Genomic DNA, 144,179 nt, shown 5'->3' with positions numbered 1-144,179 from the left:
TAAGCAGCAAATGTTAACACAATCCCAACAGAGCCATGGCAACTCTGTGTTAAAGCAAAGCTCTGGTATCCACCTGGACAGCTGTAAGCATCAGGCCAAGTAGAGTAGAATAAGCAGACCTGCAATAAATAAAAAGTCTGCAAAATGCTCAAAATACAGGTAACTGCCAAAATACAGGAAACGTTGGAGTAAATGAGGGTTCTGGTGTGGGGTGCATTTTCCTGGCATGGTTTAGGTCCACTCAGCCCCTTAGAGGGCAAGGTAAACACCAATAAATACACAGCCATTCAAAGTGATGACCTTCAACCTGTGGTGAATCATTTCTATGCTGATGGGAGTGGTCTCTTCCAGGATGACAATGCTCCCATCCACAGGGCACAAGGGGTCACTAAATGGTTTGATGAGCATGAAAATGGTGTTACACCATGTGCCATGGCCGTCTCATTCACCAGATCTTAACCCCAATTGAACACTCATGGGAGATTCTGCAGTGATGCCTGAGAGTTTTCCATCTACAAAACACAAAAATATGGAATAAGTCACTTGTAGCACTATCCAGACATGTGCAGCATTCCAGACACTTGTAGCATTCCAATCTAGAGGTGAAAGAAACGCACACCTATTTAGGCGAGGTGCTGGCTAGAGGAATAGAACACTTGAAAAACGTAAGGAGAGCAGCACACTCTAGGAGCTCAGATGCAAAAATGTAATAACCTAATCACCAGCGTTTCCACAGACAAGCTGTCTTCATCAGGGTTCATCAGGGTACTTGTAACATTCTTATTATTATTATTCTTCCAAGGCGTATTGAAGGTGTTCTGGCGGTTTGTGGTGGTTTGTGGTGGTCCAACAGCCTATTAAGACGCTTTGTTGGTGTTTCTTTTATTTTCGCCATGCTACCTGTACACCATAGCCTAGGCCTACATGGAGATGTTTCTAGCTAGCACAGTGACTGAACATTATCAAGGAAAATACAAAAGCACATTGCTGAAGTTGTTCTTAAAGGCCCAGTGCAGTCAAAAACTTGAGGTTGCTGTGTTTTATATATATATATATATTTCCACAATATGATGTTGGAATAACTGTGAAAATTATGATAATGCACTTTTAGTGTAAAAGCTGTTTGAAAAGACCACCTGAAATTACAGCCTGTTTTGGTGGGAGGGAGTTTTGGCCTTCCATGATGACATCACCATGTGGTAAATTAGTTAATAGACCAATAAGAAAGAGCGTTCCAAACCTCTCTGCCAATAACAGCTTTCCCCTCCCCACTCCTACAGTTTATTCTTGCTAGAGAAATTGCCCTTTGCTAAGAAGCTTTTTTTTTTCTTTTACCATTGAAATTGAAAACAATCACAGTAAGGAACTTAATTGTTACCCAGAAATGATTTGATATTGAGATAAAAACGGCATTGGACCTTTAATAAACTAGAATGAGAAGTGGCTGAACTTAACATCTACATTATGTATGTACGGAGCAACAAAGAAAGTTGGTAGCAGTAGCAAGGAGATCTGTTCTCCTAAATTAAAGCTATACTGCTCTCTGGTGGACAGATGTTTTATAGCATTTGTTTACGTGTAGACCTACTTAATACATGCACAATGCAAAACACACGTTTCTCAAATTATGACGACTGCATTTCATACAAAAGAGGATTTAAGTCCTACTCTTCTCAAAGTCCTACATATAGTGTAGGTTCATCACAAAGCCTGTACACTGGGACATTAACACGAAGGGGAATCAAAATGATACAGAATAATAGAATTGAAAAGTACAAACTAAAAAAGCACATGGATCATCATCACTGTGTAGCCTATATTCTCTCTCTCTCAGACAAAAATAATGCGAGAAGCAATGTGAAAACAGAAAAAAAAAATCTAAATTCTCTCCAAAAAGTTACATTTCATAATAGAAAGACATCGAAAATGTTATGTAGACTGCTTGTTCTTGAGCTAGGAGGCAGACAGTAGAATAGCACACACGCATTAGTTATCTGCTTCGTAACAGTGGCCTTGCTCTGACAGACAACATTGTCCATAGAGGCCCGAGAAGCAAGTTGCTCGAAGGAAGGATTTGCAACGCAGTGTGAAACAACTGCGGAGCGCAAGGTAAACGTCTAGCTAGCTTCTTTGTAAAGAACATGTACAGTGTATTTAAATGTAGCTGTATAATTTAAATGTAAAACTAAAATGTAAAAAGTTTTGGTGGCGGTAATGATGACGCTTCTGTGGGTATGAAACTTGCCTGCACGCGTGCGGGATGATGTCTGTCTCGTCATGGTAACGTTAGCTAATATTTTATTTATTTATTTATTTCACCTTTATTTAACCAGGTAGGCAAGTTGAGAACACGTTCTCATTTACAATTGCGACCGGGACCAGAGTAAAGCAAGGCAGTTCAACACATACAACAACACAGAGTTACACATGGAGTAAAACAAACATACAGTCAATATTACAGTAGAAAAATAAGTCTATATACAATGTGAGCAAGTGGAATGGTTGATTTGCAGTGGAAGAATGTGCAAAGAGATAGAAATAATGGGGTGCAAAGGAGCAAAATAAATAAATAAATACAGTAGGGAAAGAGGTAGTTGTTTGGGATAAATTATAGATGGGCTATGTACAGGTGCAGTAATCTATGAGCTGCTCTGACAGCTGGTGCTTAAAGCTAGTGAGGGAGATAAGTGTTTCCAGTTTCAGAGATTTTTGTAGTTCGTTCCAGTCATTGGCAGCAGAGAACTGGAAGGAGAGGCGGCCAAAGGAAGAATTGGTTTTGGGGGTGACCAGAGAGATATACCTGCTGGAGTGCGTGCTACAGGTGGGTGCTGCTATGGTGACCAGCGAGCTGGGATAAGGCGGATCTTTACCTAGCAGGGTCTTGTAGATGACCTGGAGCCAGTGGGTTTGGCGACGAGTATGAAGCGAGGGCCAGCCAACAAGAGTGTACAGGTCGCAGTGGTGGGTAGTATAAGGGGCTTTGGTGACAAAATGGATGGCACTGTGATAGACTGCATCCAGTTTATTGAGTAGGGTATTGGAGGCTATTTTGTAAATGACATCACCGAAGTCGAGGATTGGTAGGATGGTCAGTTTTACAAGGGTATGTTTGGCAGCATGAGTGAAGGATGCTTTGTTGCAGAATAGGAAGCCAATTCTAGATTTAAATTTGGATTGGAGATGTTTGATGTGAGTCTGGAAGGAGAGTTTACAGTCTAACCAGACACCTAGGTATTTGTAGTTGTCCACATATTCTAAGTCAGAGCCGTCCAGAGTAGTGATGTTGGACAGGCGGGCAGGTGCAGGCAGCGATCGGTTGAATAGCATGCATTTAGTTTTACTTGTATTTAAGAGCAATATATTCGCTAGCTACAGCAACATAATTTCTTTAGGGAAAAGTTTCGAAACTCAAGTGAAGTGTAGTATCTAATTGTATTTATTTGATTTGCTGCATAAGTGAAGTTAATGTTCTGTGTTCTCAGACTGTGGTTACTTACCGTAGGCTACAGTAAGATCAGGCCTACGGGGCCCCGTGAAAGGAAATCACTGATTGACAGTGGCTGCATCCAATGAAACTTCTGTATCGACCTCCGTCATAAATTGTATCCAATCATTAATCGGCGGCAGTTGCTATGAGTAGAACGCGGAGACAAATTTTTCTTTTTACATTGGCAAATTATGGTTTTCACTGATTTAACACAATTACGTTAACAGATTAGAAAACATGCATCCGTTAGATAAAGCTCTTGGAAGTTTGTGAGGAAAGTGTTATTTGTCAAGGAATAATTGTGCAGGCATTCTGACGTCGCACGCACGTTTCATCCGCGAGCGAACTGGATTCAGATATTTACTGTACATAAATCGCATGTCATGTTTTTGATAGCACCGGTTTTAATACGTCTATAGGTTTAATGTAAGGTCACTGTTAGTGCGCTGTTTAATTTAAATAAATCAGAAACTGTGTTAGCGCTTCTGAGAATGTAAACAAGATCGCGTCTCTTTTGTCAGGCTTCTATCACTAGCTAGGTTTCCATCCAATTGCCTACAGATGTTCATGTGAATATACATATGGATTCGCTGTGGATAAAAATCAGTGCTTGTTGACGTAGTGCACACAATGTACTTTTTCGCTTCCATTTTCAGATGCCGAATATAGATTTTTTTTAATTCAGTGTTTTTTCATTGCATTTTAAACTCGACCGATAGTTTTGTCACAAACTGTTGCGTTAAATAGCAAATGTGTGCTCTGGTCTTGGCACGTGTGCTCTAGCCAACAGCTCGCATATACAGTCGTGGCCAAAGGTTTTGAGAATGACAAATATTAATTTTCACAAAGTTTGCTGCTTCAGTGTCTTTAGATATTTTTTGTCAGATGTTACTATGGAATACTGAAGTATAATTACAGGCATTTAATAAGTGTCAAAGGCTTTTAATGACAATTACATGAAGTTGATGCAAAGAGTCAATATTTGCAGTGTTGACCCTTCTTTTTCAAGACCTCTGCAATCCGCCCTGGCATGCTGTCAATTAACTTCTGGGCCACATCCTGACTGATGGCAGCCCATTCTTGCATAATCAATGCTTGGAGTTTGTCAGAATTTGTGGGTTTTTGTTTGTCCACCTGCCTCTTGAGGATTGACCACAAGTTCTCAGTGGGATTAAGATCTGGGGAGTTTCCTGGCCATGGACCCAAAATATCAATGTTTTGTTCCCTGAGCCACTTAGTTATCACTTTTGCCTTATGTCAAGGTGCTCCAACATGCTGGAAAAGGCATTGTTCGTCACCAAACTGTTCCTGGATGGTTGGGAGAAGTTGCTCCCGGAGGATGTGTTGGTACCATTCTTTGCTCATGGCTGTGTCCTTAGGCAAAATTGTGAGTGAGCCCACTCCCTTGGCTGAGAAGCAACCCCACACATGAATCGTCTCAGGATGCACTACTGTTGGCATGACACAGGACTGATGGTAGCGCTCACCTTGTCTTCTCCGGACAAGCTTTTTTCCGGATGCCCCAAACAATCGGAAAGGGGATTCATCAGAGAAAATGACTCTACCCCAGTCCTCAGCAGTCCAATCCTTGTACCTTTTGCAGAATATCAGTCTGACCCTGATGTTTTTCCTGTACTTGTTGACACCAGGCCATACTCCAAAAGTCTCTGCCTCACTGTGCGTGCAGGCAAGCTCTGTACTGGTGGTGCCCCGATCCCGCAGCTGAATCAACTTTAGGAGACGGTCCTGGCGCTTGCTGGACTTTCTTGGGCGCACTGAAGCCTTCGTCACAACAATTGAACCGCTCTCCTTGAAGTTCTTGATGAGCCGATAAATGGTTACAATCTTACTGGCAGCAATATCCTTGCCTGTGAAGCCCTTTTTGTGCAAAGCAATGATGACGGCACGTGTTTCCTTGCAGGTAACCATGATTGACAGAGGAAGAACAATGATTCCAAGCACCACCCTCCTTTTGAAGCTTCCAGTCTGTTATTCGAACTCAATCAGCATGACAGAGTCATCTCCAGCCTTGTCCTCGTCAACACTCACACCTGTGTTAACAAGAGAATCACTGACATGATGTCAGCTGGTCCTTTTGTGGCAGGGCTGAAATGCAGTCAAAATGTTTTTTGGGGGATTCAGTTCATTTGCATGGCAAAGAGGGACTTTGCAGTTAATTGCAATTCATCTGATCACTCTTCATAACATTCTGGAGTATATGCAAATTGCCATCATACAAACTGAGGCAGCAAATTTTGTGAAATTAATATTTGTGTCATTCTCAAAACTTTTGGCAACAACTATAGTGCTGGTAGGCTAGTCTACATGATGAGATTATTATGGATAAGAGCGAAAATGTTTGTATTTGTCAAATGACAATCAAGCCTCAGTCATCATGTCACCAGAATAAGACCCGCAATATTTATTGGAAAGGAGCATCAAGATGACCGTGCACTTTCACCACCCTGTGAAGTTATCATAATTTATTTAATCTAATACACTGAATGGTTTCCCAGTCATAGTGGGACCACACACCATATTATCGTGTGACTCTGTAAGAAATTGAAATAGAGACTGGAAACTAGCAATAACTACACTTCAACATAAGCCATATATTATACAAAAACACACATACTCCTCATTTCTCTTGGACATATGCTGGACTTAAGACACCAACTATAGACACACATAATTCCCCTCCCCCATAATAACCACAGACACACCCAACCCATGGTTGGACCTCAGGACAAAGAACTCTCAGGAACCAATGGAACGTGGACACCAGGCCTGATCAGGACTACCCAAGACCCAGATCGACCAATCGGAAGGCCGGACTCGCAGATCTACCTACTTTGCTTGTTGTCTGTATAGTACTGAACAATTCTGGAAACTGGTCTCTTTTCCGGACGATTCACTAGGAGTCAGACTGAAAGAGCCTTGCTGCAAGATTTTACTAAGATATCTTTACATGTAATTAAACGGCCTTATTATAAAATTATCCACCTCGTCCTATTGTCTCCTCTTGTTCTCCTGTCAACAGTAAACGTTTTACTAACAGACATGGTAGCAGAGGATGGTTTCATATTTGAATTTGGCCCAATAGAAAATTAATCGGACAGGAGACGAGAGGGAGAAAGATTCCAGAGGAGAGGTGACCTTTTCGAGGGAGAATCGCGATTCAACCCACACAGGAAACTGATCAAAGAGCTCGAAACTAAAGAGGTGAGCAGATGCCCGTTTAACCAAAATCTGTATATTGTATTATAGCCAATATCTAAATTCAATGATCAGGAGTACTGTGGTGAGTGTGAATTGTTGCTAAATTTATGTGGAATTGTTTAGAATTTAAGGCATTGTGTACAGATATCTAAGTATTAATAGGTCAAAGACTTATTCACATAGTCTGGCACTACGCGGTATGCTGATCGAGTAGGTGTACAGTGAAGAATAAGCTTTATAACGATTCACATAGTCGGGCCATATTTGACAGTCGATCAGGTAGGGGTTACCGTGAAGAATCCATAATTAAAAGATGGGATCCAAATAGCCGGGCAGTAGTTAGATTTGGCAAATCAGCTAGGTGTTACCGTGAAGACCCATAAAAAAAATAAAAATAAAAATATATAACGATTCACACAGTCGGGCCATATTTGACAGTCGATCAGATAGGGGTACCGTGAAGAATCCATACGTTTTCAAATAGTCGTGCAGTAGCTATACTTAGCTAGGTGTTACGTGAGAAATCTAATGTGAATTCAAATAGTCGTGCAGTAGCTATACTTAGCTAGGTGTTACGTGAGAAATCTAATGTGATATTGCATGTGTAAGTTGTGTTGTAATTGTATGTGTAAGTTGTGTTGTCGCAATGTGGGGGATTGAACGTTCCACGAGACCAATTGCTACTAACTAGCCATATGCTAGTTGAGGCTGTGATAAAGTGACCGCCGTGTCGATGTGTATATATTGCTGTGAAGCAACTATTTTCTGCTGATGAGTTGACCGGATTTTTCCCTCTCCTGCTGTTGATAAATCCCTAAGGGTTAGAATCAATTTGAAAATTATTATAGAAGCGCGTGAATTACTAGTATATTGTCCCCAAAGGAAATTTCTGAAATGTTTTGGCAAAGTATTTAATTAATCGGAAAAAGTTCAAATTAATCGGAAAAGTTAATAGAAATAATATCTTTCGAATTATATATCTTATAATTGCCATTCCAATTATATCAGGAGCGCCTGAATTACTAGTATATTGTCCCCAAAGGAAACTTCTGAAATATTTTGCCAAAGTATTTAATTAATTAAATAAGCGAAAAGCAATAATATTTTTATTATAAGTACCTAAAACTGTCATTCCAATTATAACAGGAGCGCGTGAATATATTCGTATATTGTTTCAAAAAGATATAGCTGAAATATTGTTGGAAAACGAAAATAATTCATCGAATACACGGCAATAAAATTCTTTGTCCACGCGAGTCGGACACGAGACTGGGGGAGGTGAGGGGAAGAAAAACACATCGCTGGTTTCGATCAGTAACGGGCTAAAGTATACAAAGATAATAATAGACCCAGACATAGCTTAACGACAAAATGACCACGACTATCGTCCCCAAACACAAATTCAACGAATATTTAGATCAGAGAATGAAAGACAGAGCAGGCGGGAAATTACACTACAAACCCGTTAAAAAGATTTGGGAGGAAGTGAGGCTGAGATGGACTCAAACAGGTTTCCTTAGTGGAGTCGCCCCATCAAAAGGGCAACTCCTCATTATGGAGAAAGAATTGGAGGAAGCAGTGAAGCAAGGGATAGAATGTGAAGTTGATAAGAATAAGAGTCACTTATTTAAAAAAGAAGGGACAAAGCAAAGGGAAAAGGCAGAGGCTGAGATGAAAATAGGATTGTGGGCGATTGAAGAGATCAGAAGGGCACTCCCATACCGAAAACCTGACACGATGGGAGTGGTCACTGGAGCACCAACTGACACCAAAGAGGGCAGGCCCAATAATAATGATGCCCCACCTACCACCACAGCAACCCCATCGGCCCCCACCCATCTATACCCAGAACTGCCACAGGGAGAGAAAAAAGCACCACCTCCCTATTTTCAAAATCCATTCACTCACCTCCCTCAAAACCCCTTTCTGACCCCTGCTGTGGTACAGGCACCAGTGTTTGTGGTGCATGAAGGACACTTAAAAGGAAGTATGACTTTGGGGATCCAAGAAGGGCAACTCGTGTGTGAAGAGAGGCCTGATCATCGAGACAGGGAGGAAAGGGATAGAGCATACACACAGGGACGTGGGGGGGGTTCGAACCCTGCCTCACTACAGGGACATGGTGGGTCTCTACCAACCAACCCACAAGAGGGGGGTAATGGGTCTCAACCAGGCCCTTTGAAAAAAGAAGACAGAGAGCTGATTCAGTTTTCTTCCACTCCAAACCCAGACTGGTTCAGAAACAGAACACAGGGGGATAGTCAAATAGTTTCTGAAGGGTCATGGTCGCCACCAGGACAATGTTCCTCTGGGGCCTCATTAAGAAGGAACCACAACAAGGACGATGAAGGTGAGAATAAAACAGGACAAGACGAAGAGGAGGTGGAGCGAGACCTCAGGGAGTCACTGGCACTGGCCAGATCTATGATAGAAGATGCTGAACGTGGAGAGGGCTCGTACCATATAAAAGGGGTAATGATGGGGAAGGTGACGGATTTGGTCGAACCTATTAGACAGTCCGTACGCCTCAGGGAACAGAACAGCAGGGGTGTCTCGTCCAGGGCAGATTGGGATCCCAAACATGGAGGACGAGAAGGGTCGGAGATGCAGATGCCGTTGAGGCCCACTCCGGACGGAGGGCATGAAGAATACCAACCCTGGAAAATGACAGACCTTACCACTCTGATGGAACAATTACCCAGCCTGCATGGGGGTGCCTCTGCATGGCTCCTTCAACTGCAAACACTGACGTCCGGCCTACGGCTCTGTCTAGGTGACATGAGGGCCCTTCTGGCTAGAGCAACAGACCATACCACCATGAGTGCTCTGATAAGAGAGGCAGATCTTGCCACAGCCCCGGCTGCACTGGCCCAGGAAGACTTCCGAGCGGAATTGTGGGCAGTGTTGAGAAGGGCATATCCCACAGAACGAAACCATGCAACCCTTTCATCCTTCACCATCAATCCAGGGGAACAACCGGCAGCCTACCTAGACAGAGCAAAGACCACATGGAGAACTGTTCATGAAGAACCATATGACCATACTGGCACCACGGTCAGCATGTGGAAGGAGATGGTGGTGAGCGGCGCTCCAATTGAGGTCCGAACTAAACTTAGGGCCACGGTGGGGTTAATGGCACTTCCCCAGGCTCAGTTCAATTCCCATGTGCATCACCACATCACCCAATACAATAAGGATAAGGGAGGGGCTGAAACACAAGTCCAGTCCCTACAGGTACAACTTTTGAAACTACAATTGAAAGAGGCCCAGAAAGGAGAAAAACCCAAGAAACAGATGGTGGCTGAAGATCAACAAGACATCTCACAAATCATTGAAAAAACGGTTTCACAAATGATACAGCAACAACAACCACCCATGGCCCCACAGGGACCTCCCATGCCAGCACCAGGGATGGAACAACCTGTCCCGATGGCCGCACAACCATACTATTACCCACCACAACCAGGCTATTCGTCTACATGGGGACAACAACCAAGGAACACTGGACCCTGGGGGAGCTGTTACAATTGTAAGCAGACAGGACATATGGCTCGCCAGTGTCCATACCCAGTGACAGCGGCCCAAAATCACTGGGTGGCAAACAGGGCACGAGGATTCGCCCCTAGACCGAGAGGGGGAGTAAGGCCAATGATGTATCAACCACGTGCAGCCCAGCAACCGGCATACAATCACCCTATCACAGACCTGAACCAACAGCCACCTCCTCCCTTCCAGGGCATGTCAGATGAATATGCCCCATGGCCCTGAAGCTGCCCACCACCACAGAACGAGTATGGGGGTCAACATTTTCCACTACACACCGAACCAACTATCATGTGTGAGGTGGAGGGAGTGACCCACCAATTTTTGGTAGATACAGGATGTACGTATTCTGCCATAAGATCTCGTCAACCACTCTCTTCGGAAACAATACAGGTGGTGGGGGTATCAGGAACACCCGAAGCACAGAACAAGACCATTCCATTGCTTTTCTCATGGGGCCCTTCCAATTTGAAGCATCAGTTCCTATACTGTCCCAATTGTCCAATCAACCTCCTAGGAAGGGATCTACTATGCAAACTGAAATGTTCAATTTACCTTACTGAGAAGGGCGTGGAGGTCTCCATTGATCCTATTCCTTCAACACCTGCCCACCCCGTCAGTGTACTGATGTTACCTATCATCCCAACCCCTGTGTTGTCAGCAACACAAGAAATCTATTGGCTAAAATGCATTGAGACAGGTCCTGGGACCCCGGAGGTCCAGTTTAAGTTCAATCAACTGAAATCACAGATCTATGCATTACACCCATACAAGACCCCACAAGCTGAAATTCACTGCACATTGAATGTGACAGACAATGACGTGAACACATACACCGATGACTGGGATGAGAACATGATGCACCTAACGCCATCCATCAGGTGTTGCACCATTGTGTGTGGACAAGAGGGGGTGGCAGCACCAGTTATCCTACCACCTCATTTGAAATCCTGGTACTTACTAGGGGAGGAGTCAGCTCCCCATGTTACACTAGCGGTGGGAAACGGTTTTGAAGCAAGGAGCCTGGGCCCTATGATCAGACGAGCATCCAAACTTCAGTGGGAACCCACCCAAACACCGGGAATACACAAGGCCACCACTGAAAACATGTGGAGGTTCATGACTGTTGACACTGAAGAACACTGTCTTCCAGAACGACTGACCCTGCCAAGACACCATGGTAAGCCATACACCGACCACCCATCTACCAAAGCATTGATCTCCACCATAGATGAAAGGTTATGGACTCACACCCCTTTTGATGTGGGCCAACTACAGGTGACACCGGTCACCATCACCCTACTAAATCCAGATCAAATACCTATCTACCGAACTCAATACCGTTTGAAACCCGAACAGATCATGGGGATCGAACCGACCATTGATGGGTTACTGAGAGCACAGGTTATCTATCGAACTGTATCTCCATGGAACACGCCGATTCTACCAGTGCTGAAAGCCGGAGGAGAAACATACCGGATGGTTCAAGACTTCCGAGCAGTAAATGACGTTACTGCACCAATAGACCTACCTGTCCCTGACCCTCACATCACTCTGAGCAACCTGTCTCCAAAACACCAATACTTCACGGTGGTGGATCTGGCTAATGCTTTCTTCAGCATCCCACTTGATGAAGCCTCTCAGCCACTCTTTGCTTTCACGTATGAACATCATCAGTACACTTATTTTGTTCTTCCACAGGGTTATAGGTGTTCACCCGGAATATTCAATCATATCCTAAAGACACACCTGGCAGAGTTGAAAATCCCAGAAGGTGTGATACTAATCCAATATGTAGATGACCTTTTGCTGGGGGCTCCCACGTCGGATCTCTGTCTACAGATGACAAAAACACTACTGGACTTTCTGGCCGTCAAAGGATACAAAGTCAAAATGAGTAAAGTCCAGACCTGTCGCAGAACTGTCCTTTTCCTTGGCAGAGAAATCTCAGGAGAAGGAGCAGGACTCTCCAAAAGCCACAGAGACTCGATACTTCATCATCCACGCCCCATCACGGTGTCGGGAATGTTGTCTTTCCTTGGCTTGACAGGGTACAGCCGAACACACATCCCAGACTACACTGCCAGAACTGAGCCACTGAGAGAAATAGTGCGAGAGGCGGGACCAAGGAACCTACACTCGTCATTGACATGGACCACTGAAGCATCAAAGGCGTTTGCACTCTTGAAAACAGATCTCTCAGTGGCAGCAGCATTGACATCACCTGACTACAAAAACAAATTCCATCTGGATGTTTCTGAAAAGGAAGGATTCACATCATCCATCCTTTTTCAGAAACAAGAGGGGGAGAGAAGAGTGTTGATGTATCACTCCTCCAAATTGGACCACATTGAAGTAGGACAAACCACGTGTTCCAGGTATGTGGCTGCAGTGGCAAAAGCTATTGAAAAAACAGCCCACCTGGTAATGTGTCATCCATTGGAGATTCACACCCACCATGGGGTTGCAGCATATCTGATGAGCAAAGAATTCACGTTCAGCGCTGAAAGAAAAACGAAAATCCAGAATAAATGCACACAATCTCACATCACATTTGTCAACACTGACAAAAACATGGCAGACGCACTCAATGCTGAAGAAGGTTTGCCCCACTCCTGTGCAGAAAGAGCTGCACAAGAATTGAAACTGAGACCTGACCTGGGGAACGAACCACTCACCAACCCGGACCTATGGTTATACACAGATGGATGCTGCTATAGAGGAGAGGAAGGGAACATAGCAGCATACGCAGTGGTGCAGCAGCTCCCGGATAGATCACATGTGACTTTGGAATCTGCCATCATCACACAACCTGCATCAGCCCAGCTAGCTGAAATCATAGGGTTGACACAAGCTCTGGAAAGAGCTGAAGGAAAGACTGTAAACATCTACACCGACTCAGCGTATGCTCATGGAGCAGTCCATACTGATGGACCACAATGGGTTAGACGCAACTTCACCACCACAGGAAACATGCCAATCAAACACAAGACACAGATGGAAAAATTGATTAAATCAGTCTCATTACCTAAGAAGGTGGCCATCATGAAGTGCAAAGGACATCAACAACTGAAAAACAGAATCAGCGAGGGAAATGATGCAGCTGACAGAGCAGCCAAGAAAGCTGGTGGATACACCCCGAGACAAATGATACTTCAGATTCAACCAGCTCGGACTGAGCTCACAGGGCAACACATAAAAGAACTCCAGTTTTCAGCAGGACCCTATGAACACTCAGTATGGGGACAGAAAGGGGCCACCAAAGGACCTGATGAACTGTGGAGATGCCATGATGGCAGACTAGTGGCCCCTGCAAACCTCTGTCCAGAACTATTACGAGAAGCTCATGGGCCCACACACGAAGGCAAACTGAAGACTTTACAGAAGGTGTCCCACATCTGGTGGCACCCCCACATGAAAGACATGACAGATTTGTTTTGTGACGAGTGTAGCATTTGTGGTAGCCACAATCCAAAGAAACCATATCAAACGCCCATGGGTTCATACCCAGTCCCAAATGCTTGTTTTCAGGACATCAGCATAGATTACACAGATATGGGGCAAGACAATGTGACAAATGGGAAAAGGTACCTGTTAGTTATGGTAGACAGGTTCTCTAAATGGGTTGAGGCAATACCAACAGCAAGGGAGGATGCAAAATCGGTCATTAAGTGGCTGCAAACCGAACTCATACCAAGGTACGGAGTCCCCAGGCAAATCAGATCCGACAATGGATCCCACTTCAGTAACAAACACCTGAGACAGGTGGAGGAAAGATTTGGCATAGTACACAAATTTGGGTCAGTGTATAAGCCCCAATCGCAGGGCCTCGTGGAACGCTCAAATCAGACTCTTAAGGCTAAGATAGCTAAGGTATGTGCAGGTTCGAAGTTGACATGGGTTGAAGCCCTGCCCCTGGCATTGATGGCCATGAGAGCCTCGCCAGGTGCAGGCACCCATCTCTCTCCTCATGAGATAATGACTGGGAGGGTCATGCCTGGTCCACCGAGGGAGGGAGGTCATATGCCCCCCCTCGATGTACAACAAATTGAAATGTCTGAATATGTGAGAAAACTGACGGAACTTTCTGCAGCTCTCTCCAAACAGATTCACAAGGTCCAGCAGGGGGAGCTGACGGGAGATCCGGCATCATTGAAGGTAAAAGTTGGTGACTGGGTAAGGGTGAGAGTCCACAAGAGAAAGTGGCTAGAACCCAGGTGGACTGGACCGTACGAAGTGGGGGAGGTTACTTCACACTCAGTCCAGGTCAAAGGTAAATCGGGCGCACCTTGGCATCACCTTACACATTGTACACCAGCCCCAACTCCTTCTAGAACTCTGACTGAAGTCAGGGCCGATTTGGCCAATCTCAATTCGACCCCAAACAAACAAACCTTAGTTGGTGAAAATGGGACGCCAGCCCCAGTTTCCACGAACTAAGGCTATTCACTTAGGACCGGGATATCTCACTCCCTGGGAAAGAATGGGAATTTCAGGTCCCTTGTTTGTTATTTTCATAATCATTATGGGAGTGTCCCTAGGAACTTTCACATGGCTCATACAACAGCTCACACATCCAACCCTCTCACATCATACAACCACTAATGCCACGTCTAACATTACCCTCGATCTCACCAGTCCCGTTATACACAAACGTAGCACTACACCCACAGACCAACCATGTACTCCAACAAAGGTTAGAAGCATCACCTTATGTGTACCCTCTAATGCAACCACTACCATCACACTGACTTGGGGAGTATTGGGAAAAGCTAGGAATGGCCTGGGAGGGCATGCTTTAGAGTACACCAGATTTGACTGGTATATGACAAAAGGGGGGTTTCAGGAGTGGACATGGAAGAGCCTGGTCGCTGAGACTGGTCCTGACTGGTCCAGTTATTCATCAGGGCAAGCAGTTCTTAGCTGGCGACAAAGATTAACATTGACTAGGACTAAATTGCGTAATTGGGGTCTATCACTAATTATCCGACCAGGTACTGGGACGGGTTGTCAGGATTTTATATTAGCACCTCAGGTAGAGTCTAGCCAGGATCTACTATATTGGCCATTAAAAATCTGCATTACACAGCAGGCTCAGCCCTCTGCTATTTCTGACCGGTTTACCGTATTAAAATCTAAGGGGAAGGGTGAGTGGGTTCCTATTAATATGGTCACCACTCCTACTACCCCTGATGATACCATTCTTACTGTCACCGGAATCTCAGGATTCACTAACAATTGGCTTTTATTGACTGAACAAGCAGCTAACACAACCCTGAAAAGCTGTGTTGTTTGCATGGGAGCTAGACCATTGCTCCGCATAGTCCCAGCCGCTATTAGCGGAGACTGTCTAATACCCCTTATGGAAAGAGACAACCCACCTGAGAAGTGTTCACAGTGGGACGCTGTTTATCCAGTAGTCACCACGGCTGTCAAGAAACCGATATTCTCCTCAAGTGTGGCTAGAGCTAATTTTACATGCATAACCATGACAGTTGGAGGGACATTCTTGGGTAAGCTCCCTGCTAGATGGTGCGGGTACACTTTCATGCTCACGGCAATCTTTAAACCAGTGTCTAGAGCTGATGTGTGGTGGTGGTGTGGGGGAACTAGTCTGTTTGACAGACTTCCCCTCAATGCCACTGGTACTTGTGCACTTGTAACTCTTTTGTTGCCCATCTCTGTCTACCCCATAGGCGTCCAAGATCTGCTCACCCGTATACAAGCCCTGGGTCCTGAATATTGGCCTATCAGGACCAAGCGCACGGTGGGCCCTTCTGCTGGGGACCCAACTTACATTGATGCAATTGGTGTCCCCAGGGGGGTACCAGATAAGTATAAACTGGTTGACCAAGTGGCCGCAGGTTTTGAATCATCATTTTGTTGGTGGTGTACAGTTAATAAAAATGTGGACAGAATTAACTACATTCATTTTAATGTCCAGAAACTGGGCAATTGGACTCAACAAGGCTTCGAGGCGGTCCATGGACAATTGGCAGCTACGTCCCTGATGGCATTTCAAAATAGAATCGCGGTTGATATGTTATTGGCTGAACGGGGGGGGGTCTGTGCAATGTTTGGTGAACAGTGTTGTACTTTCATTCCCAATAACACAGCTACGGATGGGAGTCTAACTGTAGCATTGGAGGGACTTCGTACCCTTAATGGTAAGATGAAACAGCATTCTGGAGTGGACACTACTATGTGGGACTCATGGATGGATGCTTTTGGTAAATATAAGACGCTGGTTTCCTCCATCCTAGTATCAATTTCTGTTTTTGCGGCCATTCTTGTACTTTGTGGATGCTGTTGCATACCATGTGCGCGCACGCTTGCTAGCCGTGTTATAACTGCCGCCATAGACCCTAATCAGGAAAGGGCCCAAATGTTCCCATTGCTTGATGATGGGGAAGCTGGACCTGTCTATCTATTTGAGGACTAAGATACTTTTATGTCACGTCTCTTGTGAGACGTGAAGAGAGGGAATCAAAAATTTGTCTTCTGACAAATTTTATCCCTTAGCTTTGTCTTTTTATACTTTTATGTCACGTCTCTTGTGAGACGTGAAGAGAGGGAATCAAAAATTTGTCTTCTGACAAATTTTATCCCTTAGCTTTGTCTTTTTATACTTTTATGTCACGTCTCTTGTGAGACGTGAAGAGAGGGATTTGTAAGAAATTGAAATAGAGACTGGAAACTAGCAATAACTACACTTCAACATAAGCCATATATTATACAAAAACACACATACTCCTCATTTCTCTTGGACATATGCTGGACTTAAGACACCAACTATAGACACACATAATTCCCCTCCCCCATAATAACCACAGACACACCCAACCCATGGTTGGACCTCAGGACAAAGAACTCTCAGGAACCAATGGAACGTGGACACCAGGCCTGATCAGGACTACCCAAGACCCAGATCGACCAATCGGAAGGCCGGACTCGCAGATCTACCTACTTTGCTTGTTGTCTGTATAGTACTGAACAATTCTGGAAACTGGTCTCTTTTCCGGACGATTCACTAGGAGTCAGACTGAAAGAGCCTTGCTGCAAGATTTTACTAAGATATCTTTACATGTAATTAAACGGCCTTATTATAAAATTATCCACCTCGTCCTATTGTCTCCTCTTGTTCTCCTGTCAACAGTAAACGTTTTACTAACACTCCCAAGTTTACTTTGATATGATGGTTATTATATCAGTATTTGCGCATAAAGGTGTTTCCACCACCATTTCTCGCGTAATTAATGTTAGACACAAAAATATCCCACCATGTCGAACGAACAAATGATCTGTCGGCATTTATAACATTTTACTGAAACTGTTTCCATATTTCCATAACAGCTGTAGTGATTTGTTTATATTTTTATGTGAGGTATGACTTTGCTAGCATAAAAACTGTATGGAAACATTGTTAGTAACCAGGTTTCCATCCAACCTTTTTATGCAAGTAAGGTACATGTCGGATAAAACATTTCATGACAGACCTGATGGAAACAGAACATTTGTCGGCAAACTTTCCAAATGTCGACAAAACAAAATACGCTAGACAAGGTGGGATCTTTTTGTCTGTAAAATTAATTAAGTGAGACATGTTGGTGGAAACGCTTTTACGCGCAAATATAGATTAAATAACCATCATATCGAAGTCACGCGACATGTTATGTGGTCCTCCCACTACGACTAGTCGGGAAAGCATGCTGTTCATTAGGGTACAGATTAAATCAATTATGATAATTTCACTGGGTGGTGAAAGCGCATGGTTATGAGCTCAATTGATGCTCATTTCCAATAAATATCGAGGGTCTTATTCTGGTGACATGATCATCGATGCTTGGCGGTCGTCGGACAAATAAAAATTTTCTTGTCCATAATAATCTCGTCATGTAGGCTCTCTGTGAATTGTTGGCTAAAGCGCATGTGCCAACACCAGAGCCGGCGCACTCGCTATTGTAACACTCTTAGGCGTAGTGGGTGCGGAGTCAGGTGCAGGAGACAGACATTTCTGAATAGCGCTTTAATCAGCACCGGGCAAAATAGTATATACAACGAAACTGAGCGTCATAAAACAAAATGCCCAAAACAGGAAACAAACCAAGATTACACTACCACACATACAAAGTGGGAATAAACAAGCCCGCACGAAGAGCAGGCGGGCCTACCGACTTAAATAGCCAAACTAAAAGTCTAAACGAGAAACAGGTGAAACAAATCAGACCAAACCAACAGACAAGGGAAAAAGGGATCGGTGGCAGCTAGTAGGCCGGTGACGACGACCGCCGAGCACCACCCGAACAGGAAGGGGAGCCACCTTCGGTAGGAGTCGTGACCGACACCGGCCTCGAGGGCGACCCGCAGGACAAGGCGCAGGGCGATCCGGATGGAGGCGATGAAAATCCCTCAACATTGACGGATCCAAGATGTCTCTCATCCGGACCGTACCCCTCCCAGTCCACGAGGTACTGCAGGCCCCTCACCCGGTGTCTCGAGTCCAGAATAGCACGTACTGTGTACGCCGGGGACCCCTCGATGTCCAGAGGGGGCGGAGGGACCTCCGGCACCTCACCTTCTTGCAGGGGACCAGCTACCACCGGCCTGAGAAGAGACACATGAAACGAGGGGTTAATACAATAATAGGAAGGGAGTTGTAATCTATAACACACCTCGTTTATCCTCCTCAGGACTTTGAAGGGCCCCGCACACTGCGGCCCCAGCTTCCGGCAGGGCAAGCGGAGGGGTAGGTTTCAGGTCGAGAGCCAGACCCTGTCCCCCGGGTACGAACACAGGGGCCTCACTGCGGTGGCGGTCAGCGCTCCTCTTCTGCCGTCCACCTGCTTGCTTGAGGGATTCCTGGACGGCCCTCCAGGTCTCCTTGGATCGCTGCACCCACTCCTCCACCGCAGGAGCTTCGGTCTGACTCTGATGCCACGGCGCCAGGACCGGCTGGTAGCCCAACACACATTGGAATGGTGACATGTCCGTGGAGGAGTGGCGGAGCGAATTCTGGGCTAACTCCGCCCATGGTACGTACCTAGACCACTCCCCTGGCCGGCCCTGGCAATACGACCACAGAAACCTACCCACCTCCTGGTTCACTCTCTCCACCTGCCCATTACTCTCGGGGTGATAACCAAAGGTCAAGCTGACCGAGACCCCCAGACGTTTCATAAACGCCCTCCACACTCGGGACGTGAATTGGGGACCCCGATCAGAGACGATATCCTACGGCACCCCGTAGTGCTGGAAGACGTGGGTAAATAGAGCCTCGGCAGTCTGTAGGGCCGTAGGAAGACCTGGCAACGGGAGGAGACGGCAGGACTTAGAAAACCGATCCACAACGACTAGAACCGTGGTGTTTCCCTGTGACGGGGGAAGATCGGTAAGGAAGTCTACCGACAGGTGAGACCACGGCCATTGTGGAACGGGGAGGGGCTGTAACTTCCCTCTAGGAAGGTGCCTAGAAGCCTTACTCTGGGCGCACACCGAACAGGAAGAGACATAAAACCTAACGTCCCTAGCCAAGGCGGGCCACCAGTACTTCCCCCTAAGACTCCGCACCGTCCTCGCCACACCAGGATGACCCGAAGAAGGTAGTGTGAGCCCACCGAATCAATTGATCACGAACACCAAGCGGCACGTACTTACGACCTGTAGGACATTGTGGAGGTGCAGGTTCCACTCGTAACGCCCTCTCAATGTCCGTGTCCACCTCCTATTCCATTGGTGCCACCAGCCTAGAGGCTGGAAGGATGGGAGTAGGATCGATGGGCCAATCCTCCGTGTCATATAGACGGGACAGCGTGTCGGCCTTAGTATTCAGGGAGCCTGGTCTATACGAGATGGTAAACCTAAATCGGGTGAAGAACATGGCCCACCTTGCCTGACGCAGATTCAGTCTCCTAGCTGCCCGGATATACTCCAGATTCCGGTGGTCAGTCCAGATGAGAAAAGGGTACTTAGCCCCTCAAGCCAGTGTCTCCACACCTTCAGAGCCTTTACCACAGTTAACAACTCCCGGTCCCCCACATCATAGTTACGCTTCGCCGGACCGAGCTTCTTCGAAAAGAAATCGCAGGGGCGGAGTTTCGGTGGCGTACCTGAACGCTGTGATAGCACGGCACCCACGCCAGCCTCGGACTCGTCCACCTCCACTATGAACGCTAAAGAAGGGTCCGGGTGCGCCAACACGGGCGCATCTGTGAACAGTGCCTTCAACCGATTGAAAGCTCTGTCAGCCTCTGCCGACCACCGCAAACGCACCGGCCCCCCTTCAGCAGTGAGGTAATGGGGGCCGCTACCTGGCCAAAACCCCGGATAAACCTCCGGTAGTAATTGGCAAACCCTAAAAACCGCTGCTCCTGAGGTCCAGTTTCGTGAAAAACCGTGCCCTGTGAAATGATTCCACCGCCGTAGCGATGAGAGGTAGCGGGTAACTAAACCCCACCGTGATGGAATAGAGACCTCTATAATCAATACACGGACGCAAACCTCCCTCCTTTTTTTCAGAAAAAAGAAACTCAAGGAGACGGGTGAAATGGAGGGCCGAATGTACCCCTGTCTCAGAGATTCCGTGACATATTTCTCCATAGCCAACATCTCCTCCTGTGACAATGGGTGCACGTGACTCTTGGGAAGCGCAGCGTTTACCTGGAGGTTTATCGCACAATCCCCCTGTCGATGAGGTGGTAATTTAGTCGCCTTCTTCTTACAGAAAGCGATAGCCAAATCGGCATATTCAGGGGGAATGCGCACAGTGGAAACCTGGTCTGGACTCTCCACCGACGTGGCACCAATGGAAACTCCCATACACCTACCTGAACACTCCTCTGACCACCCCGGAAGAACCCCCTGTCTCCACGAAATCCTGGGATTGTGACTGGCCAGCCAAGGAACCCCCAGCACCACTGGAAACGCAGGTGAATTGATAATGAAGAGACTAATCCGCTCCCTATGATCCCCCTGCGTCACCATGTCCAGTGGAACCGTGGCCTCCCTGACCAGCCCTGACCCTAATGGCCGGCTATCTAGGGAGTGCACGGGGAAGGGGGGATCTATCGGCACCAACGGAATTCCCAGCTTGAGGGCGAGTCCGCGATCCATAAAGTTCCCAGCTGCACCTGAATCGACTAGCGCCTTATGCTAGGAAGAGGGGAAAAAATCAAGGGAAAAAATGTATACAAACATGTGACCTACAGGGGGGTCTGGGTGAGTTTGATGCTGACTCACCTGGGGTGACCGAGAAGTGTTTTGCCTGCCCTCTCAACTCCCAGAAGGACTCCTCCAGCACCGGTCGGACGCGTGTCTTCACCGACCACAGCTGGTGCAGGAGGAGCCTCCTCCTCCGGTACCCCTCGAAGCAGCCCCCCCTAACTCCATAGGAGCGGGAGGGCTAGGAGGTGGAACTGACAGGACCCTTTCTGAACGCCCGCAGGCAGCCAGCAGATTGTCTAGCCAAATAGACATGTCTATCAGTTCGTCTAGGGAGAGAGTGGTGTCCCGGCAAGCTAGCTCCCTGCGGACGTCCTCCTGGAGGCTACAACAGTAGTGGTCCATCAGGGCCCTGTCGTTCCACCCGGCCCCAGCAGCCAAGGTCCGGAACTCCAACGCAAAGTCCTGCGCGCTCCTCGTCTCCTGCCTAAGGTGAAATAGTTGCTCACCCGCCGCTCGGCCCTCCGGAGGGTTGTCGAATACAGCCCGGAAACGGCGGGTGAACTCTGGATAATGCTCCTTCACCGAGTCTGGGCCATTCCAGACAGCATTGGCCCACTCCAGAGCTCGGCCCGTCAGGCAGGAGACGAGGACGCTCACACTCTCCTCCCCCGAGGGAGTCGGCCTCACGGTAGCCAGGTACAACTGAAGTTGGAGGAGAAACCCCTGGCACCCAGCCACCGTTCCATCGTACTCCCTCGGAGGCGCAATACGAAGTGCGCTGGAGCCGGACACTGGGGGTGGAGTAGGTGGACTCGTGGGAGGAACCGGGGGTGAAGTGGGGAGACCACTCCTCTCCCATCGGTCCATTCTCTCCATCATCTGGTCCATCGCTGACCCAATCCGATGGAGGATAGTGGTGTGATGGAGAACGCGTTCCTCCATCGATGGAAGGGGGGTGGCCGCTGCTCCTGCTGACTCCATCGGTGGTGCGGGCTTCTGTAACACTCTTAGGCGTAGTGGGTGCGGAGTCAGGTGCAGGAGACAGGCTAGCCTTAAGAAGCTTTTGGGAAACCGGGCCCAGGTTTCTAATGTTCAGTTCCTGCCCATATCTACCACTAGAATACCTTGTCATGTGATCGCTATCTCTCTCTCCACTGCTCAGGTACCAGGCCAACATAGAGAAGATTGACTATGAGGACCAGAAGGTTCTGATCCACTACCGTCAGTGGAGCCACCGCTATGACGAGTGGTTTGGCTGGACCAGCCCCTACCTGAGACCCCTGGAGCGGATCCAGCTGAGGAGAGAGGGTCTGCAGGACAACCAGCCCAGGCCCACCCCGGTGAGGGAGACTAGAACTCACACCCAGTTGAGTTTCTGTCCGACTACATTGCAGACGCCTGCTAGATTTAAAAAAGCATGAGTAGGTGTTTAACTTTCATCTTACCACATCATATGGAATAGCAATCTGATGACAGACTGAACAGTTGATGATGTGGCACGCAACTATTGGTTGATGCAGTGCAACGCCTGTGCATCTAATCGGGCAGGAACTCAACCATAATGTTGCCCTAGATGAGATCCAGCCAGAAACGCAGAAGGCCTGTGATTTAAACGACAACAACCACATACAGAACGTATCATTACACCTCTTCAAAGTCCTGTTGAACTCCATGACGGTGAATCTCAGATTGGTGTTTATCAGTGATTAACTTTCCTCTCCCTTGCAGGTGTTTCGGGCGAATGAGAAAATCTTAGCCTGTTGGGTAGACTGTCGCTACTACCCTGCTAAGGTCCTGGAAGTCAGAAGAGATGGTGGGTACTACACTTCCACTGGACAGCATTAATTGTGTTTAATCATAAATGCATGGCATTCTAGTTATATCAGGCTTTTTTCTGGATCAAAAATGGGCTTAGGTGTTGGCAAGGGGTGTAGCAGGGGTGTGGTCGGCGCAGCTGAATTAGAGTCCTCCGTCTTGGTGTCTTTTATTTTGTTGCATTTTTAAGCCAATTTCGTGCGATTCTCAGAATTTCTCCATGGAGCTGAGATGCATTTTTGCAGGTTTAAAGTTAATTTCCTGCAATTCAACACATTTTGCCACAGCTGAGAGAAAATGTTGCAGTTTTCAAGCAAATTCCCAGGGATTCTACATTTTCTTCCATGTAGCTGAGAGAATATTTTGCCGTTTTAAAGATAGTTTCCTGCAATTCAACACATTTTGCCACTGAGCTGAGAGAACATTTTGCCATAGCTAATGCTATGTTCTTTTGCTCTAAGTTCAAAAATCAATACTGTTAAATTCATTGTTTTTGGAATTTTCAATTCCTCTAACTGTTTAGCTTTTATTTTGGTGATTGTAAGTTCTCAAAGATTCAAAAAAATATATATAGGTCCATTATTTTGTATACATACTTTATATTTGGGTTTAGTCATTTAAGTTCATGCTGAAAGCGTTTTTTCCATCCAGAAAATGAATAACAAATTATATGTAAAAAAAATAAAACATTCTTTAAAGTTTGGCCCGTCCGGCCCACCCAAGGGTTTCTATGGCAGAAAAATCCCTGTACATTGGGTCAATATTCTGACCGTGTCTGTTTTTTCTCTCTTCAGCTTCCTATACAGTGAAGTTTTTCGATGGAGTAGTCAAGACCGTTAAGCCAACCAAAGTAAAGCCATATAAGCTAGAGGTGAGAGCTCCATATGACTGTTGGTTCACAGAAGATGTAGAAGATGGTTGCTCAGGTTATCTTAATGTTTTAAATGTTGTCTTGTGTAATAGAATGTGAAGGCCAGGGAGAGAGACATAACTCAAATTTAGCAGAGCAATGGGAAAGATGAAGCCAAGGTGAACGGAAAAGCAGAGAGTTACAAATCCAAAAAAGGATCTTCAGACCTAGAGGAAGAAGAGAGTAGGAAAGATGAAGAGGAGAAAACGCGGAATGGCAACATTGAAACCAGTGGACAGAATGGGGACCTGAACGGCGAGGAGGGGGAGACGGGAGCAGGAGAACGAGGCCAGGAAGGTGTTGGGGTACAGACTGAAGAGCCACAAGCCTAGAAAGATGAGCAGGTTGTCCAAACTGAAAGGACAGATGGGCAGGCTGTCCAAGCTGAAAGGAAAGATGGGCAGGCTGTCCAAGCTGAAAGGAAAGATGGGCAGGCTGTCCAAGCTGAAAGGAAAGATGGGCAGGCTGTCCAAGCTGAAAGGAAAGATGGGCAGGCTGTCCAAGCTGAAAGGGAAGATGGGCAGGCTGTCCAAGCTGAAAGGAAAGATGGGCAGGCTGTCCAAGCTGAAAGGAAAGATGGGCAGGCTGTCCAAACTGAAAGGAAAGATGGGCAGGCTGTCCAAGCTGAAAGGAAAGATGGGCAGGCTGTCCAAGCTGAAAGGGAAGATGGGCAGGCTGTCCAAGCTGAAAGGGAAGATGGGCAGGCTGTCCAAGCTGAAAGGGAAGATGGCAGGCTGTCCAAGCTGAAAGGAAAGATGGGCAGGCTGTCCAAGCTGAAAGGGAAGATGGGCAGGCTGTCCAAGCTGAAAGGAAAGATGGGCAGGCTGTCCAAGCTGAAAGGGAAGATGGCAGGCTGTCCAAGCTGAAAGGAAAGATGGGCAGGCTGTCCAAGCTGAAAGGGAAGATGGGCAGGCTGTCCAAGCTGAAAGGGAAGATGGGCAGGCTGTCCAAGCTGAAAGGGAAGATGGGCAGGCTGTCCAAGCTGAAAGGGAAGATGGGCAGGCTGTCCACGCTGAAAGGGAAGATGGGCAGGCTGTCCAAGCTGAAAGGAAAGATGGGCAGGCTGTCCAAGCTGAAAGGGAAGATGGGCAGGCTGTCCAAGCTGAAAGGAAAGATGGGCAGGCTGTCCAAGCTGAAAGGGAAGATGGGCAGGCTGTCCAAGCTGAAAGGAAAGATGGGCAGGCTGTCCAAGCTGAAAGGAAAGATGGGCAGGCTGTCCAAGCTGAAAGGGAAGATGGGCAGGCTGTCCAAGCTGAAAGGAAAGATGGGCAGGCTGTCCAAGCTGAAAGGGAAGATGGGCAGGCTGTCCAAGCTGAAAGGGAAGATGGGCAGGCTGTCCAAGCTGAAAGGAAAGATGGGCAGGCTGTCCAAGCTGAAAGGGAAGATGGGCAGGCTGTCCAAGCTGAAAGGAAAGATGGGCAGGCTGTCCAAGCTGAAAGGAAAGATGGGCAGGCTGTCCAAGCTGAAAGGAAAGATGGGCAGGCTGTCCAAGCTGAAAGGAAAGATGGGCAGGCTGTCCAAGCTGAAAGGGAAGATGGGCAGGCTGTCCAAGCTGAAAGGGAAGATGGGCAGGCTGTCCAAGCTGAAAGGAAAGATGGCAGGTTGTCCAAGCTGAAAGGAAAGATGGGCAGGCTGTCCAAGCTGAAAGGAAAGATGGGCAGGCTGTCCAAGCTGAAAGGAAAGATGGGCAGGCTGTCCAAGCTGAAAGGAAAGATGGGCAGGCTGTCCAAGCTGAAAGGAAAGATGGGCAGGCTGTCCAAGCTGAAAGGGAAGATGGGCAGGCTGTCCAAGCTGAAAGGAAAGATGGGCAGGCTGTCCAAACTGAAAGGAAAGATGGGCAGGCTGTCCAAGCTGAAAGGGAAGATGGGCAGGCTGTCCAAGCTGAAAGGGAAGATGGGCCGGCTGTCCAAGCTGAAAGGAAAGATGGGCCGGCTGTCCAAGCTGAAAGGAAAGATGGGCCGGCTGTCCAAGCTGAAAGGAAAGATGGGCCGGCTGTCCAAGCTGAAAGGAAAGATGGGCAGGCTGTCCAAGCTGAAAGGAAAGATGGGCAGGCTGTCCAAGCTGAAAGGAAAGATGGGCAGGCTGTCCAAGCTGAAAGGAAAGATGGCAGGCTGTCCAAGCTGAAAGGGAAGATGGGCAGGCTGTCCAAGCTGAAAGGGAAGATGGGCAGGCTGTCCAAGCTGAAAGGGAAGATGGGCAGGCTGTCCAAGCTGAAAGGGAAGATGGGCAGGCTGTCCAAGCTGAAAGGGAAGATGGCAGGCTGTCCAAGCTGAAAGGGAAGATGGGCAGGCTGTCCAAGCTGAAAGGGAAGATGGGCAGGCTATCCAAGCTGAAAGGGAAGATGGGCAGGCTGTCCAAGCTGAAAGGGAAGATGGGCAGGCTGTCCAAGCTGAAAGGGAAGATGGGCAGGTTGTCCAAGCTGAAAGGGAAGATGGGCAGGCTGTCCAAGCTGAAAGGAAAGATGGGCAGGCTGTCCAAGCTGAAAGGAAAGATGGGCAGGCTGTCCAAGCTGAAAGGAAAGATGGGCAGGCTGTCCAAGCTGAAAGGAAAGATGGGCAGGCTGTCCAAGCTGAAAGGAAAGATGGGCAGGCTGTCCAAGCTGAAAGGAAAGATGGGCAGGCTGTCCAAGCTGAAAGGAAAGATGGGCAGGCTGTCCAAGCTGAAAGGAAAGATGGCAGGCTGTCCAAGCTGAAAGGAAAGATGGGCAGGCTGTCCAAGCTGAAAGGAAAGATGGGCAGGCTGTCCAAGCTGAAAGGAAAGATGGGCAGGCTGTCCAAGCTGAAAGGAAAGATGGGCAGGCTGTCCAAGCTGAAAGGAAAGATGGGCAGGCTGTCCAAGCTGAAAGGGAAGATGGGCAGGCTGTCCAAGCTGAAAGGAAAGATGGGCAGGCTGTCCAAGCTGAAAGGAAAGATGGGCAGGCTGTCCAAGCTGAAAGGAAAGATGGGCAGGCTGTCCAAGCTGAAAGGAAAGATGGGCAGGCTGTCCAAGCTGAAAGGGAAGATGGCAGGCTGTCCAAGCTGAAAGGGAAGACGGGCAGGCTGTCCAAGCTGAAAGGGAAGACGGGCAGGCTGTCCAAGCTGAAAGGAAAGATGGGCAGGCTGTCCAAGCTGAAAGGAAAGATGGGCAGGCTGTCCAAGCTGAAAGGAAAGATGGGCAGGCTGTCCAAGCTGAAAGGAAAGATGGGCAGGCTGTCCAAGCTGAAAGGGAAGATGGCAGGCTGTCCAAGCTGAAAGGGAAGATGGGCAGGCTGTCCAAGCTGAAAGGGAAGACGGGCAGGCTGTCCAAGCTGAAAGGGAAGACGGGCAGGCTGTCCAAGCTGAAAGGAAAGATGGGCAGGCTGTCCAAGCTGAAAGGAAAGATGGGCAGGCTGTCCAAGCTGAAAGGAAAGATGGGCAGGCTGTCCAAGCTGAAAGGAAAGATGGGCAGGCTGTCCAAACTGAAAGGAAAGATGGGCAGGCTGTCCAAACTGAAAGGAAAGATGGGCAGGCTGTCCAAGCTGAAAGGGAAGATGGGCAGGCTGTCCAAGCTGAAAGGAAAGATGGGCAGGCTGTCCAAGCTGAAAGGAAAGATGGGCAGGCTGTCCAAGCTGAAAGGGAAGATGGCAGGCTGCAATTGCAGAATCATCAGATTGAAATAGAATGTTTCCCATGGTTGTGCTCATGTCCTAACTGGAGAAGAAAGATGGAAGCTTGGCTTATGGCTTTGCTTGGTTAATTGAATCGTGGCTTAAAGCATGCTAGGACAGATTCTGTAGCTTGATAGATAAGTGGAAGAAGTCAAGGGGAGAATGTCTGCTGAGTCACACTGAACTTTCGCTTGTTATTGTTTACAGAAAGTCAACACGAACTGGGGAAGAGGAGGGTGTCTCTTGGACAGATGCCACCGCCAAAGAAGACAAGGCCAGACACAAGCAAAGGTCTGTATCTAATAGATAGATGGATTTTATTAGTCACATGCACAGGGTCGCAGACATGGGCGCAACTTTGGTTTTAGAAGTGGGGGACACACAACTTGTTTTATTTTTTTATCCAGTCGGATCAACACTCCAAACAACCTACCTGGTCGCTCGGAGGCGTCCACATGGTCCTAAAGCACCCCTTTGCCTAATTTTGTATCCCATTCCAATGATAAAACTGGGGGGGACACAAATGCAATTTCAGAATGTGCGCAGTCCCCCCCTTTCCCAGTGAAAGTTGCGCCCCTGGTCGCAGATGTATTTGCAGGGTACAGTGAAATTCTTAAGCTTCGAGCTCCAACAGTGCAGGTCAAAGAGAAGTGAATGAAACAATAATTAAAATTATAATATATACATATTTACAACTGTAACGATGATAAATGTTCATGGAGGGGGATTATTATACATTTGTATTGAACCTTTATTTAACCACTAGAATACCTGCTGCCCTTACCACTGTCATCAGACCCAACACTCTTAACCACTAGAATACCTGCTGCCCTTACCACTGTCATCAGACCCAACACTCTTAACCACTAGAATACCTGCTGCCCTTACCACTGTTATCAGACCCAACACTCTTAACCACTAGAATACCTGCTGCCCTTACCACTGTCATCAGACCCAACACTCTTAACCACTAGAATACCTGCTGCCCTTACCACTGTCATCAGACCCAACACTCTTAACCACCAGAATACCTGCTGCCCTTACCACTGTTATCAGACCCAACACTCTTAACCACCAGAATACCTGCTGCCCTTACCACTGTCATCAGACCCAACACTCTTAACCACTAGAATACCTGCTGCCCTTACCACTGTCATCAGACCCAACACTCTTAACCACTAGACTACCTGATGCCCTTACCACTGTCATCAGACCCAACACTCTTAACCACTAGAATACCTGCTGCCCTTACCACTGTCATCAGACCCAACACTCTTAACCACTAGAATACCTGCTGCCCTTACCACTGTCATCAGACCCAACACTCTTAACCACTAGAATACCTGCTGCCCTTACCACTGTTATCAGACCCAACACTCTTAACCACTAGAATACCTGCTGCCCTTACCACTGTCATCAGACCCAACACTCTTAACCACTAGAATACCTGCTGCCCTTACCACTGTCATCAGACCCAACACTCTTAACCACCAGAATACCTGCTGCCCTTACCACTGTTATCAGACCCAACACTCTTAACCACTAGAATACCTGCTGCCCTTACCACTGTCATCAGACCCAACACTCTTAACCACCAGAATACCTGCTGCCCTTACCACTGTTATCAGACCCAACACTCTTAACCACTAGAATACCTGCTGCCCTTACCACTGTTATCAGACCCAACACTCTTAACCACTAGAATACCTGCTGCCCTTACCACTGTCATCAGACCCAACACTCTTAACCACCAGAATACCTGCTGCCCTTACCACTGTTATCAGACCCAACACTCTTAACCACTAGAATACCTGCTGCCCTTACCACTGTCATCAGACCCAACACTCTTAACCACTAGACTACCTGATGCCCTTACCACTGTCATCAGACCCAACACTCTTAACCACTAGAATACCTGCTGCCCTTACCACTGTCATCAGACCCAACACTCTTAACCACTAGAATACCTGCTGCCCTTACCACTGTCATCAGACCCAACACTCTTAACCACTAGAATACCTGCTGCCCTTACCACTGTTATCAGACCCAACACTCTTAACCACTAGAATACCTGCTGCCCTTACCACTGTCATCAGACCCAACACTCTTAACCACTAGAATACCTGCTGCCCTTACCACTGTCATCAGACCCAACACTCTTAACCACCAGAATACCTGCTGCCCTTACCACTGTTATCAGACCCAACACTCTTAACCACTAGAATACCTGCTGCCCTTACCACTGTCATCAGACCCAACACTCTTAACCACCAGAATACCTGCTGCCCTTACCACTGTTATCAGACCCAACACTCTTAACCACTAGAATACCTGCTGCCCTTACCACTGTTATCAGACCCAACACTCTTAACCACTAGAATACCTGCTGCCCTTACCACTGTCATCAGACCCAACACTCTTAACCACCAGAATACCTGCTGCCCTTACCACTGTTATCAGACCCAACACTCTTAACCACTAGAATACCTGCTGCCCTTACCACTGTCATCAGACCCAACACTCTTAACCACTAGAATACCTGCTGCCCTTACCACTGTCATCAGACCCAACACTCTTAACCACCAGAATACCTGCTGCCCTTACCACTGTCATCAGACCCAACACTCTTAACCACTAGAATACCTGCTGCCCTTACCACTGTCATCAGACCCAACACTCTTAACCACTAGAATACCTGCTGCCCTTACCACTGTCATCAGACCCAACACTCTTAACCACTAGAATACCTGCTGCCCTTACCACTGTCATCAGACCCAACACTCTTAACCACTAGAATACCTGCTGCCCTTACCACTGTCATCAGACCCAACACTCTTAACCACCAGAATACCTGCTGCCCTTACCACTGTCATCAGACACAACACTCTTAACCACTAGAATACCTGCTGCCCTTACCACTGTCATCAGACCCAACACTCTTAACCACTAGAATACCTGCTGCCCTTACCACTGTCATCAGACCCAACACTCTTAACCACTAGAATACCTGCTGCCCTTACCACTGTTATCAGACCTAACACTCTTAACCACTAGAATACCTGCTGCCCTTACCACTGTTATCAGACCTAACACTCTTAACCACTAGAATACCTGCTGCCCTTACCACTGTTATCAGACCCAACACTCTTAACCACTAGACTACCTGCCACCTATACCAATGTCTGTTCCATACCACTGTCATCAGACCCTATGTGGCACAGAGATTATTCATTATAGAGATACATTTAAATGATCCTGTTGAAGGAAGATACATTTTTACATGGATGTAAGTATGATGGAACTATTATTTATTCTTGCCATGTCTTCCTCACTCGGTTTCTCCCCTTTTTCTCCCCTTCCTGCTCTTCCTGCTCCTCCTGCTCTTCCTCCTCCTGCTGCTCTTCCTCCTCCTCCTATCCCTCTGCAGTTTTGGAGAGTAGGCTGGACTACACAGGGGAACTGGAACCTCCTGACCCGTTGACCCGATTGCCTCAGCTCAAACATCGCATCAGACAGATGGTCACAGACCTGGGCACCGTGCATCAGATGTCCCTCTGCTCCTCCAACACATGAGTGCGCCACTGAGTTCAGCACTTCACCACAGAGACCTGGCTGGAGCAGGGCGTAGCAAGCAAGGCTACAGTACAAATGATGTGTGGGCAGGGTAGGGGAGTAACACAAACTGTCATTAATCAGTTATTATACGAGCAAAACTATTGTAATCAGATTACAGATACTTTTGAAAGACTACATTACTTCTTGGATTACTTTTCAAATCAGAAAAAAATACATTATGACACCTTTCAGTTTTCTTAATGACATTCAATTCAGCATTTTAAAAAAGGCGCAAGTTTAAGTTTGTTCCAACTGAGCAAGTCTGACCGGATGTCAGAGACCACTATGATGACACACCAAATGCATTTGATGGATCCTTTTCTGTATTCAGTCCAAAAGTAACTGAAAGTAATCAGATTGATAATGAGTTTAGATAATCCAAAAGTTACGTAACTGATTACAATTGTGGACAGGTAACTGTAACGGATTACATTTTTGAAAGTAACCTACAGTCCCCAACCCTGTGGGGACAGGGACAGAGACGTTAACAGGGGATTCCTGACTGAGACACCTGCTACTACTGACGATTCGAGAATCAACAATATGAAATGTCTGGCAACCTGCATTCCTGCCACTGTGATGCAGGATGGATAGGACAGGCTACTTTTCTGAAATGTCTGGCAACCTGCATTCCTGCCACTGTGATGCAGGATGGATAGGACAGGCTACTTTTCTGAAATGTCTGGCAACCTGCATTCCTGCCACGGTGAAGCAGGATGGATAGGACAGGCTACTTTTCTGAAATTTCTGGCATCCTGCATTCTTGCCACGGTGAAGCAGGATGTATAGGACAGGCTACTTTTCTGAAATGTAAGAAAAATAAGAACAGAACATAACCATGTTCAACACTTTTAATTTAGTTTATTAATTCGACCATTTAAAAAAAAAACAAGCACACATAAAACTTAAAAGCCATACATGCACATGAAACTTAGGTTTTTGATTGTAAGTCAACCCCTCCTAATAATGTAGTTCTTGCAATTAAATGTAAAACATGGTTAATACTTTGTTTTTGCTAACATAAATAATCTATATCCAACAGTGCTTTATGATTGGATGGTTTTGCTGAAAGGTTAAAATAAGGTTCAAATATAGACCACTGTAGGCTTTTTTTTCTACAGTTAAATGTTTGTATAACATTACACATGTTTGTTCAATGTAAGCACATAGGATTACATATGTTTCAAATGCATATTTTTGATGAGTGTTTCAATGAAATGCATTTGGAAAAAATGGCTTAATAATGATGTTTTAAGATCATAAAAAATAAGGGTCACACTTTATTTGGATAGTCCGGATTTTCCATCTGTAGATGCTCTACAGATAGTATGACCATCTGTTGATAAGCAACTGCTTGCTAAGGTTAGGTTTAGAATAAGGTTAGCGTTAAGGGTAGGGTTAGTAGATGGTTAGTTGAAATGTTACTGATAGTCTGTAGAGCATCTACAGATGGACTATCCAAAAAGTCATACAAAAAAACAGAAGTCATTTTTAAAGGGAGGGGAAATATTTTCATATTTGCAAATATTGTCCTGTCTTTTGAATGTCCAGAATGTTCTTGAGAATAGATGGTATCTTTCTATAAATGTTTCTTTCCTCATAGATATTGACGTAGTATAGAATACAAAGTTATTTAGAGGACATTGCCAATATTAATGCTTTTGCAAACAAACTGTATATTTTGTGAATTTAAATACTTTAAGATATTTCTCTTTGATTGAAATATTTAGTTGTGATGTTTGTTTTTTTGTTTCGTTTTTTGTTCTTATTTCATGTTTTTCCATGCGGGCACTGTGCTCTTATCCTTTTATATATTCTGATTCAGAATTTAATTTATAATTTTTTTGATTGCATCTTTGTAATCAGTAAAGTAATGTATGTATAGCACGTAGTCCATAGAGTATAGGACTGTGTCACAGTATATTTAGTACTGATATACGCAGTACATTGCCTGTGTATCCTTCCCTGGTGGGTAAAACTAGAGGATGTGTGTGTGCGTATATGTGTTGACTGGAGAGCAGTGGGGAAAAGCAGATGGAGCCAGCCCAGCATATGGCCCCACAGTGTGTAGTGAGAAGGCTCTGGAGTCCCTTATGGTAGTGCCACCCAGATTTTTATATTGGAATTAAAGTGCAGACCTCTGCGTTTCCTTGTACCATATCGGGAATATTACTTTGGTTTCTTTCTATTGTGCATTTTCTTAATCTTTGCATGTGAAATGGGTATTTTATTTAACTAGGCAAGTCAGTTAAGAACAAATTCTAATTTACAATGATGGCCTACCCCAGCCAAACCCTAACGACCCTGGGCCAATTGTGCGCCACCCTATGGGACTCCCAATCACGGCCGGTTGTGATACAGCCTGGAATCAAACCAGGGTCTGTAGTGATGCCTCTAGCACTGAGATGCAGTGCCTTAGACCACTGCACGCCACTCTGAGCCCCAAATTGACATGTGACTTTGACCTGACCCATTTCAGAATGATTTGTTTTCCCTTACTGTTTGTTTCAATGGTTAAATAATACTTTATACTTCAGCACAAAAGGTGCATTTAATTATTATTCCCCAAGTTGCTAGCAACATTAGCTTACTACTGATGGTATTAGCTATGCAGATACTAAGCATAACTGACATGGATTCATTAATTTGAAGTACCAGAGATCTATAAAATCTTGCACTGCCAGTAAGTTATATTCGCAACGATGTTCACGCTGTGTGTTGGTTTCACTGCTTTGCTCACCTCGCTCACCTCGCTCCACCCGCTCACTTCTGGTGAGTTTTGCACTTGAGCTGTTTTAGTAAACGCATCAACTACTCTCATTAAGCTAACTTCCCACATTTTAATTAACAGCCATTTAAGCAGAAATGTCAATTTATTGCACATTCTAATCATTTATTTATTTAACTAGAAAAGTCAGTTAAAAACAAATTCTAATGTACAATGATGACCTACCCCAGCCAAACCCTAACGACGCTGGGCCAATTGTGCGCAGCCCTATGGGACTCCCAATCACCGTCGGTTGTAATACAGCCTGGAATCAAACCAGGGTCTGTAGTGACCCCTCTAGCAAATTGACGTTTGATGTGACCCATTTCAGAATGATTTCTTTTCCCTTACTGTTTGTTTCAATGGTTAATAATATTTTATATTTCAGCTGTATGTTGGCAGCGTCAGACTTATCAATGTCAGTTTTTTTAATGTATTAGATTTTGTCATGAGAGGACTGAGATTTTTTAAGAAATAATTATTTAAGATTTCCATGCATGAAAATAAACATTTTTATTTATCTAAATTACGTGTTGTCTGTACGTTGTGTTACTCTTGGAACATTATAATTCAGACTAGCAAGCATATGATATGCAAATTCACGATCTTACATTGCCAAGAATCAGTCTAGGGAAAGTAGCTAGGTCAATACCAGTATTCATTTTTAGATCCATTTTATTATAAAATAAAACTGATTCAGATACAAAGCAACACAGCTGAAGGAAGTCACAGTATACCTCCTATCACTCACACTGGTCATCCTCTAGGGTCGGTGAATGGAAATTCATTCGAGTTGGCCACCATTTACACGTTGAAGGGTCCGCCTTTAATGTGTCAGATCAGCGTGGTGGTGGTTTCAGTTGGTACATTGTTGGTATCAAGCGGTTCGAGCACTACGAGACAGCCAGTCCGACTGCTATTTCCATTGTTTTATCAAAAATCAACGGGTGAGTAACATGGTGCAAAAGGTACATTCTCGGATATAAAGTGTGTAGCTAAGACATTTGTATGGCAGTTGCTGATTTTCTTAGCCAAAGCAAAGGTTTGGTAAAGTGCGTTGTTCTTAGCTAGACAACGTTAGCGAGCTGCTAACGGTAGTTAACTAATTGTAGCTAGCTAGTTCAACGTTAATTGATTAAGCTAGTTATCTATGAAGCCTAGCGTAATCCTTATCATTAATTTGGTTTGATAACATTTTCACACATGTTTTAATAGCTAAACGTTACTGTTTAACTTGGCTAGTTAACGACCATTGGACCAGCAGAGAGTGGTTGGAAGAGTAGCATGTATTTGGTGCAATCCTAGCTAAAGTTAGCTAGCCAGGACTTGAGATGCTAACTAGTCACCCCAAACCGTTAGTTATAGCTATCTTGGGTGTGTATGTATAGTTAGTGTGATACTGAATGAATGATTTCACATTAAGAATCAGAACACAGGGCAAGGGATTTTAGGGAGATGGACTGTCAATGTTTAGTTACAGAGAAAGAAGCAAGTCCTTGGCAGAAGAACCATGCCCTTTAAACATAGCTGTCCCTTTGATTGTGTATTCTTGTTGCTAACCTAGATTCCCAAAATACAGAGATTAACAACACAAACAAAGGCCAGCAAAACCATGAGATTAGTGACAGCTGTTTAGGAGTCCAGATGGCCTCTGCAACCCTACAGTAAACCTACACACAAATTATGGCGTTCTGTTCAGACAGAGACCAGAGACTAACATTGAGGGTTGAATTGTGCTTCGTCCCTGTACGTAATCTGCAGCCCTTGGATTGATGTACTTTTTAAGCTGTGTTAATCGATATGTACATTTTATAATGTACCCTACTGCTTCGAAATTGCTATAAAGGAACTGTGGAATTTACGCTCTTCCCAAGACAGCTGAGTTCTGTTGGCAATGGCAAGAGATGATGCTCCCCCCCACCCCCCCCAGGCCTGCTGAAACAAGCAAAGCCCTCTACTGTACTTGAGCTGGATTTTCCAGGTTTCTGTTTTTGTGTGTTACATACAACAGCTGCTGCACAGCCGTGGTGCGGGACAGTTCTCTCCATCCTTGGTTCTATTTCTGTGGCTGTCCCTGGGGAGGTCTTTGCCAAGTTCTGCTGGAGGGGAGGGGAAGAAGGCACCACTACTGTATGTAAACAATGGTGAACATTGTATCCCCTGGGCCCGAGTTCCATTCAATGTGGTTTTGGTTTATTCGATTTGTTTTTGTCCTGTTAATAACTGCTAGGGGGTTGGTTGATGTCTGTAATTTAGATAATTGTCATTAAGCAATGTAATGACAGCAACCAACTTCAATATTACATGCAAGGACCACGTGAAATTGCACGTTACACAGTTGAGATTGAGGTTATCATCCTTAAATTCCAACATCTTTTATGATTGTGCATCAGCTACTGTGTGGATGGGCGCTAGCTGGCGTATTAAAAATGCTAGCAGACACTCGGCCCTCCGTGGAATGAGTTTGACAGCTGTGATGTAGACCGTCATGAAAGTAAAATAACCGCTATAACCATTTATTTACGAACAGCCGACTGAAGACCGGAAGCCCAGGTATTCGTGCGGTTGAGTCTGTTTCTGTGATAACATGGACTCTTAGCAACATAATACTTTTGTTTTCACTTGCTGAAACAAGAAAGGTGTTGTAGCAAACAATGAATAAAATGGGCTTGGAACCTCTAACCCTGCCGATTTGACTGGTAAACTCATGAGCTGTGTTCGTATACTCATACTAACCATACTATTTGTTATGTAAATTGAGTATGTAGTATGCTTATTGGCCATAGTATGGATATATTTAGTATGCCAAAAGTTCCCGGATGTCGTACTAAATTCTCCAAAATACGAAGTATACACGCAGTAGACACAACTTTTGTGCTTTTAGGGCCCATAATGCAATTCTTCAGGAAATGGGCGTGGCTTCACAACGTTTTCAGATTTGAAGAAAATGGTGGAAAATATGCAGCCAAAGTCCGACGAGAGCAGATACAAATTAATTGATTTAATTAATTACGAACTGTTGAGCAATGTAATAAAGTAATTTTGGCTGACAATTTGTTAGCTACGCTATCCTTACGAACCACATAGCATTACAGCAGTATGTACCGGTATGTTAGTTTGTTACCTAACATTAGTTGGCTACTAATACATCCAACTTACCAGGCAGTATATTAATTAGTTATCTAACTAACTCACCAACATTTATTCATTTGATTATTCACGTCATTCTTAGCTAAATGGTTTATTCGTTGTTAATTCTGGCTATCTACTCCGATTTCAGAGGACTCTCGTCTGTGTGCCAGAGCGCAGAATAACTGATGAATTTACGAACGCTCAACACCTGGTTGAATATAGCTGGTGTCTGTAAACGTCGGCAAATTTTGGGGGGATTAAATTGTTGCCAGCAGCACAGTTAGTCACCAGCACTCTGGATAACATGAAAGCAGCCTAACCAGCTCTGCTAGGGCGGGTAAATTGGTCAGAGTAAGGTGTTCTCTTATTTGTGTCTAGAAGTAGCTAGCCAACGTTAGCCTGTTAGCTTGGCTGCTGTTGTGAGGTCAGAACCCTCGGATCAACCCTACTCCTCGGCCAGAGCGTCCCGTATGAGGTCAGAACCCTCGGATCAACCCTACTCCTCGGCCAGAGCGTCCCGTATGAGGTCAGAACCCTCGGATCAACCCTACTCCTCGGCCAGAGGAGTCCAGTATGAGGTCAGAACCCTCGGATCAACCCTACTCCTCGGCCAGAGGAGTCCAGTATGAGGTCAGAACCCTCGGATCAACCCTACTCCTCGGCTAGAGGAGTCCAGTATGAGGTCAGAACCCTCGGATCAACCCTACTCCTCGGCCAGAGGAGTCCAGTATGAGGTCAGAACCCTCGGATCAACCCTACTCCTCGGCCAGAGGAGTCCAGTATGAGGTCAGAACCCTCGGATCAACCCTACTCCTCGGCTAGAGGAGTCCAGTATGAGGTCAGAACCCTCGGATCAACCCTACTCCTCGGCTAGAGGAGTCCAGTATGAGGTCAGAACCCTCGGATCAACCCTACTCCTCGGCTAGAGGAGTCCAGTATGAGGTCAGAACCCTCGGATCAACCCTACTCCTCGGCTAGAGGAGTCCAGTATGAGGTCAGAACCCTCGGATCAACCCTACTCCTCGGCCAGAGGAGTCCAGTATGAGGTCAGAACCCTCGGATCAACCCTACTCCTCGGCCAGAGGAGTCCAGTATGAGGTCAGAACCCTCGGATCAACCCTACTCCTCGGCCAGAGGAGTCCAGTATGAGGTCAGAACCCTCGGATCAACCCTACTCCTCGGCCAGAGGAGTCCAGTATGAGGTCAGAACCCTCGGATCAACCCTACTCCTCGGCCAGAGGAGTCCAGTATGAGGTCAGAACCCTCGGATCAACCCTACTCCTCGGCCAGAGGAGTCCAGTATGCGCTCTGACAGCAAAAAGCTCTGAATTTACGAATGGACAATCTGACTGCTCTGGATTTACGTACGCCCAGAGCCACTCTGGCACTCCAGATTGAATTTACAAACACCCAAAATCGTAAAATGCCTGGCTAGTCATTAGTTATGCTAACAAGCTAGCAAGAGTATCAACTTCTGGCAGACAGGCAACTAGTATGCTCAACTGAAACGATACCGTTTGTTTACAGTATACTAAAATGAAGTAATAGTATGTAGTAGATACTCATTAAGTATACAGTATGTTAGTATGGGTATTTGAACACAGCTATGGTTACACTCAAAATGACTGCCTGGTATTGTGATGCCATAATGTCCATGGTAATGTTGAATGCTCATTCAAATGATGTTAGCTGATATGGCTCATGCAATGGAATGTAGTTTTTGTAATGTCAGTTGAGTTGAATCAACAAATCACAGCACATATTGATGGGTACACTTCCTGCTTTTACTTCCTGCTTTGCTCCTAAGTGTACACTCGCTACGGCCACCAGTCCACCCATTATGCTGTCATTGACTTGAATTGAATATTCATTCTATTTCTATGGCAGCGCATGCGGTCAGGAAAGGAGAATATGTGAGTGTAAATGATTTGTTGTTGCTATTCGAATGGTTATCACGGAGCCCGTGGTCATTTGGCTGGCCAATTACCGTCATACAAAATTCCATGACCGTCACTGTCCGAGCAGCAGCACTGCAGAGATGCCTGGTAAAGAGCTTGCGCAGTGGCATTACCAATTAGGCTACCCAAACAAGACTGGTTTGAGCGGGTGTTGTATCACAGAACAGAGAAGGCACTGGCTGCCTTCGGGCTCGGGCTCCGTGATATTGGTAGGCACTGGCTGCCTACCACGGGCTCCGTGATATTGTCGGCCTATATGCAGGGCACCTTTGTAAAATAGATATTGGTCTCTATGGGACTCCCTGCTAAAATAGAGGTGAAATAAAAAAAATAATGGCTGAAACGCTCCAAATATACCCACATGTAATCTAGGCTGAGCATGGTAATTTGATTTCTATATTTAGATATTTTTTCCTTACTAAATCACAAACTTGGCTGAGTATAACCCAGGAGGAACAGGTCCCTTGGCTGTGTATTAGTAAGCACAGTTACTCAGGTAGAGAGGGTGGGGAATACAAAGCAGCGCAAAGGAAGGAGCTAACATCAAATGCTAGTTACCCAGCCCAACGGCTCATAAAGAATATTCTGTCAGAGGTTTTTGCTTGCCGTTTGGATAGCCTTATTACCTCTCCTGTGGCTTGTCCTGGCTGCTTGGTCACGGTCCCCTAGCCAGGCTACTCTCCCTCTCCTTACTGTATTGCCAGGAATGAACTATTCTCCTAACAAAGCCAGTGTCTCCAGTGAATGAGCATGACTCCAAAACCTTTAAAGTTTGCTGACGAGACAAGTGGTAGGCCTGACCGCCAACGACTATGCGCACGCCCCTTTGATCATTCCTTAGTGATGTGGACACTGGGAACTTGACTCGCTCCACATCGTCAGAGCTGTGGTGGAGCTGGTCAACAGCTTCAAGTTTCCAGTGTCCACGTCACTAAGGAATGATCATGGTCCACACACACCAACACAGTCGTGAAGAAGGCATGACAATGCCTCTTCCCCCTCAGGAGGCTGAAAATATTTGGCATGGATCCTCAGATCCTCAAAGTTCTACAGCTGCACCATTGAGAACATCTTGACTGGCTGCATCACGGCGTGGTATGGGAACTGCTTGGCATCCGACCGCAAGGCGCTACAGAGGGTAGTACGTATGGCCCAGTAAATCACTGGGGCAGAGCTCCCTGCCATCCAGAACCTCTATAGCAGATGGTGTCAGAAGGCCCCTAAAAATGTTCAGACTCCAGCCACCCAAGTCATAGACTGTTCTCTCTGCTACCGCACGGGAAGCGGTACCAATAGGACCCTGAACAGCTTCTACCCCCAAGCCATAAGACTGCTAAATAACTACCCGGACTATCTGCATTCATCCTTTTTGCACCCACTCTTTTGACTCCTCACATACTCTGCTGCTACTATTTTTATATATCCTGTTGCCTAGTCACTTACCTATATGTACATATCTACCTCAATTACCTTGTACCCCTGCACATTGACTCGGTACTGGTACCCGGGTATATAGCCAAGTTGTCGTTACTTATTGTGTATTATTTTTCTCTCTGTGTTGTTGGGAAGGGCCCGTGAGGAAGCATTTCACTGATAGTCTACATGTATTTTATGCGACACATACAATTTGATTTGATCCCCTGCACTGCTGCAGAGAGGCTGTTGAATATTACATGTGATACACTGGTGTAGCATCGGAGTTTCTGTCTCCTCCAAATTCCAGCCCTGCAATTATACCCATGGACCTGCTGCATCTGTGGAATGACAGTTCAGTCCTCCTTTTTGAAATAAACTCAAAGACAAAGGGGTTAAATAAGGCTCCCTTTGTTAGTGTCTTCCCCTCTGTACAATGCGACGTTAATGGAAACCACCCACACACACAGCTGAGACTCGGTGTGTGTGTATAAATGAGCCTAGAGAGCCCTGGGCTTTGTCATCACTTTCTCTTCCCCCCTGGCCTCCATGCATCTTTAATACAGTATAGTGACAGTGTGGATATCATATCAGGCCTTACACTGGGTCCATCTATTTAAGTAGCCGTGGTTGACAGACGGAACGGCGGTCACCTGGCTGTTTTACACTCACTGATCTGTTTGTAGCCTGTTGTGTGTATGACCATTGTGTTTTCTCTCCGCCCAGACAGCTTCCAACATGGAACAATTTATTCATTTTTTTAGCCAAGAAGTACGTGGCACACTAGGACTAAATCTGGTGTTGTGAAATCTGTTTCGATACTCTAAGGTAAACGTGAGAAAAAAAAGAAAAAAAAGTATTAAACTTTAAACTGCAAATTTTTTTATTTCATAGTTTAAAGAAAGAAAAAAAAATGACGTGAATTTGACAAAACAGATACGGTCCTGCATATGACCGGTAGGGGGTGATTCAGTTCAATGTACCTCAGTCCAGGCTACCAGACGGTGCTCACCTTATTGCTGTCCCCCACCCACTCAGCAACCATGGTAGGTCGTGCCGTTTTTTTAGGTTCTCTGCTGTGTGCCTCCCCCATGTTCTCAGGTCAGTACATGGGACTTCATATCCCACTTCTCATCAGTGTGATGGCTCGCTGCAGTGATGTATGAAGCGTGTTCATATACAGCCAACAATCTGTTGTTAACGCATATGGTGTTTGATAGCTTGCGCTTTGTACTTGTAGAGCAATCATTGTACAATTTCTCAATCCAGACCATCACATTTTTTTTTTTTTTTACATGGCATCTTGTAGTCTGGTGTAGATATGCCATCAGGCATTGAAGCCAACATCCTCTACCATTGGCTGCATGTCAACTGCAATCTTTTCTGTAATCAACGCTGTGATTTTGTCACTCCGTCCCTCATCGCCTCTGTCTGTTTGTGTCTCACCGTGCCTCTCTTTCAGATGGTTAAGCATTGCACCTGTACTGCCACTGTAGCTCATTTCCACCTCCTAAAGTTTCACCACCTTCTCATTTAACTACTCAAAGTATTGTCAATTGGCCATACAGGACTTCGCTTCCCTTTCTCACTCTCTGCCATTTTTCCAACTGTGAACAACGACGACGCTTTATAACCGTGGTAAATCATGTGAAAGATGCATATCTCTTAACGTTACAGCATTATTGCGTTAGGCATTTTCTGCAATTTAAATGTTTCCCTTTTATGATAATGATGATCGGAACCTGTTAGTGGTAGTTTCGTGATAACTGCACTGTGACATTTAAAAAAATAAAAACAGTTTTTCGGTTCAGGATTTTTTTCCTAAAGGTTAACAATCCCAATTTCGTTTAAACGTTCACACCCCTACTGTGAGGTGTCATTATCTAGGCTAAAATGTGGGAAAAGTGGGAAGCAATTGAAGAGTGTTAACCAGGTTGAATAAATGGCTCAGCGGTGTCAAACTAATTCTCATGGAGAGGTGTGTGTGTGTGTGTGTGTGTGTGTGTGTGTGTGTGTGTGTGTGTAGTTTAATCAGTAAATGGCCTGTGTGTTTCCTTAGTCTGTCTGGATCAGACACCAGAGAGCACAGCAAAGCGTCATGTAGGAGTGACGTCACCTGACGTAAGACAATGAGAGTGAATTACAGTTGGTTTGAATTGAAACCGTTAACTCAGGAGGTGACAGGGAAGACGTACATATTATCTCCCACAGAAATATAACCCCCTGCCAGCATTTTATAATGATGTCAATGGAAGATGCTCTAAGGATAAGGAAATGAGAAAAGTTAGAGTAAATCTGTGATGCCCTAACCGCAGGGGCTCTGGTGCTTGCATCTGTTGCCAGTCATGCAGTGGCAGCTAGACTGCCAGTTGGACTAGTTATTGGCAGCCCATCTTTATTCCCTTGTGTTTTTGGCATAGTGTGCCACAAACTTACCCCAAATGTGCAATGGAACAGTCGGACTGGTCTGACAAATGCCCAGACTGCTGAACATTTTTGGGGGTCACTGGACCGGGTCCCCTAACCCAAGGATCTGAAACCTAAGCCTGTACTGTCCCCTGGGCCCCTCTGTCACAGTTTTTTTTTTTTCATTTTTTATTCTAAGCACAGATGCAGACTGCCAGTGGTTCAGGAGAGAAGTTCTCATGGGCTTTGACTGCACATGCTGGGTCCAGTGAAGAGAGGTAATTACCCACTAGCATGGCCAGAGTGGTGCTGTCCCTCCACCGCTCCCGGACTCTGTTCTCCCTGTGGCCTGTCTGCTGCCCAGGCCTGCAGGGCAGTGTGACAGAGACCATCAGCCCTGTGATTAGGCTCCCAGATTACTCCAGCAGCTCCCAGAGCCACGCCCAGCTCCCAGAGCCACGCCCAGCTCCCAGAGCCACGCCCAGCTCCCAGAGCTACAACCACCTGCTGCACGTTACTTGCCCTCTTCCTCCATCTATCATAGGAGGTTGGTGGCACCTTAATTGGGGAGGACGGGCTTGTGGTAATGGCTTGAGTGGAATGGTATCAAACACATGGTATCTGATGCCATTCCATTCACTCCGTTCCAGATATTATTATGAGTCGTCCTCCCCTCAGCTACCTCCAAGATTGTGGGGGCTGCTTTGTTAGATTTCAGTGTGGCTTTTGATATTATCGATCATAGTCTGTTGCTAGACAAACATATGTGTTATAGCTTAACACCTCCTGCTATATTGTGGATAAAGAGTTACATGTCTAACAGAACACAGAGCGTGTTCTTTTAATGGAAACCTCTCCAACAAAATCCAGGTAAAGTCAGGAATTCCGCAGGGCAGCTGTCTAAGCCCCTTTTACATTTTTCAATCTTTACTAACAACATGCCTTTGAGTAAAGCCAGTGTGTCTATCCATGCGGATGACTCAACACTATACATGTTAGCTACCACAGGGACTGAAATGACTGCAGCACTTAACGAAGAGCTGCAGTTCGTTTCAGAATGGGTGGCAAGGAATAAGTTAGTCCTAAATATTTCAAAAACTAAAAGCATTGTATTTGGGACAAAGCATCCACTAAACCTCAACTAAATCTTGAATTGTAATTGAGCAAGTTGAGGAGACTAAACTGCTTGGACTAACCCTGGATTGGAAACTGTCATGGTCAAAACATATCCATACAACAGTAGCTAGGATGTGGAGAAGTCTGTCCATAATAAAACGCTACTCTGCTTTCTTAACAGCACTATCAACAAGGCAGGTCCTAGGTTTGTTGCACCTGGACTACTGTTCAGTCGTGTGGTCAGGTGCCACAGAGGGACTTAAGAAAATTGCAATTGGCTCAGAACAGGGCAGCGCGACTGGCCCTTGGATGTACACAGAGCGCTAACATGAGTAATATGCATGTCAATCTCTCCTGGCTCAAAGTGGAGGAGAGATTGACTTCATCACTGCTTGTATTTGTAAGGGGTATTGACATGTTGAATGCACAGAGCTGTCTGTCTGAACTACTGGCACACAGATCCGACACTCATGCGTACCCCACAAGACATGCCACCATAAGTCTCTTCACAGTCCCCAAGTCCAGAACAGACTATGAGAGGCGCACAGTACTACATAGAGCCATGACTACATGGAACTCTATTCCACATCAAGTAACTCATGCAAGCAGTAAAATTTAATTTAATGTTTTAAATACACCTTATGGAACAGCGGGGACCGTGAAGCTACAGATAGGCACAGACTCATGCATACATACACATGATAACATACGCACTATACGCACTATACACACGTACACATGGATTTTGTGTTGTAGATATGTGGTAGTAGAGTACGGGCCTGAGGGCACACACTTAATGTATTGTAATGTTTAAAAAACTATAACTGCCTTTATGTTGCTGGACCCCAGGAAGAGTAGACAGCAGCTAATGTGGGTCCATAATAAATACACTGCCACCTACACTGAGTGTACAAAACATTTAAGGACCTCTTCCTAATATTGAGTTGCACCCCCCCCCCCTGAAAGGGTTCCACAGGGATGCTGGTCAACGTTGTGTCAAGTTGGATGGACGTCCTTTGGATGGTGAAGCATTTTTGATACACACGGGAACTGTTTAGGGTGAAGAATGTAGCAGCGTGGCAGTTCTTGACACAAACCGCTGTGCCTGGCACCTACTACCAAACCCCGTTCAAAGGCACTTAAATCTTTTGTCTCGCCCTCAATGCCACACATACACAATCCATATCTCAAATGTTTCAAGGGTTAAAAATCCTTCTTTAACCTCTCTCTTCCCCTTCATCTACACTGATTTTTGAAGTGGATTCATCAAGTGACATCAATAAGGGATAATAGATGTCACCTGGTCAGTCTGTCATGGAAAGAGCAGATGTTGTTAACATTTTGTACACTCAGTGTATATATCTTGTATTTGCTTCTCTCCCGTTTTTCCGTCCCATCTTTTATCATTTCGGTTCATCTTCATTTCCCTTTTTCGATGAATACAGGCAGGTCCTTAATATTTTAATTGTGTGGTTGGGGAATGGGGATAACCAATGATATCTCTTCTCGCACCTGATGACGAAGATTGGTCACCATGGCAACTTAGGTTCCGTTCGGGCAGATGTTGCGCTGGGTGGGTGGGGGGAATTGGGGGAGCTGGGCCATGGCTCTCTGTCTGAGAAATCGGGTTAGGAGTTGCCATGATCTATGTCTCTCAATAAGACTAATCAGATCTGCATGTCTGTGTCTCTGTATGGCTGTATGTGTATCTCTATCGCTGCATGTCTGTGTATCTCTGTATGGCTGTATGTGTATCTCTATCGCTGCATGTCTGTGTATCGCTGTATGGCTGTATGTGTATCTCTATCGCTGCATGTCTGTTTCTCTGTATGGCTGTATGTGTATCTCTATCGCTGAATGTCTGTGTCTCTGTATGGCTGTATGTGTATCTCTATCGCTGCATGTCTGTTTCTCTGTATGGCTGTATGTGTATCTCTATCGCTGCATGTCTGTTTCTCTGTATGGCTGTATGTGTATCTCTATCGCTGCATGTCTGTTTCTCTGTATGGCTGTATGTGTATCTCTATCGCTGCATGTCTGTGTCTCTGTATGGCTGTATGTGTATCTCTATCGCTGCATGTCTGTTTCTCTGTATGGCTGTATGTGTATCTCTATCGCTGCATGTCTGTGTCTCTGTATGGCTGTATGTGTATCTCTATCGCTGCATGTCTGTTTCACTGTATGGCTGTATGTGTATCTCTATCGCTGCATGTCTGTGTATCTCTGTATGGCTGTATGTGTATCTCTATCGCTGCATGTCTGTATGGCTGTATGTGTATCTCTATCGCTGCATGTCTGTGTCTCTGTATGGCTGTATGTGTATCTCTATCGCTGCATGTATGTGTATCGCTGTATGGCTGTATGTGTTTCTCTATCGCTGCATGTCTGTGTATCGCTGTATGGCTGTATGTGTATCTCTATCGCTGCATGTCTGTGTATCGCTGTATGGCTGTATGTGTATCTCTATCGCTGCATGTCTGTGTATCTCTGTATGGCTGTATGTGTATCTCTATCGCTGCATGTCTGTGTCTCTGTATGGCTGTATGTGTATCTCTATCGCTGCATGTCTGTTTCTCTGTATGGCTGTATGTGTATCTCTATCGCTGCATGTCTGTGTCTCTGTATGGCTGTATGTGTATCTCTATCGCTGCATGTCTGTTTCTCTGTATGGCTGTATGTGTATCTCTATCGCTGCATGTCTGTTTCTCTGTATGGCTGTATGTGTATCTCTATCGCTGCATGTCTGTTTCTCTGTATGGCTGTATGTGTATCTCTATCGCTGCATGTCTGTTTCTCTGTATGGCTGTATGTGTATCTCTATCGCTGCATGTCTGTGTCTCTGTATGGCTGTATGTGTATCTCTATCGCTGCATGTCTGTTTCTCTGTATGGCTGTATGTGTATCTCTATCGCTGCATGTCTGTTTCTCTGTATGGCTGTATGTGTATCTCTATCGCTGCATGTCTGTGTCTCTGTATGGCTGTATGTGTATCTCTATCGCTGCATGTCTGTGTCTCTGTATGGCTGTATGTGTATCTCTATCGCTGCATGTCTGTGTCTCTGTATGGCTGTATGTGTATCTCTATCGCTGCATGTCTGTGTCTCTGTATGGCTGTATGTGTATCTCTATCGCTGCATGTCTGTGTCTCTGTATGGCTGTATGTGTTTCTCTATCACTGCATCTCTGTATGGCTGTATGTGTATCTCTATCGCTGCATGTCTGTTTCTCTGTATGGCTGTATATTTATCTCTATCGCTGCATGTCTGTGTCTGTATGGCTGTATGTGTTTCTCTATCGCTGCATGTCTGTGTCTCTGTATGGCTGTATGTGTTTCTCTATCACTGCATCTCTGTATGGCTGTATGTGTATCTCTATCGCTGCATGTCTGTGTCTCTGTATGGCTGTATGTGTATCTCTATCGCTGCATGTCTGTGTATCTCTGTATGGCTGTATGTGTATCTCTATCGCTGCATGTCTGTGTATCGCTGTATGGCTGTATGTGTTTCTCTATCGCTGCATGTCTGTGTATCGCTGTATGGCTGTATGTGTTTCTCTATCGCTGCATGTCTGTGTATCTCCATTACAGAAAGTGATTGGGGATTCATATCTAATGTCTTTAGTCTTGCTAAAGAATGCTGGCTGATTCCTCTGATCTAGGATACATGAACTAGTCTACTATCCTCAGTGCTGGGCAGAAAACTGTCTAGGCAGATCTGGGGACTGTAAGGGAAAGGCCTATATTACAGTAGCACTGTCTGGCTGCACTGGATCCTCACCTGTCCCCCCCCCCTCCCTCATAGCCCTGGCTGTGACCATCCCTACTAATGCTTGACTAACTTTGTTTTCAGACAAGTATTATTTTGCTTGTCCAAAAGCTCAGGTCACTGCAAAGAACCACTTTACAGAATATAATGCATTACAATATTTTTTAACATAGACAATCAGACAATAATGTGGGCTACACTCTGCCTATTGGCTGCTTTGCATATCGGTCTCAAAAAAACAACACTGTCCCTTTAAGGCTCTCCTGCAGGATGGTTGGCCACCCTTTTAAAAATATTTTTATTTAACCTTTATTTAACTAGGCAAGCCAGTTAAGAACAAATTCTTATTTACAATGATGGCCAACCGGGGAACAGTGGGTTAACTGTCTTGTTCAGGGGCAGAATGACAGAATTTTACCTTGTCAGCTCGGGGATTCGATCTAGCAACCTTTTGGGTTACTGGCCCAGCGCTCTAACCACTAGGCTACCTGCCGCCCTTGGTAGCCTATAAAATATTGCAACATTACAATTACAACCAAATACTTTTTATGTCTTTATAAAATAATTCCCTTCAGGGCTTGAAATTAGGGCCGACCAGTCGTCCCTCAGACGATAAATATGTCTACGGTTCGAAACAGACTCTGGGACAGTTCTCGGACTACAGATTAAACATTCGTACAACCACTGCACACCATTTTTAGTGTAAAGCAATGAGGCTGATGCAGCAGATCAGACCGTTTTTAGTTTAAAATGTTGATAGTTTTATTTCTTCATATTATAAGCTCAACAAATGCACACATACATGGCTGTTGGCTAGTATAGGCATATGCACTGTTCCAAAAAGTAATTACTGGTGAAAACACCGTTCTCAAAAGTGCATCGCATGCACTTGCGATTTCATGTGACAAAGATGAAAATACTCTGTTAGAAAGAGGGGGAATCTGATAGCAACATTTAGGATGGGTTATTAATATGACTAGGATTATGCCTTGGTTGCTGGACAATGAAAGAATATTGAATTTGAAAACCAATGGAACATGAGAGAAATGCTGGTTTCAATGGCATTGAGTGTTAGTTCCCTCAACATTTGTATGGTTGTGTTTTAGCTAGGCTACTTTGAAACAAGATAAGACATGCTTCATAAAATGTCCAGGTTTTAAACGATATAGTGAATGGTTAAATAGTTTCAAAATGCTGACCGCCGCCTCTCAGATTCAAGGTGGGTGATGTGCGGTGCACAACATGCACTGTCTTTCACTCGGATCTTGTGACCATTTGATCTGAACCAACTGTGCCTCGTATGTCGACAGAATCAAGCCTTTAGACGTTAATGTTAGTTGTCCTTCATTATATTTGTCGAACATGACTGGCTTTTAGCCTATATTTATATACTTCAAAATCTCATTCAAGTTCAGCTTCATTTTCTGGTGCTCCCCTCATGCCAGCGTCAGTTTTAACATGAGGCTGTAGCCAATATGCATATCACCTACACTTTGATCTGTAGGCTTTTTTTTTTTTAAATATATGTACATCGAAAAATGTATTTTTATATTTTTCCAATGTTGGCCTCTGATCCAAACCTGGCCTGCATAATTGTTTGATTGTAATTTTTGAATTTTTTTACTTGTCCATTTTGACATCTTAAATCTATATTCTTCTTGTCCGACTATATTATTTTTTTAATTGTCCCGGACAAGATGGCAAACGTTAATGTCGAGCCCTGCTACTCTGTCAACTGCTTTTCTCAAACTCATTATTTATCAACTCATCTGACATGTTAATCTCTTCTTATTCTTTCTTCCTGAAAATAAGGCTATACTAGATTACAGTTGATGACGTGAGCTACATAACCTGATTGTGAAAGACTCTGTGATACACATGGTCATGGACAGGATATTAGTGTGTATGGCAATAACAGGGTTTGTGATTGACGTGTTAGAAAATAGAATTTTGTGATTCTTTTTTTTCAAGGGAAAAGGTAATCTCAGTCCTGTGTTGTGTATGCCGTGGTTAGCTGGATTGTCGGTGTGTGTGTTTGTCAGAGATTTGTGTGTGGGCGTGTTAGTTTGACCGACTCATCCACGGCTCATATCTTGGGACAGTGTCTCTGTTGCTGCAGAGCGCCTGACTAGGGTTTAATAGCAGGAACCGGGTTACAGAGATTTACTGAGATTTCACCCACTCCCTTTTCCCGGGATAAATAATTGAGGAACCGGTAAAATATAAAGATTTATTTCTATCAACAGCATGACGTGAAATGGAATTGTTAAATTATATGCAATGTCTAAATCTGGCTTCTCTATGGCCTCTGTCTGCATGATCAATCATCAATGCTGAGAGTGGGGACAGACGGTGCATCTCATATGGATGGCAGTTTACAATGCATGTATCATATTGTTTTCTTGCGACAGGTACATTTACTGCAGCATAGCCTATGCATGCCTAATTTACATATCACCATCTGGCTTTCGGGGGGTCACCTTATTATTATTATTTTTTAAATAACCCTATCACTCAAATATCATTGCTTTAAAGGGTAGGAATGATGTGTTTTTACTGACCAAAGTAACAACACTCTGTGGTCAAAATCTTAGTTGTCACGATCTGCTTACCTATAACTATTATTTTTATATTTAACTTATTTCCAGATATCTTCGGAACTACCCACAATGCACTATTTCTCAACGTCATATGGAGGATCTACTCTGTGCTAAAGAGTTCATATGCTAGCTCGGCCTGGGTACCGTTAGCAACACCTCTTGATTTTCACAGACTTTGTGGCAGTATTATCTAGTTGGAACGCTTTAGCACTGCAGGCTCTGGTGCATTCTTGCAGTGGGCTCAAAATGAAAGACAAAATCATACCTGCTTGCTCTAATTGTGCAACAGTGGTGGTACCTTGTCTCTTCTCCTTTTTGTTTTGTCAACTTTTTGTCATGATCTCTGAAGTAGGCGACGCAAGTTTTGTAACTTTTTCCACCTTACTTAGTGCTAGTGCGCTAGTTGATTTGACATCTGGAAGCTATCCATTTTGAATTTTTCTCGCTATTGAATTTCCCTCACTCTTACTTACAGATTGATGCCTGGGGCCCATTCGATGGTATCTGCTCTTTTGTTCTGCGGTTGTGTTGTGTTGTTTTAACTGGTTTTCAGTAGTTGGGCTCTAGCATGCCGACCGTAGCCGTGCTGGTTGTCTAGGCTGGTTAGGCTAATGTTACCTGGTTATGCTAATAGCTAACTTTAGCTGGCTACCTTTTTTTATTAAAGTTTTGTTGATTACTGGCTAACATAACTGAATATTAGTGATGCACCGATATTACATTTTTGGCCGATACCGATATTTTCCTTGCCCCAAAAAAAAACGATACCGATATTTAAAATGTTAGTGGCCATTTTAAGCATTCAGTACAGTTAAATAGTTAACACACACACATGGACGCAGCGGTCTCAGGCTGTATCACATCCGGCTGTGATTGGGAGTCCAATAGGTCAGCGCACAATTGGCCCAGCGTTGTCCAGGTTTGGCCGGGGTAGGCCGGCATTGTAAATAAGAATTTGTTCTTACTTGACTTGCCTAGTTAAATAAAGGTTACACACCACACTGACCAAAAAGTTATTTTGTTGGCATTTACGTATGTCCCCATTACCAGTAAAACCTAATCAAAACCAATTTCTTTCACTTACTTGCTGTGCTGTTTCGTTGTTCATTTGTTCAGTCATTTCATTCTCAACCAGGATTTCTATGGAACGCCACTTGGGTCTTTGCATGTCAAAAAAGATACACGTCAAATATCACTAATTGACATGTCAAATAAGCTTGTTGCCCAATCAGGACCTGAATTTGACTGCGCGTCACAATTTAACGCGTTCATACATATTTTACGTAGTTATTTCACTATCACTCCTATTTCATGTCACAACGATTCATTGATACGTATGCTATGATGCTGGTAAAGTTGTCTCGCGCACCTACAGTGCTGGTCATTTTTTTTAAAAGCTGCAAATGGATGCAAACAATGTTCTTCCCCAAAAACATAGCAAAACATCTGTTTCAGTAGCTATATAGTTTGCTAGCTAACTATATAGCTAGGTGTCATCATCTAAAATAACCCTAATTGTATAACAGTTCTTATTTGATTAGTGGTCGGACCCATCTATGTGAAGCTAGCCACAAGAAATAGCCACAATAGTGGACTTTGCGGTTAGACTTCAAAATAAAAGTATGTCATTGACAGTGATGCAAATGAATACAAATGGTACATTTTGCAGTAATTGAATAGATCATGCTAAACGAGGTTGGAATGTTGTTTATATAAAATCAACAAAAGACAATTTGTTAATTTGAAAAATCTGAAATCACACTGGATGTATTATACTTTAGAATTGCATTGGGGGCATACTTATTTTACTGTACAGCCTTACCTATAGATTGATACCATGTCATTGATCTACAGTCTACTCAGTGACACCCAGAGAACATTAGGGAGAACGTTAGTCTAACTCTGAGGACGTTGGCAAAAAATATATTGGATATTGAGTAGACTGATACCCCATTTCATTCATTCCCAATCCTTAGGAAAAGCTGTACAGTGCAATATGAATCTCAATACACACAATAGGCTGACTGAGGTGATTTCACACCTCAGAGTTGCAACGCTAATATTTGCGTAAACTCTTCACAGTTGTGTTCTGTGAGTCACCGAGTAGACTGATACCCCATTTCATTGCTTCACATTCCAACCTTGTTTAACATTATCTAGTCTAAATATGCCATGATTCCAACAATTTGTAATCTTCTGCATCACTTTCAGAGGTACTTTTATTTTGAAGGCAAACCGCAAATTCTACTATGGTGCCTAATCCCAGGGTTAAGTAGCTAGCTATTTATTTTCATGAACCGATGTTCAATTTCAATAGGCAAACAACAAGTGGCTACCTAGCTAATACTTACTCACAAGGATTACTTTATCATTGCTAAGAATAATGAAAATGACTGCAGTTTCTACTGGTCATTGTTTTCAGGCTGGTTGTATTGGTGCTACAGTGGTTCCTCCTTTAAAGTTGTGGCACACCTTGCGTGCTGCCGCAGAATTCTGTGGCACGTCATTAAATTGTCAGCCATTTTTTTCTGTTATTGCTAGTTTGACCACCAGAGGGCATCTTTGAGAAGCATTTGATAGTATTCCGTATTTTTATTACCAGATCATTTAAAACCTTTTTTGTAATAACATAGTATATGGGATTGATTTTAAGAAATTTGGCTCAATTAATTTGATTAATATTATGGTGTTTCTATTCAGAGGAAAAACTAAGCCCTCAGGGTTTCCATTAGGATGGAATGGAAAATATGACGCTGTACAACGTGATGGTAGGGAGTAGGCTACAGGATTGGAGGATTCTCTAAATTGTTTGCCTTCATTAGACAACTTTCTTCCAATATTTATGTAAATCAGTGATATTTATTCCCATAGTAATTCGTTACGGATCCATAACTAAATCAACATCTGCATTTTGAAAGAGTATTTATTTTTTAATCATTATTTAACAAAATGTGTATTAGGCTACTGTGCAGTCTACAATACATACTGTAGTAAACATGGGAAAGTGCCTAATTCCTTACATAAGGGAGAGCAGGCCATGTCTGTACTACAGAATGCGGGGCATGTGGGAGACCGGTGTTATTTCATAGTTGTGATCCTGGAGTAATTGAAGTACAGATTGAACTTGTATATATAATATATTACAATTATCATAATTATAATGCATGTATTATGTATTTATAACACCTGGATAATGAACTTCTTTCAGTAAAGCTTTTCACATTCTCCACTGGTTGAAATTAAGTATCTCATTGAAATACTATCCTGTGTCCTCAGATTGATGCAGGGAGTTAGATATGCATATATTTTTTTTTCTGTATAGGAATTACAAATCAGCGTTACTTAAATCAAGGAAGAGTACATGATCAGTGAACATATTCAAAGTACAGGCTACAATGTGAGAATCTCATGCATGGTAATAACTACAGTACATGTATATAGGACTTGCATCCTTGGCACAATAGAGTTATTATATTCTACTCTATCCATAGGCATCATTAATGTCATCCAGACTTGAAGTTGGAAGTTGGATGATATCAACAACTATGATAGCTGAGGTTCATAGATTCTGGTTCTGAACTAATATTCATACCAAACGTTTTAGGGTCCATACACAGATCGGCTACATACTGTAGCTAGCTACACATCCATAGGCATACAGTTATTTTTATCCTCTACTACACAATAAGCAAGTAAATAGTTAGCTAAGTTACTTCAGCTGCAAGGCAAGCTTACACAATTGTACGTTCAATTTGCAGTAAATGCTTTAGCTAGCTAGATTCTTTACATCCACTGTTTCACAAGATGACAGCCTGGTTTGCTGGTTTTCTCAGGAGTCCCTAAAACATTAAACAACACGAATTATAACTCATTCTCCTATCATAACGCTGGCTAGCTAGCTAGCTGGGTAATGTTAGCTAGTCAGCAAACTTGCTAAATAGCTATTTTCGTAAATTAACTTTATGACAAATATGTACAAACGTTTGTCTCTACATTAACTAACATTCCTCTCAATTGTACATTTTTTGCTTGACTCGTTATGACGTTATAACTACTTACATTTGGTTCCACCTTAATGATTTGTCAGCCATCTTCACCCAGGGATGGGTGGCTCGCGTCAAATTCATAATTGGAACCACTCGATATGATTGGTCATATAAAACCCTTGGGACCCAAATGTATAATGAGTGCTCTAACTCCCCCTTGTCGTGGTCTGGAGCAATGAAGCCGTGATGCTGGGTACCTCAAAGTCCTGCGGTGCAAGCTCGCAACTTTTAAAGGAGGAACCACTGTAGTTAGGTACCAAGCTAAAGCTAGTTACCCCAGAAGTTGCGGTCGAACAAATAATGATTTATTACCAACGCAGTATTGTAAACACATCGTTCATGGCCAGTGTTTGCTTGTTTTCAGAATTTTTTTTGTACAGCTTTGACAGTGCTACTGATAGTAGTGGTGCTTGGCTTGCACGTGCAAATTCAGAATACACAACATTCTATAATAGAACTGTGTTATTTGACGTGTCAAATGAAAAGCTTATTTAACTATTCAAATAGTGTTATTGTCAAATAGTGTTATTTGACGTGTATATCTTTTGACACGCAAAGACCCAAACGGCATTCCATAGTATGTCGTGAAGCTAATAGCAGTGACGCTTTTACTGTGTAACTCCGGTAGGGCAACATCTGGAAAAATAGCGCACTTGGTAGTGTGTACTGGTGCTGGACCAGTCGGCGAAAGCCAACATCACACACAACCGAGAACGGTTGATTGTCAAGGGCAATGAATTCCATTATCTTGGCTTTAATGGATTTCTCCTTTCTCGCTGAAATGTTCTTACACTTTCAAATGACTGCTGGACTTGTTGACTGCTCGATACACACAGCATTTTTAGCTAATGTTCACCGATATATCGTACATCCCTACTGAATATAGCTAACATTCTTTGATGTTTGTTTAGATTCCGTTATATATTTCCAAAACTTTGGTTTACTTTTTATGTAGCTGGAAGCTAGGTGTTGATAGCAACTGGCATACTCATTCACTGCTAATGTAACGTTAGCAGGCTGGTAGGGCTTGTGAAACAAGGGCGGATCCTACAAAAACATCTGTAGAGTCCGAATGGTTTGTGCTACAAACTATATTAAAAGCTATCCATGAAAAGCTGAGAGACTCATGATATGTTTTGCTCTGTGACACTCGCAAGCTACACAAGTCATTAGAAGGTAAGGTTAATTCTACATAGGAGATCATAGGGAATAATAAGCTCACATAGTGACTGTTACAAACGCCAAACTCACTGACTGACTTGTTTGACGTTTTGTCAATAAAACTTATGAATGCAACTTTGTCAAATTTTTGTAGACCTGGTAGTCCTGACTAAAAAAATTGTCTTTCTCCATAAATTCCATTCAAATTGCATCCATAATAGATAATCTTGTTCAAGGTAGATGTGCTAGCCTCCCTCTTTCAGGCAATACATTCAATGCAGTATTAGCCTTATATTTAGCCAATGAATTAGGGTTTAATATGCATAAGATTGTAATTTAGCTATAGCCTCTGCAGTGTTCTATTGCACAATGAAACTGCTCTCCCAGGAAAAGCTAGACTAGAATAGATGGTTTGAAGAGGGACACAAGCTTGCTCTCGTTTGCTGAACGTTAAATACAGCAGCGAAAATAACTCGCAATGAGTTTGAACGAAGAGCGAGAAAGCATGGATGGCTATAGCAGTTATTTATTTGTCTTACAATGTAATGTCTTTGTCCTTGGCTGCCATCGACTTCATTCGACTCTTCCTGAAAGCAAATCCCTTAGCATAGTCATTGAGCTGATCTAACATGGTGGGAGAAATAATGTCTGCTTCGTTCAGGACGTCTCCAGTGATCCATCAGTAGTGCAGGCAAGTAAGCTGCAGGCAGAGTTTTGGTAACAATCATCTCCTGGGTCAGCAAGTACAACCATCGTCAGCCACTACAGGTTTTCTCTTGGCTTTGTTTGTCCCCCCTTCAGCTTTGTCACATTGAAGGAAGTGTTGGATCCATCCCCTCTCCCGGAATAATACCGCCCCTCCAGTCTCCAGTATGCTTGGCTGATCTGGTTTTAATTGAGAGAGATTGTACGGAGATGTTGCTTTGACCTCCGTCCACTTCTAGCTTCTTGTTAGTGGGCTTCCCAGGTTTGGTTTTCCTGCCTGTTTTGTAATTTAATCAATACTATAGAAAGAGACATGTTTGAGTGGTAGGCTCTGTTGACTTCTCTGCTGAAAATCTCTTCATCAATGTGCCCATCAAAGATGCATTCTATTTTCAGCCCACACTTTCAAATCCCTTTGTTTTCTGTCTAAAAAATGCCTTCCAGATTATGTGAGTGAGACCGTGTGAGACACAGGCATGCTGTGAAGTCCTCATCTACCCCACATATAATTAGATTTAGAACTGGGACAGACTTGGCAACGTTCACAAAAAAGACATAGCAGCACTGAGAGAGAGGAGCGTTCAATAAACCAGGGGACATTCATCATGACAATCAGGATGATATCCACTACATGTGATCCTGGGGCCATTTGCTAGATCCTTGTCTTGTTGGTTCTCTTCTGGCTCATTTCACCACTACTGTAGCGTTTAGACATTGGCCACACAGTGATGACACTCGGTCACATGCTCCCCTACTGCGACAGGATAAGGGACTGTCCCCACTGACACCCCCATGGGGAGGGAGATGAGGGTCGGTGTTGACATGCCCAAATGCACATGACACACAATTTATTTTCCCTTTCTTATTGCACCCTCAGTGTGCAATAATATAGGAATTATTTTGGTGCACTGTTAGAGTTCAGTGGAATATGTCTGCCAGTGAATGGCTGAAAACTCATACTAGTATCCATTTGGGGGTTCTGACAACTTGAGTGGCTAGGCTACTACTGCGATTGAATCTAATTTCTATTTTAAATGGATTCGTCATAAAATAGAAGTGTAGCAGTTATTATACTGACAATTTCCAGCCAGACGTGTCAGTGCTACTACATCAATACTCCCTCTCCATGTCATTACTTATTCATGTCCTCATTTCTAGTGCTCTCCATCTCTGGTTAACGGGATTCTTCCTGCTCTCTAATCCTGTTCTCTCTCTCTTCCCAGTTCTGCTCCCTTTCTGTGGGTAACAGAGCTCCAGTCCACACATCCTAATCTACCACTATAGCATCCTGTTCCTATCTAGTGAGCAATGTTAAGAGGACACTCTGTGTCCATGGCAACGGCGCTGCTGTTTCTCTCTTGGTTTCTCCTGATCTCTGTTTTTGAGTCTTCTATCCTCAGACTTATTCATGCTGGCAGAATACAGGATATCACTCAGGGAGTTGAAGTCAGGGAAATAAGTTGGTGGTAGTAGCTTACTACTGCTTCCTGTGTCTGATACATTTCTCTCTCTGTCTCCCTCAGGTGTGATTGACAGCTGTCAGACCTAACTTGAGATGGATGAGCTCCAGGACGTGCAGCTGACTGAGATCAAGCCCCTGCTCACAGATAAGGTGAGTGGACAGGAATAATAAACCCACACCTTTACTCCTACCAATAGGTTCAGAAGTCACTAGCCTGGGCTGATCAGCTTAGCACTGCACAGCTCTGCCCTTCAGTCAGTCTGCACTCCGCATAGATCGGTTCCTTTTATTTACATTTTATCAATTTGCCTGCCAGGCCCCAGGGTGCTGCTGCTGCTAGTTACCCTGGGAACGAGATTGGCTGGGGTACGTGGTGGTGGAGTTGGAGGTGCTGCAGGGGTGGATGTGCTATAGGGGAGAGCAGTGCTAGACTTGGACTGGAAATAGGTGCCGGTACACATTTTGGGTGCCGGTACTGTTTATATTTAGGTGCAGTAGCTCCAGCAGTAGAACATTTGAGATGTAGGTACTCAGCTCCGGTGAGCTCCTGCCCAAGTCAAGCACTGGGGAAGAGGAGAGGCTGATATGAAATTAGATTGAAATGAGATGTTATTAGATGTGATGGCAGATTAGATGTGTCTATATTGGTAGCTAGCAGATACTGGGAGCTGATGTAAGGTTGTCTACATTGTCAGGAAGAGGGCTTGCTTAGTGAGCTGTGGTTTTGATATCACAGTGAATCAGCCATTTGAGTTTCAAAACACCGTCCCACTTTGCTCACTATAGTGGATGGCTGAGGCACTTGAACCACTCTGCAAATCATTAACCCCTTGACCCTGCCTCGTTAGAATGAAAGGGCCTGACTGACTGTAGTAGGGAATGCCTGTGTGTTCTGCCCATGTAAAGGGCGGCAGGTAGCCTAGTGGTTAGAGCGTTGGGCCAGTAACCGAAAGGTTGCTAGATCGGAACCCCGAGCTGACAAGGTAAAAATCTGTCGTTCTGCCCCTGAACAAGGCAGTTAACCCACTGTTCCCCAGTAGGCCGTCATTGTAAATAAGAATTTGTTCTTAACTGACTTGCCTAGTTAAATAAAGGTTAAATAAAAAAGGTCTTATCTGCAGTAATGATCCTGTTTTAGCTCCTCAGCGACATCTGCTCAGTGTCTCCACTCTCCGCTCCAGCAGTACATTACTGCTAATGATGAGGGTGGGTGGAGGGCTCAGTATGAGGACAGTAATGACACAGAGAGAACCCAGGGTGTCCTCCGCATTGCTGGGAGCACAGAGAGACAGAGCGAGAGAGAGGCAGGCTCTGGCATCAACCACTAGAGGTAATTTACTCCACACATTGATCTGAGATGGCTCTTGTTGCCCTCTGCCGCCTCCTGGTGACACCTGTGCAGGCCTTGGAGGCCTTGGTGACAGACTCTTCTGCAGGCCTTGGAGCAGAATGACTGAGGGATAATGAGGGAGAAGAGGCGCTTCGGATCTCGTTCAATCAAAACATATATATAAATATCTGGCACTTGTTTATGACTTAAATACATCTAATTTTTCTTCTCATCCCTCTGCAGAATGGACGTAACTTCCAGGACTTTGATTGTCAGGTGAGTCAAACGTCTCTTAAGCAGTGTTCATGTTGGCAGTTTGAAGTGACTCAAATCCAATTTTTTTGCATATCCGATAGAATCTGTTGTTTTCCTCCAGTTTGAACAGTCAAAAGCACGTGGAATCGGGTATTTCAAGTCACATTTCAAACCACCTTCATAGGTGGTTTGAAATCTGATCCCTGACCATGTGACTTGTCTGAATAGTCAAATCTGATTTTCCCTCAAGTGGTTTTAGACTGTTATTTGGCATATCTTGTTTTTTGCTGGCTACTCTGTTGACAGCTGGACAAGAACATGTGGTAGCTAACTAGCTTGGTAGTTGTTTACAAACAAATTAGTGAATGTGCTAGAAAGCTATACAGATACCTAGCTAGCGAGTGGACTGCTGTCGCTAGCTAGCGAGTGGACTGCTGTGGCTAGCTAGCGAGTGGACTGCTGTGGCTAGCTAGCGAGTGGACTGCTGTGGCTAGCTAGCGAGTGGACTGCTGTGGCTAGCTAGCGAGTGGACTGCTGTGGCTAGCTAGCGAGTGGACTGCTGTGGCTAGCCAAAAAGGACTCGTTTTGAAAGTTGGATCATCTCATCCTTTGTGGCTTTAAGTGTTCTTAAACTATGGTTTTGAACATTCAAAGCAACTGGTAAATGTCCATTGCAGGTATTGTTGTCACCTTAGCTTGCTACATAACTTCTGAGTGATGGGAAGCACAATCAGCCTACACCACTGCACACACACACACCCATCGTTACTATGACAACTAGCGTAGCCATGTCAACAAACAGATGTCTGAACACACACACATCCGATTTGGTCACTTAGAGCTTGCTGTTTGCACAGTCGCTATTTCATAACAGATTTGAAAAGCAAAAGCGCAAAGAGAACTGTGAAGACAGTCTAAATATGTGTAGTCCAAGTTAGAAGCGTATGCAACCCATCATTCATTAGCTAAATGTTAGGCCTGACACTGCAGTGAATAGCCTATAGCCTACCCAATGAATTTACACAGTGAAATATATATTTTTGATCAGATGATGAAATAACAGGTAGCCTAGGATAGTGTGCTCCCCAGGCTGCGCTCCAGCTTTTTAGGAACAACAAAATGACCATACCTAGACTATAACAACACAATGCAATAATGCAGTTTTTTTCTTTTTTTTCTAGTGAGTAAAGATTTTCAGTGTAGGCTGTAAACTTAAGTGAAAATACCATTTCCGTAACCACTAAAGAATCCCCGCGTTTTGAATGCATGTTTCATTCCGGCAATAATAATCTAGTCTATTCCTGATTAGGCAACCATTTGGAATTTATGGGTATATTGTCGATAGTTTACAAGGTCCAGAAAGGCACATTAGCAGGCCAGTCATAGTGTGTATTTTGTCAGGATGTATCGGCGTTAACAGATAGGGCTACCATCGGAAAATATGACCTTCTCATGCTCTGTTTGTGGTGGATCATCATTCTCCCAAGTCGTCCTATAATTAAGGTGGTCACCCACCAATATGCTCACATGACCAGTTATTCAGGCAGGTTTACCGTGTTCTCTGCCTTCTCTCCACTCCAAGCAGCATCACGCACCTACAACCAAGAACACTTCTATAGAACACGTTTTTGATCCGTTGTCAATGTTTTATAGTCGGAGGGACAGGGAAAACATCGCTCTGAAAGTGATACAAACTTCTTCCTTCTCCCTGTGGCGCGTCGTCACGGTTGACTTATTTCCTCTACACAGTCAGCCTAAAAACACACACTCCTCTCGGTTGACCCTGTTGGACACATCTCTATGATGATTGATTGGCTAATCGACTGCTTGTGGCGGGACGTGGGCGATGTATGTTGTTAGCATGTGATGAGCACAGCCTCGTGTCCTCTGGATTGATGTGTAGTAGATTGCTGTTATTAGACTGAGTGTGGATGTATTCACTGAATCCAAACAACCCTGAGGCTTTACAATGCAATACATGCAACCCAGCCGCCTGCAGGAGCCTTGAGAGAAGCCTTGCTGCATCTGATTCCCTTAATGACTCTTCTCCTCTTCCAGTCCTTCAGTGCTTTTCTTCCTTAATTAACATCCTGTGTCTCAGCGGGCTTATGAAGCACCAGGTTTACCTCATCTTGACAGTTTCAGACACGCAGACAGACAGGGACGGGCGGGGGCAGACACGCTCGCGCAGACAGGCAGACACGCTCGCGCAGACACGCTCGCGCAGGCAGGCAGACGCAGGCAGGCAGTCGCGCAGACACACTCGCGCAGGCAGACGCAGGCGGGCGGGCGCCCTCCCCCCTCATGGCAGCACGGCGCCCTCCCCCCTCATGGCAGTACATGATGACTATTGATGAGGGGCATCATTAAAGATGGTTGTCATGGTATGAATCATTATGTTGGCCAATCCACCTGCTCTTCTCCTACTCCCAGAATATGTCACAGTATGTTCCGAGCCTTATTACTGTTTAAAGGGATTGGAAAAGGTTGCTGTACTTTGTCTCTCAGTTGGGTCTCCTATCCGTGTTGGTTATGAGTCAGAAATGGATTGGAGGAACGTTGGTGTAGTAGGAGGGAATGGAGGACAGTGTTCCCAGTGTGTGTTCTGTTTGCTTTTCAAGGTACACTGTAGAACATTGGGATGGGCTGAGTTGTGGTTATGATAGTGGACACTGTGGAGAACATTGGGGTGGACTGAGTTGTGGTTATGATAGTGGACACTGTGGAGAACATTGGGATGGACTGAGTTGTGGTTATGATAGTGGACACTGTGGAGAACATTGGGATGGACTGAGTTGTGGTTATGATAGTGGACACTGTGGAGAACATTGGGGTGGACTGAGTTGTGGTTATGATAGTGGACACTGTGGAGAACATTGGGGTGGACTGACTTGTGGTTATGATAGTGGACACTGTGGAGAACATTGGGGTGGACTGAGTTGTGGTTATGATAGTGGACACTGGAGAACATTGGGGTGGACTGAGTTGTGGTTATGATAGTGGACACTGTGGAGAACATTGGGGTGGACTGAGTTGTGGTTATGATAGTGGACACTGGAGAACATTGGGGTGGACTGACTTGTGGTTATGATAGTGGACACTGTGGAGAACATTGGGGTGGACTGACTTGTGGTTATGATAGTGGACACTGTGGAGAACATTGGGGTGGACTGACTTGTGGACACTGTGGAGAACATTGGGGTGGACTGACTTGTGGTTATGATAGTGGACACTGTGGAGAACATTGGGGTGGACTGACTTGTGATTATGATAGTGGACACTGTGGAGAACATTGGGGTGGACTGAGTTGTGGTTATGATAGTGGACACTGGAGAACATTGGGGTGAACTGAGTTGTGGTTATGATAGTGGACACTGGAGAACATTGGGGTGAACTGAGTTGTGGTTATGATAGTGAACATTAGAGTGGACTCAGTTGTGCCTAGGCTAATGGACCATTCACCATTTTATCTTTTGTCACAAAAAAGAGAGAGGCATGGTTGTCATGGCAATCCCCTCAACTCTATTCTTTACAAAGCAGATAGAGGATGTTCTTTTTCCATCCAAGTGGTTGAGGGGAAATGAAGTTTCATTACTGTACTTAAAAGCACCGGTGCCTCCAGAAGAGGGCATCATGAGCACACGTGTGAATCTCCAAGTCAACCCCAGGGAACATGGTTATAGAATTATTTCAAAACCCATTGATGTAATGAACTATTGTTGACAGAGCTGAACTCAACATGTATTTGCTTTAGCCTCACTGATCATGAGGACTTACATGAATGGTTCGCCAACTGGATAGTATGTGTACGATCAGGGAGGTTCTCGAGGCTAATGAAAAGTGTGCTTTGGTTTGATAATGGTGTCCCTGACTGAACAGGTTTAGGCCGCCATTATCTTGTGCTTGGTTTTATTAGTTACATGCGACTTGCAGTAGTGAGTTCATACGTTTTTCGTACTGATTTGATGTGACAGCTTGACACCAAACTATCCTCCATCCTGGCCTGTCATGTGGCTGCCTGTTTTCTGCATAGGGCATCACAGCAGCCGGTGAGACTGCATCGGGACGAGTGATTTTGAATGGCAGAAGGCCTGGGATTAAACGATACAGTGCTGACAGCAACCTTGCCTATCATGTCCACTCAGTGTTTTCCCTATACTGTAGGTCGGCCATGTTGTCTCCCCTGGTGCCATGTGACCTAGATGGGCTAGCTATCTTAAGATGAACGCACTAACTAAGTCGCTCTGGGTAAGAGTGTCTGCTAAATGACTAACATGTAAGTGCCAATGGGAGAGGGGTGAGGAGGGCTGAAAGAGTGTGAGGGAAAGGGGAGTGAATCAGCGTCAGGGGAAGAACACTTATGGTTGGATCGGAAGAGGATCAATAAACTACCTGTGGATTGGCTGATACTGAACACCTGACTAAAATATTAGGTTTAGGCATGATATGGAAATAACCTCACATAGACGTCTAATCCATTCCAATCCATAGAGTTCTTAGAAAATGGCGTGTTGGTGGTTGATTTGGGCATTAGCGTGTCATGTGCATACCATCCGTTTCCTTTAGGAGGTCTGGCTGCCCCCTCTAACATGCTGACTAGACCGGGTGCGCGTACTGCTGAAGGGCAGGGTCCTAAATAAATGTATTCTGATGAAGTTGTTATTGGAGCCATATGGTTGAGATATTTATATCCCAACATGGCCGTCAGGGGTAGGGGTGGTGGAGAGGGGTAGGTGAATGCACACTAAGGTCAGTGTAAACACATGGAACATTGGTATAGGGAAAACATACAACTCACTGTAAGTATGTAGCGCCCTCTGTGACTGATGCCATGAACTACAATTTTATGAGTAGTGCTATTTCTATGCAAGCATGAAGTTACTATTTCTTGTTTTTTTTGTTTTATTTTACTCCCTTTTTCCCCCCAATTTCGTGGTATCCAATTGTTAGTAGTTACTATCTTGTCTCATCGCTACAACTTCCGTACGGGCTCGGGAGAGACGAAGGTCAAAAGCCATGCGTCCTCCGAAACACAAACCACTGCACTGCTTCTTAACACAGGGAGCATCCAACCCGGAAGCCAGCCGCACCAATGTGTCGGAGGAAACACCGTGCACCTGGCGACCTTGGTTAGCGTGCACTGCGCCCGGCCCGCCACAGGAGTCGCTGGTGCGCGATGAGACAAGGATATCCCCACCGGCCAAACCCTCCCTAACCCGGACGACGCTAGGCCAATTGTGCGCAGCCCCACGGACCTCCGGTCGCGGGCGCGAACCCAGAGTCTCTGGTGGCACAGCTAGCGCTGCGATGCAGTGCCCTAGACCACTGCGCCACCCGGGAGGCCTTCTTGTGACAATTGTTGAGCTGATAGTTCAGCACTGCACACAATTATTACCTCAAGTTGGCAGTTGGTTATCTGAGCACAACAGCCTTACAGCCTCACACTGCAGCAAACGCCTGGTTTCAGCCTCTTCCTACACCGAATATGTGCTCAGAGTGGGTAACCTGTAGAGAGGGGGCTGAATGTGGCCCAGGGAACCCTCGTTTGCAGGGATTCCCTCTCCCCCTCACAGTAATGTCACTATGAGGGAGGTGTTTCCTGTCAAGATGTTTGAATACGCTCACAGACAGATGTCTCTCAAAGATCTCTACCTTTGTAGATCTCCGCTATCAGAGGTGGTCTGCACAGCTATAGACTGTTCGGGGCCAGCTCCCTGTCTTTCTGGGCCTGAGGAGGATATCCTTGTCACAGCATTACTTCGGCGACCCCATTCATATGACCCACATAAATGGTTAAAACCTTGGACAGAAAGTGTTATCTAACATTTGTTGTGTAATTCCAGGCATGCCACTTTACATCAATTAGCCAGATGATGGTCATTCTAACCCCAGGAACCTGCTCTAATTTGGGTTTGTCTCCAGATTGGAGGTGGAGAGATTAGCCTGCTGCAGGCCATGGCAGCTGGGGATCCCAGGGTTGAGCCGAGGATCCCAGGGTTGGGCAGAGGTAGCAACAATAGCACTGACCCAGTTTGGAGCGTAGTTTTGGGCTGCTTTCCCTGTCCTGAATCGGCCCTAATCCTGACCTCCAAATCCATCGTGTACTCGTTTTAGCAGATTTACAGTGTTTCTGCCACAGTGTCTCTGTATGTGTACACTGAGTATACCAAACATTAGGAACACCTTCCTAATATTGAGTTGCCCCCCCTCCCCTTTGCCCTCAGAACAGCCTGAAGTCGTCTGGGCATGAACTCTACAAGGAGTACAAAAAGCCTTCCACAGGGAAGCTGGCCCATGTTGACTCCCAATACTTCCCACAGTTCTGTCAAGTTGGATGAATGTCCTTTGGACCATTCTTGATACACACGGGAAACTTTTGAGCGTGAAAAAACCCAGCAGCTTTGCAGTTCTTGAAACACTCAAACTGGTGCGTCTGGCACTTGTATCATCCTCATCCAGAGCCAATGGCTAAATAACAGACTTTTAGTGCAAACTGGTTCTGAAATGGACTGCCATCACAATGTATAGTAGCCTAACTGGAGACTGAGGAGAGCTAGTTCTTACCTTTCAATGAATGCCTTAACACAGCCTACAAGATATGTTGCAGTACTGTGCTGTAGCCGTTGTCTGATTTATTATTGCTGAAAGACGGCAACATGAAGGAACAATGGGTCACAGACATTGCTGGTGCCACTGTCTGTCTGGATATCCCTCTGACAGAGAAACTGAGTGGACATTGCAGACAGGGTCCAGAGAGCTGGCTGGCTAGCCCTGGCTGAGAGAGCCATATTGTCTTCTTGACATCCCATATCTGCAGTTAACCCCCCCCCCCCCCCCCCCCAATTCATGCCAATGCTCCCTCCGTCTCGGTGCTGCAGACAGCAGGCCAGGGAGGCAGAGCAGAAATATTGTTCCCAATGAACAGACTGAGGATTAAACCCAGGCCAGGCTCCTTACATGCTGACCACACCAGTCGCGTCGTGTGCACATACATGTTATTCAATCATTGTACCCACACTTCTCCCGCGCATCAACGAGCGTCTGCGTGGTGCTAAAAGGTGCTAAAATAGAACTTGGTTCTATTTGTGAAGCTTGACGTGCTGCAAGTCCCGTCTCTCCCATCTCCTCATTGGTTTTTAGGAGCATATACCCATGTGGGTGATTGAAAGATGAACGGAGGTCCACAGTCCAGTTAGTGGTGGTAATGCACCTTAAAGTTGGTTGCCAACCGCCATATAAAGTCTGAAGAAGAAGAAGCCTGAAGGAGGAGAGATTACTAGAAACAATCTTGGTTTACCCTTTTATCTGTGGATTAATTGTCAGAGTAGAGGACCTTGTGCATTTAAGGTCAAATAACAACCCAATGTTTATATCCCAGGACAAATTAGCTAGCAACAGCAAGCTAGCTAGCTAAATTGCTATAAATGTTTAATTATTTTCAACCTGTCCCCAAATTAATATAGTTGGTTCAGAGTTTGTTTTGATATTTCAAACTGCGTCTGGTGTGGGTGGACAAAATCAACATGTGTGCCAAAGTGCGTGCACCCGGTCTAGTCAGCACGTTAGAGGGGGCAGCCAGACCTCCTAAAGGAAACGGATGGTATGCACATGACACGCTAATGCCCAATTCAACCACCAACACGCCATTTTCTAAGAACTCTATGGATTGGAATGGATTAGACGTCTATGTGAGGTTATTACCATATCATGCCTAAACCTAATATTTTAGTCAGGTGTTCAGTATCAGCCAATCCACAGGTAGTTTATTGATCCTCTTCCGATCCAACCATAAGTGTTCTTCCCCTGATGCTGATTCACTCCCCTTTCCCTCACACTCTTTCAGCCCTCCTCACCCCTCTCCCATTGGCACTTACATGTTAGTCATTTAGCAGACACTCTTACCCAGAGCGACTTAGTTAGTGCGTTCATCTTAAGATAGCTAGGTGGGACAACCACACATCAATCACAGTAAGCTACTTTGAGGGATAATTGATCAGCACAATCAGTGCTAGTAACGGGTGAGGAAAGTAAAGTGCGAGTGTTTAATTCACGAAAGGCTTTTTTTAAGATACTCTTTGAAGAGGTAGGGTTTCAGATGTTTTCGGGAAGATGGCCAGTGACTCTGCTATTCTAGCTTCAGGGGGAAGATGGACAGGGACTCTGCTATTCTAGCTTCAGGGGGAAGCTGGTTCCACCATTGGGGTGCCAGGACAGCGAAGAGCTTGGACTAGGCTGAGCGGGAGGGCCAAGAGACCAGAGGTGGCAGAACGGAGTACTCAGGTTGGGGTGTAAAGTGTGAGCATTAGGAAAGTATTCAGACCCCTTCCCTTTTTCCACGTCTTATTCTAAAAAAGAATGATGAGGGGGAATAAACAAAATAACAATCTACACACAATAAACTTTTTTCGCTTTGTCATTATGGGGTTTCTGGCAAATTTGCAAATGTATTAAAAATAAAAAACCTTATTTACATAAATATTCAGACACTTTTGTATGAGACCAAATTAAGGTGCATTCTGTTTCCATTGATCAACCTTGAGATGTTTCTATAACTTGATTGGAGTCCACCTGTGATAAATTAAATTGATTGGACATGTTATCAGGGCCCACAGTTGACAGTGCATGTCAGTGCAAAAACCAAACCATGAGGTTCGAAAGAATTGTTCCTCGAGCTCTGAGACAGGATTGTGTCGAGGCACAGATCTGGGGAAGGGTACCAGAAAATGTTTGAAGCATTGAAGGTCCCCAAGAACACAGTGCAGTGGCCTCCATCATTCTTAAACGGAAGAAGTTTGGAACCACCAAGACTCTTCCTAGAGCTGGCCGCCCAGCCAAACTGAGCAATCCGGGGAGAAGGTTCTTTGTCAGGGAGGTGACCAAGAACCCGATGGTCACTCTTGACAGAGCTCCAGAGTTCCTCTGTGGAGATGGGAGAACCTTCCAGAAGGACAACCATCTCTGCAGCACTCCACCAATCAAGACTTTATAGTAGAGTGGCCAGACGAAAGCCACTCCTCAGTAAAAGGCACATGACAGCCCACTTGGAGTTTGCTAAAAGGCCCCTGAAGGACGGACTGCGAGAAACAAGATTCTCTGGTCTGATGAAACAAAGATTGAACTCTTTGGCCTGAATGCCAAGCGTCATGCCTGTATGAAACCTGGCACCATCCTTATGGTGAAGCATGGTGGCAGCATCATGATATAGGGATGTTTTTCAGCGGCAGGGACTAGGAGAATAGTCAGGATCTAGGGAAAGATAATCGGAGCAAAGTACAGAGGTCCTTGATGAAAACCTGCTCCAGAGCGCTCAGGACCTCAGACTGGGGTGAAGGTTCACCTTCCAATAGGAAAATGACCCTATGCACACAGCCAAAACAATGCAGAAGTGGCTTCGGGACAAGTCTCTGAATGTCCTTGAGTGGCCAAGCAAGAGCCCGGACATGAACCCGATCAAACATCTCTGGAGAGACCTGAAAATAACTGTGCAGTGACGTTCCCCATCCAACCTGACAGAGCTTGAGAGGATCTGCAGAGAAGAATGGGAGAAACTCCCCAAATACAGGTGTGCCAAGCTTGTAGCGTCATACCTACGAAGACTAGGTGCTGTAATCGCTGCCAAAGGTGCTTCAACGAAGTACTGAGTAAAGGGTCTGAAATGCTTATGTACATGTGATATTTCAATATTTAATTTGTAATAAATTTGCAAAAAAATCTACCTGTTTTTGCTTTGTCATTGTGTGGTATTGTGTGTAGATTGATGAAGGAAAAAAACTATTCAATACATTTTAGAATAAGGCTGTAACGTAACAAAGTGGAAAAAGTTGAGGGGTCTGAAACTTTCCGAATGCACTGTAGCCTGCTCTTAAATGCTAGTAAAACTAAATGCATGCTCTTCAACCGATCGCTGCCCCTACCCGCCCGCCCGCCCAGCATCGCTACTCTGGCTTAGAATATGTGGACAACTACAAATACCTAGGTGTCTGGTTAGACTGTAAACTCTCCTTCCAGACTCACATTAAGCATCTCCAATCAAAAATTACATTTAGAATCGGCTTCCTATATCGCAACAATGCCTCCTTCACTCATGCTGCCAGACATATCTTCGTAAAACTGACTATCCTACCGATCCTTGACTTCAGCGATGTCATTTACAAAATAGCCTCCAACACTCTACTCAACAAATTGGATGCAGTCTATCACAGTGCCATCCGATTTGTCACCAAAGCCCCATATACTACCCACCACTGCGACCTGTATGCTCTCGTTGGCTGGCCCTCGCTTCATATTTGTCACCAAACCCACTGGCTCCAGGTCATCTATAAGTCTTTGCTAGGTAAAGCCCCGCCTTATCTTAGCTCACTGGTCTCCATAGCAACACCCACCCGTAGCACGCGCTCCAGCAGGTATATCTCACTGGTCATCCCCAAAGCCAACACCCCCTTTGGCTGCCTCTCCTTCCAGTACTCTGCTGCCAATGACTGAAACAAATTGTAAAAATCACTGAAGCTGGAGTCTTATATCTCCCTCACTAACTATAAGCATCAGCTGTCAGAGCAGCTTACCGATCACTGCACCTGTACACAGCCCATCTGTAAATAGCCCAACGAACTACCTCATCCCCATTTCTTTCTTTTTCTCTTTTGCACCCCAGTATCTATACTTGCACATCATCATCTGCACATCTATCACTCGTGTTAATGCTAAATTGTAATTATTTCGCCACTATGGACTTTTTATTGCCTTACCTCCCTAATCTTAATACATTTGCACACACTGTATATACATTTTTCTATTGTGTTATTGACTGTACGTTTGTTTATCTCATGTGTAACTGTGTTGTTTTGTCGCACTGCTTTGCTTTATCTTGGCCAGGTCGCAGTTGTAAATGAGAACTTCTTCTCAACTGGCCTACCTGGTTAAATAAAAAATAAACAAAGCCTGAAGGTAGGGAGGGGCAGTTCCTCTTGTTGCTCCGTAGGCAAGTACCATGGTCTTGTAGTGGATGCGCGTTTCGACTGGAAGCCGGTGGAGTTTTTGCGGAGGAGCGGGGTGACATGGTAGAATTTGTTCAACCTACTGGCCCACCTGACCTTCTAAATGCAATTACAAAGGGCTACTGAGTGCCCAGACGACCCTGAGAGCTTTGTGCAGCAAGAAACACACTCCCTCACTCCCTCCCCCTTCTTCTTCCACGTCTCTCTCGAGCTTCCATTCACACCGCCTCGCCACTCCCTCAGTCTCTCTCCCTCTCTCCCTCCCCTCTCACACACATTCTCCTCCCATCTTTTGATGGGACCAGCTGCTTACGAAAAAATTTCAGTCGTTCCTTGTGGGCTCTCTCCGTTCTGTCGCTGCCCCCTCTCCGCCGTCATCTCTCCGCCACTACCGCCCCTTTCACAGACAACACAGGGACAGACAGCACTCTTCTCTCCTTTCTCTGGCTGACAAAATGACAGCCGTTATGGACCTCAACCAGATTGCCATTGCCTGTTCGGCCATTGCTGTGGTGGTGAGTGAGACTGTCTGTTAGATTGTGTGGGGTTGTGTTTATTGCTGATACCATCGCCAGTCACCCTCCGTGGCCTGCCTGTTGCTGGAGTTCTGAGCAGCAGTGTGTTCGATTTCTCTGGGTTGTTTCTCGGGGTGTGATCTCTATGGCATGGGAAAGTGGGTGTTAGGCAGTGTGGTGATGTGGGCGAGCGTATGACTGAGGAAACAAAAACCTGCTGAGCATATTTGTGCTAGTGAGTGTGACTGTGTTGTGTTCGTGACGAAGAGATAATGCATCTGTCTTTGTCTCTGTCTCTCTGTGTGTGTTTTATTCACCCTCTTACTGATGCCGATCCAGCGAAAGGCGAATGAACAGTGTTGTCAGTGTATCAATACACCAGGCAGGTAAAGGGTTTGTCACAGTCAGGGGCCTTGAGAATATCAATCAGACTGAGGGAAATGTGACAGGCGTCTAGCAAGTGGAAGGCATTGCGAAGGTGGGAAGAGTACAGAGACTGCATTGTTTACCCCATCCAGTGGAGTGAAGGGTGTGACAAGAGGAATGGGGGTGGGTTTAGTCCTGGGGTTTAGCCCTGGGGGTGGAGTTTAGCCCTGGGGGTGGAGTTTAGCCCTGGGGGTGGAGTTTAGCCCTGGGGGTGGGGTTTAGTTCTGGGGGTGGGGTTTAGTTCTGGGGGTGGGGTTTAGTTCTGGGGGTGGGGTTTAGTTCTGGGGGTGGGGTTTAGTCCTGGGGGTGAGTTTAGCCCTGGGGGTGGGGTTTAGCCCTGGGGGTGGGGTTTAGTTCTGGGGGTGGGGTTTAGTCCTGGGGGTGGGGTTTAGTTCTGGGGGTGGGGTTTAGTTCTGGGGGTGGGGTTTAGTTCTGGGGGTGGGGTTTAGCCCTGGGGGTGGGTTTAGCCCTGGGGTGGGTTTAGCCCTGTGGGGTTTAGCCCTGGGGGTGGGGTTTAGCCCTGTGGGGTTTAGCCCTGGGGGTGGGGTTTAGTCCTGGGCGAGCGAGGGACCAGATTTATTTTTTAAATGGACGATCCGCTTGCTTACTGAGTCACTACCTGGTTCCACTGTGTGGACTGGACCTGACTGGTTCCTGCTCTTCCTTCACTTCCTTCACTGCGTTCAGTGGTGGTGTGGTCCTGCCTAGACTAAAACACAGACTCCTACCACACAATGGGTTAGGTTATCCATCTCTCCTCCCTGTGTCTCTTTCGCCCCAGGCTACTGGGAGACGTACACACTACAACCACACATAGATACAGTACAATGCCATTAAAATCATTGAGGATGACACCAAAAAGTTTAAACGTATTCTATTGTGGTCCTCATGAAAATACATGCAAACAAAATATACACGATTATAACATGAAAACAAAATGCTTCTCAAATTCATCTCAATAGGGAGGAAACCGTAAAAGGAATAAAATAGATGACCAAGTAACGTTAATTGAAACAATTATACTTTCTTTAACCCTGTGCCGTTTTAAAGCATTTTGTCCATGAACCATTTCTTAACTCCCTAGCGTACGGATGGTTTTGATAAGGTTTGGTCCACCATTCCGTTCCTCTGCACCAGTGTTAAGGACAGAGCTCAGCGGTCTGATAGTGACAACAGGGAATCTGGTGTGATGGCTGTGGGAGAAATGTAATGAAATTAAATTAACCAGATATGTAACTGGGGGTAAGTTCATGTATAACTTTTAAAAACCTTCTACAGTTTGAGATGAACTGGAAGCCAGTTAATTTTCCTGAAATGATTAGGATCCATGTGCGTCCTAGGGCTGAGCTTGAGTATAATTCTCATTAGTTTGTTTTGGTGTGTTTTGAAGTTTGTCCATCAGGTTTTAGGGTTATGGCATTGAACAATGAGATACAAGCATGGTCATAGTGGCACTGTATCAGAGATGTTGCCAAGGTCCTCAGTCTCTGTATCCAGGAACTTGGCTACCTTTGCCAGGAACTTTTTCCTGAAGTGAACCTTCTAAATGTTCACTTGTCATGTGTTGGTCTAGTTCACATCCCAGAGCATTTTTCCTTCACCTCTACACCATTACACTTGACTGAGAAGTTGGAAGAGTTTCTCACTTTGTGTTTGGAACCAAACAGGATACATTGTCTTCCCTAAATGCAGAGACTGTTGTCGGATAACCACTTACTGACTTTGGTCAGTTGGCTGCTTAGGTTCTTTTCAATGGTCTCGTTTTCCTAATGTGAAACCAAGAGGGCAGCATCATCCACATACAGGAACAGAGGGCATGAACAGGCAGAGTCCATGTCATTTAGGTAGAGTAACAAATCGAAGACCCCAAAAATGCTCCCCAGGGGTACATCACAGTTTATCTCCTTAGCGTCAGACGGTGTCCTGCCCACATCCACCCTTTGGATCCTATCAGTTAGGTATGACGTCACCCATAATAAGGAGCTGTTTCCAAAACCAATTATGTTCAGTTGGTACAACTAAATATCATGGTTCACAGTATGAAATGCTTTTTGTATGTCAAGCATGACCATAGCACAGAAGTTGCCCTTTGTGTGAATTCAATTTCATGCTTGATAAAATCTGTCAAGTATAGCAAACAAGTGTCAGTAGAATAGGATTGTGTAAAACAGACTGAAGATCATATACAATGTTATGGTCATCATGTACTTTATGACCTGTTCATGGAGTGCTCTTCCTAAAACATTTGAAAAGACACTGAAGATTGACACTGGTCTGTATTTCCCTTGTTCAACTTGGCTTCCTTTCTTGTATAAAGGAACAACTCTTGCATGTTTAAACTCTTGTGGTACCTTTCCATGTTGAATGGAAACACTGATGTGTCTTTTTACATGACATCCTATAGGATCAGCAGCATCACTTAGGAATCTAGCTGGGATCCAATCGTGTTCCTTTCTGTTTGTCAAGATCGTTAAACATCTTTGTAACCGTTGAAACCTCGTAAATGCAAACTGTCCTTTGGAGATGCCGTTGACTGAATAATAGGTTTCAATAGGATGGTTTCCAAAGGTTCCAGAGTATTCTGGGAGTTGGTCAACAGGGTTGCTAGTAATGGTGGTGGACAACTCTTGAATGTTTATCAGAACACCTGCCTCTCCTGCTGCTGAACCATCCTTGAATCCTTCTTCCTCATTTAGCATAAAGTGGCTCTACAAAACAACCCCACCGACAAGATTATTGCCATGTTGCTTTTCTCTCTATAATATGGAAAAGCAGGATCCGTGTTGTCGTGGTAACCGATAGTGTTCAGCTTTTCTCTTTAACTTGTTCCGTATTAATTGCCTCCTCTCGGTCTGTCTTTGTTGTCGTTCAGAGGGGGTGAATTTGAGGCTTTTACCAATGAATACTAACATTTTAGGCTTTTACCAATGAATACTAACATTTTAGGCTTCATCAAAACAAAAATAGTATGGCTATTGTTTACACCTCAAACCCCCTCAAATGCCACCTCAGATCCACATGCCCCTTTTGAGAAATGGGTCCAAACTTGCAGTGCTCTCTGAATGACACGATCTAGACCAAGGGTAGTAGGGCTGGAAATTACCAGTGACCTCACTATTCTATATGTATTGCAACTCGATTTTGTGATTCGATGGTTCCGAACATATTGCTCACGATATGTCTGCTGCAGAGGGACAAGAGAGCCATGAGAAAACGTGTTTTGATCTGTCATGGAAATAAAAGTGCTGAAAACAAACTGGCTCCCTAATTTAAAAACTAGAGATCAATCTATGAAGGGGGAAATCATGAGTTTTTACTAGAGGTACTGCCAACTAGTGCAAAAATATTGTCAATGATACAATATATCATCAAAAATAGTATATAATTCTCCCCCCATCACTAAGGGGTAGGCAACTATATTCAAACGTGGGACGATTTCTGTCTGGATGGAGAGTTGGCTGGGCCGGAACATAATTATCATTTGTACACTGCAAATTGGCCACAACTAAGCCAAAAAATAGGTTATATTTGAAAATAAGTTGACACTTTATTTGGATAGTCCGTCTATCTACTAACCCTAGCTCTATCCTAACCCTTATCTTAACCCTAACCTAAATCCTTACCCTAGCCCTTATTCTAAACCTAACCGTAACCTTAGCAGTTGCTTGTCAACAGATAGTCCATCTGTAGATGATCATACTATCAACAAACTATCTGTTGACAAGCAACTGCTTGCTAAGGTTACGGTTAGGTTTAGAATAAGGGCTAGGGTAAGGATTTAGGTTAGAGTTAGGATAGAGCTAGGGTTAGTAGATAGACGGACTATCCAAATAAAGTGTGACTGAAAATAACAATTTCATACCTTGATTACATTGAGACACAAGTACATTTTTTTACAAAAAAGCCCATTCTCAGGATACTGCTGCAGCAGATCACCTCATCACATGACCCCTGATCTAGACATGGCAGCCTGTTCTTCTCAGGATACTGCTGCAGCAGATCCCCTCATCACATGACCCCTGATCTAGACATGGCAGCCTGTTCTTCTCAGGATACTGCTGCAGCAGATCCCCTCTCCTCATCACATGACCCCTGATCTAGACATGGCAGCCTGTTCTTCTCAGGATACTGCTGCAGCAGATCCCCTCATCACATGACCCCTGATCTAGACGTGGCAGCCTGTTCTTCTCAGGATACTGCTGCAGCAGATCCCCTCATCACATGACCCCTGATCTAGACATGGCAGCCTGTTCTTCTCAGGATACTGCTGCAGCAGATCCCCTCATCACATGACCCCTGATCTAGACATGGCAGCCTGTTCTTCTCAGGATACTGCTGCAGCAGATCCCCTCATCACATGACCCCTGATCTAGACGTGGCAGCCTGTTCTTCTCAGGATACTGCTGCAGCAGATCCCCTCATCACATGACCCCTGATCTAGACATGGCAGCCTGTTCTTCTCAGGATACTGCTGCAGCAGATCCCCTCTCCTCATCACATGACCCCTGATCTAGACATGGCAGCCTGTTCTTCTCAGGATACTGCTGCAGCAGATCCCCTCATCACATGACCCCTGATCTAGACATGGCAGCCTGTTCTTCTCAGGATACTGCTGCAGCAGATCCCCTCTCCTCATCACATGACCCCTGATCTAGACATGGCAGCCTGTTCTTCTCAGGATACTGCTGCAGCAGATCCCCTCTCCTCATCACATGACCCCTGATCTAGACATGGCAGCCTGTTCTTCTCAGGATACTGCTGCAGCAGATCCCCTCATCACATGACCCCTGATCTAGACATGGCAGCCTGTTCTTCTCAGGATACTGCTGCAGCAGATCCCCTCATCACATGACCCCTGATCTAGACATGGCAGCCTGTTCTTCTCAGGATATCCCTGCAGCAGATCCCCTCATCACATGACCCCTGATCTAGACATGGCAGCCTGTTCTTCTCAGGATACTGCTGCAGCAGATCCCCTCTCCTCATCACATGACCCCTCCATTGTGACAAGCCAGATATCAGCAGTGCACAGCCGCTCAACCTTGTGCCAGGAATACATAAAACGGTTATTGGGACTGCTGCTGTTTTCAAAGCACCGAGTGGTTTGTTTTGTTTGGTCAAGGCCACCATTGACTCGGAAGCTATTTGAGGTCATTGACGTTTCAGAAGAAAAAGCAATGTTGTTTTTTGTCTTTCTCTCAGGCTTCCATTTCATCTGGTAGATAAAAGCCCCAGGCTACAAAATATATTTCTCTTTTTAGTTTTTTTTTTATCCTTCAGTTGTGGCAATCCTTGTCTACTGAAGCCTCTTTGATCAGAGTCGTCATATTCAACATGGTTACAGGTGTCTGTATGAGGGACCAAGCTGATGGCACCTCACATGTATCCTCCATCTCTCACAAACACAACCTTTCACACAGCCAAGCCCTTCAACCGCAGCTTCTATTTGTACTCCTCACCACCCAGATAGGAGTGTTACCCTGCCAGGTGTCAGCGCAGCTGAGGGAGGTGTTTATACAGGCTAGGGTTGAACAACTACAATCCGTATTGTATTTGCTTTTTGCTGTCATGGCTGAATAGACTGGTTTAGCCTAATCTCTAACCCACCCCCTCCCAGCCCCCATGGTGTTGAGTGTTGCTCAATGTTCTGGTGACGTGGCTGATTCTGAACAGTTGTTGAGGGCCTCATGTCTCAGCGTGGAGTCCTTCCATCCAGTTTAGATCTCTGACGCAGTACGGCCCTCAAACCGCCGTCTCTGTGGTTTTCAGCTGCACCAATGGACGGAAGCTGAACACTGTGACATAGCCACACGCATTTTAGTAGTGTTCCTATATTTAGGTCTCTGCTTGTTGATTGGTTTTCTCGCTAAAACTAAATGACCACCATGCCATTAATGCTACCAGACAGAAACATGCCTCACACTAGGCTGTAGTAGCACTGTGCTTACTAGTAAACTATATGGTTGTATCACACCTCTATATGCATTGCCTTCATTAACTTTTTGATGTTGATGTGTTCCTGTGTTGAATAAACGGCATATGTGGAAGAAGTTAACTCTACCTACATGTACATATTACCTCAACTAACTGAAGCCCCTGCATATTGACTCTGTACCGGTACCCCCCTGTATATATTGTTATTTTTTTTACTGCTGCTCTTTAATTACTTGTTACTTTTATCTCTTATTCTTGTCTGTATTTTTTGAAACTGCACTCTTGGTTAGGGCCTTTAAGTAAGAATTTCACTAAGGTCTACTACACCTGTTATATTCGGAGCATGTGACTAATAACATTTGATATGATTTGAAGTTGTGACCTGTTAAATGACGTGTAATGTTGAATTAGCGTCAGGTCTAAGGGCTGTGGACAGACAGAGATTCCCATCCCCACGTAATTACATTAGCCAGACGTCAGATGATGTTATCTGTGAGACGGGACAGGTAGAGGGCCCTCTACTTATCCACACATCTGCGTATGGCGTGAGACTCTACAGTGTGCACATATGCGTCTGGTGTGGCGCCAACAGCACCTCCTGACATTAGCCGTGCCGCTCACATGCAGCGGTCATTGACCACAGAGATATGGGTCATGATGATCCAGCCAGTCAGTTTTCAATCTAGGTCATCCTCTAGGCTACCTGCTAAAGAGGACCCAGTTTTCATCATGACCTGCACGTCCTGAAATTATTTTCTCTCTCCTGATACTTAGCCTCGCTGAGGAAGTGATTTTCTGTCTCCTACTGACACATTGAAAATCACTTCCTCAGCGAGGCTAATTGTCAGTAGGAGACCGAAAATCACTTCCTCAGCGAGGATGTCTCCTACTCGGTGTATGAATGAATAATACATGTTTTTTTCTCATCTGCACCTGTATAGTGCTATGACTGACTGGCACTAAAAGGCTGGCTCCTCTAAGCTCCACAGACACCGCTGGCCCTGACCCAGACCATGCTGTCTTGTGTTTCAGGAGCATGACATCGAGACCCCCCATGGTGTTCTGCACGTGACGATGAGGGGCACCCCCAAGGGCAATAGACCAGTCATCCTCACCTACCATGACATTGGTCTCAACCGTGAGTGTACACACATTCAGGCTCTCATTGGCCTAGCTAGGCTTTGAAATCTCTCCAAACACCCCTAAAATGCATAATATCACGGGTGAATTGTCATTAGAACAGTTGACGCTGTAGAGATGTAAGAAACTGGAGGGTTGAAGGTAGAAATCTCTGAGCATTGGGGATATGAGCCACTATGTCAGACTCCACCAGTTGGCTGCCTCATTGTAAAACAACACTGATAGTTTCAGTATATTTTTTGGTTGATTACTGGTATGGGATGGGATTTGTTGACATGCTCAATATTACATTCAGTGTTGTCGTTTTTGTTAAATGTCTATTTGAGTAGGACCCATAAATGAGGTGACTTTAAACAGTGCTGGGTCTCTCTTCCCCCCCCTGCAGATAAGTCCTGTTTCAACACACTGTTCAACTTTGAAGACATGCAGGAGATCACATCCCACTTTGCTGTGGTCCACGTGGACGCCCCAGGACAGCAGGAGGGTGCTCCCCCATTCCCCACAGGGTGAGAGACCAGTTCACTCAAGTCATCATCCTCAACATCATGTAATAATATCACCACAAGTATCAACACAGTCATGATTGATATTGTAGATCTGAATAAATGGTGGCTATGTCATCAGAGCCAGAGTAAACCATGAGGTCCTCTGGCTGCACCCCGTCCTCTGGCCCCGCCTCCCCATCCCCTGGCCCCGCCTACCCTTCCCCTGGCCGTGCCTCCCCTTCCTCTGTGTGAGTGAGTGAAAGGACCGTTTCAGACCAGGAGTCAGCCGGCCGGCCAGAACATGACATGGTGCCTGGATAGAATAGGTATCTGGCTTTGGACTTTCATCAACTTGATGGGAGGGTGTGCTGCTCCAGGTGTCTGGTAGTGTCTCTGGTCATCAGTCCGTTTTAAAAAACTAAACGGAGTCTGTTTGTCCCAGGTACCAATACCCTACAAACCTATCTGTCTGTTTGTCCCAGGTACCAGTACCCTACAAACCTATCTGTCTGTTTGTCCCAGGTACCAGTACCCTACAAACCTATCTGTCTGTTTGTCCCAGGTACCAGTACCCTACAAACCTATCTGTCTGTTTGTCCCAGGTACCAGTACCCTACAAACCTATCTGTCTGTTTGTCCCAGGTACCAGTACCCTACAAACCTATCTGTCTGTTTGTCCCAGGTACCAGTACCCTACAAACCTATCTGTCTGTTTGTCCCAGGTACCAGTACCCTACAAACCTATCTGTCTGTTTGTCCCAGGTACCAGTACCCTACCATGGATGAGCTGTCTGAGATGCTGCCGTCTGTCATGACTCAGCTGAAGTAAGTTCTCCTGCGGTGTTTCCATCATAGATATAGAACCCTATATTGTCTATGGTTTCCATATCTACCTCTTACACTGTCGTTTAATGACTTTAATTGTTGTTCCATCTTCATGGAGGCTTATATTTTTCTCTCCCCTTTCCCCAGGGTGAACAGTGTGATTGGGATTGGAGTTGGAGCTGGAGCCTACATCCTGTCCAGACTGGCTGTAAGTCCCCATTCCTCCTAGTTCTCCATATACCACATGAACTCCTGCTCACCCTGCTTGTTTCCAAACATATAACAGGATCATTTGTTAAGACAAAGGTCTTTAAGGGATAATTCGAGATTTTGGCAATGATGACCTTTATCTGTTTCCCCAGAGTCAAATGAACGTGTGGATGCCATTTTTATGTCTCTGTGTCCAGTATGAAGGAAGTTCGAGCTAGTTTCGCGAGACAGTGCTAGCTAGCGTAATGACTGGAAATCTATGGTATCTGCTAGCATCTGCACTACTCAGTCTGTCCTCTGTCTTCAATAATAACTGGGCTGAACAAGGATGAACAGAGCACTCTATCTCCACTAACAAAATATGTTTACTACTTCTTCAACATAGATAAGGTATACTTTCACAAACTCTCTCTTTCCCTCTCTTGTTGTTGTGTACATTCCTCTCTCCTGCGGTCTGTGTGTATCTAACCTAATGTAGCCGATGTAAAACTGTACCCATCTCGGTCCGAGCCAGAAAAAAGACGCAATGGAATATGGTCATTGCAGTTAATTACCACAGCGCAGCGTCCCACGTAGTTCTGGACATGAATGATTAGATTTCTCTCTAGAGAAACGGCGCGTTGGGCTCACAATTTTTTTTTTTATACTGAATAAAAATATAAACGCAACATATAAAGTGTTGTTTCGTGAGCTGAAGTAAAAGATCCCAGAATTTTCCATACCAGACCATTCCAAAAAGCTTAGTTGTCTCCAATTTTGTGCAGAACTTGTGCAATTTTGTGCATTTCTCCTTTGCCAATATAATCCATCCACCTGACAGGTGTGGCATATCAAGAAGCTGATTAAACAGCATGGTTATTACACAGATGCACCTTGTGCTGGGGACAGTAAAAGGCCACTCTAAAATATGTGGTTGTCACACAAGATGTCGAGAAAGCGTGCAATTGGCATGCTGGCAGACTGTCCACCAGTCCTGCGTGCGGCAGGTAGCCTAGCGGTTAAAACCGTTGGACCAGTAACCGAGAGGTCGCTGGTTCGAATCCCCGAAACCGACTAGGGGGGAAATCTGTCTGTGCCCTTGAGAAAGCCTACATTTGTGTGCTGCCCTGCTTCCTCCGCTGCTGGGCCCTGTCTGTGACTCCTCTGGTCCTCTATGTTCCACACAGTACGGTCAGTACAGTAACCCCCTATTCTCTCTCTCCAGCTCAATGAGCCGGCCCTGGTCGAAGGTCTGGTCCTCATCAATGTGGACCCCTGTGCAAAGGGCTGGATGGACTGGGCTGCCTCCAAGGTAAGAACGCGCGCACACACACACACACACATTTCTATGCTAACTCTGTACATTTTAGAGTCATACTAGATTGGCACGTTGGAACATAATTATTTGTTCTTTGTTTTAGATGTCCGGCTGGACCAGCAACCTGGTGGACATAGTGATGGCCCACCACTTCAGTGATGTGAGTCAGAGTGCTGTCTGGAGGGGTGGGAGACTGGGATGGGACAGAGGGAAAGGGCTATGCAGACTTTTCTGACGTGCAAACTGATATTTAATTTCAGGATAAGTTAATGGTTTAGTTAAGGATCCGTTTTTGGCGAGTCAGTTTGAAAGGTCTTGATAACTCTGTCCAGGGGCATACTGGCTGAATACTGTGGGTGGTTGAAAGTGATTTAACAATCTTTGCCCCCTCAGGATGAGCTGTCTGACAACCAGGAGATCACCCAGACGTATCGGCTGCACATCGCCCAGGATATCAACCAGGAAAACCTGGCCCTCTTCTGCAATGCCTACAACAGGTACAGTACTGTACATAGAACCCCAAGAGTAACTGGCTGTACATTTTGGGTAGAAATGATAGATGGGTTGATTGGTTCATCTATTTGTTATGACAGCCGTCGGGACTTGGAGATTGAGAGGCCTGTCACGGGTCTGACTGACAACACGGTGAACACACTGACGTATGTAAACATGCTGCAGACGGTATTACTGCAGCTCCGTCTTATTGCCTATGGACTGTGTGTTTTGTATGTGAGTTGTTGTTTTTTGTAAATTGACTGGTTCGAGCCCTGAATGCTGATTGGCTGACAGCTGTGTTATATCAGACCATATACCACAGGTCAAAAAAAAAAAAAAAAAAATGTATTTTTACTGCTATAATTACGTTAGTAACCAGTTTATATAGCAATAAGGCACCTCGGGCGGTTTGTGGTATCTGACCAATATACCACGGCTAAGGGCTGTGTCCAGGCACTCTGCGTTGCGTTGTGCGTTAAGAACAGCCCTTAACCGGTTTTCCCTCCTGTCTCCATCCAGATGCACTTCTCTGCTGGTGGTTGGTGACACGTCCCCGGCTGTCGATGCAGTGGTGGGTGCACACTTTATCTCCATGGCAACACAGTAGCGAATAAGCCAGAGGGTCTGATTCCAATACAAAGTATCAACCCCCCTCAGGGACAGTGTGTTCAGTCTATAGAGACGGGGGTTGAGGTCACTAGACGTAATCTTTCTGAATAGGAGAGGCCAGACTGAACCCTGTCTAAACTGTTGTTGTATCTCATCTATCTTCTTTTCTTGTTTACAGGTTGAATGCAACTCGAGGTTAAATCCAACCAAAACAACCCTTCTTAAGGTGTGTTCAGTTACTCTTTTGTTGTTAGAAATAGGAGTGGTAATGCTATGGGGTCCCTGCTGTTCTGCTCTTTAGTAATGCACATGATCTGACTGGTACGGTAGAGGAGGTTCAGCATTCTTCCATGTGTTCATAGGCCAGTGAATGTTAAGGTGTTTTGACTAACGGCATGGTCCTGTCTGTGAGATTCTCCACTCTGGTCATGCTCTGGTTACTTCCCTATAGATGCAAGACTGTGGCGGGCTTCCTCAGGTCATCCAGGTGAGTCATGAACTAGTTTTGTGTTTGGCTTAAACTACACTTAAGTGGTCCTCTGTAACTCAGTTGGTTAGAGAATGGCGCTTGCAATGCCAGGACCGTGAGTTTGATTCCCGGCACCACCCGTACGTAAAATGTATTACTGTAAGTCGCTTTGGATGAAAGCTTCTGATTTATATATGCCATTTAGCAATCTCAACTGTTACTTAATTCAGTTTTATTTCAAATGGTTCCTTTTAACGGATGTTTTCTGTTTGTGTCTTACAGCCGGGTAAACTCGCGGAGGCCTTCAAATACTTTGTCCAGGGAATGGGTTACAGTGAGTACTGCTCTGTTTCCTTCTCCTTCAGTCGTCTCTGGTGTCAGACTTGGGTTTTTTCATGTCCTGGTTGTATCAGTCTGTTCCATGTCCTGTTTACTGAAGTCCACCTCTATCTCAGAATGAGACCTCAGTCCAACTGATATCCCATAGAACGCGACCATTTCAGGCAGCAGCCCTCCCATGTGGGCATCACACACAGACACACACAGAAGACACTCTTATCCAGAGTGACTTACAGTTGAGTGCCATGCTCAAGGGCACATCGACAGATTTGTCACCTAGTCGGCTCAGGGATTCGAACCAGCGACCTTTTGGTCTTAACCGCTAGGCTACCAGCCACACACACATTTGTGCCCTAAACTAAGGCTAATGTAGCATTCATGTAGCACTTCAAGAATAGAGCGGAACCCCAGTATCTACAAAACAACATGTACTGGATGTCCAAGGATGACATTACTGACAGCCAATTGTTGCATACAAACCATTACTGGTAACTGACGAGGGAACTAACCTCAAGCTAACCTTGTTTCCTGTCTGTTTTTAGTGACTCTTAACAACGGGTGTAAGTAGTGTGATGCTAAGTAAATAAATTACATGCAGCATGGTCTTCCCTTGAACATGCACTACATTGCCAAAAGTATGTGGACACCCCTTCAAATTAGCGTATTTGGCTATTTAAGCCACACACGTTGCTGACAGGTGTGTAAAATCGAGCACACCGCCATGCAATCTCCATAGACAAACAGTTAGTAGTTGACCTCAGTGATCTTCAACGTGGCACGTCAAAGGATGCCACCTTTCCAACAAGTCAGTTCGTCACATTTCTGTCCTGCTAGAGCTGCCCCGGTCAACTGTAAGTACTGTTATTGTGAAGTGGAAACGTTTAGGAGCAACAACGGCTCAGCCGCAAAGTGGTAGGCCACACAAGCTCACAGGCCGGATCCGCCAAGTGCTGAAGCATGTAGCGTGTAAAAATCGTCTGCCTTCGGTTGCAACACTAACTACAGAGTTCCAATCTGCCTCTGGAAGCAACATCAGCACAAGAACTGTTCGTCGGGAGCTTCATGAAATGGGTTTCCATGGTCGAGCAGCTGCACACAAGCCTAAGATCACCAAGCGCAATGCTAAGCATCGGCTGGAGTGGTGTAAAGTTCACCACCATTGGACTCGAGCAGTGGAAACGCATTCTCTGGCGTGATGAATCACGCTTCACCATCTGGCAGTCCGACGGACGAATCTGGATTTGGCGAATGCCAGGAGAACACTACCTACCTAAATGTGTAGTGCCAACTGTGAAGTTTGGTGGAGGAGGAATAATGGTCTGGGGCTGTTTTTCATGGTTTGGTCGAGGCCTCTTAGTTCCAGTGAAGGGAAATCTTAATGCTACAGCATACAATGACAATTAGACCAGGGATCATAAACTAGATCCAGCCATGGGCCGATTTTATTTCTTGATCAGTGTGTGAAGATGCAATCTTCTGCAAAATCATTCGCAAGGAAATTCCTGCTAAAATATTATTTGAAGATTAAAATACACCATGACAGCGCAACACACAAGGGGTGGATCAGTGGCAAAGGTACCCACAGGACAAACAGAATAATATTAGTCTGAGGAGAGATTAAATAGCATTAATACAACAAAAATAATTCAAAACACACTCCTTTAGTTTACACAAGTTAAACAGATGTATTTTTTTCTTCATAATAAGCAGGAGTAATATTTTTAGCAGATCAGAATGACAGCAGACTGTACTTCTATCCATGCCAGAAAAGCTAGACTTGGAGAGATTCCTCATCTTTTTTTGTCAAGGGGGCAGGGGGAGATTTTTAATTTTGACACCCATAATCATGTTGGCTCCATCCTCTCTAGTTGATCCCTTAGCCATGTCTCCATCTTTACTTGATTTATGAATCATTGTTTTATTTATTTGAAATTATTTTTTATTTTGCGAGGGTTAGAAGTTTCGATTCTGGAATTTTGTTTCCCAGCAACCCCATTTCATCCATTCCCCCCTCCCCCAACACACACTCCCTCGGACCACCCTAGGACTCTATTCACACACTGATCTTAACATGCCACATGAACAACATCTGTTGCCATGTTGTCACAGCACTTTTAATCTTCAAATAATATTTTTGCAGGAATCTCCTTGCGAATGATTTTGTCGAAGATTGTATCTTCACACACTGGTCGGAGGACCGGAACATAATTACTAATCATTTGTAGACTTTAAATTGACCGCGAAAAGATCAAACATATATATTTGACTAAAACAATCATTTCAAACCTTGCTTACCTTTTGTATACAATCACGTGTCTCTCTATTGTGCTTGGGAATACTTGGAAACAGATTTTTTTTATTAATATCACTTGGAGACGATTTCCTGTTGTATTTTATGTCCAACAACGAAAATTCTACACCAGAAAACTTGGGGGTCAAATAAATACACAGCGTGCCAAATTTGGCCCACGGGCTGCCAGTTGGGGAACCCTGTTCATGACGATTCTGTGCTTCCAACATTATGGCAACAGTTTGGGGAAGGCCCTTTTCTGGTTCAGCATGACAATGCCCCTGTGCACAAAGCGAAGTCCATACAGAAATGATTTGTCGAGATCGGTGTGGAAGAACTTGACTGGCCTGCACAGAGCCCTGACCTCAACTCCATTGAACACCTTTGGAACGCTGAATGCGAGCCAGGCCTAATCGCCCAACATCAGTGCCCGACCTCACTAATACTCGTGGCTGAATGGAAGCAAGTCCCTGCAGCAATGTTCCAACATCTAGTGGAAAGCCTTCCCAGACGAGTGGAGGCTGTAATAGCAGCAAAGCGGGACCAACTCCATATTAATGCCCATGATGTTCGATGAGCACATACTTTTGGCAATGTAATATACCTTGGTGTGTGGGATGATCTGTAACACACACCTGACAATGGTTCCTTCCCCCAGGTCTTAAGATGCAGTGCCCTAAACAGGGAGGGTGTTTACAGGCCTACCTTTTAAAGCTGTGGTTCATTTAGGCCTGCTGAGAGCTGATCTGGCTTGTGGAATGATCATCATATTAGAAACAGACCACGTATTGGGCACTATCTTAGAACGGCCAAATTCCATTCGCTGTCTTTGATCGCTTTTTTTTTCTCTGCGCTTCAAAATGTTTATTTTGTTCATATAAACATTTAAAGGTTTGAGTTGCTAGTTCAGAGTGGAAAATGGAAGGTGTTAGTGAGGTCAGAGTAAAAGCTGCTTGATTATTACAATAGTCTCAATGAGTTTTTGTTGTTCTCCCTCTGGAATCTTCATCTGAACATTAAGCCTTCTGTACCTGTGTAAACCTCACTGGCAAAACCCTGCATCCCCTTCCACCCCTCGTCTGGCTTGCCCTCACCATCCTCACCCCTGGCCCTGGCCTTCACCTACCCTCCCCTGGTCCTCACCCCTCCAGTGAGGGCTGACTGAGGCTCCAGTGGTTCTCCAGGTATGGTAATGTTAGTGGCAGATTAGTGTTCTCATTAAAGGCTGCTCTTAAGCCCCACAGCATGGCCTGACCCCCTGCCCTGGGGACCTGTCTGGAATCCCATGAGCCCTGAGCCGCCTGGCCAGCCTGTTGTCCTCTGCTCTGCTCTGCTGGAAATGTGCTGCTTGGGTTTGTTCTGCTGCTGCAGGGACCCTCACATGGTGCTGCTGGAGGGTAATGCCAGGAGAGCAGGGCCTCAGAGAACCATGCTGCCTCCGCACAGCACTGTGGGAAGGAAGATTTGTCGTTGCCTTTTTCCAAATCCTACCCTCTGAGGGTGACCCTTGATGTTTTGTCTGCAACAAGTGACTCCAGGGGCACTCCAGGGGCACTCCAGGGGCACTCCAGGGGCACTCCAGGGGGCTGGCCCGGAGTTAGTTTTGGATTGAGTGGTGGTTTATCCCACGCCCCCTCATTCTTCCACCTCTTGGAGGTCTGTTTTCCTGCTTGAAGAGTTATTCTGGATACCCATCCTACTTATTGAAATTAACTAGAATGTTTAATGGAATACAGTATAGCTTGAAAAACTATTTTCACTCATCAAACCCTGATAGCCCTCCTTTCTGTTGTTTTTCTTGTGAACCCTGTCTCTGTTGAGGTGTTAAGTATGGTGGTTTCCTCGCCGTCTTAGCTTTCACATCACACACGTTATGCTCTTCGCCCACACCAAGCAATAGCACGTTTCAGAAAGTACCTCCCCTTTCTGAGAATACCTAAACATTGAAACAGTTGAGGACATTGTGAGCTTTCACAAACACAATTGTGGCATACTGTAGGAGGTTTGTAACTCTGTAGTGTTCGGGCTGCGCCTTCTGCCAGGTGGCTCATCCCAGAAGATCAGCATTGTGTTGAAAGGAAAGCAGTAAGCTAGCAGGAGATTGGTTTGAGTGTGAATAGATGAGCAGTAGAGCTGGGATGATAAACTGAAAATGATCGACACCGACCGTACCACAACCAATTTACTGATACCGATAATCCCAATAAATAGCCTACTAGAGAAATGTGAAGTTTAAAGGAAATAAGTTTGCTAATATGGGCTAATGGTACAATTGATTGATAGTACAACATTCAAAATAGTAGTAGTAGTGCTAATGGTATGGTAATATATAAAAGAAGGCTAACAAATGTACATGAATGTTATAAACGTCTCGTTCTATTTATGGTTATCGTGATAATTCAGTCAATTTATCGTTCTATGGATTTGTGTCCATATCGCCCAGCTTTACTGAACAGTCAAGTGCTCGTCGAGACCATGTTTGAATGGTTACTTTAGCACGGAAGACTGTAGTTCAGTGGGGAAATGATTGCAGTCGGGGGACAACGACACATTAAACTAACTCAACTGGATCAGACAATGTACTCATGAAGCACATCTTGGCTCAAAGTTCTTTTCAGGTAATCTCAGGGCCACAGGTGACATTGCCTTTAGATTGGCAGAACAGTAAGAAAGCTTTCTGGCTATTTTCACAACTGTCAGATATTTACTGTAAATTCATGTAAACGTAGATAGTGCTAGAATGAACTGTACACAGTGCTGCTTCAAGTCTCTCCTAGGTAAAGCTTTAGGACACAATGTTTGTTTCCAGATCTTTTGTGAAGACAGAGCATTAATCTGACAGTCTCTCTGTGCCCCTCCTTTATTTCTTCCCTCCTTCCTTTCTGCCCGTCCGTCAATGCTAACAGTCCCTCATGTACTGCTTAGCCACGTAAGCAGTGAATCAGGTACCAGGGCCATAGGTAACAGCCTTGGCTGCACCAGCCTGCCCCCTCTACCTACAGTACGCTATCCTCCCAACCCTGTTTGCACATCGCTGGTAGTCACTTTTTAGCCATCCTCAAGTCTGAGATTTGAAGCATGTGGTCAACTTTATTATTTTTTAAAGATTCCTTTGTCTCTCTAAATGTGTGGTTTGAGAGGGCGTGAATGTTTTATGTGATGTCTATCAGGTAACATGGTTGTCTTATGTCTGTCTGTTCTTGTCTTTGTTATTTTTCTCTCCTGAACAGATGGCCCTCAAATCTCTTGTGCATGCTGCATAATCATATTGGCCTTTCCTATTTATTCATTTTTTCTCCAACAGTAAAAATGAATTGGAACTTGACCTGATCAGGCAATCTCTTTTTCTTTATGGGAGAATAATGAACACAGTGAGGGATTCTGCTCAGACATTTCAGACCCCAACCACTTTAATGAGATACATATGCAGGACCAGTCAAAAGTTTGGACACACCTACTCATTCCAGGGTTTTTCTTAATTTTTTACATTGTAGAATATTAGTGACGACATCAAAACTATGAAAGAACACATTTATTTATTGTATTTAACCTTTATTTAACTAGGCAAGTCAGTTAAGAACAAATTCTTATTTACAATGACGGACGACGCTGGGCCAATTGTGCGCCGCCCTATGGGACTCCCAATCACGGCCGGTTGTGATACAGCCTGGAATCGAGCCAGGGTCTGTAGTGATGCCTCTAGCACTGAGATGCAGTGCCTTAGACCGCTGCGCCACTCTGGAGCCCACATATGGAATCATGTAGTAAGCAAAAAAGTGTTAAACAAATCAAAATATTTTATTTTTGAGATTCTTCAAAGTAGCTACCCTTTGCCTTGATGACAGCTTTGCACACTCTTGGCATTCTCTCAACCAGCTTCATGAAGAGGTCACCTGGAATGCATTTCAATTAACAGATGTGTGTTGTTAATTTGTGGAATTTCTTTCTTAATGTGTTTGAGCCAGTCAGTTGTGACGTGACAATGTAGGGGTGGTATACAGAAGATATCCCTATTTGGTAAAAGACCAAGTCCATATTATGGCAAGAACAGCTCAAATAAGCAAAGAGAAATGACAATCCATCATTACTTTAAGACATGAAGGTCGAGAGAATGCCAAGAGTGTGCAAAGCTGTCATCAAGGCAAAGGGGTGGCTACAGTACTTTGAAGAATCTCAAATATAAAATATATTTTGATTTGTTTAACACTTTTTTTGGTTACTACATGATTCCATATGTGTTATTTCATAGTTTTGATATCTTCACTGTTATTCTACAATGTAGAAAATAGTCAAAATAAAAACCCTTGAATGAGTAGCTGTCCCGAACTTTTTGACATACGGTGAAATTTCCAGTATTCCTGCTTCGCTGATATCAATCTCCTGGACCCTGACTAGAAGGCAGTGTAGCTAGCATGAGCTGAACACTACAAGGTGATCAGGTTATTAACTGTTTAGAGATTTCATTATTCTCCCTGGGCTGCAGTCCACCCCATCTTAAATTGGGAATGTTGATGCAATTACCAGGGGCCTCATTTACAAACATTGCGTATGCACAGAATATGCCCCAAAACAATTATAAAAACTGAACTTATCCTCCTGCAAACTTCAGACCATGAGTACGCACACTTTCTAGTGGTTGAAGTATTGCATTGTAAAAGTAGCCTAGTAGCCTTGTGCAAATACTGTATGATGACTTATACATAACTAAAAAAACAGGTAATGAAATATAATAACAAGATGCAATAATTTGCTGTTAGTGAGAGCGCTGGAGAGACAAGGATATCCCTACCGGCCAAACCCTCCCTAACCCGGACGACGCTAGGCCAATTGTGCGTCGCCCCACGGACCCGGTCGCGGCCGGCTGCGACAGAGCCTGGGCGCGAACCCAGAGACTCTGGTGGCGCAGCTAGCGCTGCGATGCAGTGCCCTAGACCACTGCGCCACCCGGGAGGCCCAGAAGTTACCTTTTCTGACTGATGGTTTCATACTCACAAAATAGCCTACAGGCCAACAATAAGTTAGTGATCCCAGCTCTCATTTAATTGGACCCACTTCACAGTAGTAAATAGGTAAGTTATTGATATTTAAAGTGTTTTGCTCTCTGCGATCCAAAGCGCAGTTTAATGGTAGAACAGACGGTTCACCTTTTCCATTGACGTTTGTAGGCTATTTTTGAATACTGTAATGTAACATTTCTCCAATAGCCTAGACAATTTATAAACATAATAAACATAATACATATATAATAACCAGTTGCACCTCTTCTGGCTGTGATATGCTCATATTGCTGAAGTAGTCATACAACAAATTACCGTACGCATCTCTCATTTAATTGGGCCTATTAGATAGGCTATTATAATTTCTAGTTTTTGCTATATGAATTTATAGTTTTTATAGTTCACTTCAAGGGTGAAAGAATTTATAGTTTTTGCTATCTGGATAAGAGCGTCTGCTAAATGACTTAAATGTAAATGTATATGCATCCAACAGGGAGCGTGGTTTCTAACGTACAGTAGAATTGAAGCTCTTTTGCATTGAAGTGTGTGCTACCACTATATGTAGGCCTACTGTAGGTTTTATTTCAGAGTAAACAATGTTTCAGAATTCACGGGCAGTGCAGCATGTTTCGGAGAAAGTAAATGAAAAACTTTATTGAATTCAAACGATCTGTTTTCCAGGTCCACACAAATGTGCAATTGTTTTTGTGTTTCAGAAACGGTCAAATATAGCATATGTCACACAAAAAACACATTCCGCTAACATCTCCAAAGACATTTGATCGCCGTTGCTATTTCCTTCAGATATCTTGGCTTAATTCCAATACTTCCGAAGTATTCAGGAAAGAATGGCGTTATTGTCACCTTCAAGGGTGAATGAAGGGCGTTATTCCGGCAGAGATATAATCCTGGTTCACAGTTTTACAACCGGTCTGATTTATAATGGGAAACATGTATGTATGGCATGCGCCAAGTTTATACATCTACATTTTTCCATACGTGTGTAGTGTTTTCAGAAATGGCTCATGCAGATATTTAGTGTAAAATTCACACAACGGTTATAAATGAGGCCCCAGCATCCTACCCCTAGCCACGTTCTCTAAAGCAAACTACCCCTCCCACAAAACATTCAACACACACTAAGCAAATATCCTCATACGTGACTTCTTAACCTAAATGTTCTCCTCTCTCGTCTGTAGTGCCCACGGCCAGTATGACCCGCCTGGTGCGTTCTCGTACCCACTCTACCTCCAGCATGGGCTCTGTGGAGGGGAGTCGCAGCCGCACCCACACACAGCTAGAGGGCGCCACTGCTGCCGGCCCGGGTGTCGAACAGGCCAGGCCACAGACCATGGAGGTTTCCTGTTAAAGAACCCTGCCCAGAAAACCTCTCCCTTCCTCTCTTTTTCCTTTCCCAGGCTCAAGGTCAGAGAGGATTGGAATCCTGGGGGGGTGTCTGAAACGTGTTCTGAAAGATAATTCATGAAGACAGAAGCAGTCAGGTTCTCTGCTGTGTTCTGTCACCATTTCCTGTTGTCTGTCTATCATGCCTGTCTGTGCATGACTGCTGTGGTAGGGCAACCTGAAAGTCAGTAAGCAGGCGGACGATGCTGCTTGTCTGGTTTTCCTTTTGCTGTCTACCAGCTCTCCCCATTAAAAGAGGAAGAGGTTGTTTTTTTTAATCCTTGAGATATATTTGTATTTCTAACTATTTTGGGTCAGTGTCAGTTTTAAAGATAACAGATGGAAAGGCATCAGGAGTTTTCTCTTGTAAAGTACTCTATATGGAGTACTCTCTAATGTCTCCTCTGGGGTCTTCCTCACCTTGCTAACTGGTAAGATCAGACCAAGTCACACCACCCCTCCTTAGTGGTCCATTCCTTAATCAGTCTCATGACACACCATTTTTTTCTTCTTTTTTATTGTTGTTTTTATGTTGTGATTTGTGAAAAAAATACCTTTTGCTTTCCTGGATTGCAATACGATGTGATAAACTTGCTCCTGCTCTGTACCTTTATACCAAGAATAACTGACAGAATGACCCTCTAGTAGATGAAACGTAATGGACGTGTCTGTAGAATTGCTTTTGTCTAGATGTATCTAGAAATAGTTGTCTTGTTTGATATTTCCTTAATCGAGTGAGTTATTTGAAATGGCAGGCCCTGGGTGTTTGATCCCCCCCCACATTTATTATTGACGGGCAGAGACAAGAACCAACCCACAGGGCACAGACGTCACTTCAGTGTGTGTCCCATGTTGGTTCAACGTAATGTCATTGAAATGATGTGGAAACAACGTTGATTCGACCAGTGTGTGCCCAGTGGGAACATTTACTGTAGTTTATTGAAAATTCCAGTCAAATACGGAGAGTACCTAAACTAGCCCCAGCTCAGAGGTGAGTAAATGTCTGCGAATTGAGGTACAGATAACATTACTGCCTCTTTCATCAAATAAAACGCAAATATATTAACTTTCTGTTTTCTACTAACTGGAAGATATGTATGTTTTCCCTCCTGATGAAATAAAGACGGGGTGAAAACGTCAACGGGTCAGATGCCTGAGGGACTGTGGATTGTGTAATAAATGTTTTGATTTAGTTTGTTAGTAATGTTATTAGTTGTTAGTTTTCTCTGGTTTTCCTGCATTTCTCTCTGATTGTACTACAGCTTGGGTGAGCAAGTGGTGATGATGCATTGTACTCTGCCCGCATAGTATAAGGGGTGCTGTAAGTCATACTGTCTGCTGACTATATCAATTTGTACTGATTATAAAATAAAGCTAGAAGCTGTACATGACTAGACTTTTCATCTTATCCTTCTGTCACTGCATGTCTGTTTTCTTACTTGATCAACTAGCCTGATTATAATAGTGGTCCTTTGTAGCTCTGTTGGTAGAGCATGGTGCTTGTAATGTCAGGGGAGTGACTTCCATACCTGGGACCATCCATGCATAAAATGGATGCACCCATGACTAAGTTTGGATAAAAATGTCTGCTAAATGGTATACGTTTATTATTATTAGGTTCTGCATCAGCAGTTTCTCTTTCTGTCAGTCACTGACACACTCAATTAGCCATGTCCGCTAACAATATTTTTTTTGGTATGTTTATCTAGCCAACTATCTAAACCAGTGGCGGTCGGTGCCGTTTAAGATGAGGGAGGATGTTCACTTTTTTTTTAATGAGCACGGCCTTATTTCTATTACAGCATGTTGGATTATTGTCATTCATATTCCATTCATCCAGCTCAATGTAACATCCATAGGTTTAGGCTACTACATAATACTCAAATCGGCGCAATGAATATCCCCCTGATCACACGCAAACACATTTTACTTTCATACCAGACACACACAAACAGCTCGTTGTATATATAATTCCTTCTCTCATCTATCCACTCTCCTCTCACATGCTCCCCTTGCTTGTGGACTTCAGTGAAGAACACATCAGCTGTCTGTGACCAGGTGGAGAAAAAACTTTCCAAGCTAAACCTTCATATCATGACTGCTAACTGCTACACACAGCCTACATCATTGTCACGTCATAGTTAACATAGGCATAGCTACTAGAACTAAGGCATTAGTAAACCCGCTACAACCATGCAGAACCGTGTAGTCCGGCTAGCAGTTACACCTGCAGGCCCCAGAGGCAATGAATTAATAAAGCCAAAAGCTTACCTTGACTTGGAAGAGTTCCAATATTGGATAGCAATAGCCAGCTAGCTAACATAGCATCCCTCTGTTGGAGCCGGGTGTTTGAGTAGGCTAAACTAGCTAGCTGCATTGGACACTAGCTAAGTAAGTGAAAATGGGAATAAAAAATCTAAGAAATATAGCTAGATCTCTCTTGCTTCTTTAATTTTGGAAGAAGTTAATTTGTTCAAAACTGTTCAACTATTGTATTTCTCTGAGTCAACTACCGCATGTTATGCACTGCAGTGCTAGCTAGCTGTAGCTAATGCTTTCAGTGCTAGATTCATTGTCTGATCCTTTGATCGGGTGGACAACATGTCAGTTCATGCTGCAAGAGCTCTGATAGGCTAGAGGACGTCCTCTGGAAGATGTCATAATTACTGTGGAAGTCTATGGAAGGGGGTGAGAACCATGAGCCTCCTAGGTTTTGTATTGAAGTCAATGTACCCAGAGGAGGACAGAAGCTAGCTGTCCTCCGGCTACACCATGGTGCTACCCTACAGAGCGCTGTTGAGGCTACTATAGACCTTCATTGCAAAACAGTGTGTTTTAATACATTTTTTGGTAACAAACATATTTAGTATAGTTTTATCTAAAAAATAATGTTTTTTAATGTTTCACTTTTTATTTCTATGAAATTCACTAAGGAGGATAGTCCTCCCCTTCCTCCACTGAAGAGAATCCACTGATCTAAACTTGTAGTACTCATGGCCCGAATGACTGGGCACGTGCCAGACCAGACTCGCATTTGGGGCCCCGGGCACCAACCTCTGGAGAGTTGGTGCTGCATTTCAACACATTTTGCCATAGTGCAGAGTAAAATGTGCAGCTTTATAATGCTACTGTACACATTTTGTCATGAGGCAGATCATTATTTTGCTGTTTTATAGCTCATCTCATGCTTTTAACATTTTGCCATGAGAAAATGCTAGTCACTCTCACTCATATTATATTGTCATGGCAAAATGTGTAGAATGCCAAGAAATTTGTTTTAAAACTGCAAACATTTCTCTACACCCCATGGCAAAATGGGTATAATTGCAGGATTTGTTTTGTAAAACTGCAAAAAAAAATCTCTCTCCCCCATGGCAAAATGGGTAGAATTACAGGAAATTCATTTTAAAACATAGATTTTCTCTACACCATCAAGATGCGGTGCCAGTAGAAAAATCTTGTTTAGGGCCCCCAAAAGGCTAGGACCAGCCCTGGCTACTGGTATAATACAGTTAGTTCAGAGGGTTCACTAGTTTAACTGCACAAATGGATTGATTGCACAAATAAATGTGGGTATGCAGAGAACCATGAGCCCATGTCTCTTGATAATGAGTACAAAAGGGTTATGAAGAGAAAAATAACTGCTCAACACTTTTACCCAATCAACAGCATTTACCTGAATGACGAAGAATATGAAGCTCTATTCTGGGGAAAAACCATTGTGACCTCACTTCATACCAGTGTATGTATGCCACCGCTCATGCAGATGCTGCAAAACACAGCATTTGCACAGACCAAATGCATCTCATTGCTACAGCTGATGACTCATTGATCAAGTCACTGATGTCAAAGGTCTGTCTTCCAATTACTACAGCCCCATGTTCAGTAGATATTGTTGAACAAAATCTTTCTTCCTTTCTCTTTGTGCATCACTTTTTCTTTGTCTTCCCTCACTCTTCTCCATTTCCCTCTCTTCACTCTGATGTCTGAATTGTGGTGTGTAAAAGTTTCAGGCCTCATTGAAACAGGAAACAGTGTGTGTGAGGTGAATATAAAAAAAAGCACTCCTGTCACATCTCTCCACTCAGATGTACTATAGATCACTCTGCTCTGCTATACGTACAGAGCCTCTACCTACCACCGCTGGCTCCTTTCCTCTTGGAACACCACAAAGGAGAACACTCTTTCTTCATTGGAGCCTAAAGAAGTCTCACACAGACTCTCATACACACATCATCCTCTCGTTCCACATGTGAACACTACCAGCAGCGTGCAACTCCCAGACCCGCTGGACTCTTCTGCCCTCTGGGCCGCACCTCTATCCATGTGCTAGTCTACTGTGGTACTCTACAGCTCTGACATCAACTCATACCACAGCATCAGAAGACTGACGTTCACCAGTGCCACAACAGGGAAATGCTGTGAGTATAAACATATTTTTGAGCTGACAATTGTCTAATCGATCTGACTGTACTGTACACGTAAAAGGTTAGTTTTATCCAACCCAGATTTAAAATATTAAAAGTAGACTTTTTTGTTTTAACGAAGAAGACAAAGGTCAAGTACACTCAGAATAGCATCTATTTGTCGGGGCATGGACTCTACAAGGTGTCGAAAGCGTTCCACAGTAATGCTGGTCGATGTTGACTCCAGTGCTTCCCACAGTTGTGTCAAGTTGGCTGGATGTCCTTTGGGTGGTGGACCATTCTTGATACACACAGGAAACTGTTGAGCGTTAAAAACCCAGCAGCGGTGCAGTTTTTGACACAAAACGGTGCGCCTTGCACCTACTACCATACCCCGTTCAAAGGCACTTAAATCTTTTGTCTTGTCCATCCACCCTCTAAATGGCACACATACACAATCCATATCTCAATTGTTTCAAAGCTTAAAAATCATTATTTAATCTCTCCTCCCATTCATCTACACTGATTGAAGACGATTAAACAAGTGATATCAATAAGGGATCATAGTTTTCACCTGGATTGACCTGGTCAGTCCATGTCATGGAAAAAGCAGGTGTTCTTAATGTTTTGTACACTCAGAGTATAGGACAAACTGATCTTATATGAACAGAAATGTGCCCCGCTAAATGCTTAAATGAATAGTGTAGCTTGGTGTCCAGCCAGGTCTACACCTCTGGATTACAGCGTCTGCTAAATGTCATATGCATACACTATATATACGAAAGTATGTGGACACCCCTTCAAATGAGTGGATTCGGCTATTTCAGCCACACCTGTTGCTGACAGGTGTATAAGACTGAGCACACAGCCATGCAATCTCTATAGATAAACATTGGCACTAGAATGGCCTTACTGAAGAGCTCAGTGACTTTCAACGTGGCACCGTCATAGGATGACACCTTTCCAACAATTCAGTTGGTCAAATTTCTGCCCTGGTAGAGCTGCCCCGGTCAACTGTAAGTGCTGTTATTTTGAAGTGGAAACGCCGCCATTGGACTCTGGAGCAGTGGAAACGCATTCTCTTTAGTGATGATTCACGCTTCACCATTTGGCAGTCCGATGGACAAATCTGGGTTTGGCAGATGCCAGGAAAACACTACCTGCCCCAATGCATAGTACCAACTGTAATGATTGGTGAAGGAGGAATAATGGTCTGGTGCTATTTTTCATGGTTCGGGCCCCGTAGTTCCAGTGAAGGGAAATCTTAACGCTACAGCATACAATGACATTGTAGATTATTCTGTGCTTCCAACTTTGTAACAACAGTTTGGGGAAGGCCCTTTCCTGTTTCAGCATGACAATGACCCCGTGCACAAAGCGAGGTCCATACAGAAATGGTTTGGAAGAACTTGACTGGCCTCCACGGAGCCTTGACCTCAACCCCATCTAACTCCTGTGGGATGAATTGGAACGCTGACTGCGAGCCAGGCCTAATCGCCCAACATCAGCGCCTGACCTCACTAATGTTCTTGTGGCTGAATGGAAACAAGTCCCCGTAGCAATGTTCCAACATCTAGTGGAAAGTCTTCCCAGAAGAGTGGAGGCTGTAATAGCAGAAAAGGGGGGGACCAACTCCATATTAATGCCCATGATTTTGGAATGAGATGTTATATATTATTATTATTATATTACCTCTCGTGTGTTTCCTGACCCCTGGTTGGCAGACTGACTACTGTGGTTGATAATGGTCATCTGTTCTCTGTTATAATGGAACATTAGAGAGTAAGGTTATTTTAGTCCCTTATACTATATGGGGCCTGCTTTTCTGTCTGTCCATCCCCATGACCCTGTGGTGCCATCTGGCTAAACAGGTGGCCATTTTCTCAATGATTATGTTACGTGCCATATTACAGAGCATTGAGGGAAGATATTTAGAAATATTTAATGCCAATATATTTCATATGACTATTTCTGAAATTATCATCTATTTTTGTGTCTACTACCATTGTCAAAATTAGACAAACACACACCGGGGTAGAAAGGTGTTCACAAAAAGACAGCATTTATTTTCTACTCAATGATATCCTGCCACTTTTATATTTGACTCCAGTGTTCAGACACACCCACCCGGGATCTGTAAGGATGCTTGAGATCTCATGCATTACTTTACAGTAAAACATGTTGCAAATTACGACACAAAACTTTTCATCTTATGCGGTGGTTTCTGCATCAGTGTATTGCTGTGAACTAATTTACCTATCCTCCAATGGTTCCTGTGGAGCAAAAGGTTGCCATGAAATGTCATATTTGTCACGTGTGTTTGTGCAAATCACCACTGCGTGACACTTCAATTAGTTGCACATTAGAGCATTGTTGTTTACATCAATTAGAGCAGTGGTCCCCAACCGGTCCATCACGATCGCCAATCGGATGGTTCAGATTACGGTGTCTGCAGTAATTTAGAAGGCATAAAAGAAAGCAACAGAAAAATTGATACTGTGAGATTTCAAAATGTTTAAAACCATCACTAGAGAGAAACTGTCAAGAAAGAGATGCTGTTTTTATTTAACCAGGCAAGTCGGTTAAGAACAAATTCTTATTTACAATGACGGCCTACCCCGGCGACGGTGGGTCAATTGTGTGCCACCCTATGGGACTCCCAATCAAGGCCGGATGTGATTCAGCCTGGATTCGAACCAGGGACTGTAGTAATGCCTCTTGCACCGAGATGTAGTGTCAGAGACGCCACTCGGGAGCCCAGTGAGTTGAGTTTAAGTTGTTACTCAGCACTATCAACACTTAGTATTCAACACTTTTATAAGCCATGAAATGTGCGTTCTTCCTATTTCCACTCAGCTCTACAACAAGCAGTGCAGCAGTAATGAACGAGTAGGCAAGTGTATTTATAGACTTGCGTTGTTGTTATTATTAGCAGCTTGGGTATTTTTTAATATCAAGGAATATTTCACTTTCTCTGTTCATAGGAGTAATTTTCGCATTAAATAATGCAGTGCGACTCGAGTTTCCCCATCAGCTGGAAGACGGTGTCCCTTTATGGTCAGTGTCAGTGGAGGAAAGGGAGAACGGAGGGATGTTGAGGGGTGGACCCTCACTCTGCTGCTCCCTCCCTCCGCTGAGACTGACCATCAGATGCAGACACCATCAGCCCAGTAAAATAAAAAGCTAATTATTTAAATGTATGCTCACTCAGCTGTGCCTCACCAGTAATATAACAACGGATCTATTACCAGTCTGATCATATGGCCTACCTCAAATTAAGAAATATATATATTTTTAATGGACCAAACAACAATGCTTTGTCAGGGCAATTCAAGCAAAGCCAATATGCGGTGATAATGTATTGGGCCTATAGCTTACTGCACGAACCTCATTGCTACAGTACTGTTTTTAATTGGTTAATGTTGCATAGGCTTGTGTTTAAAAAAAAGTCTGAGCCGTAGATCTCGGCTTGCATTTTGACTCAAAAAGTGATCTCAAAAGGTTGGTGACCACTGAATTAGAGAGTGTTCTGTTATGTGTTCTAATATTGTTATTTATTCAGTCGAAAGCCCATTATTTTCCTTGCCAACAGCACCTCGACAACCAGCAACCCATGTGTAAAAACAAGAGTGTGGTTGGAAACTAAAGGGTGTTCAGAAGAGTGGTTTTCAACTTCCTCCCTTCTTTTGTTTGACTTTGTTTGACTAGCAACCTGGCAATAAATAAAATTAAAATAGGCAGGGCTATTTTAAATTCCCTTCACATTGTTTGTTTTGATATATATTACCTGTAATAAGTTACAGTGAATTGGGATTGATGCAATAGTATCCATAGAAAACGTGTCTCTACCCATATGAAGAGTTTAATTCCAAAATGCTATACAGTGCATTTGTAATGTATTCAGACCCCTTGACATTTTCCACATTTTGTTACATTACAGCCTTATTCTAAAATTGATTAATACAACAAAAAATCCTCACACAATACCCCATAATGACAAAGCGAAAACAGGCTTTTAGAAATGTTTGCAAATGTATAAAAAATTTAAAACACAAATACCTTATTTACTTATGTATTCAGACCCTTTGCTATGAGACATGAGATTGAGCTCAGGTGCATGCTGTTTCCATTGATCATCCTTCAGATGTTTCTACAACTTGATTGGAGTCCATCTGTGGTAAATTCAATTGATTGGACATGATTTGGAAAGGCACACACCTGTCTATATATGGTCCCACAGTTGACAGTGCATGTCAGAGCAAAAACCAAGCCATGAGGTCGAAGGAATTGTCCGTAGAGCTCTGAGACAGGATTGTTGTCGAGGCAAAGATCTGGGGAATGGTACCAAAACATTTCTGCAGCATTGAAGGCCCCCAAAAACACAGTGGGCTCCATCATTCTTAAATGGAAGAAGTTTGGAACCACCAAGACTCTTCTTAGAGCTGCCCACCAAGCCAAACTGAGCAATCAGGGGAGAAGGGCCTTGGTCAGGGAGTTGACCAAGAACCCGATGGTCACTCTGACAGAGCTCCTGAGTTCCTCTGTGGATATGAGAAAATCTTCCAGAAGAACAACCATCTCTGCAGCACTCCAATCAAGCCTTTATAGTAGAGTGGCCAGACGGAAGCCACTCCTCAGTAAAAGGCACGTGACAGGCCGCTTGGAGCTTGTCAAAAGGCACCTAAAGGACTCAGACCATGAGAAACAAGATTCTCTCATCTGATGAAACCAAGATGGAACTCTTTGGCCTGAATGCCAAATGCCACATCTGGAGGAACCCTTGCACCATCCCTATGGTGAAGCATGGTGGTGGCAGCATCATGCTATGGGGATGTTTTTCAGCGGCAGGGACTGGGAGAATAGTCAGGATCGAGGGAAAGATGAACGGAGCAAAGTACCGAGAGATCCTTGATGAAAACATGCTCCAGAGCACTCAGGACCTCAGACTGGGGCGAAGGTTCACCTTCCAACAGGACAACGACCCTAAGCACACAGCCAAGACAACGCATGAGTGGCTTTGGGACAAATCTCTGAATGTCCTTAAATGGTTCAGCCAGAGACTGGACTTGATTCCTATCGAATATCTCTGGAGAAACCTGAAAATAGCTGTGTGGCGACACTCCCCATCCGACCTGACAGAGCTTGAGAGGATCTGCAGAGAAGAATGGGAAAAACTCCCCAAATACAGGTGTGCTGAGCTTGTAGCCTCATTCCCAAGAAGACTTGTGGATGTAATCACTGCCAAAGGTGCTTCAACAAAGTACTGAGTAAAGGGTCTGAATTCTTATGTAAATGTGATATTTCATTTTTTTTGTTTTGTTAAACATTTGCAAAAATTTCACAAAAACTGTTTATGCTTCATCATTATGGGGTATTGTGTGCAGATTGATGAGGGGGGGGAAATTATTACATCCGTATTAGAATAAGGCTGTCGTGTAACTAAATGTGGAAATAGTCAAGGGATCTGAATACTTTTCGAATGCACTGTATATCAGAAATGTTGCTAAATTTGGTTTAAATGTTTGAAATAAGTTTTTCTAATCATGGCAAGGAGTTGTTCAATGACAGACATATTTGTTTAAAATATATCACTTGATGGCTTAATTTCAGAGAGACAATCATGTTTTTTTTGCAAAATGCTATATATCCAGCTCATTGTTAGAGAAATAAGTAGTACTGCCAGGCTTTACACAGTCAAATGTAACAAATAACTAAAGTTTATATTTTATGAAAAAAACTTCACAAAATACATTTGTGACATAATTTAAAAAATAATTAAAAAAAAAACTTAAATACAGTAATATGAGATCTATATATAAAACATTTACATTTTACATTTCAGTCATTCAGCAGATGCTGTTATCCAGAGTGACTTACAGTAAGTGCATTCAACTTAAGATAGCTATGTGAGGCATCCACATATCACAGTCAAACATACAGGATACAAACATTCCAATCTAGCTTAACAATGGATATATAGTGTATTGCACAAAAAAAAACATCTAAAATCTATGAATAAAAAATCTGAGAAGAGTAATATTTTACACACACATGCAAACATTTCTGATAAAAAAAACACGTGAAAAATTGGTGGATATAGCATTTAGGAAATAATTATCTATGAATTAATAGCTGTGATTCCCTCGTACCCACAGAGTCCTCTGGTGACCCATAGGAGCTCCACATCGCCATGGGCAGTGGGCCCAGTAAAGAGCGTCGGGGATCCAGCACTCAGGCAGCCTTGCTGGGCCAGGAAGAGCCCGCTGAGTCAGTCATACTGGGTAAGGCCTGCCCTCCCATCTCGGTCTGAGCACAGGACTCTGGGAAACAGGCCAGTACTAGCCTTTCTCTTTCTCTGTCCTCAGAGGTCAATCGTCCTGGGATTGTTTTGACTGAAACCTATAGGGAATTGGAAGTGTGCACAACAGCCAGGTCTATTTATGGTTAAGGACAATCATTGGATAACCTGCATTTTTACTTAACTTATTTCTTCTTAAAAATGCATTGTTGGTTAAGGGCTTGTAAGTAACCATTTCACTGTAAGGTTGTATTCAGCACGTGACAAATACAATTTGATTTGATTTGATTTCAACGTTCAAATCAATGCGACCAACATAATGCGGAATTGTTTTTGTTAATGTTCCTGCATCCATGGTGTGGTGATGCTGTTCCTATGTATCCATGGTGTGGTGATGCTGTTGCTATGCATCCATGGTGTGGTGATGCTGTTCCTTTGCATCCATGGTGTGGTGATGCTGTTCCTTTGCATCCATGGTGTGGTGATGCTGTTCCTATGTATCCATGGTGTGGTGATGCTGTTGCTATGCATCCATGGTGTGGTGATGCTGTTGCTATGCATCCATGGTGTGGTGATGCTGTTCCTATGCATCCATGGTGTGGTGATGCTGTTGCTATGCATCCATGGTGTGGTGATGCTGTTCCTTTGCATCCATGGTGTGGTGATGCTGTTCCTTTGCATCCATGGTGTGGTGATGCTGTTGCTATGCATCCATGGTGTGGTGATGCTGTTCCTATGTATCCATGGTGTGGTGATGCTGTTGCTATGCATCCATGGTGTGGTGATACTGGTCCTATGCATCCATGGTGTGGTGATGCTGGTCCTATGCATCCATGGTGTGGTGATGCTGTTGCTATGCATCCATGGTGTGGTGATGCTGGTCCTATGCATCCATGGTGTGGTGATGCTGTTGCTATGCATCCATGGTGTGGTGATGCTGTTGCTATGCATCCATGGTGTGGTGATGCTGTTGCTATGCATCCATGGTGTGGTGATGCTGTTGCTATGCATCCATGGTGTGGTGATGCCCCAGATGTTTAGATACCTCTCTGTTAAATATGACCATAGTTGATGTGCAAGAAAGAGTCAAAAAAACATTGCTGGTCTTCTGTTGAACCACCAGAGGAGAGATATGAGCTTGTGCAATAACTCAATTCGCCTTTGCACTCCTTCTAAACAACACACTTTTTTTTTTTACTTTGGCAAAGTGTAAAGTCTACAAAACTTAGTCCACTCTGTTCGTAACAGGTTTTAGTTTTGGGAACAGAACTGTATTGAGATCAAATGTTTCATCGGTGGGAAAATTTACCGAATGTCGGCCAAGGTCCATCTCGTTTCCTTCTTCTCCTGCCGGCCCCTTGGCTTCCTCTCACTACCATATTTGGTAATGAATGGAAACACCAAGCGGATGCTTCACATTTCTGCATCCGGTGAAATATCTGGCTCATTGTTCTATCTGTGGCTGCACTCCCTCTAGTCACCCTCTAGAAATGGTGTGAACCAGGTGACATTGAATTCCTCAAGATGTTAGTTGATGAAGATCACATCAATCATTTAGCTCAGAAAGACTGATGATCATCTCATTTTTGTAACTTGGAAGTGTCTTGCCTAACCATGACTACTCACGTTCAAAGTGTGAAGTACAAACATACAAGCACAAAGATATTTTCTCTTATGCATGCTTTTTTTGTTGTTGCTTTTTTGCTTTTTTCTCAGCATGAAAATACTGCGTTGTCATGGTTTGAGGTTCTCATAGTAGACTGACACTAATCTTTCATGTATCTGTTCTGTCTACAGAGAGCAGCAAGTATATGGTAGTGTCCCTATATAACTATCCCACTGGTCACCCAGCACACTGCCGCATCCACGCTGGAGAGAGACTCAAAGTGCTTTCAGAGTAAGAAACCATAGCCTCTACATACAACTACCATAATTACTACTACTACTACTGTGATGTGTGTTTTTCCTGTAATAACTTATACATCTCTTGTGTTTTTGTGAATGTGCATGTCTATGTAGCGAGGGGGAGTGGTGGAAGGTGAGATCCTCTGCCACAGGCAATGAGAGCTACATTCCCAGCAACTACACAGCCAAGGTGTACCACAGGTGAGTCCGCTGATCCGTCTGACTCTATTCCCCTTTGGAATCTCTAATTACATGGCTCTGTCTATTTCTATGTCTGACTCTATCTCTATGCTCTTGGCCTAGGTGGCAGTATGAGGGTCTCAGCCGAGAGAAGGCTGAGGAGCTCCTGTTTCTGCCCTACAACCAGACTGGCTCTTTTCTGGTCCGGGAGAGTGAGACCCACCCTGGTCAGTTCAGTTCACACTCCAGGCTACACATGATCAAACGCTAACAAGAACAGGGAAACAATCTTAAAAATGTCATTGATAAACCTGAAGTGATAAAACGTGGTGACTGAAGTATGGTCTTACACTGTCCACTCTAGGTGCCAACACCCTGTCAGTGCGTAAGAGCAGTGACCAGGATCGTTGCTCAGTCAAACACTACCGGATCCAACAACTGGAGAATGGCTGGCTCTACATCTCCCCCTGCCTCACCTTCCCCAACCTCAGAGCTCTGGTGGACCACTACTCAGGTCAGGTGCTTTAAAGCATTTACAGTGGTGTAGAAAATACTGAAAGCTGTAGTTACATCTGTTCAAGCCCTTTGTATCCAACCCACACATTTGAATCTTTTGCACAAGTGTCAGTGGGTTAAAAGCTGGGGACACTTAAAGCATCTTCAGTCATTAAATTGTAGTATTCATGATAAGCCTGAGTTGTAACAGACTGATTGACATCTTCTTCCAGAGGTCCGTGATGGGCTGTGCTGTCTGCTAGGGGAGCCCTGCTTCATCCAGGGGTCCAACAACGTTCCTGTGGTTACTGGGCCACTCCCCATGGCTATCAGGAAGCCCACCCTCAACTGGAAAGATATGGACAGGTGAGGTCATTTACTGTTGTGGTACAGTAATATGTTGCCAGTCTCTGTGTATCCATGTCTGTCAATAAATCTTATACTGAACAAAAATATAAACGCAACATGTGACAATTTCAATGATTTTACTGAGTTACAGTTCATATAAGGAAATCAGTCAATTGAAATCAATTCATTAGGCCATAATCTATGGATTTCATATGAGTGGGCAGGGGCACAGCCATTTGGGAGCCAGGCTCAGCCAATCAGAATTAGTTTTTCCCCACACAAGGGCTTTATTACAGACAGAAATACTCCTCAGTTGGCTGGTCTCAGACAATCCCGCAGGTGAAGAAGCCAGATGTGGAGCTGGCGGTGTATTTACACGTGGTCTGCGGTTGTGAGGCCGGTTGAACATACTGCCAAATTCTCTAAAATTATGTTGGAGGTGGCTAATGGTAGAGAAATGAACATTCAATTATCTAGCAACAGCTCTGGTGGACATGTCTGCAGTCCGCATGTCAGTTGCACACTCCCTCAAAACTTGAGACATCTGTGGCTTTGTGCTGTGTGACAAAGCGGCACATTTTAGAGTGGCCTTATTGTCCCCAGCACAAGGTGCACCTGTGTAATGATCATGCTGTTTATTCAGCTTCTTGATATCCCACACCTGTCAGGTGGATATATTATCTTGGCAAATAAGAAATGCTCACTAACAGGGATGTAAACAAATTTGTGCACAACATTTTTAAGAAAAAAGCTTTTTGTGCATATGGAACATTTCTGAGATATTTTATTTCAGCTCATGAAACATGGACCCAACACTTCACAAGTTGCGTTTATATTTTTGTTAAGTACATATTCTTTGTCAGCATTTCCTCACTAATGGGGTTTCTCTGTCTGTCTACAGCTCCATGATTTTTGGCAAGGACAAAGGCAAGGACAATGAGGATTCCCTGGTGAGTGAGGGATTGAAGGAGGCCATCAAATCCTACCGCTTCATGACAGAGGGCTGCAAAGGCTCCGGCCACAAATGGGACAGCTGAGCATGGATCTGGCATCATAACAACAGGGAGATACTCAGACTAAAACAGACCATAAGATGGAGAGCTTCACATCAAGCTACCCATTAAAGCTGAGGCAATCCTGAAGACCAGACATTCTGGCCATGAACCCAATGGATCTCATTAAAGGAATGTTGTTAGGGGAACTGGAAATCACAACTCAACCACTGCAGAGAACCATGGTTCTCAAAACTATGGTTGTAGAGTGCTCAACATTACATTCCCAAGCAGCTGAGGCCCATCTTTGCTTGGATTCATGACCAGAATAAATGTTTAGATCCTGGAGGCAGACTTTGCTAGACTTAACAGAAAGTAGTTTGAAAGTGAGATATACAGCCTTGTGAAGGTGATCCAGTATCATCAATAAACAGACTATATGGTTGGTTTTGTTGAAGTACGCTACCTTGAAAACAATTAAGGAACTATGAGGTATAAGAATTAGTCTGTTTGATTTATGTGTTTCCTGTCCTGAACATTAACACCTTTAGCTGTTGCTTGTTCTCCTCCGCACCACAGTCTTGACTTTGGCACAGGAAATGGTCAAGGTGCAGTGGAAAGCACGATGGTGTGGCAGAGACAGCAGAAAGTTGAGGTAATGGTAAAGAGCATCTCAAAGTTATGTCAAATATTATGGTATGAAACACTGACATGTTATTATGAGGTTTCATCAACTGAAACAATGCACTGTAGTGTGTATATAATGTTAATATCGAGTTTCGCGATGTTTTTGGGTGGGTGGAAATGTATTTTTTTATTTTGTTTAACTATTCTACATTAAAATGTTGCATTTTGTGAAATATGGGGAAACTATTTTGTTGATGTGTTGGTTTTTCACAAATCAGATAATTAATAACCAAACGCATAAATAACCAAATACATTTCACACATGAAGTGGCAAGTATTTGGCGTACCTTTATTTACTACTGTATCTTGTCTTGTATCGCCACCTGCTGGGGGAAATGCGTAGGTCGTCAGGTTGGCGGAGACGTAAGTGCCATTCAATTTACTTCCCCGTTAACCGTTTAGTGTGTTGTTGTTGCGTTTGTTAATAATTGAATCAGTGTATTTAGCTGTTATCCAGTACCTCTGTTCTTAATGCTTAGGTTGCTGTGCACTATTCGTTTGTGCGTAATTCATGTCTTTACATTGATCAACAATGCAAAAGGACAACAGTTTTACAGAACTGGAGATGCCTTCTGGTGCCTTCAGAAAGTATTAACGCCGCTTGACTTTCACACACCGCTTGACTATCCACATTTGTTGTGTTACAGCCTGAATTTAACATTTATTACATTGAGATTTTGTGCCACTGGCCTGCACACAATACCCCATAATGTCAAAGTGGAATTATGTTTTTTGACATTTTTACAAATTAATTACATATGACAAACTGAAATGTCTTGAGACAATAAGTATTAAACCCCTTTGTTATGGAAAGCCTAAATAAGTAAAGGAGTAAATATTTTATTAAGTCAAATAATGCCTTGATCACACCTACAGTATATTTGCGCAAAATGTTTGGAACAAAAAGTTCAACATTCACCTTCTGCTACCATTTCGTTAAAGCGATCTATGCATACAATTCGGTGCATACGTTGGACGATAAAAAGAAACGGAATAGAGCTAAGCATAGGTAAAATCCAAGAGGAAAATCTGGTTCCGTCTGAATTCCAACAGACACTGGGAGACAAATTCACCTTTCAGCAGGACATTAACCTGAAACATAAAATATACACTGGAGTTGCTTACCAAGACTGCATTAAATGTTCTTGAGTGGTTAAGTTACAGTTTTGACTTAAATCAGCGTAGTAAATCTATGGCAAAGCTTGAAAATGGCTATCTAGCAATAGTCAACAACCAACTTGACGAGCATGAAGAATTTTTTAAAGAATAATAATAATAATCCAGGTGTGTAAAGCTCTTAGAGACTTACCCAGAAAGACTCACAGCTGTAATCGCTGCCAAATGTGATTCTAAAATGCATTGACTCAGGGTGTGAATAATTATGTAAATCAGATATTTCTGTATTTCATTTTTAGTAAATGTGCAAACATTTCTATAAACAGAATTCCACTTTGACATTATGGGGTATTGTTTGTAGGCCAGTGACAAAATCTAAATTTGATCAATTTTAAATTCAGGCTGTAACACAACAACATGTAGAGAAAGTCTAGAGGTGTGTGAATCGTTTCTGAAGGCCACTGTATATTAGTACTCTACCTCTCTTTGTTTCCTCATATCTTTCAGAACATGAAAGTTGTTAACCCCTTTCCATCTTGCATGGGTTTTTCTGTGCCTGACGTTGGGCCTAATTTTTCAGTGCCTCTGTTGGAAAAAATGATCATGTGTGGGTGTGTGCACACACCAATCAGCGTGCTGAATTTGCCATCATGTTGTAAAGAGCCTGGCCACTCTGATGGAACTCATTCTGCCACTGAGTCATCACTTAACTACACATGGTTCACGTAAATCAAATGCTGTTTGCATGTGAAAATGTCACAGGATGCATTTGCTCCAACATGTTTTGTTGGTGGCCCTGTCTTTGAGGGTATTCACAAACGAAGGAGTATGGCTCATCACAAGCTCCACAAACCCTACTGGTTTGCCAACTTCAACATGCCATCACCATGCTTCCTACATTCCTGAAAAGTTTGGCTTTAAAAGTGGCATACCAGTCTGATTTTCACCTCAATTAACACCAGATTTACTTAACAAAAGGCACAAAAGTGTGTGTGTAAATTACTATTATCAGCCAAAGAGATGATTCCAACGGCCTTTTCAACTAGTGTTAGTAAAACGTTTACTGTTGACAGGAGAACAAGAGGAGACAATAGGACGAGGTGGATAATTTTATAATAAGGCCGTTTAATCACATGTAAAGATATCTTAGTAAAATCTTGCAGCAAGGCTCTTTCTGTCTGATTCTTATTGAACCGTCCGGAAAAGAGGTAGTTTCAAGAATTGTACAGTATTATATAGACAACAAGCAAAGTAGGTAGATCTGCGAGTCTGGCCTTCCGATTGGTCGATCTGGGTCTTGGGTAGTCCTGAACAGGCCTGGTGTCCACGTTCCATTGGTTCCTGAGATAGTTCTTTGTCTTGAGCTCCAACCATGTGTTGGGTGTGTTCTGTGGTTATTATGGGGGAGGGGAATTATGTGTGTCTGTAGTTGGTGTCTTAATAAGTCCAGCATATGTCCAAGAGAAATGAGGAGTATGTGTATTTTTGTATAAAATATGGCTTATGTTGAAATGTAGTTATTACTAGTTTCCAGTCTCTATTACAATTTCTTACAAATCCCTCTCTTCACGTCTCACAAGAGACGTGACATAAAAGTATATAAAAAAATAAAAAAAACTTAAGGATAAAATTTGTCAGAAGACAAATTTTAATTCCCTCTCTTCACGTCTCACAAGAGACGTGACATAAAAGTATAAAAAGACAAAGCTAAGGGATAAAATTTGTCAGAAGACAAATTTTTAATTCCCTCTCTTCACGTCTCACAAGAGACGTGACATAAAAGTATCTTAGTCCTCAAATAGATAGACAGGTCCAGCTTCCCCATCATCAAGCAATGGGAACATTTGGGCCCTTTCCTGATTAGGGTCTGTGGCGGCAGTTATAACACGGCTAGCAAGCGTGCGCGCACATGGAATGCAACAGCATCCACAAAGTACAAGAATGGCCGCAAAAACAGAAATTGATACTAGGATGGAGGAAACCAGCGTCTTATATTTACCAAAAGCATCCATCCATGAGTCCCACATAGTAGTGTCCACTCCAGAATGCTGTTTCATCTTACCATTAAGGGTACGAAGTCCCTCCAATGCTACAGTCAGACTCCCATCCGTAGCTGTGTTATTGGGAATGAAAGTACAACACTGTTCACCAAACATTGCACAGACCCCCCCCCCGTTCAGCCAATAACATATCAACCGCGATTCTATTTTGAAATGCCATCAGGGACGTAGCTGCCAATTGTCCATGGACCGCCTCGAAGCCTTGTTGAGTCCAATTGCCCAGTTTCTGGACATTAAAATGAATGTAGTTAATTCTGTCCACATTTTTATTAACTGTACACCACCAACAAAATGATGATTCAAACCCAGCTGTCACTTGGTCCACCAGTTTATATTCATCTGGCACCCCCTAGGGACACCAATAGCATCAATGTAAGTTGAGTCGTAACTGAGCAAGGACCAAAAAGGAGACCACTCCAATAACTACACCTGGAGTGGCCAACCACACATTAGTAAACCAAAAAACGAGAATATGTTAAACCCTCCGGTCCATCCCTCTATACAACCTGTACCAGGTGGGCTCGTCGCCACCCGGGAACTTCAAACCTTCACAACAGGGAGGACAAACATCACTTTTTATTCATTCAACATCATCATCTACAGCAAACCAAGGGTCCTCCTCTGTCAGGCCCACTCTCCTGCGGAAGCTCGTTTTCGTATCAGCCTCTCCAACTGGAGCATCAAGCAACGGCATCATACCAGAGGCCCCTTACACATCTGTAACAAACTTCTTCAAACAAGGTATGATACAAGCAACACAGAAATGAAAAACAACAACTAGTGTCAGAAATCCAGTAATCATCATTGCAGTGTACTTACCAAAACAACCACCCAGCCAGGGGAACAGTCCACTCTCCTCCACACCTGCAAGACCCTTCATCTCCACTGATAACCTTGCCAAACCACTCAGAGCTTTTGAAATGCTCCCATCCGGACTAGTATTGTTAGGAACAAACGTGCAACACTGTTACACCTCCCTAGTTGGCCAGACTTATGTCCAGTGTTAGTCTATTGTGTCTACTGGTTTGTGAGGTAGCATCCAATTGTTCAGCCATCCCTGTAAGTCCTGTGTGGGTGTGTTTAACAAATCATCATTAATTATAGTAGATATAATTGATCCAGACCTTTTGTTTTAGCATCAACAATAGCTGGGCCAATGATGGGCATCAGATGCCACAGGCCATCATTCCTGGTTAATGTCTGGAATTCGTGGGGGACCCCTATTGGGACCCCCAACAGGTTGGTGTGCATGTTATCTGTACCCTCGGACCAAGGAGCGTCACGTTTCTGCCGTCTCCTGGGTTGGTCCCAAGCCTCTGTGTCCTGTGTAGCTCCCAGAAGTTGATTAGCTATAATAATAGGCAATGGTGGTATCAGACTGGCCAAAACACATGAGCAACGACAATTTCCTTTCAAAAATGGGGTCAACCGCCTGGCAGGTCCACACATCCACCATACATCAGCAACACCTCTAGTTCATAGTGGTATTAGTGATGCAGGTAGTAGCAGGGAGCCTTCCATAGTCTATACCTCTACCTGTACCAGTGATACAGCTGTTATATCCCCCATATGCCTTAACTCCCCACGGTACCTTCTGGGGAGGGACCACTGGGAACACAAGACTCAGAGTTTTACACAGGGTTGAATTTGGCTTGAACTTTTCCAATATGCACATCCAACCTTCCCCATTACTTAGGACAAATGGGTGAGCAGCCAGAATAGGTCTGGCATGTCCACATACGACACAGTCCTTTCTATTAAGTGTTTTGTAGGCCAACCACATATTCTCCCTTTCCTCATAACCAGTTTCAGTCCCCAAATGTTCACTATCTGAGATGTCTTTTATATTTATTATCTGTACCAGATTGGAGAGCTTAGGTGATGGCGTGGGACTTGGTCTTGAAGTGGTGGAGGAGGCCGGCTGAACCCTGGTCCGTTGGAACTGGTGGTGGTTCTGGCAGCACTGCGATGGTAACATCCCCATCGTATCCTGATCAGACAGCTCAGGACTACAAGCAGTCCTGTAAAACCCCACCCTCTCCCAGAGAACACATCATCAGCCAGAGATCAAGCAACACTTTCACTTCTATGAACGAACACAGTGAGGAAAGGTCGGGGGGCAGGGAATTCTTCATTAAGGAGTTGATCCCCGAGCTCTATTAGCAACGGTTCTTCTCCCTAACTCTGTGATCATTCGGCAGTGTCAGTGTGTCTCACCCTCCAAGTGCGATATGCCCCCAGGTCGAGTGATTCACCTTCTCCCTTAATTCACCTGCAATGCATAAACTCTTGGACATACAGGTTTGGTTAACTAGAAATTTTTAATTTTAAATACGTTTATTATCCAATAGGCCCCATCCTTTCCTAGACCACAATGTACCCTCCTTCGTTTGATACCTGGCTCTGGCCAGGTATCAACCTTACCTACTCTAAATAATGACTTAGTACATCATATTATAGGAACGTCCCTTTTATTCCCCGCATATCCAATTCTCCCTTGGGCGTACATTCATATCTATTCTTTTCCAATTCTCTGTCAAGTGACTTATCTACTTTGAAATGTATCTGTGCTGCTTATATATGTTAACCCCTTTCTCTCCTATCTTATTTCACAGCCTACCTTGCTCATTTCCTGGTCCACCCTCCCCACTCTGCTTTCAAACCTTCAAGGTCTCAACAGTGCGGGGTAGACCCATCTGTCTGCCTTTTTCTAATAATAGTCAATAACAACTATGTGTTCCTTTACAATATTAACTAAGTGTCTCACTGTTTTGACTTTATCTGCATGGATTTAAAAATAACAACAGGTCTTATAGTGTCAATCTCTAAAGTCCTAACATAACCTTAATTAACCTATCTCTATCTTCTAATGGCCAATACAAATGCTTACCTTATGGTCAAGAGTTATAAACTCTATTATAATCAATTTACCTCAAAACTAGTATCCCCAATGACACAACTTCATTATTCTCACTACATTTTCCCCGTGAGTGATCAAGTCACCGGAAAAATGCAACGAAAACAGAAAATAGGTCAAAAGGTTACACCTACATTCGTGTTCCATATCTAGACATACCAAAAGAACCCTTTATCTTCTCAAAGTCCCTTGCCTAAATAAAACTCAGAAAGTAAAACTCCTATTCCAATATGAGTGTATTCTTTTAAGATATCTTATCTCTGGGAACACGGAAACCCTTAACCTTAATGTTTACTCCAAAAAACAAAATTATGTCACCAGCATTCAACCAGGCCCCCCGTCGACTGGGAGACCATTGGGTGCTGCAATACTGCCATCTTCTGTCCATTCTCTGCACAGCTCTCCACCCACTCTTATTCAACCTTCTCAATTTGAGCCATATTAGTTTCTTATTTTAACTATTGTTTTCTAAATTTTTAATTTTTTTAATTTTTTTAATCTATTATTACCCAGTTAGACTAGAGTGTCCGTGACATACATCCATGGGGATCCGGTTATAGTTATTCTATTAACCATGTGAAAGTGCCCAGGGACACCCCAAATATCAGTAGGAATATCACAAATAAGGGGCCAGATATCCCTAGCCTCGCCCAGGGAGGGAGAAATATCCCTCTAACTGGGCGAGGTTCCTTTATCAGGGGAGGCGGAGTTTGATTCCGCATCACCTGAGTCAGGAATGTCTTCATTTGGAATCGAATTTAAGCTGTTTAAATCAGCTCTGACTTCTGTCAGTGTTCTAGAAGGGATTGGGGCTGGAGTGCAATGTGTGAGGTGGTGCCAAGGTGCGCCTGATTTACCTTTGACCTGGACTGAGTGTGAAGTAACCTCCCTCACTTCGTACAGTCCAGTCCACCTGGGTTCTAGCCACTTTCTCTTGCGGACTTTTAACCCCACCCAGTCACCAATTTTTACCTTCAGTGGTGCCAGATCTCCCGTCAGCTTCCCCGTTGGACCTTGTGAATCTGTGTGGAGAGAGCTGCAGAAAGTTCCGTCAATTATCAGACATTACAATTTGTTGTACATCAAGGGCGGGCATATGACCTCCCTCCCTTGGTGAACCCAGCATGACTCCTCCAGCCATTGTCTCATGAGGAGAGAGATGGGTGCCTGCACCTGGAGAGGCTATCATGGCCAGCAACGCCAGGGGCAGGACTTTAACCCAAATCAACTTCAAACCTGCACATACATTTGATTGGCGCGTTCCACGAGACTTATGAGATTGTGGCCTGTACACTAACCCCATCATTAAACAACATCCATTAATCAGTTGACATTTACACATCCGACCCTATTGGTACATGGAGCGTTTGTCATTAAACAATACACATGAGTTCGGTTTGCAGCCACTTCCTTTCAGCGCTGAACGTGAATTCTTTGCTCATCAGATATGCTGCAACCCCATGGTGGGTGTGGATTTCCAATGGATGGCACATTATCATGTGGGCTGTTTTTCCAATAGCTTTTGCCACTGCAGCCACATACCTGGAGCATGTGGTTTGCCCTTCTTCAATGTGGTCCAGTTTGGAGGAGTGATACCTCAACACTCTACTCTCCCCCTCTAGGTTCTGGAAAAGGATGGATGATGTAAATCCTTCTTTTTCAGAAACATCCAGATGGAACTTGTTTTTTTTTTAGTCAGGTGCTGTTAGGGCTACTGCCACTTAGAGATCTGTTTTCAAGAGTGCAAAAGCCTTTGATGCTTCAGTAGTCCAGGACAATGATGAGTGTAGGTTAGTGGTGAGCAGCTTCAGGGCCATGGGGCATATTCGTCAGCCATGCCCTGAAAAGGGGGAGGTGATTGCTGATTCGGGTCTGGATTGGGGTGATTGTATGCGGGTTGAAGGGCCGCACGTGGTTGATACATCATTGGCCTGACTCCCCCTTGGTCTAGGGGCGTATCCTCGTCCCCTTTTGGCCAGAAACTGGCTTTGGGCCGGGGTTATTGGGTGCGGACACTGTCGCACCATGTGCCCAGCTTGTTTACAATTATGACAGCTTCCATAAGATCCAGAGTACCTCTGGGGCTGTCCCCATGTGGGTGAATAGTTTGATTGTGGTAGTGGGTAGTAGGGTTGTAGTGGTGGTTCCGACGAAGGGTATGGCTGAAGCGGGTAGGCATACGGCAGTTGGAATGGCTGCTCCTGGGGTGGGTGTATAGGTGGTCCCTGCTGGGTGAAGATGGGTAGTTGTTGTTGCTGTATCATTCGGGAAACAGTTTTTTCAATAATTTGTGAGATTTCTTGTTGGTCTTCAGCCACCATCTGTTTCTTGGGTTTCTCTCCTTTCTGGGCCTCTTTCAATTGTAGTTTCAAAAGTTGTACCTGTAGGGACTGGATTTGTGGTTCAGCCCCTCCCTTATCCTTATTGTATTGGGTGATGTGGTGATGCACATGGGAGTTGAACTGAGCCTGGGGAATTGCCATTAACCCCACAGTGCCCCTGAGATGGATTGGGGCCGATGGGGCTGCTGTGGTGGTAGGTGGGGCGTCATTATTGTTGGGCCTGCCCTCTTTGGTGTCAGTTGGTGCTCCAGTGCCCACCCCCATCGTATCAGGTTTCCTGTAAGGGAGAGCTTTCCTAATTTCCTCAATCGCCCATAATCCTATTTTCATCTCAGCCTCTGCCTTTTCCCTTTGCTTTGTTCCTGCCTTTTTAAATAAGTGACTCTTATTCTTCTCAACTTCACATTCTATCCCTTGCTTCACTGCTTCCTCCAATTCTTTCTCCATAATGAGGAGTTGCCCTTTTGATGGGGCGACTCCACTAAGGAAACCTGCTTGCTTCCATCTCAGCCTCACTTCTTCCCAAATTCTTTTAACGGGTTTGTAGTGTAATCTCCCGCCTGCTCTGTCTTTCATTCTCTGATCTAAATATTCGTTGAATTTGTGTTTGGGGACGATAGTCGTGGTCATTTTGTCGTTAAGCTATGTCTGGGTCTATTATTATCTTTGTATACTTTAGCCCGTCACTGATCGAAACCAGCGATGTATTTTTTTCTCTTATCCCCCCCCCAGTCTCGTGTCCAACCCGCGTGGACAAAGAATTTTATTGCCGTGTATTCGATGAATTATTTTCGTTTTCCAACAATATTTCAGCTATATCTTTTTGAAACAATATACGAATATATTCACGCGCTCCTGATATAATTGGAATGACAGTTTTAGGTACTTATAATAAAAATATTATTGCTTTTCGCTTATTCAATTAATTAAATACTTTGGCAAAATATTTCAGAAGTTTCCTTTTGGAAAAATATACTAATGAATTCAAGCGCTCCTGATATAATTGGAATGGCAATTATAAGATCTTTTATTCGAAAGATATTATTACTTTTAACTTTTTTCGATTAATTTGAACTTTTTTCCGATTAATTAAATACTTTGCCAAAACATTTAAGACATTTCCTTTGGGGACAACATACTAGTATATTCTAACGCTTCTAAAATAATTGTCAAATTAATTCTAACCCTTAAGGATTTATCAACAGCACAAGAGAGAAAAACCAGGTCAACTCATCAACCGTAAATGGCTGCTTCACCGCGGCCCACAGATTCTGACTCGGCGGTCACTATGAACTGCAGCCTGAACTTAGCATATAGCTAATTAGTAGCATTCGGTCTCGTGGAACGTTCAATCCCCCACATTGCGACAACACAACTTACACATACAATATCACATTAGATTCCTCACGTAACACCTAGCTAAATATAGCTACTGCACGACTATTTGAATCGTATTATATTAATTATGGATTCTTCACGGTACCCCTATCTGATCGACTGTCAAATATGGCCCGACTGTGTGAATCGTTATATATATTTTTTAAATATTTTTTATGGGTCTTCACGGTAACACTTAGCTGATTTGCCAAATCTAACTACTGCCCGGCTATTTGGATCCCATCTTTTAATTATGGATTCTTCACGGTAACCCCTATCTGATCGACTGTCAAATATGGCCCGACTGTGTGAATCGTTATAAAGCTTATTCTTCACTGTACACCTACTCGATCAGCATACCGCGTAGTGCCAGACTATGTGAATAAGTCTTTGACCTATTAATACTTAGATATCTGTACACAATGCCTTAAATTCTAAACAATTCCACATAAATTTAGCAACAATTCACACTCACCACAGTAGTACTGATCATTGAATTTAGATATTGACTATAATACAATATACAGATTTTGATTAAACAGGCATCTGCTCACCCTTTATTTTCGAGCTCTCTGATCAGTTTCCTGGGTGGGTTGAATCGCGATTCTCCCTCGAAAAGGTCACCTCTCCTCTGGAATCTTTCTCCCTCTCGTCTCCTGTCCGATTAATTTTCTATTGGGCCGAATTCAAAGATGAAACCATCCTCTGCTACCAAGTTTGTTAGTAAAACGTTTACTGTTGACAGGAGAACAAGAGGAGACAATAGGACGAGGTGGATAATTTTATAATAAGGCCGTTTAATCACATGTAAAGATATCTTAGTAAAATCTTACAGCAAGGCTCTTTCTGTCTGATTCTTATTGAACCGTCCGGAAAAGAGGTAGTTTCAAGAATTGTACAGTATTATATAGACAACAAGCAAAGTAGGTAGATCTGCGAGTCTGGCCTTCCGATTGGTCGATCTGGGTCTTGGGTAGTCCTGAACAGGCCTGGTGTCCACGTTCCATTGGTTCCTGAGATAGTTCTTTGTCTTGAGCTCCAACCATGTGTTGGGTGTGTTCTGTGGTTATTATGGGGGAGGGGAATTATGTGTGTCTGTAGTTGGTGTCTTAATAAGTCCAGCATATGTCCAAGAGAAATGAGGAGTATGTGTATTTTTGTATAAAATATGGCTTATGTTGAAATGTAGTTATTACTAGTTTCCAGTCTCTATTACAATTTCTTACAAAAGCTAACTAATCCTTCTTTTAAAATGGTGAAAAGCTGCTGCATACAGTTTTGTTTGAACAATAGGAGAAAAGACCACCAAATTAAGTTTTACCAACTGCCGAAGGACCAGATTAGACAAACCTTAAGGTTTCAGGCCATTATGCCGCTATGATGATGGAAAGCTGTGGGCTCCGGTTACTTGATACATTAACGTGTGTTCAAATCGCCGGCAAGTGACTTGTTTGCATCTAACTAGCTATGTGTATTGCTTGTAGTAAGGACTAGTGATCTGTATCCGTCCAATTAACATTATATTCTATTGCATTTGTAGAAAAAATAACTTTAATCTAATAGAAAGAGTACAGAAATTAACGGGTATCAGAATAAAAACGTCAATAATAAAAAAGTAGGTTTTGATTTCGCCATAGGCTACTTTATTTGGTAGGGTTGTCTCCCCAGCTAGGTCTCCGGCAATTTGAAAGGACATGTAGGCAAGCCGGCAAGAATAAACTTTTCTAAATACCTGGACCTTTCAAGGGCAAGCAAAGACTAAATAGTTACGCGACATATCAAAGTCAAGCGAATTAGATGGAGATTAACTTCTCTCGCTTGCCAGCCAGCTAACGTCAGGTAACCGGCAAAAAGGCTAGGGGTGACGTAAGTATAATGTGACAGATTTATTCGCTTTACTGTCAGTGTTAGCAGGTCGGGTAACACATCAGCGGCTGAATAAGTATCATGTAAATCATTTGTTGTTGTTTATTAAAATGACGTTTATTGAAACGTTTATTGAAATTACGTTTATTGAAATTACAAAAAAGTGTCAGTAGTTTGTTTAGGATGACGCCAACGTTAGGCTAATTACATTGGAGTAACGTGAGTACCCTATCTATGGCTGTACCCTACTCGGGGCCGTGGTCACGTTAAACCACGCCTCGCCATGTGTATCTACTGTTCCTCAAGCCAGGGGGGAGGCTGATGACATCACGGATTTCCACCAGACCAACCAACTCCTTGAATTCATACTTGGGATATCGCATTCAACAGTAAAAGTTTTTTTTTTTTTTTTTAATCGCTGGAGGACGTATTTTAGTATACCCAGTATCACTTATACCTGTACATTTGAAATAACCTAAAAATTACAAAACGTATATTCTATCAAATAGGCCTCACATAGCAAATTAGCAGTTAAATAATTCAACACACAAAACAAAACACTTCCACTACAATCTGCAGTTGCTACATCAATTTTTGGACTTATAAATGAATGATATTCAATCAATAAAATTGTATTCATCACATGCGGTGATTAAATGCTTTACTGTGAAATGCTTACGAGTCCTTTCCCAACAATGCAGAGGGAAAAAGCTAAAAAAAAAAAGAAGGAAATATTAACATAATAAAACTGCAATAACAAGACTAAATACAAGGAGTACCGGTACCGAGGCATGGATTCTACAAGGTGTCGAAAGCATTCCAGAGGGATGCTGGCCCATACTAGTAGAAAGAGGAGGAAGGGAAGCGCTACTAAGGTACACAATAATAAATGTTGGTAGATAGAAGGTGCTCTTTGGTAAAAGGGGTGAATTGGTCATCAAAAAGAAAGGACCAAGGCACTCTTCATATAATTAATTAAAATGCCTTTCAGAAATATATTCAAATGCCTTTATTTGTATGGCATGTTTAATACAAACAAGGTTTTAAAAATCCGACGGGTTCGGCTGCATGGCCTTCGTCAGGGAGTACAAAGAAATAATACAATGTCCTCTTTTGAACAGCTTTTCCAATTAGCCCTAGTTTGAAGAGGGAGTGGTTACAAAATTGATTGGACACACACTGTGTATAGTATTGCTTACTAGATGTGTCCAATCAATTTTGTAACCACTTCCTCTTCAAACTAGGGCTAATTGGAAAAGCTGTTCAAAAGAGGACATTGTATTATTTCTTTGTACTCCCTGACGAAGGCCATATAGCCGAAACTGTCGGATTTTTAAAACCTTGTTTCTATTGAACATGCCATACATTTTAATCAGAAATATAGTGTAGACATTGTTAATGTTGTACATGACAATTGTAGCTGGAAACGGCTGATTTGTAATGGAATATCTACATAGGTGTACAGAGGCCCATTATCAGCAACCATCACTCCTGTGTTCCAGTGGCGCGTTGTGTTAGTTAATCCAAGTTTAATTTTAAAAGGCTAATTGATCATGAGAAAACCCTTTTGCAATGATGTTAGCACAGCTGAAAACTGTTCTGATTAAAGAAGCAATAAAACTGGCCTTCTTTAGAGTAGTTGAGTATCTGGAGCATCAGCATTAGTGGGTTTGATTACAGGCTCAAAATGTCCAGAAACAAAACACTTGTGGAAGACTACCCGTAACGTTTGACCCAAGTTAAACAATTTAAAGGCAATGCTACCAAATAAAGTGTCACTTTTCAACAGCTTACCAACACCCTCCCTCTCTTTCAACATCGGCAACTGTAACAGTATAACTTTAAACCGTCCCCTCGCCCCGACACGGGCGCGAACCAGGGACCTTCTGCACACATCAACAACTGACACCCACGAAGCGTCGTTACCCATCGCTCCACAAAGGCCACGGCCCTTGCAGAGCATGGCGCAACCCTACTTCTAGGTTTCAGAACAAGTGACGTAACTGATTGAAACGCTACTAGCGGGTACCCGCTAACTAGCTAGCCATTTCACATCCGTTACACAACTACACTTATGTGCTTGAACAAATTATAATGACAACATTTGTATTGTTTTGTGAGACTATGTAGCCAAGGATAAACGCAAACATAGAGACATGTTCATGTAACAAAGCGTTCACTGCCCACCCGCCCTGCTTCGGTGGGTCATTATCTTTCAAAACATTAAATGCGTTCTAAAATAAATCGCATGCAGGTTTAACGTTAGCACTTATGCCTTTGTTGAGTTTAGGCCACTCACACAGCTCACTCCAACTCACTAAACTAACCCAGTATAACAATCCCACACTCACACTCACTAAATTAATCCAGTATAACAATCCCACACTCACTAACCACACATCATAAACTAACCCAAATTATTACTTCACAACAGGTGTACTTATCTATAACAATAACTATTGCAATAACTAGCTGCTACTACTACTAATACTATACTACCACTGGGCTACAGTCATTTGTCTATTTCACTACCACTGCATTCGCTATTTACTTCCACTGTAACTATTCCACCAACAGCTACTATCCCACTACAACAAATAATACAGTCACTAGTACTTGTACTACTACAGTAGTCTCCATTTTTCAACACTAGACTCTAACAATTTAAACGTTTCAACTTCTTCCACCTACCATAAAAATACGCCACCCACAACATTTTTCTTGAATAATTACGATCTCTAGTTAGACAATTGTAGTTCCTATAGCACACCATTAGGTGGTCTGTGCGAACTCTGCCGTCGACAGTCCTTAACTTCCTGTTAGACAAGCAAAAGAGGAAGAAGTATGGCGACAACAGAGCGACTCGGGCCCTCTCGGACCCGAAGAAATAGTAATAAAAACATACTTACAAGGATCAGACATGGACAAATCAGTGGCGGGGGACTTAGTCGAGGCACAGAGGTAAAATACACATTTAGTAATCCTTTCTAAAAGCTGAAATTATGAGGGTTTGGGACGGAGAAAACCTAGCTGGCTAGGTTGATAGCTAGCTAACGTTACGTCTACTCGGAACGGAGCGCTGTGCAAACGGCTGGCTAATGTAGTGGAAGTGTATGTAGGTAGTCATTTTATTAGCTAGCTAACAAGTTAATATGCTAGCTACTACGTTATCTACTTCACTAAGATGGCTGGCTTTCTTGTAGCGGACTGAACTCCACTCCATGGTGAATGAAGTAAAATAAACTTCCTTCACCATGTCCGCTAGCTTCCTTGCTGATCACTGGAAAAGTTGTCACAGCAACCCTTCCAGGCTACAGCTATCACATTTTAAACATCAACTGGTATAGCCCCTCAAATTAGGGAAATGACTCGTGTGTGTGTATATCTTGTCTGTCTAATATACACTCAGAGGGGGATCGCTTATTTATGTACTGCATTTTCCCTATCATTTTCTTGTTCCTATGGTGTTCCCTCCTTGTCCTCAGATGTCTGAGGCCCTACTTCAAGAGAGGGACCATCAGGCCAAGTGGCATGGGATTCCAGTGATGCTGCAGAGACTGTATGACAGCAGTCACCTCAACAGTGACCTCTCCCAGATCCACTCCATTATCAAGGTGCAATAATTACTCTTCCCTGACCTCGTTGGTGCTGTAATGCCCCTCTTTACAGGCGACTGTTTCATGTTTGTTTTCCTCGTGGTAGCTGTGATGGTAATTGTTGCTGAGCTGACAGATGTTGTTCATGACGTGTTTGTGTTCTCTCTATGGTGTGGTAGGAAGTGGCATCTTTTCTCTCCATGGAGGCAATGTCGTTTGTGACAGAGGACAGGAGAACAGCACAGGAGTCCACCTCTCCCAACACATACACTTTTGACCTCTTTGGCGGCGTTGATGTGAGTCTCCAACATGTTGAAAAAGAGGTGTATAGAGCCGACGGTCTTGTCAGTGACCATATTTGCTGTATCAGGGTTTTAATTTCTCCTTTGTCCTCAGTTACTAGTGGAGATTCTGATGAGACCCACCCTCACCACGCAGACAAATTTCCCTAAAAGTAAACCATATTACATTCCTATGTCATAGTTTTGCAAATGTGAGGAACCAATTTTTTCATGCCTTCAATATATATTCTAACATATGTTCTCATTACAGTGAGTGATGACCTCGTCAAGGATTGTTTAAGTGTTCTGTACAATTGTTGTATATGTGTAAGTATCAATGCCTAAGATAAAGTGTTTGAATGCATGTAAGAAATACAGAAATCCTCCCTGTATGATGCCAAACGCTGCATCATATGAAAGTTACATATCTTGAAAACTTGATTGCTGACAAGCAAAACATTTTGGAACTATGTCAACAATGGATTAATGAAACAAATACCAAAATATTGTTTTTGGGTGGAGTTTTCCTTTCACACAGTCTGACAGAGGATGATGTCCACCCTCTTTCTTTTAGTCAGGGAAGGTTAATCATGAGCTTTCCCTCACTTTCAGATGGAAGGAGTCACTAAAAGTCTGGCATCACGAGATGACTTTGTCATGTTTTTGTTTACGCTCATGTCAAACAAGAAGACATTTTTGCAAACCGCCACATTGATTGAGGACATTCTTGGGGTCAGGAAGGTAAGGATGCATACTATCACTATGTCAGTCCTTACAAATTTGCCGTTACCACAGGTCATTCAAATTTGCTGAACTTTGATCAAATCAAACTGAACCTAAATGGCCAAAAGATTCACAAAAACGTTAATGAATTGTTCCATGCCATTTCAGCAAGCCATGACACCCATCATTTTGGATGAAATGGTTTCTGTAGTTAGAAACAGATAAGAAGCATTCCAGAATAATTTTTGCTTTGCCAGTTTGAAGTGGAATGACTATCTTGTACCTTCATCTTTATGCTCCAGGAGATGATCCAGCTGGAGGGCATCCCCAACCTGCCCAGTCTGGTCCAGAGCTTCAACCAGCAGCAGCTGGCCAACTTCTGCCGCATCCTGTCAGTCACCATCACTGAGCCGGACCTGGGCAACGATGACAAGCACACACTGCTGGCTAAAAACGCCCAGCAGAAGACCAACCTCTGCCCTTCCCACTCTGAAGTCAACCAGGGTAAGACAGCTCTCACCATCAGACCAGGGAGAGAGAATGGAAGGTGTTGTCACATATAATGATGCTTCATATGACTAGCATTTAATGAAGAAAATCCTTGCAAATTACTTGTCCCTCTTTTGCTCAGCGATGAATGAGATAAAAATAATTATGGATTAGTACTTCTCAATGTTTCCTTAGGACTCAGTTAAAGGGGCAATCTGCAGTAGTTACATCCATTTTTGGACTTAATGATATATACCTATTGATTATATAACTTCTAAATGCCTCATACGCTTAGTTCAACTGTCGTACCCCATCAGAACCCAAAATATACGATTGTTTTACTCCAATGTTTGTAAACTAAGTATAATTTTGATATCATGGATGGTCAGTCCTTGCATCCATAGCTCTACACATAACCATGTGTATGTGACAAATACAATTTGATTTGATTAGATTTTTCTGTTTATTTGAATTTTAGAGTGGTTGCATTTCTCCAGCCCCATGCTGCAGCTTTTTAGTGAAACAGCGACGGGGGAGTACGCTTTGTTATTGTTTTGACTGCTGATTGCCACTTTAATGGAAACAGTAAATTGATAATAAAATAATCTGTTCTCTCCCTGTGCTCAGGGGTTAAAGTTCTCAGTCACTTTTTGGGGGCTAGGTTGATAGCTTATTTTGTCTAAAAGAAACACTGAAGACCACACGTGAACGTCTACAACTAGATGGACATGTATAGTTTCAAATACCTGCCCTTTGTTTTGGCAAACAAATCATTCCTAAAAACAATCTGTGATGCTCTCCGTTGAGTTTGGAAATCCCGATGTGGCACGCGAGCTGAGATGGACTTAAGTTTCAGTCATTCATGGGATTTAATTTTGATTTAACCCCTGTGTGCATCAGTGGCCCTGCTGAACATCCCGGGCTTCATTGAGCGGCTGTGTAAGCTGGCTACCAGGAAGGTGTCTGAGGCCTCGGGGGCATCCAGCCTGTTACTGGAGCTTCAAGACTGGTACACCTTGCTGGACAACGCCCTGGTGCTGGACGCTCTTATGCAGATGGCCACAGAGGACGCCGAGCAGAGCAGCACAGGTCAGACCAGTAGATAATACATGCACTCTCCCTCACACACATGCCCACACGCCATGCTCCGGTCATCTGATATATGCTGACGGTATAACGGACCGTTGTTCACTGTTTTCTTACATCAGTAATACGGTTCAGAATGTGACCCACTTTACAGTCACATGTGATGTCATAATCTTCAGGGATGTGAACTCGTCACTTTTGGCCGTTTTGATTTCAAAGTGAATGTGTAGATCTGAAAGAAAGAAAATCTGACAAAGTGCAGAGTGTATCACCCATTGGGCTATAAAATAAAGGCGCAAACAGATCTCCCTGTGTGATCACTAAATAATGGTGTATAATAATAGTGTCATAGACTTTTCTCTCTGCTACAGCACAGCAAGTGGTATCGGAGTCCCACGTCTAGGACCAAAAGGCTCCTTAACAGCTTCTACCCCTAAGCCATAAGACTGCTGAACAATTAATCAAGTGGCCACCGGACTATTTACGTTGACCCCCCCCCCATTTGTTTTTACACTGCTGCTACTCACTGTTTATTGTCTATCCATGGTCACGTCACCCCTACCTACATGTACAAATTACCTCTAACCTGTACCACTGCACACTGACTCGGTACCGGTACCCCCTGTATATAGTCTCGTTATTGTATTTTTTTAACTTTAGTTTATTTGGTAAATATTTTCTAACTCTATTTCTTAAACTACATTGTTGGTTACCATTTCACGGTAAGGTCTACACTTGTTGTATTCGGCGCATGTTACTAATAACATTTAATATGTTTCTCATATTAATGGCTGAGCACAAATCAAATGTTATTAGTCACATGCACCGAATACAACAGGTGTTCACCTTACAGTGAAATGCTTACTTAGGAGCCCCTAACCAACAATGCACTTTAAAAAAAATACAGATCAGAATAAGAGAGAAACGTAACAGAATGTATCCCTACTTGTTCTACAAATAGCTCATCAGAGTTTACAGTGATGTCATATCAGACTGAGCTTCATCATCCAATGTTGTGTTTGAGCAGCCAGCCACATCCCCTAACCAGCCATTAGCCTACTCAGCTGTGGACAGACGGCATCATCCCCTAACCAGCCATTAGCCTACTCAGCTGTGGACAGACAGCATCATCCCCTAACCAGCCATTAGCCTACTCAGCTGTGGACAGACAGCATCATCCCCTAACCAGCCATTAGCCTACTCAGCTGTGGACAGACAGCATCATCCCCTAACCAGCCATTAGCCTACTCAGCTGTGGACAGACAGCCACATCCCCTAACCAGCCATTAGCCTACTCAGCTGTGGACAGACAGCATCATCCCCTAACCAGCCATTAGCCTACTCAGCTGTGGACAGACAGCATCATCCCCTAACCAGCCATTAGCCTACTCAGCTGTGGACAGACAGCCACATCCCCTAACCAGCCATTAGCCTACTCAGCTGTGGACAGACAGCATCATCCCCTAACCAGCCATTAGCCTACTCAGCTGTGGACAGACAGCATCATCCCCTAACCAGCCATTAGCCTACTCAGCTGTGGACAGACAGCATCATCCCCTAACCAGCCATTAGCCTACTCAGCTGTGGACAGACAGCATCATCCCCTAACCAGCCATTAGCCTACTCAGCTGTGGACAGACAGCATCATCCCCTAACCAGCCATTAGCCTACTCAGCTGTGGACACAGCCACATCCCCTAACCAGCCATTAGCCTACTCAGCTGCTTCTCCATCCGTTCTTTCTGCGCATCCCCCATCAGTTTTAAAATGTTATTTAGCCGTGATGGTGGGCTGGGGTTGTGCAGACAGTGATGGGGTTTCTGTTACATTTGTTTAATTATTGGAGCGGCTCACAGCGCGAGCGTAGTGGATACATATATCTTTTAATAGCTTCTGTAAGAACAAGCAGGCCAGTCTGACTAGGCTGAGTGCCATAGAGGAAAACAGAGCACAGAGACAGTCATTCTTGTGCCTTTACATCACTGAAAACTACCAGTTTCTAGCCCAAACCTCTGGAACTACCTTCTCCCCTTTTCTACCTCGAATTGTCGCACATTTTATATTTCTAAACTACTCGAGGGCTACTCAAACAACCTTATTTGGTCATGTTACCTGGATAGCTAACTAATAACAAGCTACATTGGCTTAGGACTGCATAATTTATTAGCAGTATCACAATACTACTCCATGGTGATATTTGGCCTGGTGTATCACACGGTTAGTAAAAATATTGTTATTGTGACGACCCCACTCGGAAAATAGGCATCTTACAGCTTTTCTTGGATTTAACTGAATTTTTTTGTCACCTTTTTGGGCCCCTCACCAGTTATCATCCCTGAGTCTTAATGTGTTTCTTTGCACTGTGCTGTTTCTTTCTCAGAGTCGCCAGACGAGAGCTCTCTGGTCACCAGTCCTCTCAGGCACAGTCTGCCCCAGTCCATGAAGATCGTCCATGAGATCATGTACAAGGTGGAGGTTCTCTATGTGCTCTGTGTGCTCCTCATAGGCCGCCAGAGGAACCAGGTGAGACACAGATAGCTGGACTTTAGTCAGGAAATGGCTTCAATCAGTAACTGAGATTGTAAAGTTTCTCCACTGTGCTTCTGCCTCTGCATTCCTTGCCTTTTGTGGTTTTAGGTTGGTTGTTAAGTACTTTGTGACATCTGCTGATGTAAAGTTAAGCTGTAAGTCCTGGGGGGGGTGGTATATGGCCAATATACCACAGCTAAGGGCTGTTCTTATGCAGGATGCAACGCGGAGTGCCTGGGCAAGATGCAACGCAGTGTCTGGATACAGCATTTAGCCGTGGTATATTGGCCATATACCACAAACCCCTGAGGTGCCTTATTGCTATTATGAACTGGTTACCAATGTAATTAGACCAATAAAAATAACCTGTCCTGTCATACCTGTGGTATACGGGCTGGGTTTTATAGAATCCATTTGATTGTAAAGACATGGTGCCTTGTAAACAGGTTCACAGAATGCTTGCAGAGTTCAAACTGATTCCAGGACTCAACAACCTGTTTGACAAGCTGATCTGGAGAAAGCAGACATCCACCCACGTCCTCCACGGCCAGAACCAGAACTGTGACTGCAGCCCGGTAAGAAGACCTGTCTCCTCTGGGAATGGGCTCAATGGCACTGTAACACTAAGCACCTCTATTGCAGCACTCATTGGTCCTCCTCTCTCGATCTCACTCACACAGGAGATCTCCTTTAAAATCCAGTTTCTACGACTACTCCAGAGCTTCAGCGACCATCATGAGTGAGTTCAGTACAGACACTATGATTTAAACTGTATTTCTGTGGAATTAGACATATGGGTCTGGTACTGAGTTTGGTACCATCATGTTCAGTGACTCTGTCATTTGGATCATGTCTGTTCTTTCCTCCTCCCTCTCAGGAACAAGTATCTCCTCTTGAACGCTCAGGAGCTGAATGAGCTCAGTGCCATCTCTCTGAAGGCCAACATCCCTGAGGTGGAGGCTCTCGTCAACACGGACAGGTAGGGCTGTTAGTTAGCCAGGGGCATAGGGATGGAGGACATTTTGTGTTTCTGAATTTGACAAATCCTCCATTGCGTTGGATATTTTCTCTCTATATATAGAAATCTAATCTGTGATGGTAAAAAGGGCCTCCTGACACGGCTACTTTCAGTCATGAAGAAAGAACCGGCCGAATCCTCATTCAGGTGAGTGTGTGTTGACTCCAGGAGTTAATTAGTGAAACGTCATTAGGTATAGGAAGAGAAGTGTTAAACCCCTGTCTGTCTAGGTTCTGGCAGGCGAGGGCGGTGGAGAGCTTCCTGAGAGGATCCACCTCCTACGCTGACCAGGTGTTCCTGCTCAAGAGAGGCCTGCTGGAGGTACGGAGGCTGTTGCCAAGCAGTGAAGACACACACCTATGATAGAACCGCCTTCAAGTCTTCATTTAAAACCTATTAAATCCCTCCTCTGTCCTTCCAGCACATCCTGTTCTGCATCATAGACAGTGGCTGTAAGTCCAGGGACGTGCTGCAGAGCTACTTTGACCTGCTGGGGGAACTCATGAAGTTCAACATCGACTCCTTCAAGAGGTTCAACAAATACGTCAACACAGAGGAGAAGGTAGGACACGGCCCAGGGCAGAGGCACTTCAAAACAATGAGGATCAGACCGATGGAAAGGGAGTGCAGGCCACTTTCTAGCTTAACCCTAGAGATCACTTCCTTTTAATACATGTTTGGTTTCATTTCTGCTTCCTGTGTTAGTTCCAGACGTTCATGACCCAGATCAACAGCTCTCTGGTGGACTCCAACATGCTGGTGCGCTGTATCATTCTGTCCCTGGACCGCTTCGAGAGCCAGACTGACGATGTGAGAGGTAGGTCCATAGAAAATAGTCTTAGGCCTACCGGTGAACACGTTTGTGGCTGTAGAAACGTGTTCACCCTCCAGAGTCGACTGACACACCGGTGCGTCAATCTAAGTGGTGGTCTCCGTTTTGCTCTACGGCCCCCACAAGTGTCTGGATTCATCTGAAGTCGGTACCATCGACGTGCCAATTTCTGTTTGTAGCGTCCGAACCGTTTGGGTTACAAACAAACTCACAAACACTATGGTGTTCTCCGTTTTTCTCTACGACCCGAGACTTGTCTGTAGGTAACCAGTACCAGTTTAAAAACATTGATGGAAGTATGAAGGTTGTTTTGTGGCATCCTAAAAAAGGACTTAAATATGTGTAAAACAATTGTACACACACACACAGTGGTGGAGAGTGGTGGAAAAAGTACCTAATTGTCATTCTTGAGTAAAGATAACCTAATAGAAAATGACTCCAGTGAAAGTCAACCAGTAAAATACTTGAGTAAAAGGTTTTTAAATATACTTAAGTATATTTTAGAAATTACATTTACTTTTAATACTAATATTTCACATTCCTTATATTTTCTTGTTTTTTAAGTTTACGGATAGATAGGGGCACACTCAGACATCATTTACAAAAAAGCATGTGTGTTTAGTGAGTCCACCAGATCAGAGGCAGTAGGGATGACCAAGGATGTTTTCTTGATAAGTGTGTGAATTTTACCATTTTCCTGTCCTGCTAAGCATTCAAAATGTATCAAGTATTTTTGGTTGTCAGGGAAAATGTATGGAGTAAAAAGTACATTATTTTCTTTAGGAATGTAGTGAAGTAAAAGTTGTCAAATATATAAATAGTAAAGTACAGACCCCAAAAAACGACAAAAGTTTAGACACACCTACTCATTCAAGTGTTTTTCCCTTATTTTGACTATTTTCTACATTGTAGAATAATAGTGAAGACAAACTATGAAATAACCAATGGAATCATGTAACCAAAAAAGTGTTAAACAAATCAAAATATATTTGAGATTCTTCAAAGTAGCCACCCTTTGCCTTGATGACAGCTTTGCACACTCTTGACAAACCGGTTTTTAGAAATGTTTGCTAATTGATATATACAATTTAAAAAATCACATTTACATAAGTATTCAGACGTTTTACTAAGTACTTTGTTGAAGCAACTTTGGCAGCGATTACAGCATCTTCTTGGGTATGACACTACAAGCTTGGCACACCTGTATTTGGGGAGTTTCTCCCATTCTCTACAGATCCTCTCAAGCGCTGTCAGGTTGGATGGGGAGCGTCACTGCACAGTTATTTTTAGGCCTCTCCAGAGCTGTTCAATCGGGTTCATGTCCGGGCTCTGGTTGGGCCCATTCAGAGACTTGTCCCAAAGCCACTCATGCGTTGTCTTGGCTGTGTGCTTAGGGTCGTTGTCCTGTTGGAAGGTGAACCTTCACCCCAGTCTGAGGTCCTGAGCACTCTGGAGCAGGTTTTCATTAAGGATCTCTCTATACTTTGCGCCGTTCATCTTTCCCTCAATCCTGACTATTCTCCTAGTCCCTGCCGCTGAAAAACTTCCCAACAGCATGATGCTGCCACCACGCTTCACCATAGGGATGGTGCCAGGTTTCCTCCAGATGTGACGCTTGCCATTCAGACCAAATAGTTCAATCTTGGTTTCATCAGACCAGAGAATCTTAGGTGACTTTTGGCAAACTCCAAGCGGGCTGTCATGTGCCTTTTCACAGAGGAGTTTCTTCCCTCTGGCCACTCTACCATAAAGGCCTGATTGGTAGAGTGCTGCAGAGATGGTTGTCCTGATGGAAGGTTCTCCCATCTCCACAGAGGAACTCTGGAGCTCTGTCAGATTGGCCATCGAGTTCTTGGTCACCTCCCTGACCAAGGCCCTTCTCTTCCTATTGCTCAGTTTGGCCGGGCGGCCAGCTCTAGGAAGAGTCTTGGTGGTTCCAAACTTCTTCCATTTAATGGAGGCCACTGTGTTCTTGGGGACCTTCAATGCTGCAGAAATATTTTGCTACCCTTCCCCAGATCTATGCCTCGACACAATCCTGTCTCGGAGCTCTGTGGACAATTCCTTCGACCTCATGGTTTGGTTTTTGCTCTGACATGCACTGTCAACTGTGGGACCTTGTATAGACAGGTGTGTCCTTTTCCAAATCATGTCCAATCAATTGAATTTACCACAGGTGGACTCCAATCAAGTTGTAGAAACACCTCAAGGATGATCATTGGAAACAGGATGCACCTGAGCTCCATTTCGAGTCTCATAGTAAAGGGTCTGAATACTTATGTAAATAAGGTATTTCTGTTTTAGTTTATTATTTTTTGGATATAAATATTTTTTGATCCATTTTAGAATAAGGCAGTAACGTAACAAAATGTGGAATATATTTTTGGATAAAAAAAATATTTATATCCTCAGCAATCTACACACAATACCCCATAATGACAAAGCGAAAAAAGGTTTAGAAATGTTAGCAATTTTTTTTGTGCTGAAAATAAAAATGCTCAGGATATATACCCTGAGCTTATCTCCTAGATATAGGACAGACACGTCAAAACCTTGTTACTTATGATTTTATTTTTGGACTGTCTTTTTTTGTTTGCCATCTTATGAATGTGTTATTCAATGTGTTTCTAAAGGCCAAAATGTATATTTTATTAAAAAAATTCTAAACCCAATAGCTAAATGATCCATAGTATGACCATCTTAAAACAATTCCATGTATCAGCTTAGAACCCCCACAACAGCGTAGACTTTTAAGAATTAACCAGGCAGTCATTGTAAATAAGAATGTGTTCTTTATTTTACCAGCCTGGTAAAATAAAAGTAAGCTCACTTGAAGCATCAGGAGGCTTTGAAGTAGTGAAATATTCCCGCTGGGCACAGACATCAGTTCAACGTCAAGTTTTGATTTACATTTGGTTGAGTTGTCAACTAATGTGAATTCAATGTGAAATTAAATAAAACCATGTCATTGGCTTTAGGTTCAAAGATTCAATGTCATATACATTTTTTTTAGGTTGAAGTGACGTGGAAACAACATTGATTCAACCAGTGGGTTATGTCTACTCTTGGTGTTCGTAGAAATCCACCTCTGACTCCTCCATGTCTGTCTTTTTTTCTGTCTGTCTGTCTCTCTGTCTGTCTGTCTGTCTGTCTGCCCTGTAGTTGCAGAGGTGCTGTCAGAGTGCAGTCTGTTGTCCTACATGGTCCGTGTGGAGAATAGACTAACCATCCTCTTCAAGCTCGTCAACATCATCAACGTGCAGACGCTCACACAGGCAAGGAACCCCCCTATCCCATCGTCTGTTGTCAGGTTTACTGTAATGCTAATGACTGTCATGGCATTGCATCCTCCTTCTAGTTATCATAGACTTTACATTCCTCTATTTCTTGTTTCTCATATTGAGACATACACTTGTCTGGATCATCTACATGTTAACGGACTGTGATCCTTTCCCTTCTGTTTGATGGTGGCTGGACCCTACCAATGTTAGGAGAATGTGAGCTGTCTGAACACCAGCCTGGTGGTATTGATGCTGGCCAGGAGACGGGGCAAGCTGTCCTTCTACCTCAACGCCCTGAGAGAGAAGGAGTACACAGAGAAGTACCCCGGCTGCCTGCTCAACAACTTCCACAACCTGCTGCGCTTCTGGCAGCGCCACTACCTCAACAAGGACAAGGACAGCACCTGTCTGGAGAACGTGAGTGTCCTCCCCAATGCGCTCACACACACACCGACCATTGTTCCTTGAATGCTGCCTACTCTATGGTGGTAATTCTGTATTAGGTCATCTGTACACTAAACCATGTTCTGTCCTATTCTGGTTGACTGACTTACTGATGTATCTCTCTCTTTGGGTTAAATGAGAACACATTTCTGTTGAATACATTCAGTTGTGCAACTGACTAGATTTTCCCTTTCTATATCATTCTCTCCTATCACTCTCTCTTTCTCCTATCACTCTCTCTTTCTCCTATCACTCTCTCTTTCTCCTATCACTCTCTCTTTCTCCTATCACTCTCTCTTTCTCCTATCACTCTCTCTTTCTCCTATCACTCTCTCTTTCTCCTATCACTCTCTCTTTCTCCTATCACTCTCTCTTTCTCCTATCACTCTCTCTTTCTCCTATCACTCTCTCTTTCTCCTATCACTCTCTCTTTCTCCTATCACTCTCTCTTTCTCCTATCACTCTCTCTTTCTCCTATCACTCTCTCTTTCTCCTATCACTCTCTCTTTCTCCTATCACTCTCTCTCCCCTCGTAACATTCTCTCTCTCCTCCTATCTGCAACAGAGCTCCTGTATCCTCTTCACCTATTGGAAGGAGACCGTGTCGGTTCTGTTGGACTCAGACCGGACTTCACTATGTGCCATAGCCAGCTATATCGACGAGGCCTACATGGATCTGGGTAGAGACTTTCTGGAAGTTTAGTCCCTGCGAAGTTGTCTCTGGAAAAGATGGGGGGGATGGAAAGAAGAGAGAAATGTCTCAATCACCTGAAGACTGAACAGATCTGAGCGCTCACTTCTTCACATAGCTGTTATTCAGGGATCCATCGGTGTACAGAATGACTGTGTGCACAGTTTTGGGCATGTGTATGTATTTTTGCATTTGTTAGTGTGTGTGTGGATATGCTTTAGTGGGTGTGTGAGTATTGGCTGTAGGAGTGGATGCGTATGCTTGTGTCGTGTGTGTGTGTGTGTGTAGCAGTGGAGGCTGGGGAGAGGAGCTATAGGAGGACGAGCTCATTGTAATGGCTAGCATGGAATAAATGGGTTTGTTTGTGTTTGATACCGTTCCATTTATTCCGTTCCAGCCATTACAATGAGCCTGTCCTCCTATAGCTCCTCCCACCAGCCTCCTCTGGTGTATAGCTGTGTTGGGGTGTGTCACATGCTGGAGTTTCCATTCTGTTTTATCTGTGGGGGAAAACAGTCAGCCAATCAGCAGCCTTTCACTAACAGAAGGGAGATGATTTCTCGTACCCTGTTGTCACTAGTTACCACAGCCACAAAGTCATAACCCTTGCCTATTTTTCTCATTTCTATTCTTAAAATGTGATTTCAAACCGAACCTTAACCGCACTGCTAACCTTATGTCTAATCTTAAATTAGGACTAAAATGCTCATTTTTGTTTATATGAATTATTATGATATAGCCCATTTAGTCTTTGTGGCTGTGGTAACTAGTGGAAACCCTCCTACCCTCTGGCAAAAAACGACGGTCCAACTTCATATTGAGTGGTGCCAAAACTCTGCATTTACATGGTAATTACACTGGTACATATACAGGGTTAGTACTTACAACTGGTCTACCTGTTTTGATGCTAGTGTAATAGTCGAACACGAAGGAGATGTTTTAACACAATCAATTTGAATTTGTTTGCAGATATAAAGCATGTTAAATACATATTGTTGTGCAGTCAACGCAATGTGTAAGTACACAAACTGGGAAAAGAACATTACTCTGTATCTAACGGTATGTAATTACTATGTCAAAATGTTTTAGGGACATTTAATACAAGTGGGACCAAAACATTGATATTTAAGGGACAAGCAATTGTTTTATTTTGGTGGTCTAAAAAGGGACTCTATATTTAATGAAATGATCCATGTAAATGATAAAGTATTTAGGTGAAGGACAAGGTCGACACAAGGCTCTGGAACATGGACTCACCAGAAGCATGAATGTCTTGGGTCTGACAACACAGAGGGGACCTGACTGGCCATCCTAAGTAACGTTAGGAAAGATGCTTAACTTATGGCATGAGGATACGAGACTCCCTGTTTCAGAATGTGTATCTGTATGTGGCACTGGGCTTATGTCTGAGCTCTTCTCAGAAAGTGAGTGAGAGTATGTGTGTGTGTTCATCTAATACACAGGTAAGTATCTGTAACTTCACTTTGTAAAGCGATTGAGATAAATAACAGAACACCACTTTGGCTCTGTCTTGTCTCTTTATTTAAGTGCTTTAATTCACTACAACACATGGATGTAAAGTACAATCTATTGTTGACAATGGACAGTCCGGTCAAAGGCTATTTAATATTTTAACATGGCGTTGGTTTGTGTTAGTCTATCACAAATCATTGCTATTTGAACACACATGTCAAACACTTAACACCCATTGCAGTCATCTGAAAGCACAAGAGTTTAATCCAGGAGTACTAGCTGGCCTCCACTTAATTCTGCAAGCAGATTTAAGTCAGGCCTGAGACTAGACCACTCAAGAACACTCCACACGTCTTGGAAAGCCATTTCAGAAGACGGGTGGGTTTTCCTGCTACATTTTACCTGGGCGTTGCTACTTTCATATTTCTTTTGATCCTAACAAACTCCCCAGTCCCTGCCGATGACAAGCATACCCATAACATGATGCTGCCACCACAATATTTGTAAATGGAGAGTTTCACTCTGTTGTATTGAACTTGACCCAACCCTGTCGTTTTTATTTTAGACCAAAAAGTTAATTTATTTGTGGGTTTTAACAGCCTCGTTGCAAACCGAATGTCTTTTTTGAACACAGGCTTCTTTCTTTACACTTTGTCATACAGGCCAGTATTATGGAGTGAATGCAATGTTGTAGATCCTTTTTGTATGTTCAAGTATTGTGGTGGCAGCATCATGTTATGGGTATGCTTGTCATCGGCAGGGACTGGGGAGTTGGGATGAAAATAAATATGAAAGGAGCAAATCCCACCTCAGTCTTAACCCTGGGATAGGTTTTATATTTCTGTGGGACAATTACACACATCTCTATGCAAAAGACATACCAGTATGGCTTTCCAAGAGGTGGTGAGTGGTTTAGTCTCAGTCCTGACTTAAATTTGCGTAAAACAAGATTTAAATATCGCTGTCTATCAATGAACCCGAACCAAATTTACTGAGCCTGAGCAATTCTGACAAAAATGCTGGATATACAATTTATTTGGAAAGTATTCAGACCACTTGACTTTATCTACATTTCGTTACATTACAGCCGTATTCTAAAATTGACAAAACTAATTTTCCTTATCAATCAACACACAATACCCCATAATGACAAAGTGAAAACAGGTTTTAAAAAATATACCTTATTTACATAACTATTCAGACCCTTTGCTATGAGACTCGAAATTGAGCTCAGGTGCATCATGTTTCCATTGATCATCCTTGAGATGTTTCTACAACTTGATTGGAGTCTACCTGTGGTAAATTTAATTGATTGGACAGGCACACCCCTGTCTATATTAAAGGTCCCACAGTTGACAAAAACCAAGCCATGAGGTTGAAGGAGTTGTCTGTAAAGCTCTGAGACAGGATTGTGTTGGCACAGATCTGGGGAAGGGTACCAAAAAATGTATGCAGCATTGAAGGTCCTCAAGAACACAGTGGCCTCCATCATTCTTAAATGGAAAAAGTTAGGAACCACCAAGACTCTTCCTAGAGCTGGCCGCCCGGCCAAACTGAGCAATAAGGGGAGAAGGGCCTTGGTCAGGAAGGTGACCAATAACCCAATGGTCACTCTGACAGAGCTCCAGAGTTCCTCTGTGGAGATGGGCGACCCTTCCAGAAGGACAACAATCTCTGCAGCACTCCACCAATCAGGCCTTTATGATAGAGTGGTCAGACAGAAGCCACTCCTCAGTAAAAGGCACATGACAGCCCACTTGGAGTTTGCCAAAAGGCACCTAAAGACTCTGAGACCATGAGAAACAAGATTCTCTGGTCTGATGAAACCAAGATTGAACTCGTTGGCCTGAATGGCAAGTGTCACGTCTGGAGTAAACCTGGCACCATCCCTACGGTGAAGCATGGTGGTGGCCGCATCATGCTGTTGGGATGTTTTTCAGTGGCAGGAACTGGGAGACAAGTCAGGATCAAGGGAAAGATGAACGGAGCAATGTACAGAGAGATCCTTGATGAAAACCTGCTCCAGAGCGCTCAGGACCTAAGACTAGGTTGAAGGTTCACCTTACAACAGGACAACGACCCTAAGCACACAGCCAAGACGATGCAGGAGTGGCTTCCGGATAACTCTCTGAATGTCTTTGAGTGGCCAAGCCAGAGCCTGGACTTGAACCTGATCGAACATCTCTGGAGAGACCTAAAAATAGCCATGCAGCGACGCTCCCCATCCAACCTGACAGAGCTTGAGAGGATCTGCAGAGAAGAATGGGAGAAACTCCCCAAATACAGGTGTGCCAAGCTTGTAGCGTCAAACCCCAGAAAACTTGATGCTGTAATCACTGCCAAAGGTGCTTCAACAAAGTACTGAGTAAAGGGTCTGGATACTTATGTAAATGTGACATTTCAGTTTTATATTTAAAATAAATTAGCAAAACATTCTAAAAACATGTTTTTGCTTTTTGTCGTAATGGGGTATTGTGTGTAGATTGAGGAGGGGGGGGGAACAATTTAATACATTTTGGAATAGGGCTGTAACTTAACAAAATGTTGAAAAAGTCAAGGGGTTTGAATACTTTCTGAAAGCACTGTGTACGGGTGACCACTTAGTTAACCTAAGTGTGACCTCTGAACTTGTTCTCCTACAGTTGTTTCTTAGTGTTCTGGCTGAAGGACATCTTGGTATCATAGCCTCCGGTTCCACTAGCCTACAATTATACTCTGCTACACAGAGCGAGAAGCAGAGAAAGGTGAGTTTGGTTAGCTTCTCGAGGTCAGTTAACTTTCTGACAAATTAATAACAAAGTAATGCTGTGCCGTGTGACCCATCATTCTAATGATTGACAGACGCTATGTGTTTAACTAAGGAGCTAGTTAGGCTACTGTATATGGTGAAGTGTGTTTTTCATGTCCCTTTACTAACATAGTCCACTTGCTGCTCCAGCTTGACCTTGGTTAGTCAGGGCCAGGTTTGTCAGGGCCTGCTGGTAGGCCTCCTGCAGGGCTGCCTTCTCCTTGGTCAGGCTCAGCATGGACTCGCCCAGAACACCTATCTCCTCCATCCGGTTCTTCACCTGAGGACAGAAAGGGGGAACAAACAATGTGGTATAAATATGAAAGTTCACAGTCATTGGACTCTGGAAGAGCGGAAATGCGTTCTCTGGAGTGATGAATCACGTTCACCATCTGACAGTCTGATGGACGAATCTGGGTTTCACAGATGCCAGGAGAACACTACCTGCCCGACTGTAACGTTTGGTGGAGGAGGAATAATGGTCTGGGGCTGATTTTCGTGGTTCAGGCTAGGCCCTTTAGTTCCAGTGAAGGGAACTCTTAATGCTACAGCATACAATGACATTGTAGACAATTCTGTGCTTCCAACTTTATGGCAACAGTTTGGGGAAGGCCCTTTCCTGTTTCAGCATGACAATGCCCCTGTGCACAAAGCGAGGTCCATACAGAAATGATTTGTTGAGATCGGTGTGGAAGAACTTGACTGGCCTGCACAGAGCCCTGACCTCAACCCCATCGAACTGGAATTGGAATGCCGACTGCGAGCCAGGCCTAATCGCTCAACATCAGCGCCTGATCTCACTAATTCTCTTGTGGCTGAATGGAAGCAAGTCCCCGCAGCAATGTTCCAACATCTAGTGGAAAGTCTTCCCAGAAGAGTGGAAGCTGTTATAGCAGCAAAGGGGGAACCAACTCCATATTAATGCCCATGATTTTGGAATGAGATGTTCAATGAGCACGTGTCCACATACCTTTGGCCATGTAGTGTATCTGATATATACAGCACAGTAAATTGACTGATCAGAGGTTTACACTACAGGAATGCTGAAAAGTATATCTGCGGGCATTGAGCCACCCATATATACCCCCTTAGCTTGGGTACCAGTCTGTTTAGCTAACATTCCACTCCATGTCATTGGCCAAAAATGTTTAGCATTACAAGGAGGGGCAAGGAGTAGAACGGTAGTTAAACAGACTGGTACCCAGACTAATCCCTCCCTGCTCACCTTGTTCTCTGTGGCATGTCTCTCCTTCTCCACCTTGGCCATGGTGATCTCCAGATCTGTCTTTCTTCAGCTCTGCGCACACGTCCTCCAGCTTGTGTTTCTTGGCATTCAGGCTGGCGTTCAGGCTGGCGTTCAGGCTGGCGTTCAGGCTGGCGTTCAGGCTGGCGTTCAGGCTGGCGTTCAGGCTGGCGTTCAGGCTGGCGTTCAGGCTGGCGTTCAGGCTGGCGTTCAGGCTGGCGTTCAGACTGGCGTTCAGGCTGGCGTTCAGGCTGGCGTTCAGGCTGGCGTTCAGGCTGGCGTTCAGACTGGCGTTCAGGCTGGCGTTCAGGCTGGCGTTCAGGCTGGCGTTCAGACTGGCGTTCAGGCTGGCGTTCAGGCTGGCGTTCAGGCTGGCGTTCAGACTGGCGTTCAGACTGGCGTTCATCTCCTCATCCTCAAGTCTTCTTCAGCTCTATGACCTTGGCCTTGATCAGCAGGTCACAGTAGTCCTCTGCATCCATCAGGTTGTCCTGCTCCTGGGGGTCAGGGGTCACACAGAGAGAGACTTCCTGTTTAGTACATCTTCTTAGCATCTCTTATCTTGATTTATGGCCTAATCGTTTCTGGTCTATTCTGATTAGGTCTACATTTACCTTGTCTGATCATATTTCTACATGTTTACTTTATCTTATCTCATTGATCCTTATCTTGACGGTATCCTGTTGTACAGTGTAATATATTGATGTTATCTGTAAACACTCACTGCCTGCAGCTGTAGGGCCGGGTCATTCTTCTCCTGGATCAGGGCCACCTGTCTCTCCTGCACCCCTTTGTGCTTTGCCTCCGACTTGTCAAACACGTCCTTCAACTTGGCAAACTCCTCCTCTGCCGTGGCGCTCCTCAGGAGAGGCCTGAGCTTGAAGAAAAGCAGGGCCAGTTCCTCCTCTGCCGCGGCGCTCCTCAGGAGAGGCCTGAGCTTGAAGAAAAGCAGGGCCAGTACCTTCTCTGCAGTGGCACTCCTCGGGAGAGGCCTGAGCTTGAAGAAAAGCAGGGCCAGTACCTTCTCTGCAGTGGCGCTCCTCAGGAGAGGCCTGAGCTTGAAGAAAAGCAGGGCCAGTTCCTCTGCCGTGGCGCTCCTCAGGAGAGGCCTGAGCTTGAAGAAAAGCAGGGCCAGCACCTCCTCTGCCGTGGCGCTCCTCAGGAGAGGCCTGAGCTTGAAGAAAAGCAGGGCCAGCACCTCCTCTGCCGTGGCGCTCCTCAGGAGAGGCCTGAGCTTGAAGAAAAGCAGGGCCAGCACCTCCTCTGCCGTGGCGCTCCTCAGGAGAGGCCTGAGCTTGAAGAAAAGCAGGGCCAGTTCCTCCTCTGCCGTGGCGCTCCTCAGGAGAGGCCTGAGCTTGAAGAAAAGCAGGGCCAGTACCTTCTCTGCAGTGGCACTCCTCGGGAGAGGCCTGAGCTTGAAGAAAAGCAGGGCCAGTTCCTCTGCCGTGGCGCTCCTCAGGAGAGGCCTGAGCTTGAAGAAAAGCAGGGCCAGTTCTTCACCACTGTAAACGCCAAGATGTTTTACTGGATTAATCTCTATTCATGGGTGAAAAGAGTGCACAAAAACCATTCTCCTAAGGTCTGAATTTAAAAAGGAATGACATTTGGGACTAATGTTCATATTTTTGCCTTAATTTATTTATTTTATGTAACCATACCAAACATAATATATACTAAACAGAGTGACTTGGATTTCCGTACAGAATAATACTAAATGCTCTGAAACCAGGTTGTGTGTCCTCCTGGGCAGAGCTATTGGGGGACATTTTTTTGTATTTAACTAGGCAAGGTAGTTAAGAACAAATTCTTATTTACAATGACGACCTACTGGGGAACAGTGGGTTATCTGCCTTGTTCAGGGGCAGAACGACAGATTTTTACCTTGTCAGCTCGGGGATTCGATCCAGCAACCTTTTAGTTACTGGCCCAACGCTCTAACCACTAGGCTACCTGCCACCCCATGAGAGGCTGTCAGATCCTCGCCATGCGGCAGGGCCAACTCATGAGTCTGGAGAGACGCAAGATGTTGGAGGAGAAATAAAGATCACACGTGAAGCGGTTCCACTGGGACGGCTCTGTATTTTGAGTTTTCAGGCACAACCAAAAACGTTTTTAGTAGTGTTTTCTATGCGAATTGTGTGTGAGTGTTTTGTTAGTGTGTGTATTTGCCCCCAAGTTTGTCGGTATGTACATGGCATGCGTGAAGTATGTGTGTGGTGAGCGTGTCAGAACTTGCTTGCTTTACATTGTGTGTGTGTGTGTGTGTGTGTGTGTGGTCCTGGTGGAAATAGCCTGTTGTAACCTCCGGGCGCTAACTGGCACTTACTAAAACAGGAGGGGTTGACACATGGCCCTTAAAGAACAGCACCTGTCATGTCCTCCAGCCCCATATTAATAATAACCCATTCTCCCTGGTCCCCTTTGTCCATGGAGCCTGGAGTTCAGAGCCTCCACATAGCTGGAATAACTGGCCAGGTAATAAGGGATTAAGTCCTCTGGTTTCACAGAGGGCTGGAGTTTCACATAATAAAATACCCTCTACCTGACCCACAGTGTGTCTCCTGTCTTGCCTTGCCAGTGATTCACTATTGATTTACTTCCCCCGGCCAGCATGCTTGCTGTCTCCCAGCACCCACTATTGTAAAGCAAATGAGACAATGGCCTGCGCCCACCAGGCCATATTTGGTAAGCAGGGCACACACAGATCTAATTTAGAACAAAGAGGGGTGGGAGGGATCTAGACCACGCTCACCTGTTGACTGACCAGTTCATTGGACACATGACAGGGACATGTAAGGGTGGAAAGCCATAGGACAAAGCTTCTCTAGCTACCTTTTATAGTCTACTGCTTTACAGCACATTTCTAAAAAGCTCTACTAATACACACATTATCCTCAATCAATCAGGCATATATGTTTCATTATTTCATTATTTCCCCACCTAAATAGAATTTGTAACATATTGTACGTTTTGCAAATTCGTTACATATATGAATTGTAATTCGTAACATATCATACGAAATGGGTGATGGACACAAAATAATACCTACCATACGAAATGTAATATATATCATACTAAATGGATTGTCCTGGATCTACGTACAGAATAATACGAAATGCTCTGAGACACATACTGACAAGTAAGTCTGTCCCAAACATTACGACAACCGATGAGGAGTGGCCATATGCTTAAAGCTTCAGCCACAACACCAGGCACAACTGGAGATGAGATCTCAAAACACAAGAATCCAGCTCCAAACTCATTCAGGTGCACCAGTACCAGTCATACAGTACCCACCTTGGTGATTCATTCCAAACTTGTACTGGGTGTGGTCAATGTCCTGTGATCTCAGCAGCTTCTCCACAGCCTTCCTGCTGTCCTGAAAGGATTCCTCAGGGATAGCCATGGGGTTCAGGATACGATACCTGCACAGGATAGCACACACAGCAGGGAACACGTAAGTCCTTGATTCTTCACATTATTGCCATTTTGATAATAAGATGGTACACGTGTTTGTGTCTCTGTGTTTTCAAAGTTCTACATGTATGTGTTACAGAGGTACTATGCCCATCGTAGTTTGAACTCTGCATAGAGGATCCGGTTGGGCAAGCCCTTCCTGTAGATACGGAATTCCCTCCAATACTCCGTTACACTGTAACTGCTGAAGGACCTGGAATGGGTCCATGCCTCCTGGGACAAAGATGACTGAAAGAGTCAATCTTACCTCATCCTTGTCCTCCGTCAGAGGCATGAAAGAGTGGAGGTAGCACAGACTTAAAGTGATGTTCATGAGCTGAGTTACCTAAACATCACTGCAAGTCTTAACTACCTCCCTCTCAACTCAAGGCAGGTCATCGTGACTCAGGAAAAACAAACAGAGCACCTCTAAATACTCCCCTTCTGATCTCTACTAAACCACACAACTCCGACACCTAGAGACACTCTGGTAATGCCAGCCTGTCTCTACGTCACTCTTACACACCTTGTGAAGCTGTGACACGGTCTGGAAGGAGGCCCCTTTCTCTTCCTCTTCTCTTTGGACTCTGTCTTTTGAATCAGCAGCTGAACAGTCAAACTGTAGATCACGATGACTTCATTTCCCTATTTAGTGTAGTTTCACTTTAAAATATGTGAAAATGTAAAGTTGTGTCACTGTCAATAGCTGCATCGCTACTGATAATGTTCTCTAAAAGGCATGCCAACAGTTTATTAAATGATCCCTGTAAGCAGGTGACTATTGTCTCATCTAAGGGGTCTCTGCTTTTGTCCAGCCACCCTCTGATGTTGTACGGTACCTGGAGATGGGTGACGGGAGAGGATGAGTCAATGGTGAGAAATAATACCTTTAACATTGATTAATATCAAGTGTCATGAAGACCACATGTTTTAACTGTTTAAAAAAGGAGCAAATGTTTCAAATAAACAGACTGGAGCACTTACCACTCCAGCGTAGTGCACCAGCTCAGAGTGGGTCTCGTATTTACGTTTCTTGTCAGAGCCGTGGCTTGATGAAGTTGGGAGACTTGCCCACATGGTTGTCATACAGCTTGGTCTTAAAGCTGACATCAGTGGCCTTTTGAAACTTGCATTCTTCCTCCAGGATGAACAGTATACTGTATGCCCATGGACTGCAGGAAAAAAAACGAGAGTAAATCACACAGAAATCAAACCACTCTTCACAAGCTAAATGTACCGGTCCCTCTGCTCTAGCCCCTTATTTGAATGGCTGAAACAACAGACACATACCTTCTCTATGAGGTTGATACAGGTTTGTAGATCCAAGCCAAAGTGGATGAAGG

General features: G+C 44.2%; 3 protein-coding genes and 1 pseudogene across 6 annotated transcripts; 3 read left to right on the top strand and 1 right to left on the bottom strand.

Annotated features, from left to right (window-relative positions):
* Positions 1–34,967: 34,967 nt before the first annotated feature.
* LOC120061423 (protein NDRG3-like) lies at positions 34,968–93,314 on the top strand. Of its 3 annotated transcripts, none has more exons than XM_039011219.1 (16): positions 34,968–35,088; positions 57,966–58,054; positions 59,478–59,510; positions 78,391–78,496; positions 78,884–79,004; positions 79,746–79,808; positions 79,956–80,016; positions 81,223–81,309; positions 81,419–81,475; positions 81,709–81,812; positions 81,909–81,974; positions 82,330–82,381; positions 82,598–82,645; positions 82,871–82,906; positions 83,171–83,222; positions 91,714–93,314. In XM_039011219.1, the coding sequence occupies exons 2-16, from the start codon at positions 57,998–58,000 to the stop codon at positions 91,881–91,883; spliced, it is 1,113 nt and encodes a 370-aa protein (XP_038867147.1). In that variant the 5' UTR covers positions 34,968–35,088; positions 57,966–57,997; the 3' UTR covers positions 91,884–93,314. The 3 variants fall into 3 exon arrangements, with proteins under 3 accessions (XP_038867147.1, XP_038867148.1, XP_038867149.1); XM_039011221.1 differs by lacking the exon at positions 34,968–35,088 and adding an exon at positions 59,043–59,234; XM_039011220.1 differs by lacking the exon at positions 81,909–81,974.
* Positions 93,315–102,514: 9,200 nt separating this feature from the next.
* On the top strand, positions 102,515–106,899 carry LOC120060782 (src-like-adapter 2). Its single transcript, XM_039010206.1, has 7 exons — positions 102,515–102,605; positions 104,420–104,519; positions 104,642–104,728; positions 104,831–104,934; positions 105,072–105,221; positions 105,436–105,568; positions 106,452–106,899. The coding sequence occupies exons 1-7, from the start codon at positions 102,515–102,517 to the stop codon at positions 106,585–106,587; spliced, it is 801 nt and encodes a 266-aa protein (XP_038866134.1). The 3' UTR covers positions 106,588–106,899.
* A 14,840-nt stretch (positions 106,900–121,739) lies between these two features.
* On the top strand, positions 121,740–135,394 carry LOC120061421 (short transient receptor potential channel 4-associated protein-like). Of its 2 annotated transcripts, XM_039011217.1 has the most exons (19): positions 121,740–121,868; positions 122,393–122,521; positions 122,683–122,799; positions 122,900–122,957; positions 123,056–123,111; positions 123,397–123,525; positions 123,810–124,011; positions 124,897–125,085; positions 127,462–127,604; positions 128,057–128,185; positions 128,291–128,349; positions 128,488–128,589; positions 128,692–128,775; positions 128,859–128,949; positions 129,050–129,190; positions 129,334–129,445; positions 132,623–132,735; positions 132,952–133,158; positions 133,751–135,394. In XM_039011217.1, exons 1-19 carry the CDS (start codon positions 121,752–121,754, stop codon positions 133,886–133,888), a joined length of 2,316 nt encoding a protein of 771 aa, XP_038867145.1. In that variant the 5' UTR covers positions 121,740–121,751; the 3' UTR covers positions 133,889–135,394. The 2 variants fall into 2 exon arrangements, with proteins under 2 accessions (XP_038867145.1, XP_038867146.1); XM_039011218.1 differs by lacking the exons at positions 121,740–121,868; positions 122,393–122,521; positions 122,900–122,957 and having other exon boundaries at positions 122,715–122,799.
* Positions 135,395–139,796: 4,402 nt separating this feature from the next.
* The window catches only part of LOC120061666, a 6,505-nt pseudogene continuing 2,122 nt past the window's right edge, over positions 139,797–144,179 (bottom strand).

This window comes from Salvelinus namaycush, chromosome 16 (genome assembly GCF_016432855.1).
Source record: "Salvelinus namaycush isolate Seneca chromosome 16, SaNama_1.0, whole genome shotgun sequence".
NCBI classification, from domain to species: Eukaryota; Metazoa; Chordata; class Actinopteri; order Salmoniformes; family Salmonidae; genus Salvelinus; species Salvelinus namaycush.
The sequence above is the reverse complement of the archived record's forward strand: the minus strand, read 5'-3'. Positions and strand labels throughout refer to the sequence as shown.

What these genes read in the sequence shown, in the direction of transcription:
- LOC120061423 (XM_039011219.1), top strand. Translation starts at nt 57,998, where the DNA reads ATGGATGAGCTCCAGGACGTGCAGCTGACTGAGATCAAGCCCCTGCTC. An exon ending in GCTCCCCCATTCCCCACAGG is followed by an intron (nt 79,005 to 79,745) that starts GTGAGAGACCAG and finishes TGTTTGTCCCAG; the next exon opens with GTACCAGTACCCTACCATGG. An exon ending in ACATCCTGTCCAGACTGGCT is followed by an intron (nt 80,017 to 81,222) that starts GTAAGTCCCCAT and finishes CTCTCTCTCCAG; the next exon opens with CTCAATGAGCCGGCCCTGGT.
- LOC120060782 (XM_039010206.1), top strand. Translation starts at nt 102,515, where the DNA reads ATGGGCAGTGGGCCCAGTAAAGAGCGTCGGGGATCCAGCACTCAGGCA. An exon ending in GGAGAGTGAGACCCACCCTG is followed by an intron (nt 104,935 to 105,071) that starts GTCAGTTCAGTT and finishes TGTCCACTCTAG; the next exon opens with GTGCCAACACCCTGTCAGTG. An exon ending in TCTGGTGGACCACTACTCAG is followed by an intron (nt 105,222 to 105,435) that starts GTCAGGTGCTTT and finishes ATCTTCTTCCAG; the next exon opens with AGGTCCGTGATGGGCTGTGC.
- LOC120061421 (XM_039011217.1), top strand. Translation starts at nt 121,752, where the DNA reads ATGGCGACAACAGAGCGACTCGGGCCCTCTCGGACCCGAAGAAATAGT. An exon ending in CCGGCCGAATCCTCATTCAG is followed by an intron (nt 128,776 to 128,858) that starts GTGAGTGTGTGT and finishes CTGTCTGTCTAG; the next exon opens with GTTCTGGCAGGCGAGGGCGG. An exon ending in TCAAGAGAGGCCTGCTGGAG is followed by an intron (nt 128,950 to 129,049) that starts GTACGGAGGCTG and finishes CTGTCCTTCCAG; the next exon opens with CACATCCTGTTCTGCATCAT.